Raw genomic sequence first — 139,306 nt, 5'->3', positions numbered from 1 at the left:
AGAATGGATGATGGCCGGATCCCAAAGGATCTCCTCTATGGAGAACTCGTGCAAGGAAAGCGCCCTACAGGTAGACCACAGCTGCGATACAAGGACATCTGCAAGAGGGATCTGAAGGCCTTAGGAGTGGACCTCAACAAGTGGGAAACCCTGGCCTCTGAGCGGCCCGCTTGGAGGCAGGCTGTGCAGCATGGCCTTTCCCAGTTTGAAGAGACACTTGGCCAACAGTCTGAGGCTAAGAGGCAAAGAAGGAAGGCCCATAGCCAGGGAGACAGGCCAGGGACAGACTGCACTTGCTCCCAGTGTGGAAGGGATTGTCACTCCCGAATCGGCCTTTTCAGCCACACTAGACGCTGTTTCAGAACCACCTTTCAGAGTGCGATACCATAGTCTTTCGAGACTGAAGGTTGACAACTAGTTCTTGAATGGGTATTGATACCTCAAGATGTGACATGGGCTTAGGGGTGCACCAAAGTCATAGAATGGGATTGCTGGTGATGGAGGATGACCGGCTCTGGCCTGAACACACCCAGCTACTTGGAGAAGAGCTGGAGAGAAACGCTTTAGGAATGTCGCCTGTGAAGGAGAGACAAGCTGAATCTTTGAAGCCGGCTGCCAAGAACAAGTGGGGCAGTGCCAAGGTCATGCTGGCTGTTCGTTTGATTTTGTTCCTGAACGATTTGAGAACCACTCTTTTCATTTCAGGGTGGATGTTTCAGAACCAGGGGTTCTTTTTTGCAGGCAGGTTTTTCTATGGGGGTTGGAGCACCATTAAAATCAGATCTCTCTTTTTCATTTTTTATTATATATTTATTATAATATAAATTTATATATTTATTTATTTATATAGCAAGCCTAATATATTAAAAATAAAATACACATTGAAATTTATTTATAAAATAAATAAATGAATAAAAATGAGATCTCTCACCTGTCGGCTGATCCCAATAGACCCATAGCAGCTGCTGGGGCTCAGCACAGGGTGAGGCAACAAATATCCTGAGAAGACCTCTAGCTGCTTCCTTGCCCATGCAGGATATACCCACAGCCATTTAGGTGCCACTGTGTTGAAGCTCCAATGCAAACTCAAACTTTTAGTGCCTTTAGGACTCAAACACAGGCTGCCTGTGTTCCTCTTTTGCACTTGGATTGGTTGTTTTCATTTGCTGCTATTTTCTTTGAATTTTTGTTTAAATAATTTATAATTTTTTTAAAAAAATCTTTGAATGTAAGCTTCTTTAAGCACCACTGGAGAAAGGAACAAACCTGGGGGAAAAATGCCCTCAACTGTTCATGCTTGGAATTCATTCTGATCATCTCTCAGAGAATGTTATAAATCAACATTTCTCAAACTTTTTAGCAATGGGACCCACTTTCAGAATGACAATCTGTTGGGACCCACCTGAAGTGATGTCATTAACCTTGAAGTGATGTAATGATCAGAAGTGACATCATCAAGCAGGAAAATTTTCAACACCCTCATATGACAAAATTAAATGAAATAAGTAAATAAATTAAAAGTTTACAATAAGTTTAAAAATTTATTTGAAATAAAGAAAAACCTTCCTAACTCTCCCAAGCAGTTGCTGATCTGTTTAAAAGAATTCCCCAAACATCCCAAAGGCTGCAATTCTATCCACACTTACCTGGGAGTAAGCCCCATTGACTATCATTGTCAAAAGCATTTACAGAGTAGCCTGTTCGAAGTACAGATCTATAACATTTCCCCAAATGCAATCACATACCATGGGAGAAGCAAGCCTAATATATTAAAAATAAAATACACATTGAAATGAATGGGGACCCACCTGAAAATTTACTCATGACCCACCTAGTGCGTCCTGACCCTCAGTTTGAGGAACAAAAGATTAATGATTAGCAACAGCACAAGCCTATGCATATCTACTTAGATGTAACGCCCATTGAATAGGACTTACTCCCAGGTATGTATTACTCCCAGGTAAGGATTGTACCCTAAGAAATGTCTCACTCATGTATAAAATGTATTTACTTAAAAGATTTATATCCTGCCTTTCTCTCAAATAAATTGAAGGGCGTTTTTTTGTTTGTTTAAATAATTATAGAAGTTCAGTTCTGGTAAATCAACCTACATTACATTAAGTTGTAGAGAGGCTGGTGAGCTCCTCCTTTCATCTGATGCCACAGTCTTCTAATGGCTGAAAAACAATGTTTATGAACCTTCCACATTGAAGAAGTAAATGCAGAGCATGCTTAGGTGAAACTGATCAGGGTAAGATCTGAAACAGTGGCTACAATTTAAAACTAATTGCAACTTTTGTTGCACTGGGCACATTGATTCATTGCGTCACAAATGAGATTATTTCTCTGCTAGCACAGCAATGCCAAAAGAAGCCAGCAACAACTATGAAAAGAATTACTCATAACAAGGTTAGAATAAGATTGGGTTCATGTGGCTTGACGATCTAATTATATTAGAGAACTGGGCGGTGTGGTTTCATCCTGTGTTTCGTCATCATGAAAGTCTTATAAAAACACAGTGCAATCATTGCACTTACTCTCCTTGATTGCAAAGGACTGAAGTTAATAGACCCAGATTTTCAGAACATGAAATGTACACGGTCTAATGCAGTGGCATAGCGAGAGGGGGTGCAAAGCACTTGCAGGCACCAGAATGCACTGTGCAAGCGGACCCTTCCCCTCCCCTTCAGAGCCATTCCAGGCATAAGAACATAAGAACAGCCCCACTGGATCAGGCCATTGGCCCATCTAGTCCAGCTTCCTGTATCTCACAGCGGCCCAACAAATGCCCCAGAAGCACAACAGATAACAAGAGACCTCATTCTGGTGCCCTCCCTTGCATCTGACATAGCCCATTTCTAAAATCAGGAGGTTGCACATACACATCATGGCTTGTAACCCGTAATGGATTTTTCCTCCAGAAACTTGTCCAATCCCCTTTTAAAGGCGTCCAGGCCAGACGCCATCACCACATCCTGTGGCAAGGAGTTCCACAGACCAACCAAATGCTGAGTAAAATAATATTTTCTTTTGTCTGTTCTAACTCTCCCAACACTCAATTTTAGTGGATGTCCCCTGGTTCTGGTGTTATGTGAGAGGGGAAAGAGCGTCTCTCTCTATCCACTCTGTCCATCCCCTGCATAATTTTGTATGTCTCAATCATGTCCCCCCTCTGGCATGTCCCCCTCAATCATGTCCCCCCCTCTTTTCTAGGCTGAAGAGGCCCAAACGCCGTAGTCTTTCTTCACAAGGAAGATGCCCCAGCCCAGTAATAATCTTAGTCGCTCTCTTTTGCACCTTTTCCATTTCCACTATGTCCTTTTTGAGATGTGGCGACCAGAATTGGACACAATACTCCAGGTGTGGCCTTACCATCGATTTGTACAATGGCATTATAATATTAGCCCTTTTGTTCTCAATACCTTTTCTAATGTTCCCAAGCATAGAATTGGCCTTCTTTACTGCCGCCGCACATTGGGTTGACACTTTCATCGACCTGTCTGCCACCACCCCAAGATCTCTCTCCTGATCTGTCACAGACAGCTCAGAACCCATCAGCCTATATCTAAAGTTTTGATTTTTTGCCCCAATGTCCATGACCTTACACTTACTGACATTGAAGCACATCTGCCATTTTGCTGCCCATTCTGCCAGTTTGGAGAGATCCTTCTGGAGCTCCTCACAATCACTTCTGGTCTTCACCACTCAGAAAAGTTTGGTGTTGTCTGCAAACTTAGCCACCTCACTGCTCAATCCTGTCTCCAGGTCATTTATGAAAAGGTTGAAGAGCACCAGTCCCAGGACAGATCCCTGGGGCACACCGCTTTTCACTTCTCTCCATTGTGAAAATTGCCCATTGACACCCACTCTCTGTTTCCTGGTCTTCAACCAGGTCTCAATCCAGGAAAGGACCTGCCCTCTAATTCCCTGACTGTGGAGTTTTTTTAGTAGCCTTTGGTGAGGGACCAGGTCAAACACCTTCTGAAAGTCCAGATATATAATGTCTACGGGTTCTCCCGCATCCACATGCCTGTTGACCTTTTCAAAGAATTCTAAAAGGTTCGTGAGGCAAGACTTACCCTTACAGAAGCCATGCTGATTCTCCCTCAACAAGGCCTGTTCGTCTATGTGTTTTGAGATTCTATCTTTGATGAGGCATTCCACCATCTTACCCGGTATAGATGTTAGGCTGACCAGCCTATAGTTTCCCGGGTCCCCCCTCTTTCCCTTTTTAAAGATAGGCGAGACATTTGCTATCCTCCAATCTTCTGGCACTGTGGCCGTTTTGAGGGACAAGCTGCATATTTTAGTCAAGAGATCAGCAACTTCATTCTTCAATTCCTTAATAACTTTTGGGTGGATGCCATCAGGGTCCGGTGACTTATTGATCTTTAATTTATCAATGAGGTCTGAAACATCTTCTCTTTTAACCTCTATCTGACTTAATTCCTCTGTCAGGAGGGGCCGTTCGGGCAGCAGTATCTGCCCGAGGTCTTCTGCTGTGAAGACAGGCAATGGGAGGAAAATGAAAGCATATGCCTCATTTTGCTCCCACTGCCCAGAATGGCTCCGAAGGAGGGGAGGGGCTGCTTGCACAGCATCTGCGAAACTTAGTGCTTTGCACCCCCTCTAGCTATGCCACTGGTCTAATGTATAGAAGTTCAAAGTAAGTAGATTTATTGGATGAAGACCTGTGGGCAGAAGGCAGACTTTTATAACTGTGTTTACATCTATCTCTTTCTGTTTGCACTGTGGCTGGCAGCTGACAACAGTGAGATATAGGAAGACATCAGCATTTTATTCCATGCATGACCCAAAGTGATCATCTGGAGAGTACAGATAATGAATTTCAACTTCCTCATCAGTTTGCTCTCAGTTAGCAGCCCTTGCATGATTGCAGGCATCCCGTGGAAGCAAGCCAGGGTAGTAGTCACTCCACCTGTCTCACCTTCCAAGGGATCTTTTCAATCTGCCCAGGGAGCCTGGGGGTCATATAATGGGGAGCTGGACTGTAAATGCATAGGGGCCCAGAGCACTGCCGTGCCCCACTGCAAATAGTGCCCCACTGCAAACTAAAACACTGAACTAAGTTCAGACTAGGACTAGGTTGAGACCCGTTAAGTCAAGAATCTTCCTGGGTGACCTTGAACATAGGGAGCTGCCTAACACCAAGACCTGATTGGTCCATTTGGTCCAGTATTGTCCACAGTGTACACTCTACTCAGACTCCCAGTTTTTTTTTAGGGTTTCATGCAGGGGGGTTTCCCAGCCCAACCTGGAGATACGAGGGATTGAAGCTGGCACCATCTACATGCCAGGGGTGTACTGTACAGCTGAGCTACAGCCCTTCCCCTGTACAACCTTGGGCTGCAATCCTATGCACTCTTTCCTGAAACTAAGTGCCTCTGAATACAATAGACATGCACTAGGATTGAGTAGACAAGACATGCAAAGGATTGCACTGTACATCTCTTAGCAGGGCCGGCCCAAGACCTGACTAAGGTGAGGGGAGAACCAAATATGTCACCCTGAGATGAAGGGTGGGTTAAACATTGTAACAACAACAACATTTAACCTGCTGAGTTTTTGTTTGCTCTCAGGCTTAAAAAGGCAGGGAGGAGGCCTTCCAGAAAAGGAAAAAAAAATAGTAGAGAGCGATATAAGCAGGGTTGGAGAGCAGAGAGAATATAAGGACATCTCAGGCAGTGAGTGGAAACAATTTTACAGCCCAGTGCTGTGCATGTTTACCCAGAAAGAAGTCCCACAGAGTCCAGTGATCCACAGGCAAACATCGGAGAACTGCAGCTTCAGAAAAAGAAGGAAGGCCATTGCCCCAGTGTTACTCACTGCTCCCGTCCCTTAGTAAAGATTTCATCAGTGAAGGAAAATATCCATTCTTTGTCTGAATTTCTTCCTCTGCACTACAGAAGTTGTGCTGCCTGCTAATGTCAGTAACAATGTACAGCTGTGGAAGTTACTTGCTGATGTAAGTAACACTTTACAAAGTCAAGGAAAGCTCCTGTAATGTTGCATCTAGATGCCCAAGAAGTAGACCTTAAGTCTCATAGCAAAATAAATGAATAAATTCAATTTTCTTGATTTACGCAATTCTCAAGTTTACTCAATCACCTCTTGATTTATTCATCTACAAGTTTTTCTGTCTATAAATATAAAAGAAAACCCTGCCTGCCGTGCCACACTCTCCATTGCCCTACTTAGGTACAGCTAGTTATGAGAGAGTGCACCCCACACACATACCAGCAGGTGCAGAGCTATCTTTGTACAACACACCACTCCTGTTAGATTACATTGAGCTCTTCCAGCAGGTTATTCATTTGAGAACTCTGATGTGTAGAAGTACTTGGCAGCAGAGATGCTGACTGCACCTGCTTCTCCGCCATTGGGCTCCAGTGCCCATGCTTTAAAGACAGTTTTATCAGGATTTTAATGCCACTGCTCAGTTGTGTTGAAAAGGGACGTGATTATGTTGATATTAAATATCTGGAGCTCTATTTACCTCCAGCAAGGTCAATTTGATAGTAATGAGTTGCGGTTTACAGTTGGAATTAGTCTGCAAAGTGTTACGTTTGCTGTACTATTTAGTTTATATTTCCAAGCACAGCCGTGGTTAAAAACATGGCTGTGGGTGAAATCATATGCTCCATATGATAGAGGGGCATTTGGATGTGGAAGAAGCCTCCTGCACTGATGTATCCTGAGATACAGTCCTGATACATCTCAGTCCTGATGACTATGTTGGTTTAACACTGCAGATACGCAAGCATCCTTTTACACTGGGATATCCAATATGCCAGCACAACTCCACTGGTGGAGGGGTCATCATGAGGTAGCAACAGGCAGAGACATAAATACAGTGCCTCAGTAACCGGGACAATGCTGTCACAATGTCACATGATGTCGTGACATCACTTTCGGGTTCCCCCTGGAGCAAGGAGCACTGGCTGCCACGGCTTTGAGCCCCCATTCCTTCTCCTGAGGAGGACGCCCTTTGAAGAAGAAGGAACGGGGGGGGGGCGAAGCTGCCCACACCTATGCTGAATCTAGGGTGGAGTCTGAGGGGCAGTAGCCACGTGCTTCCTCTTGACATACCACCAGGGGAAGGTGCCCCTCAGGATCTGCACTAGTTTCATCTCTGATGATGATGATGATGATCTCTGATGATGTAGGCAGAGCAGAGAGCCAGGGTGGTGTAGTGGTTTGGGAGGTGGACTTAGACCTGGATGATCCAGGTTCCCCCTCAGCCACGAAGCTTCCTGGGTGACCTTGGGCCAGTCACTTTCTCTCAGCCCCACCTACCTCACAGGGTTGTTGTGAGGACAAGAGAAAGGGGAGGAGCAGCTGTGTAAACCGCTCTGAGCTCTTTGGAGGAAGGGCGGTATAAAAATGTGAAAAACAAATAAATAAATTAAGCAAAATCTTATATGTCTCCAGCACCAACGACAGAGGAAATGGCATTAATTAAAAAACCCCCATTGAAATTCAGGAGACTGGAGAACCAAAATGTTCCCTAACCTTGTGGAGGCCTCGCACCACAGGATGCAGCAACACACCCCGTTGACACAGCTGCATCAGCGTTGGAAAGTTGGATAGGATTGTGCCCTAAGAATGCTTACTGATATCCTGCTTCAGGACGGACACACAAACGCTCAAGAGGTACTGGAGCTTTACTATTTATTTTAAAGCATTTATATCCCACTTTTCCCCCTTTTTAAATAAAAAGCATCCAAGATTATTTAAAGTATTCCAAGTGCCAGTTGAGGACCACACAGCCCAGACAGGCAATGCTAGTTGTGGGTCTCGCCTATTAAGGCTGCAGTCTGCAACATGATCAGGTTGCAGAAACTGAAAGGCGTACAAAGAAACAGGGCAAGTGGAAACTTCCGTTGCTTGCATCTATATCTGTAATTAATATGGCACCCAGGTCAGAAAAGATACATGCAATTTGATCCCCAAAGTGTACAGCAAGTTGGTCACAGTAGGCCACTGAGAGTTCTTCCAACTCCCACTGTGGGTCAAGATGTAATAGGCCTCTGACCTCTCAGACCAGCTGTGCTGCATAACACTACGCAGATGCAATGGTGGAGGACAAGCATGTTTTCTTCACCTCTTGTCAGGACTTGGCAAGGGTCATGCTCCAGACAGCTGGGATCTCAGGGGAGCTGGCCGTCAGTCCAAGGGGGCTCCAGGCAGATGTGCGGTCTCAAGCAGGCAGGGGGTGAGTATCAAGGCAGCAATAGAAGGTCAAGGCATCAGAAGCAGGCGGGGAGTCAAAACTAAGAGGGATCAGGATTCAAGGCACTTAACAGGAAATGGAGGTCATTTTTGCCCTATACATTCTCTCCCCCTCCCCAGCTGTTTTTCACCCAATTGGGAAAAGAATATTGGGAAAACTTTAAGCCCTTTACTGTTCTGCTTAAACTTGCAGCCTGTAAAGGCTACTTTTAGCTGGGTGGCCTTAAAAAAGTGGTAATAATACTCAGAGAAAAGATGTACTACAAATGGTTATGTGTAACTTGCAGCTTGATACGAAGAAAGCAGGCGATTAGAGACATCGGTTTATGATCTCAGTAGGATATTATATTTGTTTGGAAAAGATGTTAACTCTGCAGCTTTCTGTAATCAACAGAATTGCTTCAAGATGTAAGACTGTTTTTGCTGCCTTGAGCACAGCTATTTTCTCGAGGTCAATGCAAAGTAAAAATTGTAGAAGACTACACAGTATAATATGAGATGTTCAATGATATTATTCAAATAAATGGAAGCCACATTTATATTGGTCGCCACTGAATATTTATAAATATTCGTAGCCACTGGTTTTATTGGAATTTTTACTTGACTTTTCATTTTGGGAACAGATAGGGAATTATCATCACTAATCAAAAAGGAATATTAATGTTTGTTCAATAAGTTTTTCTTTAAAAAAAAAAGACAGTGAGTGGTATGCTAAAAACAAACACATAGTGCAGATTTCTTGGCATTGTCTGTACTTTTAAAAGTACTGAGGGATAACCTGTAAGATGGCAGTTTGCAAACAATTCAGATGTTATGTTTCAGAAGGGAACATCCCAATATCAAGCAGTGGCATAGCTAGAGGGGGTGCAAAGCACTCAGACCACAATCCTAACCCACTTCCCAGCACTGACATAAGGGCAAAGCAACTCCGAGGTAAGGGAACAAACATTGCCTTACCTTGAGGAGACCTCCATGACTGCTCCCCAACTGCAGGATGCAGCATATGCCCCACTGGCACAGCTATGCCAGTGCTGGAAAGTTGGTTATGACTGCACCCTTAATTTTGCAGGGAGCCTCACTGAACCGTGCAAGGGACCTCTTCCCTTCAGAGCCGTTCTGGCCACAAGAACAAAATGGAGGCGTTCACCTGGAATGGCTCCAAAGGGGAGGGAGAGGGGCCACTTGCACGGTGCGCTGAGATTTCCTGCAAAATGTAGTGCTTTGCACCCCCTCTAGCTATGCCACTGGTACCAAAGCTAAACGTTGCATTGAAAAGTACCCTGAGAATCTCTGTTTTCAGTCTTTCTATTCACTTCCTGTTTTCTGTGGCTTCGCTAAGTTCACTCAGGCACTCCACTTGTGATCTGATGAACAAGGAGGAACGGCTTGAGCTGTTGCACAGAACGTTTCTGCCAGAGGGCAACTAGCAGAAGTGCTGCTTAAGGTCTGAGACTGACGCCATGAATAAACAGTGAGAGGTACTACTGGGACAAGAGCGAGCATTGAAGACGTTGGATATCTACACTAACACAGTATTATAGCTTAATGAATAATCTAGTTAAGTAATGCACTGTGAGTCAAGGGGAGCAAATGTGATTTTGAGTGGCTCCTGTTTGCAGAATTCCAAAAGGTCCTTGCCTACTGTAGTCAGGTTCAGTTCTCAGGCCCAACCCCTGGGGTGGTACTGGGGAGAGCAAGAGAAAGGGAAGAGGGATAGGATATGGCTGCACAGCAGTACTGCTAATCCTACCCCTGTTCTTCTTCACTCCCACCCTCTTCCCTCCCCTGAAACAAATTGTTCTTCCTGCTCCTTCCACCACCCACCCTCACCTCCTACTCATCTGGCACGAGTGGACGCTGGTCTCACTGTGTGGCTGCCATCAATTGCGCTGGTGGCCTCGTTGCGCTTGCTGACCGTGTCGCTGAGCATGATAGCATTGCACAACACATGCTACATCCAGATGCTTCTGTCTGGATCCTGGTACTTCTGCAGTGGAACACGCTTTTTGCCAGTGGGGCAGTTCACAAAGGATTGGGCTGTTAGACTTCAATTTTATACATACTTACTTGGGAGCAGGCCCCAAACTCAGTGGGATGTACTTCTGAATAGACATGCATAGATTTGAAGGTGGGTTTTCAGAAAGGATGCGAAGGTTGTGAGTGTGGGGAGTCACAACACAATGATTGTCCACTGCTTGTGGTTATTATAAGGGGACTAGAGAAGGGGACCAGGAATGGAAATACAGTATAGTGCTTTCCTCACTGAAAAAGGCACAACACTCTGTTCCCCTATTGCTCCAACATAACGAGAGTTTTGCTCTCCAAAGTTCACGGTTAAGTTTGATGCCAACGCACGTATCAGCTTTCCTGATAATGTCAATGGATGGGATTTTTTTTCAAGTCTTGGCGTCGCAAAACCCAGACTTTCTCTTCCTGATTTTATCCAGTGAGCGCCTGATAGCAATCTGATCGGAATCATCAGGAGTCAATTAGAAAATAAGAGCTCTGAAGAATTCCTCCTTCCTTCAAGACTTCTACTTTTTCATAAAGCGGCTGACAAAGCAGTGGAGAACTTTCCATTTGGGCAGGTTGGGGTGTGGGGCAATCAAGTGTTGTCAACCATGTGGTGATTGTTTCAAGGCTCAGGGATGAATAATCTTACTTATGTTTCTAGATGCTTAAAGGTTCCTTTTAGCCAGTCAACCAGCAATTTCAGTCAGTATTTTTCCTACGTCACAGGAGTTCTTTCTTAGGTGGTCTCCTGCATGTGGTTTGTCTTAATAGCAGCCTGTGTTGCCCTCCTGAATTGGGACTAATGTGGACTCTTTTATCAATATTAGCACTTTGTCTGAGATTCGGTTTGTAGTCAGAAACTTGCCATTTTGGGAAGACAAAAAGGTTTGTTGGGGAAGAAGTCTCTCCCACATCTTCCATGCTTCTATGCATTTTTCACACCTTTTAACAGCCATTGTTTCCCTGATCTGCTGCAGCTTCAGCACTTCCTTCTTCTGCTGGTATTTCTTCTACTTGAAAGGGATTCATGCAATCGTAGCCAACCAAAGGACAATGTCAAGAATTTGATAGAATCATGGAAGTCACCCACAATGCCATCCAGTCCAACCTGTAGCAGGAAATCCTCCTAGAGTAGCGTTTCTCAACCAGTGATACAGGTACCATAAGTGGTACTTGAGGTGATGTCTGGTGGTACTTTCCCCTGGACACCTGCTGCCTGGCAGCAAGACCAGGAACGCGACACAACAAACAGCAGTAGGAGGCTCAGTGAGCAGAGCTCCAAAGCATACTTTTCGGTACTCAAAAAACCCCTCCCATCCACCCTGAGCCTCTTACTGGTGTTTGTCATGTCGTACTGGCCTCCCAACCCAGAAATAACTGGTGATGATGGCATCACCAGTTACTTCCGGTGGTACTTCGAATAGGTGAGCCATGTGAAGTGGTACAGCAGAGGGCAAACATTGAGAAACACTGTCCTGGAGCGTCTCCAGCAAGTGTCTGTCCAGCCTCTGCTTGAAGATCTTGAATAAGGGAGAATTCACCACCACCATCAGCAATCTGTTCCACTGCCAAACTACCCTTACTATCAGGAATTTCTTACTGATGTTCAACTGGACATCATGACGATGTCATGGCATGATGTGGTCAATCACGCTGGTACTAGGGAGAAGACAGAATGACTGTTTGGTATAGGAGAAACATCTTTATGAATCTAGGGGTGTACAAAGTTTTTGGCAGGAGGGCCACATCCTCTCTGACACTGGGTCGGGGGCCGGGGGGGGGGAAAGGATTAATTTACATTTAAAATTTGAATAAATTTACATAAGTTTACACAAATGAATATATTAAAGATGAACTTATATGAATGAAGGAAGGTCTTGCAATAGCTCAAGGCCTATAAAAGGCCCTGCACAAAGCAAGGCTGGCCTTTCCTTTGCTGCTGCTACTGCATTACAGATGTGAAACAACAAGCAGTGGAGGGAGCCCTCATCCCACAGCTCACATGAGAGGTCAAACAGTCACCCTCCACACTGAGGGCAGTTGCGTCTGGCCAGTGTGGGCTCCAACAAATCTCCGGAGGGCCAGAGGCTCATTGGAGACTGGGGGTTCCCTGAGGGCCGCATTGGGAGTCCTTGAGGGCTGCAAGTGGCCCCAGGGCCGGGGTTTGGGCACCCCTGATCTAATCTGAAAAGCCAGTGTTCATAAGTAACGTGAACAATATCTGAGTCAACCTTTTCCAGGTAACTTAGGGCACAATCCTAACCCACTTTGCAGCACCAAGTTAAGGGCAATGCAGCTCCAAGGTAAGGGAACAAACATTCCCTTACTTTGACGAGGCCTCTGTGAGTGCCCCCCAACTGCAGGATGCAGCACAAGTCCCATTGGCACATCTATGCCAGTGCTGGAAAGTGGGTTAGGATTTGGGCCTTGAGCACTCTACTCAGTGCCCCAGTATGCGTCATTGCCATACTTCCAAAAATCCACTGTTGACGCACTATTTTGCTGCTATCCTAATTTTGTCCTACCAAAAGGGAAATCCTTAATTGCAGAGAAGACCCAGAGAAGAGACAAATGCCTCTTTTTTGCTCCCATCACCTGGAATGGCTCCGAAGGGGAGGGGGAGAGGCTGCTTGCAAGGAGCATTCAGGTGTTTGTAAAACCTAGTGCTTTGCACCCCCTCTAGTTACACCACTGGCTGCCCGTCTCTGATCAGTTTGGGGGTACCATGAAAAGGCCACAGATTGTCAATTATTTCACGCGTTCTTATATATTTACACAATGTGGAATTCTTGGGCTGCTTTTGGGATGCTGTTCTCTTCAGCACGCTGTGCATTAAGGAACAGCAGGAAAGCCCAGGCCAGATTTCAGTCAGCAAATATAGCAATTTATATTGTTGGCATCCTTCAGTCTTGGAAGACTCTGGTATCGCGCTCTGAATAGTGGTCTGGAATGGAGTGTCCTCTCCAGTGTGCGAAGCCTGCGTAAAGTAGATATGGAGAATAGACTGTTTCCCATGCAGCAAATCCCCCCTCTCCACATTGCTGAAATGGTCCAATGGAAAGGCAGAGGCCAATACGGTTGGTTCCAGCGGCGTCGCAGGAGTTGCCAGAACGCGACTGTGTTCAGCCATGAACCGCCTCAGGGACTCCGGCTCCGGATTTTGCCTCGAGGTTGACTCCTGAAGCCTCTTCCATAACTGGATGTAGCCACAAGGCAGTGGAGGTTTGGGATCAGAGTTTCCCTTCTCTCAGATGAGCTGCCTTCCCAGGCTATCGAGTCCCATCTACCGTTTAGTCGCCGTTTAGAGAGGCCGTTTTGTCTCCTCTTAGTTAGTTAAGAGGCAGTTTAGTCGCCTCTTAGGACAAGTACAAACTGAGGGCCTATTCTTAACCCCAGCCCCCAGGGGATCTATAGCAATCTATCCATCAGCATATTCCCTTCCCTATAGAAGGAAGTATCTTTGTATCCTTGCCCTCTGCATTTTGCATGTTTCAGCCAGGTGGAAGAATTAATCTCTTCCTTATGGCTGGATGGAGATAAGAAACACCCTCCCATGAAGAAATATTTCTCTGCCAGTCTCTTTTGCTGACAGCCCATTTGGTGGGGACCCCCCTCGGTAGTTACTTCCAAAAACAGCATATTGCTCAGTACAGAAGTTGCAGGACTACTGATTAGAATTTTGCAAATGAGGGGGAGGGGCTGCTTTACAGTAGCAGTCAGGCACCTGAAACACTTAGGGCGCAATCCTAAAGCCTTATGTCAGTGCTTTCCGGCACTGGCATAGCCAATGGGACATGTGCTGCGTTCTGCAGTTGGGTGTCACTCACGGAGGCCTCCTCAAAATAAGGGAATGTTTGTTCCCTTACCTCGGAGCTGCATTGGCCTTATGTCAGTGCTGGAAAGCACTGACATAAGGGGTTAGGATTGCGCCCTCAGTCCCCCCCCCCCCCCGAACATCAGTGGCTGAACAAATATTCAACTAGGTCTGGAATCCTATACACACTTTCCTGGGATTAAGCCCCATTGAACACAATGAGACTTACCTCTGAATAGATGTGCATAGGATTGTGCTTTATGTCTCAGTTGCTCATTCTTGCCCATCAGAAGAAATAAAAAAACCATTTGTAAGCAAAGAACCAAAAAGAACAATATCAGAACAAACTCTTTCATGGAATACTCTCTATACTGTTTCTATTCCAATTCTTCATCATTTCCCCAAAATATTGCTTATATGCTAGCCTGGGAGGATGTACTTAGGCTGCAATCCTAAACACTCTTACTATAGATACACTAAAATCAGTAGAACTTACTTCTGAGTAAACCTGCTTAGGATCACACAGTGTTAGCATGACAAACTGCAGAAAATAACAAATAAGGTCTTATTCAGTATGATTGGTGTGCTTTCTTAGACCAGTGGTTCTGAAACTGGTGGGTCGCGTCCCACCAGTTCGTGTAACGCTTCCCCTGTCCCTTTAAGGGGCAAGGAAAGGGGAGGGGGGCAGCAACACGATCCCCAGGATAGTGTCACCAAGGGGGGCAAGGAAGGGTGCTTTGCACTTACTTCAAGAGGGCAGGGCTGCAGCAGGCTGCAGGAGGTGTGGGGAGCCCTGCACAGTGCTCCCCAAGGCTTGGAATATTCACTAAAAGTGGGCACAAAGCACTTCTGTTTTGCAGGACGTTTTGCAGGGTGCTTTGCACCCGCTTTGAGCGAATGTTCCAAGTCTCAGGGAGCGCTGTGCAGGGCTGCGCAGGGCTCCCCGCACCTCCTGCAGCCAGCTGCAGCCCTGCCTACATAATGTGAGTGCAAAGCACCCCCCGTTGCCCCTTCCCCGCAAGAACTTACTGAGGGAGTAAAGCTCCCATGAAGTTTGAGAACCTCTGCCTTAGACAGTTTCAGACAGCACAAACATTCTTGTTCGGTAATTTTTAACTGAGCTGGCATACGTATTTTTTATACTAGTTTTTGTTCCTATTATGGTTGGCAACCTTCAGTCTCGAAAGACTATGGTATAAGCCTACAGCACCCGGTATTCCCAGGCGGTCTCCCATCCAAGTACTAACCAGGCCTGATCCTGCTTAGCTTCCGAGATCAGACGAGATCGGGCATGTGCAAGGTAACAGTTGCTGTCATGGTCTCCAAACATTTTGGCCAGAGGGCTGCATCAAACAGCTGGTGAGCTGTTGAGGGCCAGAAAAATAATTTAAATACAAAATTTAAATAAAAAAATTAGAGATGGAACTTAGATGAGTGAATAAATGAATGAGTGGGCTCATTTATTCAACCTCTCTGACCCTCAGAACACCCTCCAGACACAATCAGAGCACGGTTCTGGTCATGTTCAGTTGAGTGGGCCAGAGGCTTTCAAAGGACAAGCCGTGGGCTGGATAGAGGTTTACCATGGGCCACATCTGGCCCCCAGACTGGGGTTTGGTTTGGAGACTCCTGCTGTATAGCATTAAAAATCCTCTCTCTGTCATTTTAGCAGCATGGCCTTTCCCAGTTTGAAGAGACACTTTGCCAGCAGTCTGAGGCTAAGAGGCAAAGAAGGAAGGCCCACAGCCAGGGAGACAGACCAGGGACAGACTGCACTTGCTCCCAGTGTGGAAGGGATTGTCAATCCCGGATTGGCCTTTTCAGCCACACTAGACGCTGTGCCAGAACCACCTTTCAGAGCGCGATACCATAGTCTTTCGAGACTGAAGGTTGCCAATACAAATTTGGTACATACTATAAACACATAAAGTTTAATAGATTTAGAAGGTTCCTCTTCTCTAAAGGATTCAGGTACCTTAAAGGATGCTCCAACATGAATGTTAAGAGGCTACAGTCACTTCAGAGCAGAATCTTTGAGATAAAATATTTCTGTGCTCAGCTGTCCAGCAGGTGGCGAGCCACTCTAACGCTCAGCTGACACCATAAAGAATCTCTCCTGGGGAGCAATAATTTAAGGAAAAGGAGCATGAGTCTTGTGGAATCTTGGAATCTAACAAATTTATTGTAGCATAAACTTCCATGCACCTGATGAAGTGGACTGTCATCCACAAAAACTTACACCACAATAAATTTGTTAGGCTTTAAGATGCCAAAAGCTGCTACAGCCTATCCCTGCTGGAAGTAATATACGGGTTTTTCATTTTTACTTACACAATTTAGAACCTTCTGTTATCTCTCCAAACATTCAGGAACAGACACTGGGGAGTCCTGATGCATGTGTGCTATATTTTTAGGAATGGGACCAACTCTTTCACGCTTTATAGATTTACTGAGAAGTGTTGGTCTAGCAAACACAATTACCATGACAAGTGTGAAGTGGGTCTCACGCTGCTCCAATAGCTGTGATGGATCACAACCAGGTTCCTTTGCAAATGACAGAATGATTTACTCTAATGGGTGTACAGGAGGACATGGTTGAAAACTTGCTATTAAAGTACACATTTAAATGGCCAAGAATAAACGCCAGCCTTGTTGGTGAGAGGTGAAAAGCGGTGTGCCCCAAGGATCTGACCTGGGACTGGTGCTTTTCAACCTCTTCATAAATGACCTGGAGACAGGGGTGAGCAGTGAGGTGGCAAAGTTTGCAGACAACACCAAACTTTGCCGAGTGGTGAAGACCAGAAGTGATTGTGAGGAGCTCCAAAAGGATCGCTCCAGACTGGCAGAATGGGCAGCAAAATGGCAGATGCGTTTCAAAGTCAGTAAGTGTAAAGTCATGCATATTGGGGCAAAAAAATCAAAACTTCACATTTAGGCTGATGGGTTCTGAGCTGTCTGTGACAGATCAGGAGAGAGATCTTGGGGTGGTGGTGGACAGGTCGATGAAAGTGTCAACCCAATGTGCGGCGGCAGTGAAGAAGGCCAATTCTATGCTTGGGATCATTAGAAAAGGTATTGAGAACAAAACAGCTACTATTATAATGCTGTTGTACAAATCGATGGTAAGGCCACACCTGGAGTATTGTGTCCAGTTCTGGTCGCCGCATCTCAAAAAAGACATAGTGGAAATGGAAAAGGTGCAAAAGAGAGCGACTAAGATGATTACTGGGCTGGGGCACCTTCCTTATGAGGAAAGGCTATGGCGTTTGGGTCTCTTCAGCCTAGAAAAGAGACGCCTGAGGGGGGACATGATTGAGACATACAAAATTATGCAGGGGATGGACAGAGTGGATAGGGAGATGCTCTTTACACTCTCACATAACACCAGAACCAGGGGACATCCACTAAAATTGAATGTTGGGAGAGTTAGGACAAAAGAAAATACTTCTTTACTCAGCGAGTGGTTGGTCTGTGCAACTCCTTGCCACAGGATGTGGTGATGGCGTCTGGCCTGGATGCCTTTAAAAGGGGATTGGACAAGTTTCTGGAGGAAAAATCCATTACGGGTTACAAGCCATGATGTGCATGTGCAACCTCCTGATTTTAGAAATGGGCTATGCCAGAATGCCAGATGCAAGGGAGGGCACCAGAATGAGGTCTCTTGTTATCTGGTGTGCTCCCTGGGGCATTTGTTGGGCTGCTGTGAGATACAGGAAGCTGGACTAGATGGGCCTATGGCCTGATCCAGTGGGGCTGTTCTTATGTTTTTATGCCTTGAACAGGTTGATTTTCTCGTATTCGAATTGCTTGGGACGGGAAGGTTTCTGGATTTTGGATTTGTCTGGATTTCAGAAGAACTGCATAAATATAATGAGAAATGCTTCCTCTGGCCCTTTTCGCTGTTACCCATAAGGGTGCCTGCTTGTCCCTTTGACATTTTGCAAAAATGTCTATACCACAGAGCAGAGAATAGGACTTACAGCCTGTACCTGCACTGTACTAGGGAGTTAGCACAAGACCTTCTAGTGTTCACATTACAGAAGACAAGACTTGGGCAAAAATGTCTGAATTTCAGAATAGTCTGGATTTTGGATTTCCAGATAAAGGGTAACCTACCTGTATACGATCAGGAGATTCTTCTATTTGTAAGGAAGGTAACACCTTCAGTGATATTTATCTGAAAGAATTGCCACCTTTCAACCAGTCATGAGGTCTTGTAATATATATGTCTACCCTAAGCAGAGAATGCCCTGAAAGATGTCTGAGCAGGTACAAATCTGGATCATAGTATCTGCTGGCAATTGCATACCATTGCTGAATGTCTAATGCTTTGAGCAAATTGCAGGCAAGTTTGAGCAAGTTGTAAGTAGCCAGACACATTGCTTGAAGATTTCAACAAAACTGGTCACTTGCTTGCTGACAATGTGCTAACTGGCCTTCTGGAACGTCATCTAATAAACAAAGCAGAAACCAAGCCTTGTTTAAAACGTTTTCTCACACCCTAGAGAAGGTGTGTTCCGGAGGCAGGGAGAGGGTATTTCTGGGCGGGGGAAGGTGGAACAGGGGCGGATCAGGCCCAGGAGAGGGGTGGGGATGGCGGAGCAGACCTCTATCATATCCTAACCCCATGGCTGCAAGTGTGACATAGGTCTACTTGGTTCTGCATCAGCTAAATAGCTACTCCCTTACCCCAAGGAGACCTCCCACCTGCTCAAATCCAAAGCTGGATACAGTGTGCCCCTGCTGCATCAGTGCTGGAGTATCTTCTCGTTCTGGCACAGCAATGGAAGTTAGGGTACAAGCCTAGGCATGTCTACTCATGTCTATGGGGCTTACTCCCAGGAAAGTGTGTATAGGACTGCAGCCTTGGGGCATAATCCTAACCAGATCTACTCAGAAGTCAGTCCTATTTTGTTCAATGGGGAAAGTGTGGTTAGGATTGCAGCCTCAGTAATGTTTCCTATTCCTGCTCAAAAGACATAACCACAGTATAGAATTTCACTGTGAATCATCTCTGTGATCCAGTGGAATGGAACTGGGCCCCAGGAAATATCCTCTGTTCGATTGATTTTTGTATTTATATCATGCCGTTTGACTTCCCAGAAGGCCCTGCAGGCACCTTACATTAAACACAAGACTATTTAAAAAAATTACATGAAATCACTATAATGGCATAATAATAAAACCACATTCAAACAGCTAAAATAGCAGCAGCAGACAGATAATCAAACATAGGTTGTTGTGACAATGTCAGAGAAAGAGAAATACAGATGTAGTTTATGCAAACTGCACAGAGAGGAAAATAAATCCTTAGTTTCTGATACTCATTTTTATAACATAAGCATGACCAAAAATGATGCCCACATTTTTTGCTGTCCAGGCTACCTATGCCCACCTTTTTGATGTCTGCTTCTTATACTTGGACCACTCAACATGCACAGTCTACAGTGGAAGGAAGCTACCTCAACCACCGGCATCACAGGATCTTCTTTGAACGAGTCCTCTAGTTTAGCATCTTTCCAGAGTAAGCACAACAGCACAAGGAATATGTTTGAAATTTGTTTTCAGAATGGTTGATGCTTCCTTGAGTGCACACAAGACAAGTTTCTTCCAATTATGAAGAAAGGGATATGACTGTTTCACTCTTGTCATATTGCTGTACGTTTATTTTCGATCATAAAGTATAGATGACAGCACTATTGTGCATTAGTAATAATCAGTCTTCCATAGTAGTCTTCCATACGTAGTATGTCTTCCATATGTAGTCGATACCATAGTCTTCCAAGACTGAAGGATGCCAACACCTAAGCCCCCGCTGAAAGGACTCGCCGAAAGTACAGGACATGATGCATTTAAAGTAACTGTAATTTTTAACTATTAAATTAAGATTTTGGTTTTTTTACTTCATAAGAGTAAGCCCAGTTCTCAAGGGAAAGTATTACTGAACTGTGGTTATTGATATGCAAAAGGCAACAAACTCTACTGAACTGCCTGCTTTGTATTTGAGTCTGATCAGCGTAGTTGAGAAAAGATTTTCATTTTAAAATATCTGGAATGTCATTCTGAATGTTCCAGGCTTAAGAGATTCTTCACAGAATTACCACTACCTCAAAAACAGGGTGATGTTTCATGCAGGAGGGTAGCAACATTTGCAATTTTTAGGGAGTTCAGAAATACTTTCTGCCTTTTTGTTCCTGCAAAACTTTGTGTGCGGAAGGCAGTGACCAAAATGATTACCTACCTCCTTTATGAGAAAAAGCTACAATGTTTGGGACTCTTTAGTCTAGAAAAAAAGGTGCCTGAAGGAGGACATGATTGAGATGTACAAAATTATGCAGGGGGTGGATAGAGGGATGTTCTGTTCCCTCTCACACAACACCAGAACCAGGGGACATCCACTGAAATTGAGTGTCGAGGGAGTTAGAACAAAAGAAAAGGTTTATTTACCCATTGTAAATAAATTAGTCTGTGGAACTCCTTGCCACAGGATGTGGTGATGGCATCTGGCCTAGATGCCTTTAAAAGAGGACTGGACACATTTCAAGAAGAAAAGTCCATCAAAGGTTATAAGCCATGATGGGTTTGTGCAACCTCCTGGTTTTAGATGTAGGCTACCGCAAAGTGCCAGGTGCAAGGGACTGGCGACAGGATGCAGGTCTTTTCTTGTCTTGCATGCTCCCTGAGGCATCTGGTGAGATAGAGGAAGCTGGATACAGCAGGGCTCTTCTTATGTTCTTCTCTGTGTCTGTGTGTCTATTTCCCACTCACCCCCTTTCTTGCATTGCCTCTTATTAGAACCTACACTTCATTGTTTTCAGTGCTAAACCATTATCAAATGTTTTCCGTATAAATCACATGCTGTTGGCATTAGCCATTAGGTATCGGGGACTCTTCACTCACAACAGGAGAGGAAACTGAACGCTTTCCACATGCACTGCCTCCGATGCATTTTCGGCATCACCTGGCAGGACAAAGTTCCTAACAACACAGTCCTGGAACGTGCTGGAATCCCTAGCATGTATTCACTGCTGAAACAGAGACGCCTGCGTTGGCTCGGTCATGTCGTGAGAATGGATGATGGCCGGATCCCAAAGGATCTCCTCTATGGAGAACTCGTGCAAGGAAAGCGCCCTACAGGTAGACCACAGCTGCGATACAAGGAAATCTGCAAGAGGGATCTGAAGGCCTTAGGAATGGACCTCAACAAGTGGGAAACCCTGGCCTCTGAGCGGCCCGCTTGGAGGCAGGCTGTGCAGCATGGCCTTTCCCAGTTTGAAGAGACACTTGGCCAACAGCCTGAGGCTAAGAGGCAAAGAAGGAAGGCCCATAGCCAGGGAGACAGACCAGGGACAGACTGCATTTGCTCCTGTTGTGGAAGGGATTGTCACTCCCGAATTGGCCTTTTCAGCCACACTAGACGCTGTTCCAAAACCACCTTTCAGAGCGTGATACCATAGTCTCTCGGGACTGAAGGTTGCCAACAACAAGGAATAAAAATGGAAGCTTATAGCCCAATCCTACCTAAATCCCCACCTGGCAATGCAGTGGTGCTCTGAGGTTTCTGCTGCATCTGCAGAGGATACTTGGCTGCTGGAAGTCTCCTAAGGGTAAGGGGACATTTGTACTGACTTGTGCAGGACTGCCTTTGGCATGCAATGGAAAGGTGGGATATAAATGTCTGCAATTAAAAACAATGAAAGGCTAGGTCAGAGGGTCAGCAGGGGTCCCTGTTGTTTCACACTATGTTTTGTTCACAAGGTATGAGCTCAGTCACAGTTTTCTGCCAAACTGGGACAGCAATGGGCGATGCAAATGCAACCTTGGAAATCTAAGGTGCTTTGACCAGTGATGCTAAAAATGGCATCTCAATTTCCTGCTTTTCTAAATTGCCACATTGATATGAATCTAGATCCTACCTAGAGCAGCTGGCAGGAAGAGGAGGAGGAGGAGGAAGATCACATGACAAATTCAGAGGCATCCACAAATCCAGTTGTCAGCTCATAGCAAGTTTCTCCACAGCAGAAGCCTATGCATGCCTACTCAGAAGTAAGCCCCATAAGAAGAATATTGTTTTTAATGGGGTTTATTCCCATGTATAGGGTTGCATCTTCAGTCCTCTGGAGCACCATCTACAATATAAAAGACCCCACCAGGAAACACACACATCATATGTCCAAGGGCACAGCAGAGGGCGGCCTTGCTTTGTCATGTCCACAGCACTTAGTGCACATGTGGGAACTCTGGTAGTGGGAACTGTGGTTGAAGAGCACTTTGCACAAAAAGAAAGCACTTTCAATAAGAAACAGTCAAGACCAATAAGGATGCAATCCTAACCCCTTATGTCAGTGCTTTCCAGCACTGGCATAGCGGGGCCAATGGGACATGTGCTGCATCCTGCAGTTGGGTGTCACTCACGGAGGCCTCGTCAAAGTAAGGGAATGTTTGTTCCCTTACCTCAGAGCAGCATTGCCTTTATGTCAGCTGGACATGCTGGAAAGCACTGACATAAGGGGTTAGGATTGTGCCCTATGAAATACAGGAAGGAAAGAATACTTGTGCTTCATTATTCAGATCCCACCTTACAGATTCTACCCACCAGGGATCCCAATTCCACATACGAACATAAGAAGAGCCCCGCTGGATCAGGCCAAAGGCCCATCTAGTCCAGCTTCCTGTATCTCATAGTGGCCCACCAAATGCCCCATGGAGCACACAAGACAACAGGCACAACCTGCGTCCTGGTGCCCTCCCCTGCATCTGGCAATCAGAGGCAGCTTGCCTCTAAAACCAAGAACCTGTGCAAACCCAGGCTGCAAAGAGGAGGCAGCCTGCACAGGTAATCAAAGGAAGGTGCTTACCGAGGAAGGGAAGGCCATAAAAGATCCTGCACATTTTCCATCCATCCCCCAAGAAAAAAACAATGGCTATTCACAGCATTCAGACACCCATGGCTCCACTTTTCCCCCATTGCTAGTGGCGTCACTAGGAGATGGGGTGTACGGACTGGACTGGGTGACACCCTCAGGGTGGTGGCGCCACTACTGGCCAAATTGTGAAAATATAGGTATGTATCATTTGATTGAGTGGCTCACCTCATTGGCTCTCAGAACAATCAGTCTCATTGGTCAGTTTTGAGTTTTTAAAATCCCCCTTTTGTTACATAAGGCAGTTGTGTTTTCCTTTTGGTCTGGTCTAGAGGGTAGAGCCTCCGTTTGCCTGAAGATAACATCCGAAGGTCACCAGTTCGAGGCCACTGGCACCGTGAACAGCGAGATCTTGAAGCAGCTGACAAGCCTAGCCGAGTTATGCTGAGTTATTCCACCTGCTCTTTGACCGCTGTCAGCCTGTGTGGGAGGAAAATGGAGGCCAGAATGTGATACCAGATCATAAAAGATCCACCTGAAATGTTGTAGTTCTTGAAAGACAGAACCTTCTTCAATTGTAAAAATCCTGATTGGGATTTAGTATAGCCTGCCTATGTAAACCACCTTGAATTAAAGTCTGAGAAGAAATCTGACGACCAAGAAAGGCAGTATATAAATACCTGTATTATTATTATTATTATTATTATTATTATTATTATTATTATTATTATTATTATTATTATTTTCTGGTTAGAATACATTTGATAGAATACAGACATTTCAATGCTGGTTTCATTCCGCTTTAAATTACTCATTGAATGATATATAACGTGATGTATTATTCAAAAATATCAAGATTTCACAATTTTGGCCACTAGTGATGTCACACACACCCCCTCCGAGTATGTCACTGGGTGTGGTCTGCACCCCTGACACCCCCTAGTGATACCACTGGCCCTCACATATACAGTAATTCATTGAGAAATGTAGTTGTTGGCACCTGCTGTCCATCTTCCACCATGCTCATTTATACATTTATTGAATGTAAACATGTTCATTAGTCAAACACTTATTTACAGCTTTAACATTCTGCAGCGCTATTTGTCAGTACTTTGCAGTTAGATCCAATATGAGATAAGTACTAAATAACAAAGAGTTGGATCATGTGGGTTATTTTAAGCTTATGAGCATTATGATATAATACAAATTACATAAAAGTCCTCTTTCACATATACAGAGGAAAATAAAATAGAAAGAGTAAAAAAACACCCAATCCAATGTAATTAGAAAAAATTATTTTTTAAGTGAAAAGCCATGATAATGTCATTTTTTCATGTGTTTTAGAGTTACAGATACATTGGTAGAATGTAAACAAGTTCATACTGGAAACTTCAAGAACATTCTTAATTTTGTTAACATTACAACCCAACTCTTGGCCAGCCTGCATGGTGCAAGGATGCTGATGCAGTCGCAGGCCAGCTGGGGACCAGGCATGCCGAGAAAGCTGACCTCCTTCACTACTCCCTGCTCTCCTATGGGCCTACTCAGATCTACACCAGCAATTTTGCTGGTGTAACATCTGTTAGGTCAAAGGGGATGTGGCAGGCCCCAAAATCAGATCTTGCTGCCGCTGAGATCCACTGCATCCTGTTCCCATCCCAGTCTGTACTCCAATCAGTCCCCCACCCCCCACCATCGACTTATCTGGCTTTGCTATGGGTTATCCTCTGTGGTGCTGGGAATAAGAATAGGCCCTCAGTTTGGCTGTACTTGTCGTAAGAGGCGACTAAACAGTCACCGGGTAGATGGGGCTCGTCAGCCTGGGAAGGCAGCTCATCTGAGAGAAGGAAAACTGATCCCAAACCTCCACTGCCTTGTGGCTACATCCAGTTATGGAAAAGGCTTCAGGAGTCAACCTCGAGGCAAAATCCGGAGCCGGAGTCCCTGAGGCAGTTCGTGGCTGAACACAGTCACGTTCTGGCAACTCCTGCGACGCCGCTGGAACCAACCGTATTGGCCTCTGCCTTTCCATTGGACCATTTCAGCGACGTGGAGAGGGGGGATTTGCTGCATGGGTAACAGCCTATCCTCCATACCTACTTTACCCAGGCTTCGCGCTCTGGAGAGGACACTCTGTTCCAGAACCACCATTCAGAGCGTGACACCATAGTCTTTCGAGACTGAAGGATGCCAACAACAGATCCTCTGTGAATCTGTGGACTCCAAATAAGACAAGGCAGCACCCAAGCTTCTCCCTCTTCCATTATATCCTCACAACCACCCCGTGAGGTTGGTTAGACTGAGAAATAGTGACTAGCCCAATATTACTGGCCGCTATTACTTTTTCACTACTGAGAAATAATGGCTGGTGTCAATCTGGGGGCTCTACTTGGATCCTGCTTGATGACTCCCACCATAAGCATCAGAAGTGAATACTCATTTCTTCCCACTGGTGGGCTGCCCTGTGAAAGGCAGGTTACCTATAGTGATAGTAGTGTGCAAAGGAAGAATCAAAGGGTTGTATTGACAAAAGAATTGTGGAAAACATTCTGTAAGAGAAAGAAAGCAAAAATGGGCATCTTGTCATTCTGCAGGAATTGCAGGCTCCTGAAGTGACTTTGATTCAGATTTCAGACTGTGTGGACAAAAAAAAAAAAACCTACATGAGATTTGAAGCAGCAAACGTTATCTCAAAGCAAAAGATGAACTAGAACTAGAGAGACAGAAACAAAGATTTGAGGTATCCTGTTTTGCAAGTGGAACCTTATTCAGGCTGCAATCCTAACCACACTTCCCTGAGAGTAAGCCCCATTGAACAAAATAGGACTTACTTCTGAGTAGATGCGGTTAGGATTGTGCCCTCAGCGTATTGGCAATGGGAGAAAGAAAAATGATGTGAGATTTGATAAATGAACTCAAAGTGTATTGTGCTCTGAGTAGAAAGGTTGCCCATCACCAGAACTCCAAGTGATGGAGAAGCAAAGACCAGGGGTATCAAATGTGGGTTGGATACGCGTCTCAGAAACTCTTTATCATTCAGCCTAGGTGATAATAGGGCTCTCCCAACACTGCTCTTTCAGCAGCGTGGCCAAGGAACGTTATGGGTGAAGGGGCAGATTAAGAGCCCAATCCTATCCAATTTTCCAGTGCCGGTGCTGCTGTGTGCCAATGGGGTATTCTCAGCCTGCGTGGAAGAACTGTAAACCGCCTTGAATAAAGTGAGAGGAGTAATCCGATGACCAGAAAGGCGGTATAGAAATACCTAGTTAGTAGTAGTAGTAGTAGTATGCACTGCTTTCTGTGCTGGGGGTGCAGTCAAGAGGCCTCCTCAAAGTATGGGAACATTTGTCACCTTCCCCTGGGGCTGCATTGCGGTTGCACTAGTGCTGGAAAGTTGGATAGGATTGGGCCGTCAGTGGGGTGAGAGGAGACACTGCTAAGGTGCTGGAAGAGCCCAGTTATCTCATGGGCCACCCTTTCAGCAGTGCTGCTTCTGCCGAGGTGTCACTTCTCAGAGCACCTCTGGGCTGGCCGCTGAGCTGATGCCTCCGCAGAAGGCACTGCTGTCACTGCTGTGCAGGGCAACTGGCCCATTCCCATATCCTGAGAACACAGTCCAGGTTTGCCTGTTTTAGGTTATCTGCAGCGAATGGGCTCCTGCGGGAGAACAAAGTGCTTCTTGCAGCAGCCCCTCCTCTCACAACCTCTTCAGCCCCTTTCAGTGAAACTGGTAGGGCGGCACTGCCAGGCGTCCCAAGCTGCGTCTGAGGGCCCAATCCTGTCCCACTTCCCAGCACCCCTGCAATCGAAGGCGGGTGGGTGCAGCTGCAATGCAGCCTGGAGCTCAGGGAACAAGCCTTGGGGAGGCCTCTGGGATTGCCTCCCGCCACAGGATGCAGCGCATGCCCCATTGGCATGGAGCCACTGGGTGACGTCGATGGAGGCCTTTGTAGGCAGGCAAGAGTTGTGTGCACAGAGACACGAGTGTGCTGCTGTGTCTGTGTGTACATCCAGGCACGTATGTGCTGCTGCAGTTGTGTGTGTGAACACCCAGACACGTGCATGCCACTGGGATTGTGTGCACACACACACACACACACGTGTGCCACTGGGGTTGTGTGCAGACCAAGGCATGCGTGTGCCACTGAGGGGTCGTGTGGACACGCGTCTGCAACTGGAGTCGTGTGAACACACAGACACGTGTGTGCCGCCGGGGCCATGTGGACACGCGGACACGCGTGTGGGAGACCCCCGAGCCAGCCACGTCCCTCCCCCTGGCGCGCGCCTGCCGAGGCGGCCCTGAGCAGGCGTGTGGCTCCAGCGGGGGGGGGGGGGAACGAGGCGAGCGCTACCCGGCATGCAGCGCGGCGCGCTCGCACCAAGATGGCGGCGCCTCTGGAGGAGTGCGAGAAGGAGGCGGGCTGCGTCCCCGTCCTGCGCCCGGAGGTGAGCGGGCGGCGCCGGGCCGGGCCTCGCAGCTGCCCCGGCGGGCCGGAGCTGGGCGGGCGGGCGGAGGAGCGGGAGCCCTGGCCGCCGCCGGCACTCCTCGGCACTCCCCGGGGCGGGGGCGGGGGCTGGCCCGGGCCGGGCGGGGAGGCTGCGGGGCCTTCTCCGGCGGGGGCGGCAGGTAGCGGGCCTCCTTCCCGTTACTCGGCGCCTCGCGGGGGCGGGGCAGGCGGGGCGGGGCTCTCACCCCAGCGCTCTGGGCCTGCCTGGCGCAGGGGGTGTCCCCGGGGCTGCCCCACACGGCTCCCCGGGGAGGTGCAGAGCTGGAAGTGGCACCACACACGCACCCACACTCTCTCTGCCTGTGACACCACACAGGCACACACACACTCTGCCTGGAAGTGGCACAACACACACACTCACTCTGCCTGGTCTGGAAGTGACAACACACACACATTCTCTGCCTGGAAGTGACACAACACACACTCTCTCTCCGCCTGTGACACCACACAGGCACACACACTCTCTGCCTGGCCTGGAAGTGGTACAACACACACACACTGTCTGCCTGGAAGTGGCACAACACACACACACTCTCTGCCTGGCCTGGAAGTGACACAACACACACACACTCTCTGCCTGGCCTGGAAGTGACACAACACACACACTCTCTCTGCCTGACCTGGAAGTGGCACAACACACACACACTCTCTGCCTGGAAGTGGCACAACACACACACTCCCTCTGCCTGGGAGTGGCACAACACACACTCACTCTCTCTCTGCATCTGACACCACACAGGAACACACTCTGCCTTCTCTGGAAATAACAGAACACACAGTCACTCACTGACTGAAAGTGGCACAACATACACTGCCTGCTACTTTGGGGGACTGCTGCTTGTGCTGCAGGGACTGAGTCCCTGTATGAGGGTTAGCAGGGGAACAGTGCCTCTACCTTTGGCAAGTGCAGCTTTTTAAACCTTTCCATGTTGTGAAGCAACACACTGCTTGGCAAAACTCAGGCCTGGAATTGACACAACACACACACACACACTACTGGTGCTTGGGAGAGACTGTGCTGCAGGGACTGGGGCCTGGTATGAGGGGGGCAGAGTGCCTCTATCTTTAACCACTGTGTAGAAGAGGGAATGTTGGCAGGTGCTGCTCAACATGGAAGGGTTTTAAAAGCTGCACCTGCCAAATGTTCCTCTTCTGTACTATGGTTAAAGGTAGAGGCACTCTGTCCACCATTGTATCTGCTTACCCTATGTATGTCCACCTTCTTCCTCTGCATGTCTACTCAGATGTCAGTCCTGCTGTGGTCAATGGGCTTATCCCCCCAGGAAAGTGTGGATAGTATTGCATTCTTAGCTGGGTGGAAGCAGGCACTGTGCAATCATAGGAATAGAGAACAGTGTTACCTTAGGTGCGCTGACTTGAGAAGTCCTATTCAGGAAGTCACACCTCCTATTGAGAAGTCACACCTCCTATTCAGAGGGTGACCAGATGTCACAGAGGACAGAATGCCTGTACCTTTAACCATTGTATAGAAAAGGGATTTTGGTGCAGCTTTTTAAGCCCTTCCGTATTGAATTGCATATTGAACTGGCATAACTCTCTTCTATACAATGGGTAAAGGTAGAGGTGCTCTGTCCCCCTTTGTATCTGGTCACCCTATAAAGACACGTTGTGGGTTCAGCCATTATGGAATATGTGCTTACCAAATACAAAAGTTCCCAGCCCTGAGTAATGTTTGGCTGCCTGTTGAGGAAGTCGTATCCCAATAGCCAGGCAGCATCAGAGGTCCACTAATTTATGGCTAGCAGTACTTCATTTTAAGGGTGCATTGATTTCCATCCTTAATCCAGTCTGCTGGGTACATTACACTTTTCCAGAGTTGCCAAGTTGCTTGAGAAGCAGTGATGTCTTTTCTTTCTTTCTACCTGCAACAAGCATGACTTTGATGAACATGTTTCTCTCGGGAAGAAGACTGCAGTGGTGTTATGGGTACATTTTTATCATGAAAAGTTATCGAGTTAGGAGTAAACAGTAATAATAGCCAAGTTTATGGATAATGCCACCAAGTTATATAGATCAGGGGTGTTAAACATAAGGCCCATGGGCCAGAAGTGGCCCTGGAAGCAATTTATCTGGTCCCCATTATAATTGGGCTCTCTCATATCTTGAAATTATGAATAAGATTTGCACATTTTCTTTTCTGTTGTTTGTAGTTAATCTTTGTAAGAACAAAGTGCTAATTTCTGACCATCTGCTTAATGTTGTCACTTCTGGTCCTCAGCAGGCATCATGAATGCTGTTCGGCCCACTACATGAAGTGAGTTTGACACCCCTGATTTAGAGTGATAAAAATGAAAACAATTGTGAAATGCTTCAGTGGCCTTGTCCAAACTGGGTGAGTGGGCATCCATTGGCCACTGCAGTTCAACATTAATAATTACCAAGTGATGCACATTTGGGCTAAAAAAATATATATTACAGCTTCACATATACACTCTTAGGTTCTGAGCTGTTGGTGATTAACCAGAAAAGATATATTGGGCCGTTCAATGTGGTCAGTGAAAATACCAACCCATTGTGCAACAGCTGTGGAGAAGGCTTATTCCATCCTGAGTTTATTAGGAGAGGGTTCAAGAATAAGAACATAAGCTAAAGTTATAATGTTGCTATACAAGTGTGTGTTGCAGCACATTTGGAATCCTGTGTCCTACTCTAGTTGCCACATCTCTAGAAGAGTTTTTTCGAACTGGGAAAGATACAAGAGAGGGGAGCCAAAACACTGAGGATGCTGAAGCACTATCTTTATCAGAAAAGCTGCTATGCTTGGGTTTTCTTTTTCCTGGGGGGCAGGGATTAATAGGAGCACGACTGAGCCCTATAAAATAATGCATGGTGTGAAGTTCTTTCTCTTGCCAGGGATCATTCTGCCAGGGATCATTCAGTGAAACTGGTTGGCAGATTAACTATGGACCAAAGGAGGTGGTATTTTATATAGCATGTAATCGTGGAATTCATTGCCATAAGGTGTGATGATGAGGTTGGATGGCTTTAAAAGGCGATTGGACAAAACCAAGGAGGTCTGGTCTATCTTTGGTTACTAACCACGATGGAAATGTGCTGCCTCCAGGTTCAGCAGCAGTATTATTATTATTATTATTATTTTATTAATTTATACCCCGCCTTTTTGCCCAACAGGCACACAAGGTGGCTTACAAACAATTTAAAATACAACATTAAAAACAATCATTAAAACAATTTACAATAATTAAAAATCTAAAAACAAACAGCAGCAACTGTTACCCTGCACATGCCTGATCTTGTCTGATCTCAGAAGCTAAGCAGGGTCAGGCCTGGTTAGTACTTGGATGGGAGACCGCCTGGGAATACCGGGTGCTGTAGGCTTATACCATAGTCTTTCGAGACTGAAGGTTGCCAGCCATATCAAAAACAAACAAACCCGGTGGATTCTCGTATAAAAAGCAAGAAGCTAGAACACCAGCCAGCCTGTCAATAATTAAAAGCTTTTTGAAATAAAAAGGTCTTCAGTCCATGCCAAAATGTTAGCAACGAGGGAGCAGTTCTCAATTCTAAGGGGAGGGTATTCCACAGTTTGGGGGCCACCACCGAGAAGGCCCTCTTCCTGGCCGCTGCCCCTCTCACATCTCTTAGTGGCGGCACAGTCAAAAGGGGCCCCCCAGATGATCTAAGAGCACGGGCAGGATTGTAGGGAAGGAGGCGGTCCCTCAAATACCCCGGACCCGAGCCATAAAGGGCTTTAAAAGTCAAAACTAGCACCTTGAATTGGGCCCGGAACAGAACCGGCAGCCAGTGTAGCCGCTGGAGCAGTGGCTTGACAGAGTCAAACCGACGTGCCCCAGCAACCACACGAGCAGCCGCGTTCTGTACTAGTTGTAATTTCCGGACCGTCTTCAAAGGCAGCCCCACGTAGAGCGCATTGTAATAATCTAATCTAGATGTCAATAGGACATGGGTTACTGTGGCCAGGTCCGCGCAGCTCAGGTACGGTCGCAGCTGGCAAATCAGCCGAAGCTGAGCGAAGGCTCCCCTGGCCACCGCCGCCACCTGGGACTCCAGGAGCAGCTGTGGGTCCAGGAGAACCCCCAAGCTGCGGACCTGCTCCTTCAGAGGGAGTGCAACCCCATTCAGAGCCGGACGATAGTCCAGTACCCGAGCTGTGGATTTCTGAACCAAGAGCACCTCTGTCTTATCCGGATTTGATTTCAGCTTGTTCGCCCACATCCAGACCCTAACCGCCTCCAGACAGCAATCCAGGACCCCAACCGCCTCCTCAGAATCAGGGGGAAAGGAGAGATAAAGCTGGGTGTCATCAACATACTGATGGCAACCCACTCCAAACCCCCGGATGACCTCTCCCAGCGGCTTCATGTAGATGTTAAAAAGCATGGGGGATAAGATGGAACCCTGCGGCACTCCAAACCTAAGAGGTCGGGGTGCTGAACAGGCGTCCCCCAGCACCATCTTCTGGGATCTGTCAGCCAGGAAGGAGCGGAACCACTTCAAAACAGTACCTCCAAGCCCCAACCCTGCCAGCCGACCCAAAAGGGACACCATGGTCGATGGTGTCAAAAGCCGCCGAGAGGTCCAGCAGGACTAACAGGGTTGCACTCCCCTTGTCCATCCCCCGGCGAAGATCATCCACCAAGGTGACCAAGGCAGTCTCTGTCCTGAACCCCGCCCTGAAGCCAGATTGGAATGGGTCCTGATTATCCGTTTCCTCCAGTACCCTCTGAAGCTGGGATGCTACCACCCGCTCAATCACCTTGCCCAGGAATGGGATATTCGAGACCGGCCGAAAGTGATTTAAATTAATGGGATCCAGGGAGGGCTTCTTCAGGAGGGGGCGAACCATCGCCTGCTTCAAGGCAGGCGGGAGCACCCCGTCCCTCAGAGATGAGTTCACCACCCTCCCCGTCCACTCGGCCAGCCCTTCCCAGGCAGCCCTAATTAGCCATGCTGGGCACAGGTTGAGCGGGCAAGCAGGAGGTCTCACACTCCAGAGAATCCTGTCCACAGCCTCAGGCTCTACAAGCTGAAAAGAATCCCAAATAGCAGGATAGACAGGTGCCCCGGGGACATCACTAGACATGCCCATAGCGGCGTCCAAGTCATGCCGAATCTGATCAGCCTTCTCTGCAAAATGTTTTGCGAACTCGTCACAGCGAGCCTTTGTGTGCTCCTCCCCACCAGTAGGGGGGGCCAGATGTAAAAGGCTACGGACCACATGAAAGAGCTCAGCTGGACGGTTCTCTGCAGATACAATGGTGGCAGAGAGGTGCGCCCTTTTAGCTGCCTCCACCGCCTTAGAATATGCTCTCAACTGGGCCCTAGCCCGTGTACGGTCAGATTCGGTACGAGTCTCTATATACCATTTGCAGGATCCAGCTGGTGTGCCACTTTGGGAAAAGGGTAATGAACTAGATGGGCATTTGGCCTTAACTAGCAGGGTTGTGTTTTGGATACCTTACTTGTTTCCCAACTGCATGCTGATTTTCTTTTGTAAAACCCTTTTTTCTCTATTGGAGTGTTATTCAGAGGATCATATGTTTCTTGCTGTTTTTTTTAAATCTTTACTTTCCTGTCTGAGAGCAGCTAGCCCCATCCATTTCTGTGTAGTGGGGGCAGCAACTATCTATCACAGTGGTTCTCAAACATTTAGTGCCAGGACCCACTTTTTAGAAAGACAGTCTGTTAAGACCCATCAGAAGTGTTGTCATGACTGGAAGTGACAACATCAAGCAGGAAATTTTTAACAATTCTAGGCTGAAATCCTACCCACACTTACCCAGGAGTAAGTCCCATTTACTATCATTGTTAAAAGAATATACAAAGTAGCTTGTTAAAAGTACAGGTCTGTAACATTTTCCGAAATGCAGTCATATCCCATGGTAGCATTAAGTCTAATGTATTAAAAATAAAACATTGAAATGAATGGGGACTCACCTGAAATTGGTTCACGACCCACCTAGTGGGTCCTGACTCACAGTTTGAGAAACACTGATCTATCAGATTGAATTGTGCTAATATAGCACTAGCTGAGGGAGCACATGAGTGTCTTTTAAAGACCCTTGACTTGCATACAACACAATCCTACGCATGTGTGCTCAGAAGCGAGCCTCATTAAATCCAGTGGGACTTATCTTATCCCCTAAAGGGAGTGTAGAAGATTGCAGCCTTAGAAGCTTTCTTTATTTTAGTCATCATAGTATATTACATAGGGCTCTTATAGTTATTTGTAAAATGAAAAAGAGGTCGGCAGTAACTGAAAACTTATTTAAAGTTTATTTATGAAAGTTTCTGTTAATAAAACGTGTCCCAAGTATTTGGGCTTTTTTGAGCAGCTAGAATATTTCTCATAGATAATATTTTAAATATTAGTTTCAGACCGTATCTTACATTTGGTCATATTTATCTTCTTTTTTAAGTTTCCTCTGTGAAAATTGTGCAGGTGAAGTTTTACAGTAACAAAGTTATTGTGGAAACAAAATAGTGCCGGAATTCTTTAGCATTCTGCAAATCTATATATTTGGTCTTTTAAAAATATAATACTGATACAGGTGTCCCGATCCCCCCCCCCCGTATCTGCGGATCCAGTATCACAGTTTCATTTATCCGCAGATCTGTGGGAATCCTCCTGCTCCCCCCACACCCATTACCTATGTTTTTCTTTAGCATTGATGGAAGCATGGGTGTTACTTGTAAGAAAAGAACATTCTTGCTTAACTGGAGATGCAGGCAGCCAGCTAGAAGGAGACCAGGCAACCAGCATCCAGCAATCAGCTAGAGGGAGACTAGCAGGAAGCAGGACAATTCCTGCTATTCAACTTTCCAGTGTCAATGCAGCTCTGCCAAGCAATTGTTGAACAGTAGGGGAAGGGATGGAGGTGCTGTACTCAGTTTTCTAACTTTAAAGAAAGTTTATTGCAGGTCTGAAGGGAAAAGCTGTTGCACCACAGAGTGACTCCTTGCTTGTTCTGTCCCCCTCCCCCCCCATTCCCACACACATTTGGGGCATAAGGCACAATACCCTCAAGCACTTCTACCTTTATTCCAGCTGCATTCCAGCTGTATTAAAGGGAAGGACTAGTCAGGGTGATTGTGTGTTAGGGTGGTGCTGTGTTTGTTTATTTAAACTGCCAACAAAAGAACAATTTGAATATAGAATGAACTGTAGAACTATTTGTGGATGCAGTTGGTTGGGCTTGTGTTCTCATACTGACATAGTGCCATTTCGTGGTGAAGAGAAATACAAATTTAGCAACTACTGTTTGTCACTGAAAGATGTAGCCTCTTTCCTTTTATGATTTTCACACTGTTAAAATTAGTCTTCTGTGTAAAAAAAGTTACACAAGATGCATTTAAAAGTTCTCTGGTCTGAGTTTGACACTGAACATTAATTAATCGTTGTATTAAGCTTATTTGATTTTTAACAATTATATGAAAATGGAAATTAGGGAAAATTAAGATACTGAGGAATCGGGAGAGAAGGAGGAAATGCAATTGAAAGTGTGAGAAATTCATTTAAAGAAGCAGCAGGCATTACACAGCTGTTTTGTACTGAAAATTCCCTGTTGTAATTTTTTAGATCAAAATGAAGCTTTAAAAAAATATGGTAGAACAGCAGTTCCCAAAGTGATGGGCCGTGACCCACCACAGGAACCGGAAACAAGTCATTTTCCCTTAAGGGGAGCAGCCCTGCTTTAATGTCAGCAATGGCACTGCAGCAAGCAGCTTCATCACTACCAAGGAGCTTGTTCGTTACCTGAGGGGAAGAGCTGGCCTCTTTCAGGCTTCTGGAGGCTTGCATCTCCTGATGTCTTTGCTGATCTGAGGTAAGGGCTGTTTACTCAGCCACTGAAGACATCGGAGGGAGCTGCCAGCCTCCAGGAGCCTGCAAGAGACCAGCTCTATCCTCAGGTAACAAACAAGCCCCTTGATTGCGACAGGGTTGTGAAAACTGCAGCACCATTGCGGCCCCCCTCTGTGCCCACATAAATACTTTCCTGATTCCCAATTCCCTTGTAGGGCAGGAAAACCGTTGATTAGTTTGAATAAGCTTTTTATAGTTTGTAATTCTGGGTCTAGGCTGAGACTTCAGACACTATTAAGTGTGGTTCATTCCCTTTATATCTGTATGTCTTAATGAGATTTTATTGTAAGTTTGTGCGAAGTGCAGCTTCTATCATTGGAAGCATGAATGCCAAAGACTTTCCACATGGGTAGAATGAGCCTTCAACAACAGCTTTGTGCTGGGTGCAAACTTTGAATACAGTGTGCTGTTTTCTAGTTTGTTCCTCTGTCTTGATCTTTTTTGAAATATGATATGAATATATGATGTGAAATCAACATTTCCTTTAGGTAAGAGGCAGGCTGTGAGAGTTAGCAGATGCAGACAATCTGTATCTTTTTCTGTCTTATATTTGCAGAGTAGTGGCAGAGCCTTAGAGCCCAATCCTATCCAACTTTCCAGCACAGATGCAGCCACAGTGGGACTCGAAGGTAAGGGAACAAACATTCCCTTATCTTGAGGAGGCCTCTGTGACTGCCTCCCCACCACAGGATGCAGCGCATGCCCCATTGGCGCGGCTACACTGGCACTGGAAGACTGAATAGGATTGGGCCCTTAGTGGGCAATGAAAATAGAGTGAGATTGCAAAGGGTGGAAGAGACCATCATGGCAGGAATACAGGAGAATAAAGAATGTTGTCTCTGCAGTCCTCAGGGTGATAGTTCTCACCTACAGTACTTCCACTGAGAGCATGGCACTTGACTGCAGTGTGCCCTTGTGGCATAAGTAATTGACACTTTAGTCTTTCTCATAAATTTTTGTGCTTTTCTGAAGTGCAGAATTAAGGCATGAGGCTAGAGAGTTTTATAGGCAGTGCAAACTTGAGTGGCTGTTATTTTCTTACCAGTATGAATGCCTTAAATTTGTTTATGAGCCTGGATTATTTTGAGAAGTATTCCAAATAGCAGTGAATGAGGTTAACTAATTTATGGAAGTTAAACCCCTATCTTTCTGTATCTACAGTATGTCTGGCATCTTTTAACCAATGAAAGGAAGGAAAGGGGGAATGTCAAGCTCTGAATGATGCATTGATGCAGATGCTAATAAGTTTTCATGTTGGACTTGCCATTCAATCATACAAAAATAATCAAATTCCACTATCAGCTAAAGTATGGCAGTGAAGCCTTACTTAAAGTTTAATCACTGAGGGTGGGAAAAGCACCTTTGGAACAGTGAAGACGAGGCACATGACAGCGACTTCAAAGCCATGGAATGGACTTCTTGTGCAAATAGTATGTACTTTATTGCTAACATCTTGGAATAAATATGAAATCTTTTTATTCGATTGGGCACTTAAGGAAGATTCGTGATGTTATTTAGACATATTGCTGTTTTTTTAAAAATTAAGCATGTTATAATGAAATAGTTATTAGAATTTCCATTATTGAATTGGAAATTCAATAATGAGCGGGTGGTGGAAATTGGATTGGATGGTGGTGAATTATTGAATTGGAAATTTAAGAATTGAGCGGGTGGCGGCGGCCCAACTCCAGAGGGTCTTGGATGAAGCAGATTATCTGGATCCTTTTCAATCTGGTTTCAGGCTGGGCTTTGGGACGGAAACTGCCTTGGTCGCCTTGATGGATGACCTACGCCGGGAACTGGACAGGGGGAGTGTGTCCCTGTTGGTCCTGCTGGACCTCTCGGCGGCTTTCGATACCATCGACCATGGTATCCTTCTGGGCCGATTGGCCGAGTTGGGAGTTGCAGGCACTGTTTTGCGGTGGTTCTGCTCCTACTTGGAGGGTCGGTTCCAGATGGTGGTGCTGGGGGATGCCTGTTCGACACCCTGGCCTCTGAAGTGCGGGGAAGTGTGAAGACATTGAGGTTAGATTGTAACGCGCTTTATGTAGGGCTGCCCCTGAAGATGGTTCGGAAACTGCAATTAGTGCAGAATGCGGTGGCCCACGTGGTCACTGGAGCTAGGCGGTTTGACTCGGTCGGTCCGCTTCTCCGGGGACTACACTGGCTGCCCATTCGTTTCCGGGCCCAATTCAAGGTGCTGGTTTTGACCTTTAAAGCCCTATACTGCTATGGGCCGGGCTATCTTAGAGATCGCCTACTCCCGTACAATCCGGCTTGTCCTCTCAGGTCATCAGAGAAGGCCGTTTTACAAGTGCCGCCGCCCAAGGAGGTTCGTGGGGCGGCGGCAAGAAATAGGGCCGTCTCAGTAGTGGCACCAACGTTGTGGAACTCCCTTCCCCTTGACGAGAATGGCTCCCTCTCGAGTTTTTTCGGTGAGGCCTGAAGACCCTGTTCTTTAAACAAGCATTCTGATTCTATGGCCTTCTTAACTTTTTTATACATCTTTTAGTTTCTGTTTATGGGCTGGATTCCTCTATGACTTGCTGTTTTATGCTGTTTTTATTCTGACTTTATTCTGACTACTGTTTTTATGGCCTCTGTTAATGTGTTTTTAATATGTTTTTATCTTGTTAAATCATGCTTTTAAAACTGTTTTTATATGTTGTGAGCCGCCCTGGGTCCCTTTTAGGGAGAAGGGCGGGATACAAATAAAGTTGTTTATTATCATCATCATCATCATGTTCTGCATTGGAAACTGGTGAGTTTGGCTTGTCAGACAATCATTAGCCTCCCTGCACAAAATGCCATTCATTGCCATATAATCTGAATAGCTTCATCGTAATCCATCCTTTCTAGTCATTGTTTTAACATTATGCGTTAGACTGCATTCCACTAAATGTGGTAGATTTCACAATGGTGAGTTCTTGCAGCAAAAATAACAGCAGGTTAGATCCAGAGGTGCACTTACGCATGTGAAAGGTATCTTCTGCTTACAGAAGCATAGACTTACACTTCAAGCTAGAGCAGGGGTGCCCAAACCCCGGCCCTGGGGCCACTTGCAGCCCTCGAAGCCTCTCAATGCGGCCCTCAGGGAGCCCCCAGTCTCCAATGAGCCTCTGGCCCTCTGGAGATTTGTCGGCGCCCACACTGGCCCGACACAACTGCTCTCAGTGCGAGGGCAACTGTTTGACGTCTCACGTGAGCTGTGGATGAGGGTTCCTCCACTGCTTCTTGTTTCACATCTGTGATGCAGTAGCAGCAGCAAAGGAAAGGCCAGCCTTGCTTTGTGCAAGGTCTTTTATAGGCCTTGAGCTACTACAAGACCTTCATTCATTTATATAAATTCCATCCTTAATATATTCATTTATGTAAACTTATGTAAATTTATTCTAATTTTAAATGTAAATTAGTTCTTTTTTTCTCCCTGGCCCCCGACACAGTGTCAGAGAGACCATGTGGCCCTCCTGCCAAAAACTTTGGACACCCCTGTGCTAGAGCATTGCATGTTAAAAAGTTGAAACTAAACTCAAAGATGTTCTGTGTGTAGGTTGTTTCCTAGGTGGAAGCATGAAACTACTTTAGAATTTACCAATGCGACTGCACAATTTCTTGGGCATGTGGTAGCTGTATTGATAGATGTTGTCATTTTGGACACAGTTCAGAATGTCCTGTGGCACCTTAAGCCATTTCTGCCCAATGTTGCATATATGCAACAGGGATCAAATGTGTACACCTGTGGGCTGGGAAGAAATGAGTTAAAGACGAACGTATTTATTGTGCCATGCACTTTCATGAGGTCTAGCCCTCTTTGTCAAATACATTGTTTTTATTTTTTATAAAGAGCATGACACTTTACAAAGAATTAGAAGGTAGTTTCCTGTCCCAAGGTGCAGTCTTCAGACTTGCAGTCTAAAATTGATCTTACAGTTGAATTGTGTATGGATACAGACATGGAAAAAATGGGAAATCAATTTCATTCTTAAGATCGCGCAGCACATCATCAACCTTCATCTACCAGCTTTGGAGGACATCTATACACAATTAGATATATACAATATAGATATTGGCAAAGTGTTATTGACATAGTGTTATTGGCATAGTGTTATAGATATTGACACTTTGCCAACAGTCTGAGGCTAAGAGGCAAAGAAGGAAGGCCCATAGCCAGGGAGACAGACCAGGGACAGACTGCACTTGCTCCCGGTGTGGAAGGGATTGTCACTCCCGGATTGGCCTTTTCAGCCACACTAGACGCTGTGCCAGAACCACCTTTCAGAGCGCGATACCATAGTCTTTCGAGACTGAAGGTTGCCAATACATACATAATATAGATATTAGACAATATATACTTCTGCTGTCTGCAGAAGTCACATAGTATTCTGAGAGACCCCTTCCATCCGGCTCATAAGTTCTTTGAACTGTTGCCTTCGGGTAGACGATACCGAACTATTAGAGCATGCACCACATGATTCCTGAACAGTTTTTATCCCACAGTCATAATTAAGTTGAATAAGGCGATATAGTTGTTACCATGCTCCTGGGCATTATGGTCTGTTAAACTGTTTTTATATTATGATACATGTTGTATAGAATGTGTGGGTGAGTGTGTAGAGTGTGATTGTTGGAATTGTATATATTTATGCTTGTATCTCAAAGGTGCATAAATTTCGTTGTGCTATAGCACGACAATAAAGTTACTACTACTACTACTACTACTACTACTACTACTACTACTACTACTGTTGCTCCTAGTCCCCTTCCCTACTTGCTCTATGGCTGCTTCATTGTATTCTCTTGTCCTTTCTTCATTGACATCTCAGAAGCCTGATGTGGGGCATGGAATAGGGAACCAAACTGGGCCAACACCAGCTCTGAGGACCTGCATCTAGACAGGTGGAGGGGAGAACATACTGCTTTTCCACCCACAACTGACTTGGATTGCTTTATGATCAGGGATAACATTCTCGGTCCCTGTTGGAAGCAGTGTTAAATGAAAGTTGATAAATGAATTGAATACAATAGTTTTTCTAATCTCTCCAAGCACATTGTTTATATCTCCATACCACAGCTTAAGAGGCTGTGATGACATTTCTGTATTGTCATCTGGTGATGGATGGCTAAAATAAAGAGATAGTGGCTTGCCAAAGGTCTGTGACTGTGTTCATGGCTCAGTTGAGTTTTGAACCAGGGATTTCTAGCTCATAGGGCTTCAGCAGATGGATTAGGACCTAGAACTGGGTTACTTACCCACTCTTCTCAACTGATCCCATGTTACAGATTGAAGTTTGAATTTGATAGTTCTTGACAAGTTGAAGGCTACTGTTCTAGCTCATGCTCTTCAACCATTATGCTACTCCATGAACTTGTCATAGCGCACGCAGTGGTGCATTTATTGTTGTCTTTCTATGACAAGATTTAGGAGATTTGGTCACATTTTGATAAATATGAAAATGTTTGACTTCTTACTCTTCATCATTTTTCAAACCTGTTCTAGAATGTAAACATTTTGCCTAAAAGCTTTTTAGAATGAGCCTTAGTTTGGCTCACCATTCAGAATGCAAATGATATAGCAAATTGTTAACCACATCTAAAGATTATTGATATCATAGACACAAGCATGCTTAATTGTGTGTTGTGGTATGCTCATAGGGTAGTATTTGGTATAGTCACTATTGTTGCATGAATTCTATTTATGAATTTTATCAAATCTGTATACTATTGAAGAAATGCTACTTTAGTAAGCATAACTGATTGAAGATGTTTTATGTTCATAGATTATAACTGAAATATTGTAGTTTTTATATATATTTATGGCAAAGATACTTTGATCCTTTAAATTTACTGTTTAGGCAGAATATGTTAACAGTTCAGGATGACACTGACAGTAGAATCTGCAGCAGAGTGAAGTCAATGGAAAATCTGGCATTGATTTTAATGGATGAATATTTCAGCCTGAATGAATAAGTCTGTTAATCAGAGTGGTCCAATTCTGAACATTTTTAAAATAAGCGACAACTTATTCCATGCCAGCTGTTGATCATGTGAGCTTTATGTCCTCCAAATACAGTGTTTGGATTAAAGACTGGTCATGCATCTGTCCATTTTTTTGTTATGTAAAACCTTCAGAAGCATATTGGAGCCATTCCGGAAACTGGCTCAGTGACACATTTGGCCAAAATGACTTACCAGAAGCCTCCAAAGGCCTCTTCCAGGTCCTACTGGGTCCATAATCTACTCCAGTGGTCTCTGCAGCCCGCAGAGGCCAATAGAGTGGTTTTTGGGCCCGGCACCACCTGGAAGAGGCTTTTGGAGGCTCCTGGTAAGTCATTCTGGCCTGTAGTGTTGAGACCCACCACAGAGGACGAGGTGGATTGTGGCTCTGGAAAGTTTAGGAACTGTTGCCCTAGAAGACTCCTAAAAATACTAAGACTGCCTCTTAATCAGTAGTTAAATGGCTAACTTTTACTAAATAGTTGCTCCTCATTTTCTTTCAGTTTGAAACTCAATGTTTAATGTTAGAAACACAATGTCATTGTATTTGGTTTACCAATTTTTTGGTTTCCAGTGTTGTGTTTACTCAACTTCTGCAATGAGTGCTTTACTGTACAAATTCAGCCTATTTATACACGGATTTTTTTATACATGGATTTGACTCAACACGAATGGCCATTGCAAATGAGAAGAAATGTGCTGATCCCTACAGGAGGGGAAAAATGCATCCCTTTAAAATCAGTTTAAAAAACTGATCAGTCCTTTGACAATACCCTCGTTAATGAGAGAGAGAGGGGGGGCAGCTGGCTGACAGTCCATCAATCTTCTCTCCAGGCGACCCCTCCCTTCCCCCTGAGCACATGAAAGAAAAGTGATCACTTTGCATTGGTGAAGGGAGGGGCTAAGTACCTTTCTAAGCCCTTGGAGGACTGATTGATGGATTGTCTTCTTAATGACTCTTATTTTCAATCACAAAGGTCGGCAAGGCTGTTTTTAAATCACAGGAGCAAAGAGACTTTGTTTTTTAAGTTGATTTGCTATAGTTGTTTTTTTTGCCATCCATGTGAGTGCTTGGAGTGGAACCCAGCGAATAATGAGGCTCAACCTGTTTCTTCTTTCTTCCGCAATTGAGCAGTATCTATGTAGTAGAATTTGTTTCTTTGTTCCACATGTTCTTATGTTTGTTCTTTTTTAAAATTACTGTTTGTTTAGGTTTCACATGCATTTGCAACTTTAATATAGTTAGTTATGTGTTTTGCCCACCAAAATAAATTTGCAAGCTCAGTAAGACTGCTTTGACATTCATCCATTTTTTACTTTGGTCCATGCTCTCTCTGGTCCCTGACCAAATAAAAGTGCAAGATATTGCTATATCAATTTTCCATGTCATGTGTAGTTGGGCTATCAATGGTGCAGTGCATATTAGCTTCTGATACTTCTCGCATCCTCCTTGCTCAAAGAGATGCTTCAAAAGCAGTGTCTACTTTGCATGCAGCTACTTTGCTAAGCAGGTCTGTGTGGATGGGTGACTTCCAGGGAACCCTGCATATGTCTCTTGAGTTCCAGGATTAAGGAAGCATGAAATGTAAATGTTAACAAATAAGTATGTCTCCAAAAAGAGTTTTGATCTGTAGTCTAGTATCTGGATGTACGGTTTGCTGGAAAAGACACGCTCAGAAAATGAGTAGGTTGAAGTTATAGTGAATAAACACCTGACCATGGTTGCTTACACAGTTTATCCTTAAGCAAGTTGTGTGAGTACAAGCCTCCTTCCTACTGAAGCTCCCACCTTTCTGTTATGGGGACCTCAGCAGTGGCATGGGATGTGACACCGGGGGCTGCAGAGGGAGGGGGATAAAAGGAAGTCCCAAGGAGAATTGCCAGCAGACAGGCTCCACCTGGGGTGATCTCTAAACTGGTTATTCCTCCCTCCTTATTTTTTCCTTATTTTACTTTTGCCTGCTCCTTCTAGTTTGTGATAGCTGACGCTTTAGTCTCAGTAGAAATCTTGTTGGGAAGAGTCACTACTGGAACAAATGAAGTCCTCTCAGTACTATGGAACAATAGTGGATTGTATCGTCCTTGGTCCTTTAGAGTCCCCTGAAAACTGGTATGGATGGGTTTTGAAGGAAAGATTCATTGCAGTGTTTGCCGTATCCTTAGGATACAGATTTGGAACTATTCATTTAGCACATGCACTGTGTGCACTGTTTTTTACTTCGTCAGCTAAATTGGAGCACTTGTTACTTTGCTTTAGATGGCTTTCCCAGGAGTTGGTTATTATCTATAGTGGAGATTTAAACTGAGAGCAGTTTGCCAAATATTTTATCTGTTGTGCACCTTCTCTAAATTAACAAACAGTAGCACAAACTGGATTATCCCAGAGCCGTGCATAAGGGAAGCAGTGGTTATTACTCTTATATGAATTGTTCCAATTTTATTGTCTAAGCTTTCCCTAAATTAGTTTTGCTATATCTGCCTTGTGAAATGACAACACTTATATCCATACTGAGAAATGTTGGTTGTGGTTCCCAGTTTTCCTTTATGTAGTCAGCTTACCTTCCAATAAACCTTACAACCTTGTCACAATGCAAGGATTCTGTTTCTGCCACTTGACTGTGTTTTCTTTTCCTTATTATTAGAAGCACTTTAAAATAGTGACCCTAATTTCACATTCAGTTTGTTTCTTAGGGGATTGTAACTGCTAAATCAAAACTATTTTCTGTCAGTTATCAATACTTGCAGATTGTTTCTATACTCTCTCTCTCCCCATGCCTAGTCATTGCTATAACTTTTAAAAACTTAATGCTTGAAGTTGAAAAACTGTACTGAAGTCAACATGAAATGGCTGAAATCATAGAGTAAAATGTGATTTTTTTTTTGAAGAAGTTTTAAAAGAAAACTGGATGCAATAGCCTAACAGAGCTTCTCTTTTGTAGGAAATCAAGCCCCAAGCTCATTATAACCATGGATACAACGAGTCTCTTGGGCGCAAAAGCCACATTGATGATTATAACACATGGGATATCGTCAAAGCTACACAGTAAGTGGATTTCCATATCGTTGTCATATGGAAAACAGTTACACGGAAAGCAGTGATTTTTATGACTTAGAGATTTTGAGGGATGCAACAATTCAGACTGATGATTTCTTGAAACATTTGGAAGAAAGTTCACTCTTTCAGAAACTCGTTTCAGTCTTGAGGTTGGTGATTTCAAATTAAAGTGTGATATATTAACATTATTAAAATAATAAAAACTCTACAAAATTAGGAAGAGGGTTACTTCCAATGGGTAGTATAAGATTTTGAAGAACAATGTTGCACTGTTTTCCTCTTCTGTGCCTGTTTAGTCTGCTTGTACAGCATAAATTAACCCATGTGCAATCTTATGCATATCTACTCAGAAGTAAGCCCCATTGAGTTCAGTGGGATTTGTTTCTAGGTAAGGGTGCATAGGATTCCAGCCTTAGGCAGTAATAGCATAATAGCCCCATAACACTGCTTCTGGAAACGCGGCACCTGGAAACACGGCACCTGGAACCGGCACGGCACCACGGCACCACGGCACCTGGAAACACGGCACCTGGAAAAGACAGCATCCCTGCTGAAGTCCTAAAATGCTGCAAAGAGATCATCGTCACTGAGCTGCATGAAATCCTCTGTCTCTGCTGGAGAGAAGGTGGAGTACCTCAAGACATGAGGGATGCAAACATCATCACGCTGTACAAGAACAAAGGTGACAGGGGTGACTGCAACAACTACCGCGGCATCTCTCTCCTTAGCGTTGTAGGAAAGCTGTTTGCCCGAGTTGTACTAAAGAGGCTCCAGGTACTTGCAGAGAGCGTCTATCCAGAATCGCAGTGTGGATTCCGAGCCAACAGGTCCACCACTGATATGGTATTCTCCCTTAGACAACTGCAGGAGAAATGCAGGGAACAACGACAGCCACTCTTTATAGCCTTCTTAGATCTCACAAAGGCTTTCGACCTGGTCAGCAGAGACGGCCTCTTCAAGATTCTCCCCAAGATTGGATGTCCACCCAGGCTCCTCAGCATCATCAGATCCTTCCACAAGGACATGAAGGGCACTGTTGTCTTCGATGGCTCCACATCAGACCCTTTTGACATCCGAAGCGGAGTGAAGCAGGGCTGTGTTCTTGCACCAACCTTGTTTGGGATTTTCTTCGCTGTCCTGCTGAAGCAGGCCTTTGGAACTGCAACAGAAGGCATCTATCTCCGGACCAGATCAGACGGAAAGCTCTTCAACCTCTCCAGACTGAGAGCAAAATCCAAAGTCCAGCTGAAATGTCTGCGTGACTTCCTCTTTGCCGACGATGCAGCTGTCACTACCCACTCTGCCAAAGATCTCCAGCAGCTCATGGATCGTTTTAGCAAGGCCTGCCAAGATTTTGGACTGACAATCAGCCTTAAGAAAACACAGGTCATGGTTCAGGATGTGGACTCACCTCCCTGCATTACAATCTCTGAGCATGAACTGGAGGTTGTCCATGACTTTGTGTACCTTGGCTCAACGATCTCCGACACTCATTCTCTCGATGCCGAGCTAAACAGGCGCATCGGTAAAGCAGCTACCACGTTTTCCAGACTCACAAAGAGAGTCTGGGCCAACAAGAAGCTGACGGAACATACCAAGATCCAGGTCTACAGAGCTTGCGTCCTGAGTACACTTCTGTACTGCAGCGAGTCATGGACTCTTTGCTCACAACAGGAGAGGAAACTGAGCGCTTTCCACATGCGCTGCCTCCGACGCATCCTCGGCATCACCTGGCAGGACAAAGTTCCAAACAACACAGTCCTGGAACGTGCTGGAATCCCTAGCATGTATTCACTGCTGAAACAGAGACGCCTGCGTTGGCTTGGTCATGTCGTGAGAATGGATGATGGCCGGATCCCAAAGGATCTCCTCTATGGAGAACTCGTGCAAGGAAAGCGCCCTACAGGTAGACCACAGCTGCGATACAAGGACATCTGCAAGAGGGATCTGAAGGCCTTAGGGATGGACCTCAACAAGTGGGAAACCCTGGCCTCTGAGCGGCCCGCTTGGAGGCAGGCTGTGCAGCATGGCCTTTCCCAGTTTGAAGAGACACTTTGCCAACAGTCTGAGGCTAAGAGGCAAAGAAGGAAGGCCCATAGCCAGGGAGACAGACCAGGGACAGACTGCACTTGCTCCCGGTGTGGAAGGGATTGTCACTCCCGGATTGGCCTTTTCAGCCACACTAGACGCTGTGCCAGAACCACCTTTCAGAGCGCGATACCATAGTCTTTCGAGACTGAAGGTTGCCAATACAACACTGCTTCTTTCAGTGCTGTTTCCTTACTGCAAGTTTTGGTGTGAACGACAGCAGTAGTAGAGTGAAATCAGTGCTTTCAGGGTAACATTCAGTTTCCTGCCTCGTTGTCAATTATCTATTTATTTAATTTAAGGTAGCTTCACTTTTCCATCCCAAAAGACAGCTCAAAGCAGTGTCTCCTATAGTGCTATTTCACACACTTCTTGACTTTCAGGAGCATTACTTCTGTGGTATTACTATAATGATTACTTCAAACTAATTACATTGTGTAACAAAATTTTAAGTGTTTTGTTTTTCCCTGAATATTTCAATGTTTTTTTATTTATTTTGGTCTGAGAATTAAAAAAATGCTGCTATTTTTGGCATAGCATCAATAGCCACAATTTATGCTGTGCAGTTGTATGATGCAACATATATTACAGTGCATGAGAATAGCAGTGTTTGGGACTGCAGTAAGTCTTTGCGGGGTGGAAAGATGGCAGCATCGTGATCCCCAGGATCGTGCCACTGGCAGGGTCATAAAGGTTTTTTTGCGTGTGGAAGTGAGCACCAGAAATGCGTGGAAAGTGGTTTCTGATGGCAATTTTTAGCTTTTTTACAGGCTTGGGGAGTCCTGTGGACCCCCCCCCCCCGGAGGCCGGTGCTCACTTCTGTAGTTAAAAAAAAAAAAAAAGAATCTGCCCCTGGCAGCAGCACAGGGATCACATGACTGCCATCCCCTTCTGTTAAGGAACCAGGGACAAGTGCTTCCCTGGCTGGTGGGTCACAACCCACTAGTTTGGGAACCACTGTGTTAAGCAACAGGATAAATAAGAATGCAAAATTTAAGATAACTAAGTGTTGATTATTTTAAAAAACCCAAGATTACCATTAGAATTAGTGCCTCTGTATTGCATAAGAAACATTAAAAATTCAACATAACCTATTTTTTGTTAGTATTATGCACTGTGTGAAAAAAACACCTCCTTTTCTCTGTCCTAAATCTGCTGCCAGTCAGTTTCAATGAATGACCCTTGGTTCTACCATTGAGAGAGAAAATCTCTCTCTCTCTCTCTCTCTCTCTCTCTCTCTCTCTCTCACCATGCATAATTTTGTGAGTTGACATGTTCCCCCCAATAACTTTTTTCCAAGCTTAAAAGCTCCAATTGTCTTATTTATGTGTTTACCCCAAATCATTTTGGTTTCCCTCATTTCATACTTCATGTATATTTTGTACATTGGGTACATTAGAACACATTTCGGAGGCAATAAGAGCGCAGCTCCTGTCGCCTCTGGAGGGTCCATATCAGGCTGACCTGTGGGTTCAGGACCTGCAGGTAATCCAATCTGCAGGTCCTATATCTGTGGGTAATGACTACTGTATAGTCATTTGGATCACCTCTTCTACTTGCCTGGTGACAGTCTCAGAGAACTCTAAAACCTTTGTGAGATAGGATTTACTTTTGCTGATTCTCTTTCAGCGAGGCTTGTTCTTCTAAATGTTTCACAATTTTATCTTTAATTATACTTTCTTCCAGTTTACCCAGAACATATGTTAATTTCCTAGATTCTCCCTGGATCTCTTTTTAAATATTCCTCTGTACCAAGAAGACTGGAGGGTAATATACTATTTTGCATTGGAAAATAAGGGAAAGGCTGTTTGGTACTCAACAGAAACCTGTAAATGAGCACCACCTAATGTTTCATAGGAAAATAGCAACATCTTTTATTCCAAAGTAGTAGTGTGCTCACTCTCTCTCTCTCTCTCTCTCTCTCTCTCTCTCTCTCTCTCTCTCTCTCTCTCTCTTGACTACCTAGATAATCTTGTAATTCAATTCTTATCATTAAACATCAGTGGTTTATTATAAATGTGTTACTTTTCATTCCTCAAATTATGTAAGGTGTAAATCTGCTAATTTTATCAGTTTTTTAAGTTAGAAGCTTTTCTTTTAAGCTTTTTGTCTAAGCCGCTGCAGTGTAGAATTTGTAAAAAAAAAGACCTTATGGTAAACTGCTTTAGCAGTACTTTATGCTAAAATTTATGCTCTACATTTATGATATGTAGAGTATTGACTGAAAAATCTCCTAAATCATTCATTCTTTGAAGTACTGGTACTTTTGTTACTATGAACAATTGCATTTGATATTTCTTTAGCTGAAGGACAGAATTGCAGTTCTGAATAATTTTTATAATCTTTTGGAAACAGTCAACTATAAGAGATTTTTATCCCAAATGTAGTTAGTATTGGCAAGGAAGTCACTGATAACAGACCTGTTGAAGTGGATGGACTTAGGACCCAATCCTATCCAACTTTCCAGTGCCAATGCAGCCCCAAGGTAAGGGAAGAGACATTTCCTTATCTTGAGGAGGCCTCTGTGACTGGCTCCCCACCAAAGGATGCAGCACTCACCCTGTCAGCACGGCTGCATCAGCTCTGGAAAGTTGGATAGGATTGACCCCTTAGTCATGACTAGCTTCCTTAGTCACATCTAAGTAAGCTCAGTATGTAATGCAAGGTTTTTGCTGGTTTCATGAGATACATGTGTATCATGATTACTTTGACCTAATCTGATCAATAAATGTACTTAGTTTGATTTAAAAAAACATGTAGTTCAGTGCAGTAACTAATTGGGCTTCTCCGGCCCTCCCAATTTTCTTCAAGGTATGGAATATATGAACGGTGTCGAGAGTTGGTGGAAGCAGGTTATGACGTACGACAACCAGATAAAGAAAATGTTACACTTCTTCATTGGGCAGCAATCAACAACAGATTAGATTTAGTAAAGTAAGTGCCTATTACATTACCGAAATTAAAATTGTTGCAAATATACACTGGTGATAGAGTCCAAGTAGGATAACGTAGCAGGCACTACATAGGGTGTGTCTTACAGTAATATTTAAGTAGTTGTGGCTTTTTACACTACCTACTTCATAGATTCGTGCTACTCACTGTTATTGATTGTAAATGATAATGAAAATGAAACCTGTATTACTCATAAAGTTTAAAAGACTTTTTAAAAATAGTGTTTACTTTTTTCAAAATTCTTTGGTTTAACCTTCCCTGCAGTCAAATTTAGATCCACTTCAGATCAGTTACTGGAACAGCTGTACAGTTTTAAGTTTTCATAGTGCACCAACGATAGGTCATAATTCCTATGTCCATTCTTGGTTTTAAGTCATTTGTTAAAATTAAGTCAATTTGCATACATTCAATTATTTTTTGAGTATTATTATAGGTATTCAGTTAGCAATATTTCAGTGGTTGTGGGGAAGCTTATATAAATTTAGACTAATTACTTCACTTTGCATAAAAAAGCAAATCTGAATGTTGTTTTTGCTAAAGCACACGTCCGACATTCCAGAATATTAGAAATTGCACAACTGTCTTTCAGTGTTAAATGTACCCATTGCAAGAACTGTCTTCTATAAACAATATGAACTACTGTTAGTTTTTTTTTAAAATTTTGATTCTATTTATGGTTCCTTATGAATTTATTGTAGAGCCTTTGTGGTAGAATTTAAATAAATTCTGAAAAGTGTGGAGTTCAGAGATTTGATTTAAATACAGTCAATTCTCGTTATTTGCTTGGGTTAGGTTCCTGAAAACCCTAGTGGATAGCGAATTCACAGATAATGAACTATTGATCCTATGGGATCAGTGAGGTGAGGTAAAAGGGGCATCCTGGATGGGGAAGGGGTAACATCACGAGAATCCAGCAGAGATGCAGGATGTGCCAAAATATCTCTGAATGCTGCGGAGTCCTTCCAGAGGCTGCATGGACCTTCAAAGTGGTGCCTGCAACAAGGACAGACCTCTTTAAAATGACTGTTGGAAGCTTCCACTGGCCATTTTAACGGGGTCTGCGCTGTCACAGGTACCGTTCTGAACGTTCTTGCAGTTCTCTGCATGGCAGATAACGAGATCAGAGGTGCAGATAACAAGAGAAGGTAGCAGTTCAGCCCCTCGTGGATAAGCAGATTCACATATAAAGAGAACTGACTGTACGCATAAATCCTCTTAGATCTTGATCTATAATTTATTTGTTTGGTACTAGTTCTCATTGAACATTGCAGAACTTGTACCAGATGCTTGCGCAATGGTTTTTGGATTGTGTCCTGCCTTCTGCTCCTGATCCAACATGTGATGCAACAAATGCTTGGCTTGCATTAGTGGTGTTGATTATTGTGTTTTAAACTCCTCTTCCTCTAAAGAGCACATAGTGACATCCATAATGTCAGTTCAACCCTGCACGCCTGTTGGTTCGTTCAGTAATTCTGCAATTGGCTTAAAGTTGGCTGACTCAGCACTGCTTGCAAGTCTTTGGGTGCGTCTTTAGTTGTGGTGGTATAATCCCCACAGTGAATTCATACTCGGTTAGGTGTGGTGTTTTAATTTTTCCTTCAGACTACAGTTAATGCTAATGGCATGAGTTGTCTCCCCTGTGAAACATTTTTCACTAGGTAATTGCTATATAATAAATATTTAAGTTGTTTTAAAAGCAGTGGACCTGATTTAAAAATATCCTGCACCACTTAAAAATAAAAATCTAGTTTGTTTTATGTTTTGTTTAGCCATTATTTCAAAAGAACAAAATCATTAATGGATCTTCAGGAAGTAAAATTCATGTACTGTTATATTGATTTCCACAGAGGCTCTCAGTGTTTTACAATGCTCAATGCCAGTGTGTTCAATTGCTGCTTTACATTATTCATTCCTGTTCTCTGCCTGCAGGTACTACATATCAAAAGGTGCTATTGTTGACCAGTTGGGAGGGGACCTAAACTCCACACCACTTCATTGGGCGACAAGGTGCGGGAACACTTGGATATTTTCTTGAATTATTTTCAACTTTATATCAGTTGAAACATCTTGCTTATTAGTAATGTTTACATTCAGCAGTGTAATTAAGAGAGGTATCTTGTGTACTTTAAACACATGTAATGTGCTCATAGGAGGAAACTAATTTATGTGCTTGGATCCTTTGTATTGGCCATTGGTACAGTTCAGTGGGGAATGAAGAAAGAGATGAGGCTGAAAGGTATAACAAAACAAACTTTATTATTGGTATGATTAACAATAATAGGGAAGGGGACTAGATAAAGCACTTCAGTGTTTCTTAACCAGTCACTTTGTGGCTATGTCTTAAACATATAAGCAGTTGCTATAAAGTGAAGAAAACAGAGAATAAAAGAGATTAGGAGACAGGAAAATCTTTAGAAGGAAAGGGGGGCCTGTAGAGGTGCAAGCACAGAAGAAATATAAGAAGGGAGAAAGAGATGAATGGAAATTGTGGCTTTCCCAGAGAGATCCTGAGAAATGAGAGTTTCCTTGCTCTCAACAGCTTCTCTGGCCCTCAGAATGCCTTTTAAAGGCATATAAATGTCACTTTTGGTTTCCTGAGAAACCAGAAGTCACATTGTTTTACCCAGTACGGGCATTCTGAGGTCCGCAGAGGCCATAGGCGGTTGCACGTGGCCTCTGTGGACCACAGAATAACCGCCAGACATGACTGGAGCAGCACTGTAGTTGCGTTTGGAGGTTTTAAGGGGCCCAAATCCACAGATTTCAACATCCACGTATTTCAGGAACCATGGTAATTCTGGGAACAGAACCCTGCAGATATCGAGATCCAACCTGAAATCAATGTTCTGTAACAAAACATGAAAGTAGAGCCCAGTTCAGTCATTGTGGAGTTGATCTGCCCTGCGCTATGGAGGCTTCTTTTGCAGCACACGAGAGATTGATTTTTTCTCATTCTCCAGTTCATTTGTGTTCTGCCCGTGGGACTTCATTTGAGTTAATTTGGAGGACAAAGGGCTTTGCCAGGTGGCAGGAAATCATCTGAGAGGTTTAATTAGATGACATTTTGGTTCCTTCCAGCTGGGTGCATTTGATGATTTGTTTAAAAAAGTTAGTCAAATCCATTTTGCAAAGTTTCTGTATCTTGTGTTATTATTTTAGACAGGGTCATTTATCGATGGTTGTACAGCTAATGAAATATGGTGCAGATCCTTCATTAATTGATGGAGAAGGATGCAGTTGTATTCACTTAGCAGCCCAGTTTGGACATACCTCTATTGTTGCGTATCTAATAGCCAGGGGACAGGTATGTATGTTGTTAATTTTTGTTTTAATGCTAGGATTTGTAGAACTAGTTTTGGTAGGTTGTTCATTTAAAATAAAAATTTGTGTATTGCCAGTCATTCGTCCTACTGAGTACAAATTTGCCCTTCTCATCTATTTGGCACCTGCAGATTTGATCCAACACAGGTGCTGACCCTTTGTTGGAATTCAGGACCTCCTGGACATGACCAGAAGGGTCTTCAAGTTGTATCCAGGAGGTTTTCTGAGGTGCAGACTCCTTGAGCCTCAGAAAATCACAGAATGCCTCCTGGAGGCCTACAAAAGGCACGTCTGGTTTTCACTTAAAATTGAAAGTGCTTTTGGAGACCTACTGAGGTATGGGGAGGTTGTGCATGGCTTCCCCAGGCCTCGGAAGGCCTCCTCGACATGACCAGAAGGTCCTTCAGATCGTGTCCAGAAGGTCTTTTGAGGGCTTTCTGCATCTGCAGAAATCTGTTTCCAGAGGGGATCTGGGAATGGATCCTCTGCAGATACCAAGGACCCACTGTAATTTTAAAAAAATACTCTTTATTTGTTAGGAGAAAGGCTTTATCTCTTGAAGACGAACTCCAGTAGTTACTCTGTAACTTTCCTAAAAGCTCCCTGTTGTTCAAGGACCAAATTCTGTCAAGACATTTAATTAGCATAGAATAATTTTCTCACCTCCTATTTCAAAGATTTTACATTGTAAAACAAAGTTTATTCTCCATGTATGAAAAATATGATTTGTATTTAAAAATAAGTAAAATTGTTGTGTCATGCAAAAAGACAATAGGACTTAAAATGTTTTGAATTTTGAGGTATATTTATTCTCTTGTCTCTTGTTTTTCATATTTAAAGACTGGGTATGGTCTTTACTAAAACAAGTGAATTCTCATTGTTTTGTCTTATGCTTGTGAATCTACAGTGGTTCTGTTGTAAATCTTAAATGTCACATTCAGAATATAATCCCCCCCCCAAAAGTGTTCAAGTGAAAGTATTCTGTTAATTAATCAAAGCTTGTTTTTCCAAGATTTATTCTAAATCAGGGGTCTCCAAACCCCGGCCCCGGGGCCAGATGCAGCCCGCAGTGAGCCTCTATCCAACCCGCAGCCAGCCTCTTGTCCCCTGAAAGCCTCTGGCCCACTCAACTGAACATGTCCAGAGCTGTGGTTTGATTGCATCTGGAGGATGTTCTGAGGGCCAGAGGTGCTGAGTGAATGAGCCCACTCATTCATTTATTCATTCATCTAAGTTCCATCTCTAATTTATTTATTTAAATTTTATATTTAATTTTTTTTGGGCCCTCAGCACTGCGCCACATATTTCATGTGGCCCTCTGGTCAAAAAGTTTGGAAACCCCTGTTCTAGATGGTTGTTTACTAAATGATGTCCAACATGTATAAAATGTTCAGAGATAGTAGTTCTGACTTGCTCAACCATGGTTTAGCGGTTGAGACCAGGCCACAGGATGGCGCATTTTATTCCTCCTCCAAGGCTGACCAGAATCACTTAAGCAGAGTTCACAGTACACTTTTGATCCTGGTTTCCAATGGTTTTGGAAAAGCCCTGTTTAACCTTTCCAGTGGTCCCTGGTGGAGCCACGACAAAGCTATGGCTAAGGCAGGTAGAAGGGAATTTGCATTCCATACAGATTTTTTTTTGGGGGGGGGGGGATGAGAAATGAGCACATGATCTCACATCAACTTGTAATTTCATGATAGTTAAGTAATAGAGAGCTTTTCCTGTGTGCTGACCCACAATGGATTTTGTTCCATTTAATGGTAGCATACTTTGTAACAGAGCAGGGAAGCTGCTGTTTGCTAACTAATGCAGAGCTTAGGTTTACTTAGCATGAATTCATTGAGTGCTTAAATTAGCCAAATTTTTGCAGTAAATTCAGTTTCCATTAAAAGCTTATGTAATATTTATGTATCTTGAATGGGTTCAAGAAATCTGTATGCTGAGCAGATTCTTTCCTTTTCTTTCTAAAAGCTCCTATGATGGGGTGGTATTTATTTATTTGTTGGCTTTTGCTAAAACTGATTTTTAGTGGTAGGAAAATACACAGTCTAACTTAAACAAAGTTGTATTCCCCCCTCCCCCAGCTCTAACTCAGTATATCCCAGCCCCATAGATATAATCCCTTCCTGCATTTCACTCTTCCACCAGTTCCAATTTCTTATTTTTAAAAAATTATCAGACTTGCAATTAGCATGCACCCTGACTTTGGACTTTCATTGCCTAATGTCTGGTCAGCTTTATTTAGTGACAGCCATAATTTATTATAAATTGGGTTGACTGAGTTTTAACAGCAGGTGGTGCTGTATTACAATCTACAATTTTTCATACTCCGGCAGAGTGGAGTAGCAAGCATTCTATGGTGTGTAAGACCTTACTTAATAGATTTTAAAATTTGTTACTGCATTTGATTGCTGTACCAGCTTGGTTGTTTCAAGATTATCTTCAATATTTATTCAGCTTTAATCAGTTTTATGTCTTTAATCAATAATATGTCAGATTACTGATATTCTTTCCATCAGGATGTAGATATGATGGATCAAAATGGAATGACTCCTTTAATGTGGGCAGCTTACAGAACACACAGGTAATTCAGAAAAGACTTATCTGAAATTCTTTGAAGGAATTAAACATAAGCTATATCAAAGATATAAATACGAATTTACCCTACATTTAATATTTTGGCTATTTCAGAGTAAAAGAAGTTTTATTTCAAAGAATTCTTAACAGAGACTTAGTTTTTCAGTATTACATGGATATCACATTGGGGCCAAGATGTTCATAGCATCTTTTATTGACATATCCTCATATCATTAAAATATGCTGTGATCAGGAATTTATCAGGGACAGATTGTTCATGTTACTTCCAGTTCTCTTCCCCATCATAGGCACAAAGTATCTTGCAAATCTGGCCTGTCTTCCCCTTTTTTGATCTTAGAAAAATTAAGATTGAAAAGAGTGGTGAAAATCTTACTTGAGATATTGGCTTTTCTGAATAGTTAAATATTTGTTAGGCTGAATGGTCACCAATATTTTGTCTTATTTTAAGAAGTAAAACTTAAAGTAGGACTTTGGACTGATACTACGTTTTAAAGAAGGTATGTGATGTCCAGATGGCAGGTATAATTGCATGTCTTCTGTCATCTAGGTGTTCTTTTTTCTCTTTTTTAATGTCGTAGAAGGCTAAGCCGTCATCCTTGTAATTTCATTTTGAAATTGTCTCTTGAGCCCTTGAGAAGGGATGAGAGAATTAATTCATGCAATAGAGATAAAATACCTTTGTATTAAAAGCACTAGTGACCTTTTTTAATATTCCTGCAAACTCATACCCTCTTCTGTCTCACAGACTGAAAAACCGATGATTAGTAGTTATTTCCTAAGAATATTTTATGGATTGAGCTAGTTCAATGGGAGAAAATAGTTGCTAATTAATGTCTCTACTATTAGACTTATTTGTATCACATGAATAAGTATTCTCTCTAAGGAGTTTGTTCTCTATTAATGTGAACATCATGGTGGGTCCTTGTTTATACATAATTGACTTTGTTTTTATGTTTTAGTGTGGATCCAACTCGGTTACTTCTGACTTTTAACGTGTCAGTGAATCTGGGAGACAAATATCATAAGAACACAGCACTACACTGGGCTGTACTGGCAGGAAATACTACAGTAATTACCCTTCTTCTAGAAGCTGGAGCTAATGTTGATGCCCAAAATATCAAGGTAAATTTATGTATGTTTTCTGAAAACCTGCACATTGATTAAAAATATTGTGAAACTTAGTAGCTCAGTTCGTAGGCTCTGGATTTCCCTCAGTACCTTGTCTATTCTTGACTTCTCTTTCTCCTAAATCCATGTCATTTGCCCCTCTTCTCCCATCCCACAATCATGATTTATCATTGTGCTGTCACTATGTGTCCCTTCTTTCATTTGTGCTGCTTCCACGGACTACAGTATTTTTAGCTCTTCTATCTCCTAGCACGGGGGTGCCAGACATAAGGCCCAAGAACAGGATGCAGCCCCTGGAAGCTCTTTATCCAGTCCATGGGCTCTTCCAGCACCACCGTCAGCTGATCTCTGCTGTTGAGATGAAGTGTCACTGCTGAAAGGGCTGCCTGCATGATAATTGGGCTCTCCAATATTTAAGATTTGCAAATTTTCCTTTCTGTCATTTGCAGCTAATGAGTTCATAAGTGAGAAAAAAGTGCTTATTTCAGATCATTACCTGCTTTATGACATCACTTCCAGCCTTCATCAGCCATCCTGTGGGCTGAAGAGCATTTTGTATGAAATGGGTTTGACGCCCCTGTCCTAGGGCCTCTTTCCACATATCTTCCTGATCCCCAGCCATTCCTAGCTCCTGACATTATTTGCTTAGTTGAATTGTAACTCAATTTTTAAATTACATAAATTTGTGTTGTTAAAGTGACATACCTATAATGTTTTCTAATGTCAGAGCCCTTCTTTTCATCTTTCAGTTCATGAATTAGGTATTCATAGGTTTATCTAAACATATTTCCTCTAGTCTGGAACATCTATGTGTTATCCTCAGCTATTGACAAGCAGCAGTTGGCCATGGTACCTTCCTGCAGACCTGCTTTTACTTAGAAACAACAGAATAGCAAGGTAGTGGAAGAAAATGCATTACGTGCAAATGTGAAGCCAAACAAAATATTTCAACTACAATGTTAACGTACATTTTTGGAAGAGTAGGGGTGACTTTAAAAGATTTATGGTCTCTAGACAGGTGAGAACCAAAGGGAGAAAAAAACTTGTCAGATTTTTAAAAGAGATGTGCTTATCTAAAGTTGGCTGTGAAGAAAATGAATATAAACAGGGGTGGCCAGAGAACTGAACTGGAAGCTCTTCTTCTGTATTATTAAGAGAACAATGCAAGTTGATGCTTCTCAGAATTTGATGTATTGCTTGGAATGTGCTGGGCAGTGGCTGTTTGGATTGCTACAGGAACCTGGATATGCATTGTCCCTGATTAGCCAGTGTAAGAATAAGTCACATACCTTCTGCTGACTTATTTGGGAATCAGCTAGGAAGCCACCTCCTTTCTCTATGTTTTGGGTACTGTATGGTGTCTGGAAGACCAATCCAGTTTTGTGTGCTACCTGTGGTTTTTTAGAACAACAGATCCACAACATAGTGAGTATTGACAGATGAACTGTATGTCTGCTTTGGAATCTGTGGAAGGCAAGTGATACCTGTTGGTTCTGCTATGTTATGTGTTGGTGACTATCCCAACAGGCTGATTTGAAATGTATAAATTTATTTAGAAATAAAATAAGAAGCAAAACACCAGATGCAAGGCAGGGCACTAGGATGCAGGTCTCTTGTTGTCTTGTGTGCTCCCTGAGGCATCTGGTGGACCACTGTGAGATACAGGAAGCTGGATGAGATGGTCCTTTGGCCTGATCCTGTGGGGCTCTTCTTATGTTCTTAAGTAATATGATAAACATAGTATTTCAGTATTTTAAGTGCATTTGTGGTAATTAAAATGCCTATAGCAGTGGTTCTCAAACTGTGGGTCTGGGACCCATGAGTGGGTCATGACCCAATTTTTGGTGTTTCGTGAAACTGACAGGGCAGATTAGGCTATGTGCATCAAGGGTTAAAAACAAACTGCTACTGGGAGGGAGCACTGCTCCTAAATCTCTGCTATAGCATCAACCTTGGCTTTTATCAATCAGGCAGCAGCCTCTAGTGCTTCTAAAAAGTTTAGTAACCACTAGGCTATAGGATAGCAATGGGCAGATAGTGGCAGATGGTCAAATCTAGGCCACTGGGGTGCATTTCTTAAAATGTGTATGTACTTCTGTGCTTTCACCTGCATTTATAGGGTTGTTTACATAGACGTAAAAATATAAGAGAAAGCATACTGTACTTAGAAAAATTAAAACAGTTAAAATGTAAAGCCTTAAGAAGCCTGAGAGAATAAAAGTCTTCGGTAGCTTCATTTGCTGCAATCATCAGCAGAGTAGACATGATAATGTGCTTTTACCTGTGTTTAATCATATTCACATTTGAGTTCTACATGACTCAATTGTTCCAGTCTGCTTCATTGCCTCTAGTTCTCTGGCAACCCAAGAAGCCTAATGGGCTCTGCAGCGTGGGAGAGTGTGCTTAGGCATGGTCGTGCAACATGAGCAATCCTAATTATCTCCATTTCCCACAAAGTGACTAGGCTTGTCAATCTTTTATGTATGCATGCAAGTACCGCTTTTCTGATGCCAGAGACAGCTGCTGTGTGCAAAGTTGACAGCTTGTGCACTGTTGTCCCTGCAGCAAGGGAAGGCTTCTTCAGTTGGGACTTTTTCGTGATCTTTCCTTTACTCTGCTCTCCTTGCTTAACCTGCTTCTTTTGAAGGGTTTGTTTCTTGCCTAGCCAGACTTGCTACAGGTTCACCACTTCCCTAGCCATTTCTGTTTCTAGTGGAGTTGGGCCAGTGCAGTATGATCACCATGGCTGTGGGACCAAGTACAGTCTGCCACACTGCGAAGTAATACCACTGGTACTTGTATTACTGATTGAGAAGCATTGGGCTAGGGTAGTGGTTTACAGACTGGGACGGCTAGTTCTCCCTTAAGGGGAGGGGCGGGGGAAGGCAGAGACGCGATGCTCAGCATCGCGCCTCTGATCTGGGCGCAGGGGCACGCTGCCACTCGCTCCTGCCTGCAGCAGCCTCGGGGGGGGGGTTGGGGGAGCCCAGCGCCAGCCTCAGCAGGTCTCCCAACGCAGCGCAGAGCCCTCCAGGAGACGATTGCGACCACTTCCTGTTTCATGATCGCAAAACCGGAAGTGGTCATGATCGTCTTCTGGAGGGCTCTGCACTGCGTGGAGAGCCCTGCTGAGGCTGGCGCCGGGCTCCCCCAACCCCCCCCCAGAGGCTGCTGCAGGCAGGGGTGAGTGGCAGCGCGCCCCTGCGCCCAGATCAGAGGCATTATGCTGGGCATTGTCTCTGCCTTTCCCTTCCCTCCTGCCTTTGGAGGCAAAGACTTAGTGGCTCTCAAACTGTCCCTGAGGGTTTGAGAACCACTGGGCTAGGGCTAAGGTGATTTGCCTTGCCATACCTAGTGGTGGCTCTGAGAGCCCCTTTGGATTCCATTAGCCTTTGGGGTCAGGCCAGCCTTCTAGGGCCGCAGCTCCTGTGGAGAGAAAAAACCACTATTGCCAGTTTAAGTCTCACCAGAAAATGGTTTGACCTTGGCTATAGGGATAAAAACAACTGTCCCATACCCAAACAATTGGTTTCCTGCCCAGTTGAAAATCAGTTGAATGTAATTTGTGCCTTGGCCCACTTACTTGTTGGCAGCAAAGCTCCATAGTGGCTGCAAAGTCCTGAGAAACTATAGACAAGTGGGCTCAACACGAATGGAAATCCCTCAAGCCATCAACCTGAGGGTCCTCAACAAATCTGAGAACACCTCTCTCAGCTCAGGCAAGGAGACTGTTAGATAGCAAAGTGGTCAGTACACTAACATAATCCCCATTCTGTGCTTTGTGTCCGCTATAAGTGGGCAAACATTCTAAACCCCTGCCCAGCTGCAAGAGATCCTGGAGACAGAGATGGAATTAGTTTTTATCGCCATGGTCCATTAATAGAGACCTCGGCAGCAGCTCCTCCCCAACTCCTTGGGCTGTGGTGGTTCTACAGTGAAACAATCTAAGCAGTCAGGGCTGAGAGAGCCCTTCCCCTCCCAGCTTGATCACCCATGTCTAGGTAATGCAAACCAGGTCAGTCTCTTTATCCATGACTCAATCGTGAATTATGTTTTATTGTGGACTGACCTGACATTTAGCTACAGCACCACCAGGCTCAAGTGCACCTTGGCTGTACAATTCAAGCCACTGAGACTGGGCGGAAGATTGGGATATACCTTAAATGTTTTACCTTCTTTCACCTTCCTTGACTAGTCTGGTCTCTGATGCTGCATTTCCTTGCACGCACCACCTGTGGTCACTGCTGCCCCTATTGATATTTCCATTGCTCAATTTTCTGATCTATAGATTCTGGGCTACCTGAATGGCTTGGAAATGATGGGAGTGTTTTGAAAGAAAAAGATGGACCTTGTGTTTTCTTTTGGATTCCATCCGTAGAGTGATTTGTGGTTGATTGCACAGGGGCTCCTTCCATGCTCCCTGAGCTTGGAAATTACTCACGAGCTTGAAAGAGTTGAGGGCCACATCTTCTGCTTCAATAAAAATTTGGATTTTGTTGCCACATAATTGGATTTTTCAAGGATTTTTTTTAGAATTGCTAATAACTGTTCATAAAATATGAAGTGATCTTGCCTCTTCAGTGTTTGAAGCAACTGAAGCATTCTTTCTCTTGAAGTACTAGCTGCTGCAAACTCTACTAACTGTGAGCTCCTCTTCAATATACTTTGAGGGAAGTTGATTCAGAAAGTGGAAATTTCGGCAAAGTAACATGTTCTGTGACTTTTATCTGTTCATAACCAAGTAAGAAGTCTAGTGTTTTATCCATTGCTGGAATCCTTCATGAAGGCTTTCATGCAAAGAAAAGTATATCAAAAAGGTTACCAGCCTGTTTCTTTGCCTTTTGAGGGCAATTTGCCTGTCTGTAACAGGCAACTACTTGCTCAGAGTGATTCTGTATCACAGTGACCAAAGCACCCAAAATAACAAGATAATCTGTTATGGGCCAGTCTTTCATAAAGGAAACTTCTGAAGTGCATACTTGAATTTTTCTGTGTAGCAGAATGTTCAATGTTATGTTTGCAATGTACTCACTTGCAGTGTGTCTACTGCTATATTCTTTGAGTTTTCTTCGTAAGTAGAGTGGCAAAGGTAAAATGAAAATTTTTTATGCCAAGTAATGTTAGATCTCATTAAACCAGCACTTATATTAGTTGTTTTGTTAAGTGGAGTGCTTATTTTCATTCTCAGTACATCAGTTTGTAATAAAACCACACTACAGACTGCTCAAGATCAAAGTTTAGTCCCTGAAATGATGCAACACTCAACTTGCCAGCTCAGTCCAAGAAAAAGTCTTTTCATTTGTTAGAATTAATGGTAACATTTTGACCAAATCTACCAAAAAAAATTCCACTAAAAACAAATGTTTCTAAGTTGAGGACATAATTTATCACAAAATTTTAGTCCTTTAAGAACCATGAAAAAACATTGCCTAAAAAGGCAAAAGAATGGCAGTAATAGAATGCATATTGTTCTGATGTTCAGTTGCTTCATGGTGCAGAGCCAAAAATATGCATCTTTTAAAGTAATACTTTTCAAGTTTGCAAAGAATATATTACTTCTCTCAGAAGGTACACCACAATCCATCATTGAGTCCAGTCTGCTATCCTGTCTCAGCCTTCTAGAAGGGTCCTCTTGTCACAAATGAGCATACATCATGCTTTGTATTTCTGTTTTTTGGGGAAGAAGCAGCAGAGCGATTAATTATTCATCTGGAGCCCTTGGAAAGGGCTGAAAAATATACTGACAAGGAAATGAAAGTGACCTATATAGCAGAATCAGGCAGAAGAACCCTTCCAGTCTCCAATTTGTCATTTCTGGGCAAGGTGCTAGAGCATGCTGTAGCAACCCAACTACAAGGAAACCAATTGATTTGAAGGCAACCAATCATCTATATTCATTTCTGTCTGGCTTCGGGCTGGGTTTTGGGACAAAAATGGCCTTGGTTGCATTGGTGGATGACCTACGTCATGAACTAGACGGGACAGAATGTGGTTTTCGACACCATTGTCTATGGTAACTATCTGGACTGCTTAGTTTGGGTTAGGGTTAGGGTTACCGTCATCCTTCCTAGAAGGTAGGGTCCAGAAGGTGGTGCTGAGGAAGTTCTGTTTGGCTGTTAGTCTGTGGTGTCCCTCAGGGTTCCATCTTGTACCTTGTGCATGAAACCACTGGGGAAGGTTATCCTTGGTTTTCTTGAATCTGACCTTGAACCCATTCAGTTGATGATTGTGGCCTAGAGTGTCTCTAGGCTGTTGTAACTGCCTAATTTCTTGTATCATGTCTGAAGAGTCTTCAAGAGCAGTTGCGTGTATAGTGCATTGTTGTGGGCATCCTTCAGTCTCGGAAGACTATGGTGTCACGCTCTGAATGGTGGTTCTGGAACAGAGTGTCCTCTACAGTGCGCGAAGCCTGGGTAAAGTAGGTATGAAGGATAGGCTGTTACCCATGCAGCAAATCCCCCTGAGGCGTGGACAAGTGAAGTCCGATTTAACTAGACCAATGGTTCCCAAAGTCCTCTGTGGGAACCACTTAAGTCTTTGTGGGAGCGGGGCTGCAGCAGCCACACAATCCCCAGGATTGCGCAGCTGCTGGGATTGGGGGGTGGGGAGTTTACTTACTAGCAGGTTGTGCCAGCCTCCATGGGGATGCAGGGAGCTCTGTAGAGCCCTCCACAAGGCTCCCCAAGCTTCCAGTCCACTGAAAGTAGCGATTGGAAACTACTTCCAGTTTTCTTATCACGAAATCGAAAGTTGTTTCCGATAGCTATTTTTAGTGAATCAGAGGCTTGGGGAGCCCTATGGAGGGCTCTGTGGGGCTCCCTGCGCCCCCTGGAGGATGGTGTAACCTGCTGGTAAGTAAAAAAAAACCCTTATGTCCTAGCAGTGGTGCGATCCTAGGGATCGTGTTGCTGCCTTTCCCCCTTCCCTGCCCGTTAAAGGGGCATAGTCCAGTGCCTCTCAGGCTGATGCGTCATGACCTACCAGTTTGGGGACTGCTGGACTAGACAAAAATGGATGTAGCTGGTGCACCAACTGAAGCTGGGCAAAAGCACTCTGGGCAATGGTTGTTACGTGGGCACCCAGGATCAAGAATAAACATTCAAAGTAATTTAACCAGATGCAAAAAGTGGGAAGGGTAGGAAATGTGCAAGCAGGCTGATGGAAAATGCCTAATGTCTGGCTAGGTGGGCAGAAAGAAAAAGTTTAACTAAGGGCGCAATCCTAACCCCTTATGTTAGTACTTTCCAGCACTGGCATAGCGGTGCCAACGGGATGTGTGCTGCACCCTGCAGTTGGGTGTCGCTCACAGAGGCCTCCTCAAAGTAAGGGAATGTTTGTTCCCTTATCTCAGAGCTGCATTTCCCTTAAGTCAGTGCTGGAAAGCACTGACATAAGGGGTTAGGATTGCACTCTGAGTTGCTCTTAGTAAGTAATGCCCGGCAATTGCTGCTGGAGTGCCACTCAAGAGCAAGCTACATCAAACCCCCAACATGTTGCATTGCTAAACAGTGAAATTTTGCAGTCAGTTCTGGAGTAAAAAGAGAAAGCAAAGCAAAATAAATGTAATTCCCTGACTCATCTAGCTAGGATTACAGTCCCTGTCACTAGCTACTTACATTGTCTCAGGAATCCTGGTCTCTGAAGAGTAAGGGACCTCTGAGCATGCCTTCCACGGACCAGCACTAGATATCATGGCAGAGCTATCAGAAACAACCCTGAAGTAGGTTGTAACCTAGTTACAAGTAGTGCTTCAAGTAGTGCTTGAAGTTAAGTAACCTAGTTTGGATTATGTCATACAGTTACCTGATTGGACAAGTGGAGCCCGTCTGACTTCTCCTCCCCCCTCGACAGATAGGTTTTGGCTGCCCAACTGGTAGAAACTTAGTTCCTCCAGACCAGGAAAAAGGAATTCCACAAAAGCACATGGCCGACTGATAATGACATTTTAAAACAAAGGACAAAGGCTGCTGGAGGATCATATCCCAATAGCTTTTTAGGCTGCTGAATGTCCAAGGGAGCTTCTGGGACGTTGGAAGCATCCAAACAATAGGGAAAAGAAAGCTCTCATCACAGTGTCATTGACTTTCTCCTGGACATCATAATTAATGCTATGCATTTGAGGCCACATTTGTAGCAAAGCATTTGATATATTGAATTGTTTTCTGTTGGAAAAAAAGGTGATTTCTGCACAGAATTGGATTGAAATCCTTGGTTTTGGTGGAATTCTGTTATATGGTTTCGATATATTTATTTCCCATGGCTTAATATTTGTTTAAACCATATCTGCCCAGCCCACAGGTATACACATTTGATCCCTGTTGCATATATGCAACGCTGGACAGAAATGACTTTAAAAGCGTCAAACTGATGACTTGGTGCTGTGCATAGTTTCTGGATTTAGTTATTGAAAGCTAAATTAGTCCTGTGACCTGAATAGGCCTTGAGTGTTGCACAACTCTACAGTAGAAGCCACGCCTGCCTGGAGTAACAGGTAATTTTTATGGTTAATTGTAAAAGGACAAGAAAATCACGTTGTGTCCTGTTTATGAAGCTGTAGACATCCCAGAAAACTATTAGAATGAGGGCAAGTCTTCTTTACTTTTACATTTGTTCCTGTTTGATGGAACAAGTCCTGTTTGATATACTGTATTTGTTTCCTTAGTGGTAAGACATGGTGAGAGTTTGATTTCTCAAGGATAAAGTGAACTCTCTTGAGCTTAAGCTTTTTTTCTCCTTAAACTAAGCCTTCTCTGTGAATAAGAAAGGAAACTTCCCTTACAGGTCAGAAAATACTGTTGCCTGGTTTTAGTCCCTATTAGTGATTTCCTAGTTAAGATTCCAAAGTTAATATGTTTGGTTTTGATATGCAAATCCTATTAGCAGATGTCTCACTCTAGTTAGGTATCTAGTCTCGGATGCTGGGATTCAAATGTGCAGTCCTTGGCATTTGTGCTGTTTCAAAGGCTGCCTGCCTTTCCTGAATCAGTTTTTTTTCAGTTTCTGGTACCTGTTTCATTGTTTTTTTAGGCGGGGGCCGAACGATGGAGGACTCAGCCATTTTTCAAGCCTCCGTAAATGCTTTGTTTAGGAGGGGAGTTACCTTCAGTAGAAGAGAGAAGGAGTGCAAAACTGGAGCTGGAGGTACCTTCAGTTGGTTGTCTTTTGCCTCCTCTGTACAGCATTGCCTCTTTTCTTTCTTGAGGTGTAAAAGGTGTAAAACCGATCTTTTTGTCAGTTGAAAACTTTGGTTTGTATCGAGAGCAGCTCTAGCAGACTGAAGCTAATGCAGGAGAATTACCTGTTCAGAGCAGCTGCTTTAAAGGTTTCTCATGGGGGTTCATGGACTTGCTAGAAGGGAGGGGTATGTGAGGTACATGGAGCTGCAGGGGAAAGACAAATTACTGAAAATCAGGCAGAGCAGTGGTTCCCCAGCTGTGACGTGCGGTTCCCCAGGAAAGTGTGGAAACTGGTCAGGCAGCCACAGAATCCTCACAAAAAACACGCCACCTACAGTGTATAGGATTGTAGCCCTAATGGGGAACTGCAGCCAATGGCCCAGTAGGTCAAGGGAGCCACCAGTCAAAAAAGGTTTTGGGAACCAGTGAGGTAGAGAAACTCACTGTGAGATGTGCTCTATTCACCTAAGGTACCTCTTCCCAATTGTCAACAATTCATCCCTTTTTCCTTCAACCCATCTTTTCTCATCTAGAGACTCCTCCAACCCTCATGAAAAGCTTTGTGTGTGTGTGGGAGACTGCTGAAAGCAAGAAGGTAAAGAAGTTATTGTTTCACAAGCTTCCTTTCCTTCTGCACCTCTGGATATACACCCCACTTGGACTTAGATTTGGGGTCCAATTTGCTCATTCTCTTCTATGCAGTATGTGGGACTATGGAAGGATTTTCAGCATTTTATCCCAAGTAATCCAAGGATTACCTTGCTGAAATCCTTTGCAGTTAGAGCCATAACACCATTTTGTGTGTGTGTGTGTGTGTGTGTGTGTGTGTGTGTGTGTGTGTGTGTGTGTGTGTGTACACAAGAGATCATAATTTTATTAATAGCGGGTGGAACCAGTTGAGGGAAGTTGTTACATCATGGTATGCAGTGTACCCCACTGGCAGGAAAGAGTGGAGAATAGTTTAATCCTCTTGGGTGCAAATGATGTCTATCACAGGACTCCTTTTTTCTTGATCTTCTTGAACTGAGAGAGGAGAATATTAAAAAGCTACCTTGAATAAAACACTAGACAGTACAAACTCACAGTCAAGTACTAAACAATCAATATGCTTTCTGTTCAGCTTCATTTTTTTAGGTTGTTAGTAACTGAGGTTTAATGCTATTAATTTTGAAAAAAAAACTTACATAAACTTACATAGGTTCTTATATAAATAGTTCATACTAGTATTCTTAATAGTAATACTAAATAATATAGTATCATCCACAGATAATGTGTCTTTAAAGTACAGAAGCCTTGTGCAGACCTTTAGTTTATGTACACAATAGGATTGGGAAACTGATCATGTTGATTAACCTTTAGTGCCTCTGCCTAACATTTAGGCCCCATACAGTTGTTCAGCCCAAAGAACAAACACCAGAAGTGAGTAGAGCATGCCAGCCTGATCCTAATTCTTCACCACATTGAAGGACATACATTCTACCATATGTTCTGGTTGAACATCCATGCAAGGTGATTTATAACTGCACAGTTAGCATGTCTGTTGGAGAAATTCCATGAATGAGTATTAACAGCCTTCTTTTTTCATTGCCGCTGCTGCTTGTTAATATTGGAGAGGGAGCCTCTTGTTCCAGACTAATGAGCTAAATGCGTGGATCTTTTTAACTCCCATTAACTAGTCCATATATTCCCCAAAGGAAGCTAGTGAATTTGCAGTGAGGCACATAGTTTTGTTTCTGAAGGGTATAGAAATAGTCAACTGCTTGTCGTTCATTTAGTGAAACTGATTAAAATGAGAAAAGACTGCAAGAAAGTAATTCCAAGGCATAAAGCAAATTGCTGCCTAAAATAATGTTGTATATTTAATTTGCTTAAACGTTTGAGTAATTCTGGTTTTGAAAGTGAAATTTCTTTATATTGATTTTACTTGTTTAAAGAAAATAAAACTGTTCTTAAATCTTTCATACTCTTGATAGGGTGAATCCCCCCTTGATTTAGCAAAACAAAGAAAAAATGTTTGGATGATAAACCACCTCCAAGAGGCAAGGCAGGCAAAGGGTTATGACAATCCATCATTTCTCAGAAAGCTGAGGGCTGATAAAGTGAGTATATTCGTTAAAGGATAAGTCATGTAATGTTTTTCTTGTGATAAAACTATGACATGATTTTGATGATGGGTTTTCCTTTTTGGGCTGCAGTAGGAGAGGTTGGGGCTGTCTTGGGCCTGCACATGCCTTTCCCTTCTCCCATGCCTTTTACTCTTACAGGGAGAAGTGAACCACCAAACCTACAGCACAATCCTGTGCTGTAGTTGCAACTCAGAATTAAGAAGCCTTGTTGCACTCCTTAGCACAGCAATTTTCAGCCACTTTGCTGCACCACATTGGCATGCTACAAATGATCCACAGGTGTGCTGCAGGAGTTTGGGGGGGGGGCGCGTTCATTTTGTTAGTAGGGCCATTGGGAGATTTTGGCGATGCTGTCTGCCTTGTCAATTACAAAAAAAACTGATGGTGTGTCTTGACAATTTTAGTGCCTTGTCAGTGTGCCATGAGATGAAGAAGGAGGTTGAAAATTACCGCCTTTGCAAAGTGCATATAGAACTGCAGCACTAGAGATGTTGCTCACCTAAACATAGGATTCTTCCTGACCCCACAAGACCAAATCCTTTTTAAAGCACAAAGCAAATTAAACTTTCTGTGAAATATCTAAATTTTAAAATTGTGTAGTATGTTACTTTTTGGATAGTTCATTAACATATCTAAAAACCTTAATGTTTGTTTTTTATTTAGGAATTTCGTCAGAAAGTGATGTTAGGAACACCATTCCTAGTTATTTGGCTGGTTGGGTTCATAGCAGACCTTGATATTGATTCCTGGCTGATTAAAGGACTAATGTACGGTGGTGTATGGGCCATGGTTCAGTTTCTTTCCAAGTAAGTATTGCATTCAGCAGCTCCTCTGTCAAAGAAAGATGATTTGACTGTTACATAAATTATATTGTAAGATGTATAGAAGCAAAGTTCATTAAAGACATTTGTTTTATCCCATTTTAGACTTTCATTAAATTGTTGTTCAGGGCAGGCAGAGAAATCACAAGCATAGGTGTACTAGGGAAATAGATTTTGATACTGTCACATTTGGCCCTCTAGATCAGTGTTTCTCAAACTGTGAGTCGGGACCCACTAGGTGGGTCGCGAGCCAATTTCAAGTGGGTCCCCATTCATTTGAGTATCTTATTTTTAATATATTAGACAATGCTGACAATGGTATGTGACTGCATTTTGGGGAAATGTTACAGACCTGTACTTTTAACAATGATTGTAAATGGGACTCACCCCTGGGTAAGTTTGGGTAGAATTTCAGCCTAGGATTGTTAAAAATTTTCCTGTTTGATGATGTCGCTTCCTGACAGATTCTCATTCTAAAAAGTGAGTTCTGATGCTAAATGTGTAAGAACCACTGCTCTAGATAATTGATAGGATTCATACTGTACTAGATGGTAGCAGCATTATGAATTACTGCATTTATGAGAACGCAATTGTATAGACTTAACAGAAGTGTTTTCCTCTTAATTCTGCTATGACATTCCAGTTGGAGAACCAAATACTGAAAGTTGTTTATTAAATGTTTATTAAACATCCCTAATGTAATTGTAATAAACAAATGCACTTCTTTTAAGAGGGATTTTCTTGGAAAGCAGGATTTCCATCTAATCTGACTAGACAAACAATATTTATAGGCCAAGAAGAATTATCTAATTTTAATAGCAAAAAGGGGGGGGGGGAGAGAAAAAAAACATTCATATTGAGTTTTTATTGTTCCAGAAAGACTGGAAGTCTTAAATTCATTTTTTGTCAATTTAAGAAATACAGCATATGTCAGATAAGCCTCTTAAGCATTGTAGACATTGGAATCTCTAGTGTAAATGTAAGAGATTATATTGCTGCAGCTTAAGGTCTGGGTTAGACTTTTGCTTCAAATTCAGCTAAAATAATTGTGTTTTGCTGAGTGTGCATTTTAGCCTTGTCACTGCTCTCAAAATGTAAACATTAGTCTGTGATTACAGAATGAACTGATTATAGAATTCTGTAATATCATTGGCTTATGGAAATGTACTATAACTGAATCCGTCTGGAAGCACTAGAGCAGTGTTTCTCAAACTGTGGGTCGGGACCCACTAGGTGGGTCGCAAGCCAATTTCAGGTGGGTCCCCATTCATTTCAATATTTTATTTTTTAGCCTTGATGCTCCCATGCTATGTGATTGCATTTGGGGAAATGTGAAAAACCTGTACTTTTAGCAAGCTACTATGTATATTCTTTTAACAATGATAGTCAATGGGACTTACTCCTGGGTAAGTGTGGGCAGGATTACAGCCTAGGATTGTTAAAAATTTTCTGCTTGATAATGTCACTTCTGGTCATGACATCACTTCTGGTTGGTCCTGACAGATTCTCATTCTAAAAAGTGTGTCCTGGTGCTAAATATGTGAGAACCACTGCACTAGTGGATTGGGAAATTTGCATGACTGCACTAAGACAATGTAGCCCAAATTTTTTCTTTGTTTGTTACTAAACTGGCAGCAGTTTGTTTTCCTCTTGGGACATCTGCAATATTGTCTCCTGGTTTCAGAAGGCTGATTATTAGTACCATTAAAAATAGATTGAAGTTAACAGGAAGCATGATGTTAACTAAGAACATAAGAGCAGCCCCACTGAATCAGGCAATAGGCCCTAGGGCTGCATGGCACTCAGTCCCATTGAATCAGTGGGGCACACTTGTGAGCAGGCTTGCGCTACTCGTGAGATGGGGATATGCTGTGGGTGGGGAGGCAGAACCTCCCCACTGGAGTCCTTCGAAAAGCGCCGCCGCCCTGTGAGGTGCGCAAGTGCTCCCAACCCATAGGAAGAACATAAGAACAGCCCCACTGCATCAGGCCATAGGCCCACCTAGTCCAGGTTCCTGTATCTCACAGCGGCCCACCAAATGCCCCAGGGAGCACACCTGATAACAAGAGACCTGCATCCTGGTGCCCTCCCTTGCATCTGGCATTCTGACATAGCCCATTTCTAAAATCAGGAGGCTGCACATACACATCATGGATTGTAATCCATGATGGATTTTTCCTCCAGAAATTTGTCCAATCCCCTTTTAAATGCATCTAGTCCTGATGCCATCATCACATCCTATGGCACACGCTGAGTAAAGAAATATTTTCTTTTGTCTTTCCTAACTCTCCCATCACTCAACTTTAGTGGATGTCCCCTGGTTCTGGTGTTGTGTGAGAGGGCAAAAAGCATCTCTCTATCCACTCTATCCTTCCCATACATAATTTTGTATGTCTCAATCATGTCCCCCCTCAGGTGCCTCTTTTCTAGGCTGAAGAGACCCAAACGCTGTAGTCTTTCCTCATAAGGAAGGTACCCCAGCCCAGTAATCATTTTGGTTTCTCTCTTTTGCACCTTTTCCATTTCCACTATGTCCTTTTTGAGATGTGGTGACCAGAACTGGATACAATACTCCAGGTGTGGCCTTATCATCGATTTGTACAACGGCAACTGCTTCCTGTTAACCTTTATCAAGTCTTTTCCAGCATTCCGGCTGCTGGCAGCTTGCCTTTACGTTGTTATAAGTTTAAATGCTTATAGCGACCTGTATAAAGAAGATAATTTTCACCCTGCTAAGGTTCTAAACTTTAATGGGTATGCCAGGTGTGTGTGGGGGCCGTGGAGGAGACAGGGCTCCCCTGTATCTGCAGTTTCCATATCTGCATTGGGCCTGCTTGTGCACCCAGAAATGCAGAGAAGCATTAGATCTGAATTATTTCAGCAACTGCATAAAATGTTTGCAAGCAGCAGCAAAAAGAACCCGCAAAGATGCTCAGTAGACAAAAGTCAATTTGCTCAGGAGGTCTGGTCAAATAACAATTGCTGAGAGTTTCATTCAGAGTATGTCAAAGATGTTTTGTGCTTGTGCCTACAAAAGCTTCCTGAATGCTGTCACTGCATGTGCTGAATTCTGCTTTATGTTCCAAGCTAGAAAAGACCTTCTGGTGAAAATATTGCATTCATACTTCCTGTGAGCATGACTTGAATTGGACTATGAATTACTTCTATTTTGTAATTATTAACGTCATCATCATTCTGCTTGCAGGCTATCTAAATACTTGCTTTATAGCAATGTATGATATATTTAAAAAAACTCTTTTAGTAGCAAGATGGCAGTTCCAGCCTACCTGTGAGGCCAGGTAAAGCTAGTTGGGGGAAGGCAGTAAACTGGCAGAGGGAGGTCCTTGTACCTGTCTACCACCTCAGCTAGTCATCATTTCATTTTGCTCTTGTCCCCGTTTTCTACCAACTTCTCCAGCACCGCTTCTGTGATGAAATTGGTAGGAAGTTGCTGCAATTCTGTTTTGATTGCCGTCTTGGAGGAAAAGGGGATGGTGGAAAATGTGGGCCGTGTTTCACATTCTGGTCCAGATAGGCTGGCCTGAGTATCGTGATTTCAAAAGCCTATGTAGCTTTTGGAGCAGATGCAGTATGTTCCTTTTTTTACCATGAGTGTCTGAAACTGTATACATGACATACAACATTTTAGAGCAGGGATCTCCAAACCCTGGCCCGGGGGCCGGATGAGGCCCGTGAAGAGCCTCTGTCTGACCCGCAGCCAGCTGCTGATCCCCTGAGAGCCTCTGGCCCAGTTAACCAAACACAACCAGAGTTGTGCTTGTGGAATGCAGGAATAGGGGGTGTATGCTTTATTTCTTGGGCTGTGTTGGTGCTTGCAGAAATCCTGGACATTTGAGCCCGTTCATTCATTCATTTCAGTCATTTATCTAAATTCCAGCTCTAATGTATTTATTTAAATTTTATATTTAATTTTTTTTTCCAGCCCTCAACACCATACCAGATATTTGATGCGGCCCTTCAGCCGAAAAGTTTAAAGACCCCTGTTTTAGTGAATGATTCAGGGTATGTGTTTGAGCAATATGTGACAACCTCTTTTGTGTTATTTTTTCTTCATTGATTTCACAGATCATTCTTTGATCACTCGATGCATAGTGCCCTGCCTCTTGGAATCTACCTAGCAACAAAATTCTGGATGTATGTGACATGGTTTTTCTGGTTTTGGAATGATATCCTTTATGTTTGCCATTTTGAAATATTTCTTTTTAGTGAATTGCATAACTCAATTTGCTGTCAAGTCAACTTTCTTTCATCCTCAATAAAAATGTGTAAAAAAAGTAAAGAAAAATGCCCCAAATAGCTTCCCCTACTGTTGCAAGGGCAAGATATAATTTTTAGACATAAATGAAATGCAGCCCCAGGACTCCTGGCACCTTCTTTCATTGTTGAAGTGTGAAGCCCATGTTGTAGGCTTTCATCAGGAGCTGAGAGACACAGGGCACAATCCTAACCAACTTTTCAGCACCAAGGTAAGGGCAATGCAACTCTGAGGTAAGGGGACAAACACAGCCTTACTTTGAGGAGACTTCTGTGACTGCCCCCCAACTGCAGGATACAGTACATGCCCCACTGGTACAGCTACGCCAGTGCTGGAAAGTTGGTTAGGATTGTGCCCATAGTCAAATTTGGAGAAATATAAGAGTTGATTGGATGTGGCAGATACTTAGGAGAACTCCCTTAGACTTTATGTTTTAGCACCTTAATATATTACCTTTTCTGTCTGCACTGTTCTCTGTTCAGTGTCTGCAGTGGTTGAATTTGAAAACAGAAAGGAGAACCTGGAATGAGAGTGTGTTTTTCTCCAAATATTTCCAGACAGGTTGCCCTGAAGAAATTGGCATTGTTTAGCTTCAAAATGGAGAAGGGAGAATTTTATCAATTCTAGTTCTCCTTTTCATTTCCCTGCTACCCTTTTTCTTTCAGTTTAAACATCTGTCTTTCTTCCTCTTTACAGAAGACTGGATATTTTCTGTCATAATAATTCATGATGTCAGACAGGCACCTGTTTTGCAGGATGTTTTTGAGTGTATTGCTCACATTATTTGTGTAGAAGTTAAGGGCAGCAAGTGGCAATATACAAGAAACTCACACCCTCTCTAATCTTTTGGTTTGGCTTGGGCCTTTCTGCAGATTCTTAACCACAGGAACAGATTGTCCAAGTTCTCAAAACCATAGATTTTGGGGAAAAAAATCTAATGCCAGTTTGATAACTAAGGTATTTCAACCTTTTCTTAGGGCAAATTCATTTATCTTTGCCATCTTCTTTTAGCAGTCTAGACATGAGGTTTAGTACTTCTGAATAAATCATGGCACTCTGTAAAAGCATGTACCATATTATTCAAGCCAAAGCATCTCTATTTTGGAACCTTTTGTAAACTAAAAATGAGTGACTCATTCTGAATCCCTCTTGAAATTGCACACTTAGTGTTGATGGAATTTCATTGAAGACTGTGGTTTGGGCTGATTTGTTTTAAGTAAGCAAATATTTCATAACGTGTCAGTCATGGCCTCTATCAGTGATTCCGTCAGTCATGAATATTTTGTGGATGTTCTAACAATTGTGGGTTCAAGCCGCAATGCGAAACCATGTTTGTTTCACTTTGTCTGAACCCAAGCCTGCTCATAAACAGGTTTGTTTGGAGCTAAGAAACTGGAATATAAAACAATCATCTGAAGTTGGTTTGCAAAGCAGTGTGTACGAACTATGGTGTGATGTCTGAATTCACAGACTATTGGTAATCTGTTTAACAACTGCACCAACTCAAGAGGCCTACTACACATCAGAATCTAGGAACTTCTGATGTGGAGTTCTGAGTGGGTAGGCAACAAACTGCTTTAAAATATAGTTTGCTTATTATATGTGTAGAAGCTGAAGCCATGTGTGGGTTCTTAACTGTGGTTAGTACAAACCATAGCCTAGTATTAGGTGTGAATCAAATCACAGTGTTTTTCAAACATTTTTGCTCCAGTGAACCCTTTGTACAATGACCTGAATGCTAAGGAACTCTTTTAATATTGTTATGCAGGATTGAAAGAGACCACTGACACCCAGCTAAGTTTTAAGGCTTTTTATTGGGAGGAATGGAACCTGAACCAAACAAATCAAAATGACCTCGTTCCAAATTCCCTGAGGCAGGCAGGCAGGCAGGCTCCAGGCAGCAGGACTTGAGGCAAAGGCTGGATGGTTGTTCCCTGGTTCTCAGAGGCTCTCCCAGGGGCTCCTTCCTGCAGCTCTCTCCTCAGCTCCTTTCTGTAGCTTGGTCTCTCCCAGCTCACTCCCCACAGCGCCTCTTCCCTGGTGGTCTCTCTTCCTCTGTAGAGCTCGCTCTCCAAGGCTCCTCACAGCAGCTCTTTCCTGGTGGTCTCTCAGCTCTCTGTGCTGGTGCAGCCCTTTTTATAGCCTCAGTGGCTCTGCACAGCAGCCCCTACCTTTCCTATAGTGGTACTGCAGCCTTCTCTCCTGCAGCGGTTTTCCATTTGGTCCTCCAACTCTCAGGTTTGTTACAGTTAAAGTTGGAAACCTTCATTCTCGAAAGACTGTGGTATCGCGCTCTGAATGGTGGTTCTGGCACAGCGTCTAGTGTGACTGAAAAGGCCGGTTCGGGAGTGACAATCCCTTCCATACTGGGAGCAAGTGCAGTCTGTCCCTGGTCTGTCTCCCTGGCTATGGGTCTTCCTTTGCCTCAGTCTGTTGGCAAAGTGCCTCTTCAAACTGGGAAAGGCCATGCTGCACAGCCTGCCTCCAAGCAGAACGCTCAGAGGCCAAGGTTTCCCATCTGTTGAGGTTCATTCCTAAGGCTTTCAGATCCCTCTTGCAGATACCCTTGTAGCGCAGCTGTAGTCTACCCGTAGGGTGCTTTCCCTGCGCAAGTTCTCCATAGAGGAGATACTTTGGGATCTGACCATCGCCCATTCTCACAACATGACCAAGCCAACACAGGCGTCTCTGTTTCAGCAGTGTATACACGCTGGGGATTCCAGCTTGTTCCAGGACTGTGTTTGGAACTTTGTCCTGCCAGGTGATACCGAGGATGCGTCAGAGGCAGCGCATGTGGAAAACGTTCAGTTTCTTCTCCTGTTGTGAGCAAAGAGTCCATGACTCGCTGCAGTACAGAAGTGTACTCAAGACACAAGCTCTGTAGACCTGGATCTTGGTATGTTCCATCAGCTTCTTGTTGGACCAGTCTCTGTGAGTCTGGAAAACGTGGTAGCTGCTTTACTGATGCGTTTGTTACAAGGTACTCAGCAAGTGAGCCTATTGGCTCAGACAAAATTTCATAACTATTGGCTCAGACAAACTCAGACTGACTGTCTATTGGCACATGAAAGGCACAGGCTACGATCCTCTCAGTCCAACTTACAGCAGTCAACTGAGCCCAAGTTCTGCACATTGCCAATATCTACCAGAGAATTGCTGTTAACATATTAGTATTATTAGTATTGTTGGAGCCCCACTGAAATTAGTAGTTTGAGGCTACACAGATTAATGTGAAAGCACATTCACTGTGTTTGCATTTTTTACTGAATCAGCAAGTGAAACTGTTAGTAGAATTGTGGTAGGAAGCATTTGAATCCATCAAAGTATAACAAGTTTTTACTTTTTGTTAATTTGAAGAAAACACAGAAATAAGATGTCATTAACACAGCAAAGTCAACTCCAAAATCTGAACAAGGAGGAATTTAGATCATGTGAAAGAAAATGCTAAGTGTATCCAGAAGGAGTATTTTATTCTTTCAAATAATCGTGAACTTTCTTCTTTCAGTTCTCTGTTTACAGTAGAAGAACTTTCAATTGAATATGAACTTCAGTACTTTTTTTTTAAAGGCATGATTATGGTAATAGTCAATGCCATATGCAATCCCTTATATGGTTAAAAGTGTTCTCTTGTGATTTAAATGACTGGAAATTTCAGTTAAAATGCTTTTTTAAAAAAATGTGAATAGGCAGTTGTTATACGTTCTTTTAGAAAATATTTTAAGGACCTAATAAATTTAGAGCTTCTGGAATAAATTAAGAGGTGATTATTCTGTTGAACAGTATATAATAAAAAGCTTTTGGATACATTCAAAATATATACTGAATTTTTTCTACAAAATATTATGACAGGTGGACTACAAAACCCTTTTATGCTAATTTTTAGAACATTGTTCCTTAGAAAAGAAATATTAATGTGAACATGTTTTATGTACATTCCTTAATGTTAAATACATCTAAATTTTATGTTCATCCACCTTCCATTCCTTGCCAATAGTGTTGCACTTTTCTACAATTTTGGAAAATCCTGGAAATCAGATCCAGGAATTATTAAAGCCACAGAAGAACAAAAGAAAAAGGTAATAAAATCCCATGCATCTTAAATATTACTTGAAAGATAAGATGATGATGATTAACAGTATTTATATACTGCTTTTCAACTAAAAGTTCACAAAGCGGTTTACAGTGCAAAATCAAGTAACTAATGGCTTCCTGTCCCAATAGGGCTCACAATCTAAAAAGATGCAAAAGAATACCAGCAGACAGCCACTAGAAAAGACACTGTTGGAATGAGGAGGGCCAGGGTTAACTTATTATTGTGTTATATTGTTATATATAACAATATGTATATTATATATTAAATTAATATATAAATATAAATATATTTATATATTTAATATATAAATATTAAATATTATATTACTAATATAATAATTAATAATAATATTGATTATTATATATTATATTAATATATTATATTGTGTTAGAAAAGCATTTTATAAATTTGCCTGCTCAAAGTATTGTGCAATGTAAATAATCCCAGGAGAGGCCCACCTCAAACCAAGGTTTTACAAATCAACAGAGAAAAAATAAAGATGTAGCTAGGCAGGCCTCTTTAAGTAGAGCTTTTCAGTGGTAACTGTCATTATTAAGAAAACCGTTCAGAGTTGGCGTCAATTTGGCTTCTGAGGAGGAAGGAATCTCAAGCTACTCCAGCTGACCTCAGTGGATGAGAAAGATTGTGTGAGGTGAAAACGCTCTTTCAGAAGTGAAGGGCTCCAGGTAAATTGGGCCAGAAGCTCACTGGTAGCTGGAGTAGATGGGCAATATGCTGCCTGAGGCCCAATCTAGCAAAAAGGCTCAATTATTAGCCCTTCTCCCTGGTTCACAGTTTTCTACGTGCTGGGAGAATGTAATATGAGAGAGTGGTCTCTTACCTACAGTCTATGAAGTGGTACAATCTAGGGACAGTTTTACTGTATGGTGAGCAGCTTGACTAGATAACGCTTAAGATTGAGACTCTCACTGTGGGGCGGCAGAACATAGGTTTGTGTTAAGGGCTTCACTGTGAGCATAAGGAAGCAGAAATCAGACTGCCTTCTTTACCCCACAACAATAGTTCATCCTGCTGCTGTGCTAATATTGGGGAAACTTTATAGGGCCCTGGCCTGCTGCGATAGGTGCTTTTTGAGCAAGTAGAAAGGGATCTTGGGCCATTGGAGCAACTCCACAAACCTGATGTTGGGGCCGTCTCAGCACTAGGCAGCATTGTTGCATTGTGAGGTGGTGGTGGAGATCCCTTGCATTTAAAAGCTAGTGGTGCAGAACCACATAGGAGTGTGTGGGCCCAATCCTATCCAATTTTCCTGCACCGGTGCAGTCACAATGCAGCACCAAGGTAAAGGGACAAATGTTCCCATACCTTAAGGAGGCCTCTGTGACTGCTGCCCCACCACAAGATGCAGTGCATGCCCCACTGGCACAGCTGCAGCAGCACTGGAAAATTGGGTAGGATTGGGCCCTGTGTCTGCAGTTTTTCAGCCGTTAAATTGATTTAACAAAAAATGGCATGACCTGATCTACTTGCCAGGGCCTAAGATGATCTGTGTTAAGTGCTGTGAAAATGCCTTGTGTACAGTTGCTTGTTAAAATATTAAATACTATTGTTTTTGTTCCTCTGTAGACAATAGTGGAACTTGCGGAGACAGGAAGTCTGGACCTCAGTATATTCTGCAGTACCTGTTTGGTAGTATGCTTTTTTAAACTTGCGTGTAATTAGGATATACATTTTAATGCCATGTTTGTCTTCAACAACATTTTCAACAAACAACATTGTAATTCTTTAGGTTTTTCAGTTCCTAAATATTTTGGTAGCAGTCCTTAAAAATATTGGAGGTCCTGATAGTGGGAAAGCTGAACATGGATGGCAGCGTGAAGTGGGTTCAGTTTATGTACAGATTCAGTGGTTGTGTCTGTGCCTGAACCTCTTTCCAGGAAATATTTTTGTACCAATATAGACACTGTTGTTGCTAATACATCTGTTGCTGTAGTTGTTGCTATAGCATGCAAGGATTGTGCATGTTACTGCCGTAAGACTCTTGCCTCATCAACCCACGATTTGGACTCCTGGTTTTTGTAAGCCAGAGTTTGCAAACTTTAGATAAAAGAGCAACGTTTTGATGGGACAGGTAAGAGTTGTTGGGTTGCTGGGGCTGTTGTAAGAAATATTGGAGGACATCTTGAAGCCTCTCTCTAGTTCACTGGTGTTCCTGCTGCCACCTTAAGAGTCTGTAATGGGCCCAAGGTAAAGTGGCCCCTTGAAAGCATTCCCCAGGCAGCCCCAGATGCAACTGCCACCCTGGGCTTAAAGGCCTTTCCTCCCACAAGCCAAAATGACGTGTGGCTCCTGGCTCATCTTTGGCATTACTTGGAGGACATGAGATTAAGGCTTCTCTTCAACTCTTGCTGTCTGTGGCCTTAGGGGTTCTGGCAAGCCAGTAATGTTAAACATCCCTTCTACAGCCACTGGCTTGTTTCTTCTAATCCTAATTGTTTTTTTCTACTTCAGAGGAGGGGCACAAACCATGAAAATATTTCCACCAACAAATTTCATTTGTAATTGGCAGGTATATTGTAGCCATGCATGCCCAATCTGGGTATTTTGTTGCTAAGTCAGTTCTCAACATGAAGGGTGGAGAAAGTGAGCATCAAGGTTGGTTATTGTCACCTCTGCCAGTCAAAAGTTTTTGCCATGTATAAGACTTCTTCATGCCTTAAGTGGAGTATGATTTTAATAATTAAAAAGTAGTTCTCAGGCTGGGCAGGAATTATGCCGTTGTGTTGAAAATATCAATATTTACATTCATTATCCAAATTCACTTCATTATCTGAAATTTTTGTAAAAGTTTAAAAGTTTTGTATATCCCATCAAAATAAAAAATTATTTTGGCCCAAATCCTAACCAACTTTCCTGCACAGCTTTACTGTAGCTGTGCCAGTGGAGCATGTACTTCATACTGCAGTTAGGTGGCAGTCATGGAGGCCTTCTCAAGGTATGTTTGTTCCCTTAGCTCAGAGTTTCATGACCCTTATCTCAGTGCTGGAAAGTTGGTTAGGATTGTGCCCTATCATTCATTCAAAAGAAATGTTTATAGTATGTAGCTGTATTTTCATTTCTGCATGAAGATAACTGAGCATAGAGTGTAAGTGTTCTGTTTGTTTTGGGGTGTACTGAAAAGACAGTCTTTTAAAGGCTATCTTAAAAAGGCTATCTTTATAGAGTTGTCAGTTTATGGGGTTGACAGTTTAATTTTGTACTTCTGACACATGTTTTTCTTTGATATATTTGCTGCTTTGAAACAGTGAAAAGTAAAATATTGCAGGTGTCATTCCTACAACAAAAAAGCTTTTGTGCTCTTCATTTGTTTTGATGAAATATTTTCTACATAGATACAGCAGTATCTTGTTCAGTCTGTTCCACTGAGTGTACAAATTATTTATGCAGACGCTCATTGTGCATAATCATTTGATCTTTCGATAACTACAAGCACTAGAAATGCCTTCAAGGCCTCTTTGTTGGGAAGTTATGGGTTTTTTCCCCTCATTAATAAAATCTTTGCTGTTTCGATCTCTAGATCAAAGGTGCTTTCTTAATGTTGGCAATAAAATTAAGTAATGGTGGGGAAATTCAGACTTAGGATGGAAAAGCGAATTTTCCTGTGTTTGGCTTTAATTTTTGCCATTGAGACCCTGTGACCCATTTGTCCAAATGCTCACATCAAGTGCAGTGCTTCCTTTGTAAGCCATTTGGACTCTTTTAAAACTCATGGAAGGCATGTACACTATAACAAATACATAATTTAAGTTTATTACAGAAAAATAACGTGAGAGAGGTCTGTATTTGCAAGTGAAGTCAGGGTTAGAATGTGATGGTACTGCTCTTCTCCTTAGAAGCTGCCTGATGGCACTGTACATACGAGTGAGAGCAACAGCAAAAATGGTTTGTCTAAAATGTCATACATTTGTATTTCATCTGTAAAGCTTATTGCAATTGTATGTGTGTTAAACTCTGTCAAACAGATACGGAAACCAGTGAGGTCCAAACATTGTGGTGTGTGCAATCGATGTATAGCCAAGTTCGATCATCACTGCCCATGGGTTGGTAATTGTGTAGGTATGTACTGAACAGAGCATTCAGTGTACTAGTAGTTTACCATTAAACTTTTCCTTAGCATATTTGTGGTGCGTGTGTATTTCATTTTGAGTCATAGCATTGTTCCTTAGTTTCCACGTATTCACCATTGCTGTTGGGACGTTAGAAGATGCCCAGGAATTATTTTTACCACGATTTACAAAACATAAGTTCAGCCAAACTACTGCTTGTGTGCTAGTTGGCTAATATGGTCTGGGGTAGGGTATCTGGGAGATGTCATGCAGCAGGAAGAAGCAATGGGACTGTGGAAGGAGCTTGATGGCTCAGTTCCTGATAGCATTTAATAGCACTGAACTGGGTAGGCAATTAATGTGGCCTAGGGGAAGCAGATAAGTAGATCCAAGTGTATCGGCATTCTGTGGCATGGATTGAGGGCACTAGTTCAGAAATAAATTGTACTTTACAGAAAGTCCTTTCTTAACGTTGTTTAAAGTTGTTTCACTTTAACGTTGATGAATAATTTGATATTTGCCCATTGTACCACCCACTTCCAGCACTCCTGCTGGGCCAAAAGGAAGCATCGTCTCCATGCCACCCTCCCCTCCTGCATCAATACCGCACCACCATCCATTCCCTGGACCGGGCTGCCTGTATTTGTCAGGCTTGAAGCCTTGCTAGTAAGGCACAGCAAGCCACTGCTTCTCTCTGCCAGTTTGCAGGGATGTTGCCTTGGTGCGTCTTTAGCCAACCAGCTGCCCCACAAGCTCCTACGGAGCAACAGCTGAGCTTCTGCTCATCAGCTGGCATCCCTGAGTGGCCACAGTGGAAGGATCAGAGGTCATGTTGGGACTGGTGGACACACCATATGCTTTTTTCTCTTGGTGACAGAAGAGGCAAGGGGTTGCCTCAAATATTTCAATTTTCCCTTAAAACTAATTATCACCCAGTTTGGGGATTTCTGCCTGGGTAAAACACTGAAGGGAAGCAAACAGAACTTGATAACTAGCACAGTTTTTCAGGGGGTTGTTTCTACGTATGATCATCTACATATGATGCAGCTGAACCTATTAGAACTTTTGCTTAGAGTTGTAAGGGAAGAAATTCAATGTGTGACTATTTGGCAGGATGACCTTGAAGCACAAATCATAGCAACTAAAAAAGATTCCATGTAAAAACAGAATTCTTAAAATATTTATTGTATTGGCACCTCAGATAACATGAAAGTTACATCTATTTTGGAGAAGAAATTACCATTGGGTGTTGAATCTAGTTTATATTGTATTTGTTGTCAGTCATAACTTGCTTTATCCCTTGAATCCTTCCTCAGAAAAGGCTTGTGCTTTCTTTGCAAATTATGTGACAAATTTTACTGTCCAACTGCAACAAGTTTGAGTCTTATGGCAGGGACGCTCTGCTTACAGTATTACAGAAGTTTTTGTTTAAATCACCACCTCTAGTATCTTATCATTTTCTCTGTTGTACTTAGGAGCTGGCAACCATCGTTATTTCATGGGATATCTATTCTTTTTACTCTTCATGATATGCTGGATGATTTATGGATGTATCTCTTGTGAGTATATTTCCTGAATCGCTTTCTAACTGCCTGATTTAATTCTTAGTGTGTCTGCATACTCTTATGTTGTATGCAATTGTGTTGTTTTTTTTATTGCCTGTAGGCATTGAACTACACATTTGTTATTGTTTAACACAGTGGTTCCCAAACTTTTTAGCACCTGTACCCATTTTTTAAATGACACTCTATTAGGACCCACTTAAGCTTACCAAAAAGGAGATATAGAAAGAAATCATGATTTATTTATAAGTAATAATAACCAGAAAAAGACACTCAAGCAATTACCTCCCTATATTTACACATGCTTGCAAACTGCAGGAGCTGAGCTTTTTGCAGCTGCAGTATCTGATTTTTGAATAGCCTCAGGGCTTGAGGCAATTCAAAAATCTGATCTTTCCATCACTGTTTGGGAACCCACCAAAAATCAGGTCGTGACCCACCAGTGGGTCTCAACCCATAGTTCGAGCATCACTGGTCTAGCGGGTTTTATCATAAAAACACTTTCATCTTGAATTATTCCCCATAGAATTTGCTCTGTTGCTGCACTGCCCTTTTAATAGTTAGAAACTTGCAAAGCTTTGTATCTTCAATACCAAAAGGCAAGGATGTGGCAATGGAGTTCAGAGAACATCTTCTTACTCCATCTATGTTTTTTTTTTTTTATTCCAGATTGGGGAATCCACTGTCACACTAGTTATACAGCAGATGGTTTTTGGACATATATTACACAAATTGCCACCTGTTCGCCTTGGATGTTCTGGATGTTTTTGAACAGTGTGTTTCACTTCATGTGGGTGGCTGTGCTGCTAATGTGTCAGATGTATCAGGTAGGAAAGAATTTGGCCTGACCAGCAGAATTAATAATAAAGATACAAGCAGCTTGCTTTCTCTTATACTTTTAAATAGCTTTAACTGGTTGGGATTGAAATAAATAAAATCGTGTTCTGATCGTGGTTGGGCATCTTTGATCTTCATGTGCAGCTTGGAGTGAAGATGTTTCCCTTTATTTATGAAGTTAATGGAAATATTCTTTGTAGACCCAGAGGTTCTTCCATGTGTGTATGGAGTGTTTCCTATCATAGAATGTACATATGTGGAGCTCTGTATGTTGCGGCTGTGGGCTGTTATTCTCCCTGATGTGAAAAGCATTAGAAAATTGAAATATACTTCATTTCCTAAGTCAGATGGTATTGGATTTGAAGCAAGTACTGTGGAAGGATGAAAAAATGACATTCTCTTTCCAATCTGTTACGTGTGTATTTTATTGGACATGATGATTGAGGTAGGAACACAAAGGAGGGTAAAGGTGAAATGAAGTACATTCTAAATGCAGCTGTTTTACTGGCAAAGAAACTTGCATTGCTGAAATGCACTCTAAGAAGGTCAGTAATCTTTTAAGCTGTAGGAGCTTAGCTCTTTTCAGGGCAGTTAGCAGCTATCTGAAGAAAGTGCTGGAATCCCTAGCATGTATGCACTGCTGAAACAGAGACGCCTGCGTTGGCTCGGTCATGTTGTGAGAATGGATGATGGCCGGATCCCAAAGGATCTCCTCTATGGAGAACTCGTGCAAGGAAAGCACCCTACAGGTAGACCACAGCTGCGATACAAGGACATCTGCAAGAGGGATCTGAAGGCCTTAGGAGTGGACCGCAACAGGTGGGAAACCCTGGCCTCTGAGCGGCCCACTTGGAGGCAGGCTGTGCAGCATGACCTTTCCCAGTTTGAAGAGACACTTGGCCAACAGACTGAGGCAAAGAGGCAAAGAAGGAAGGCCCATAGCCAGGGAGACAGACCAGGGTCAGACTGCACCTGTTCCCAGTGTGGAAGGGATTGTCACTCCCGAATTGGCCTTTTCAGCCACACTAGACACTGTTCTAGAACCACCATTCAGAGCGTGATACCATAGTCTTTCGAGACTGAAGGTTGCCAACACAGTTACAGATATTTGAATAGTCTCCAGGCTTGAGGCAGTTAGTTACCTGATCTTTCCGGCACCCTTGTTTTCATTAGAGGCTCTGTGGGACCCACCAGAAATCAGGTCACAATCCACCAAGTGGGTCCTGGTCCACAGATGGAGAAATGCTGCTATAACGAGAATCAGAAATTATGTTGTCCGTATCTGGGAAAGTGTATCCGTTTTTCTTTTAACTAATTTAAAAACTTTATCTTTCTGGGGTGTTGTTTTTTTTTTTTTTTGGTCTTAATATAACACAATAACAGCCATGAAATTAACTAACTGGGTTTTCGTCTACAGGTTTGTTTAATGGGAATGCATGAAAAGAACATGATAGAATGTTTTGTGGAGCAGGAAAATGTTAACCAAATCCACTGATGATTTCAGGGATTGATGTGATGCTAAAGAAACTGTTCATGGACAGACACATTGTTATCACTTGAGTGTTTTAGAAGTGAAAACCGAGTCCAGTGTTGATGCCAAAGTCTCATGTTTTCCTTATGGTTCATGCAGCCACAAAATTGCATACTTTGTTGTATGTGCACAACCAATTCCACAGTATCTGCAGATGTAGACAAAAATATCCAATTTTTACTGTCTTTTCCTCTTTTTATGATCTCTGTCTTGACTTGAAGCAGCAACATTTCTTCACTTCAGTGGTTTGTATACATGTAACTTCAAAAATTCTAAATACTTCCTTGTTCTTCTCCATTTCCCCCAGATCTCCTGTTTAGGTATTACTACAAATGAAAGAATGAATGCGAGACGATATAAGCACTTTAAAGTGACAACAACGTCTATTGAAAGTCCATTTAAGTAAGTATGTGAATGAACAAACGTGTGGAAGTGCATATTTTTGCCACTGTCTTTACATTTGAAAGTCAAATTAGATAAGATATGGGAAACACATGAACAATGAACAGGCTCACAATTTTTGTGGCCAGAAATCACAGTTGCCAAGATCCCTGCCGTTCTTCTTGTCCCTAACTTTTCAGTACACCTCAGTGCAAGGTCAGGGGTGTCCCTGTTCCTCTTGCCAGCTTCAGCTTTGGACATAGAAAGGGTGTATCAGGGAGTCCAGTGGCTGGCCCTACACTGAAAGGGTTACTCCAGGGGTCTTAGCAGTGCAGCAGATGAATAACTTTCATTCTGTTTTCTAAACTTCAGTCTGGGGAGGGGGCTGGTGCTCCCTTCAGAATTATGGATACTAGGCTTGCTCACCTCTGCAGCTCTAAGGATGGAAGGAAGTCTTGGGATTCTCAAATCATGCTCACAAGAGGGCAGTCACCTACCTGTCTTGATGAGTGAGAATGTAGAACCCTACATAATAAATGATTTCTCCTGTGTTTTACTAAAGCACGTGTTTTACTTAAAATGAAGCCAGTAGAGAAAATGGTGGTGCAGTTTTTATCCATAAGCAATTTGTGTGGAAGAGGTTATACAGCCCCTTCTTTTCCACCGCTGTGCAAGTCAGACATCTACAGTGGCAGTTCAGTTTTAACAACAACAATTTTTAAAAATGGATCATGAGTCTCCTGTGTCTCATCTGTTGTGAGCCTGACTGAAATAAAGTGCTGCTAAACAACACAATCTCCTTCAAGTAATAGAAATCTATTAGTTAAGTATTTGTTAAAATGTATTATCTGAGAATTTTATATATAAACAAACTACAAATACCTTGAAAGACATAATAATAGCCTATAGCTGCAGTTCTGTACCCTCTTACCTGTAAGTAAGTCTCAACTCAATGGGACTTACTTCTGAGTAGCCGTGCATAAGATTGCCTATCTCTCTCTCACGCACACACATACTCACTATTTAGCGGTGTATGCAATAAAAACTTAATAGCTTCCCAAATGCACATTACTACAAATGAAAACAGCTTCCTGCAAACAGAATTGAGAAATGTAGTTCTTGTAAAGTAACATCTGTACTCTTTATATGACATGGGCCAGTTTTAGTCTGATCCATTAGTATGTGTCAAAGATACCTGCATAGATTCTTTTCTCATATCAGCGTAATTAATCCCTTACACATTGTCTAGCACCCATTTCATCCTGCTGTTTTTCTTGTACATTCCTTTGGTGAAGCCAACAGTATGATCCAACAGTGAAACCTTGTGACATCGAAAACAAAGTGTCACAATTTTAATCCTATTTTCTATGCTTTATGTTAACTATCATCCATATTCTAACACTTATCCACATTCTGTCTAGATATGGTCTGTGTTCAACCTCCTCTTTCCTACATTATCTCTCAAATACTGCCCAGTGCATTTTGGCTGTATTCTCTTAACCAATTATTTTCCCAGCATTCCTTTCCTCTGGTGCCTCCTCTCCTAGTTGCTATAACCCAGCTCCATACTTCCTTTCCAGCTCTGCGTTGTTGCATTTTGTAATACAGGTTCCATCGAAATCAATGACTTATATGGCATCAAAGTATTTGTAATCCTTCACGTACATTATGCCATCAGTTCTTTCAGCAGCCCTAAGGAGATGATTTTTCTTGTCTCTGTCACAAAAGCACTTTGCACAATCAGTGCTGTAAATGTTAATTAAGTAACCTTGAAAGGTGAGGAGACAGAGAGAGTGTGCCTAAGACTGCATAGTGAGTTCTTGACTGATGAGCCAGTAGAACCAATGACTTTTTTATTTGAAAGATCACAGTGTGTCTGACCACTGTGTCACACTGGTTTTCAGTCACAGTGATACTATGGGTATCAGTACCAGCAATCACATCAGTACCATGTGCCATTAGCACCAACAAGCACAGTAGGTACTAGGCTGTAGTATTTTGTATAGTACATATTGCCCTTTTCAGCTTGTAACGCATTTATGTAACTCTGCATCTTTGTTTTTTGTTTTTAGCCATGGATGTATAAGAAATATTATAGACTTCTTTGAATTCAGATGCTGTGGTCTTTTTCGCCCTGTTATCGTGGACTGGACAAGGCAGTATACAATAGAATATGAGCAAACATCTGGAAGTGGCTACCAGCTCGTGTAACGCCCACCTCCAGCCTGTGACCATATCATATCTGCGTGGTGCCTCAACATTTGTTTCTCTCCAATCCACGTCCCTTGAACAGTAGCATGCTATGAATAGAGCTAACAGTGAATCTAATGGTACCTTCTCCGCATCAGTTTTCTTAACAGATGTCAACAAAGGACAGAATAAACTGCCAATCCTGATAATGAGGAGGAATATGAAAAAGGGGATCTTAACTGTTCCTTGCCATGGGAATTATTCACTACAACATATTCACAGCATTTTCTTTCCTTTTATCTGCTTTTACAATGGAGCATGAGATTGTTAAATTACAGACATGCTAAGGTCATGCTGTGCTGGACATTATTTATTTCATAATTTGAACAATTTCATTGGAATTTAGAGTCACAGAGCATCCAGAACTTTGAGATCACTGTATTATATTTCCTGTAATGGAATTTTTGTATAGATTTGCTATAGTATTATGTGCATTGAAAAATGTGCATTCAATACTCCGAAGAATCACATGGTTTTATTGGGGATCCACTGTAAAGTCTGCAGTTGCTGAAGCAGGACACAGCAAGATATTGATCACAGAACGGTAACCTAAAAGTAATGGCTGTTGGCTGTTGGGGCTGTCTTGTTTCTGATACAGTGTGTTATTCATAATAAACTTTGTGTGAAGTTGTTTGTTCTGGGGGGAAAGTTGCACAAAGGAAGTATGGCTTTTTTTGTCCAATATAAAGCTCCACTTGTGTGCATGATGAAACATTTTTAAATTAGACCACAAAATAAAATATAGTATATAATATCCTGCAGAAAGTAAAGAAAGAAAATTATAATATATGCAAGCAGTGAATTGTGCACAATACTTTCTCCAGTCATTGGAGAGTTGGGAAGTTTGACAACACAGGTGGAACCAAAGAAGGAAAAGGCAAACTCTCAATAATAGGAAGAAAACATACGACTAATTAAATTGCTTGCACTTGCTGAAGGAGTAAATGCTGATAAAACTTAACTATTTTTACAGGCATGGAGATGGTGGAATTCAAACAGAAAGCAAGATGTCTTTGTAGCACATGTTTGTGAAAAATGTAACATAGCAGGGCTTGAAGAATATGGCATTTCAACAAATGGGGGGAAACACCCTTATTTTTTGTCTCAAGTGATCAAACCCAGATATATTCAGAAGGGAAGGATTGTTATGAAGTTGCATTCCAGATGAGGTTTTTTTTTTTTTTGTTAGATGTGATGCACTGATTTTCTGTTAATGGCATTTTTATATATTTCTTGTGAATTATTCACTGCTTCCTTAACTATTGTTTACAGAGAGACTTGAAAAAAAAAATCTGTTTAGTTATCTTTAAGTGCTGTAGCAGCATAGTGGTTCGAGAAACCTGTGAGGGGAGGGCGAAGTCTTAACATAGACGATAGAGACCAGTGTAAAGAATGTGTGCATCTGTATATAAATAATTTATCAAATAGTTTTCTCTTTGTGAGTGTGTGCGTATGAGTATGTGTGTTAGTATATTTAAAAGCTGCTCATTTCATTTTATTCAACCAAAAATGTAGGAAGATACCTAATGGGCTTTTTAGTGATGATCAATGTTGCTGTTGATAAAGCACTGTACCCTGCGACTTCACTGCATGTTGGATGCTTGGCAAAGCTAACATTTCCTGTAATGCACAGATTACAGGCATTAAAGCAATCTAGTGGTATTCCCGCCCCTTGCCTTAGTAAGAGGAGCAGTGAAACTGTAAATAGTTGATGTTCAGTATTTGCAAGTAGACATTTTTTCCCCTCTAGCTGTTTCTTTGATTGCTAGGTGTGCATAGTTCGCAAGTACCAGATATCAAGATTTACAGAAGTGCAACACTAGTTTACTTGAATGTTTAACACAGGCGCGCCCCTGTATCCACAGGGTTTCTGTTCCAGAACCCCCCATGGATACCCGAATCTGCAGATACGAGAGGGCATCTCTGGAGGGTTCTCTGAGCCCAGCAGAGGCTGAGGATGTCCATCCACCCACAGCCTCTGCCAAGCTCAGACTGAGTTTTACAATGAAAAAAGTCACTTCCAGTTTTACGAAAAAAACCAGCAGTGACCTTTTTCATTGTAAAGCTCAGGCTGAGCCCAGCTGAGGCCTCAGAGAGACACCTGTGGCCTCTGCTGGGGGCAGGGGGCCTGCAAACCTGATCTGTGGATAAGTGAATATGTGGATACAGGGCCCCCCCCGTATACTGGGGGAAAAATAATTAACTATCTCTTCAACATACTATTTTCAAAGGAAAGAAAGTGAAGCTGGGGTGCAGGGGTGATAAAAGGCCTGTGCTATTTTGTCAGATGAAGTATAACAAGAATATATTATTCTTACACCATTTCTTGTAATGTTAGTTTTAAAACTGAACGATTTTGTGCAAGACCTTTTTTCCTCTTACGTTAAAGGTGTGGAGCCCCCATTTGGGAAAATTGGGAGTTCCACAGACTCATTTGTGGTGTTAAAGCTGTCTGCGTGTATGCTAAATACATTTCATAGCCCTAGAAAAAACCTGTGCAACATATTTTTTTGCCAGTTCCACTCATGTGTATCATGGATTCCTTGTAAAAACAACTGTAAAAAGATTGTGTTTCTGACAACAGTTAATTCTAGTTCAGTTGAACCAAAACAAAGGGTGTAAGTGTTGCCTGACTGCGCACTGCAAAATTGGCTAACAAAATAGATGCAACCAGGAGGAAGTTCTGTATTTTCAGTTGTTTACAATAATTCTAGTGCAGTTCTAGTTTGTCTTCAGAAATACTGAAGTATATGTATGCTGAAACCATCTGAATGGGAAGAAAACACATCTATGCAGCATTTTTTTCTGCCAAGAAATATGTTAAATATACTGCAGTATAATATACACTCTAGGGGCTACATGAAACAAATTTCAAATAAAGAATTTAAATGTCCATTGATCCGATACAGAACGAGCAAAGAAATGTTGTGTCTGCTCTAGACAAGCTGATTTTTGCAGGTTTTAAGTTTTCCAGTGCCCTCCTGAGTTTGTTTTTAACAATTAATATGCATAAAGAGCATTGCTGTTTTAAACTGTGTATTGATTTTTTTAATTTACCTTATTTATAACTGTGCCAAGTATTATTTTACTACTGTCAAGATGTTGTATTACATTGTGAACAGAATCTGTAAAATGTTTAATAAAATAGCTCTCCTTACATAAATTAAACCTGTCAATTTTTGTAAGTTATTAATCAAATAAATATTTGTCTCCTAGATGCTAGTGCGTGTCATGACTTCTGCAGTCACTTTGCATAGTCAGTAGCTTTGCCAACCTTTCTCACTCTTGAATGTTTTTAATGAGATTCAGTAAGTATTCTCAACAGTACAACACATTTCTAAATGCTTGCTTATTACATTTCTATTGGCCCCTTCTACCAAGGAGTTTGGGGTAGCATACAGGGTTGTCCCTCCTTTTTATTCTCAGAACGCTATCAAGTAGGATAAGCTGAGATGGTTGATGCCTGAATGTATAGGAACAGAATTGTAGTGTGGCTTTTTAAGTACGTTAGTAGTGTAAGACTCTCTTGTTTGTACTTTCCCAAATGGATTTAAAGCACTAAGAGCATAATCCTAAGGTGCCCTTGTGCCAGCCTCCAGGTGTTGCAAAAGTGCTGTAAGGACTTCTGGGCCCCCCCCCCGGGGGAGTCCAAAGACTTGTACACAGAGTTGTGTCACCAGTGTGGGGGTCTGGGGAGGGTAGGCTGGTAGGAGGGTAGGACCAGGCTCTGGCACATAGGGTGGATGCTAACTCCAGTGCCAAGCAGACAGGCCTTACACCGGGCTGCTCAGCTCTGCACCACCAATTTAGGTGGCACAGAACTGAGCAGCTCCGTAGAGATGGCTGTTGTGTGACACAGGGAATGAATTCCCCTTTCTCAAGAGTTGCACTGCAACCTCACTCTGGATGTGGCAACCCCACTCTGGCTTGCCTGCTTCATAGCAGATTAGCATTGGGTTGCCTCTGGATTACATACATGTGGTCAACAGAGCCAGTGATAGGGTTCAAAGCCTTCTCTATTGCTCCTAGTGTGTGTGGGCCATCTGCAACTTAGCCAGGCTTGTGGAGAACTAGTATGTTCACACGTGAGGTAGATGCAGCTCCTGCAGAGTGGCAGAATATGCAGAAGAGCCCTCTGAGATTACTTCAAGGTGGACATTTTCACAGGGAGGGGGAGGTGGTCCTTCAGGCACTCTAGCCTCAAGCCCCTTAGGACTTTAGGTTGAAAATAACACTTAGAAACATACTGACAACCAATAGAAGTCACAGAAAGGCGTGAAGTGGTCATTCTTGCTGGCAATCATGCAGCAGGATCCTGTGTGTGTAATAGGATAATGTGTCTAATAGCCCAGTCCTAGGCTGCCAAACTACTGGCACATGCTGTGAGGTATGTTTGTTCCACCTGGAGAAGCAGTGCCTGGGGAGGCCTGTGCCACCTCATTGATGCTGTAGATCAACCCCTGGTTACCACTGCTGAACAAGTGCCAAGTGGGGGGTAGGACTGGCTGAAGCCTCCTCCACTTGAAAGCCCAACACAAGGCTTCTTGAGTCTGTGCCAGTAATTTAACTGCTGCAGACTTGAAAAGCCCCCATAAGCAGGCTGGGACCTTAGTTGGGTAAGTAAGGGTACAAATTTCCCCTTCCCCTATGCAGACCTCAACCATGCTCAGATCCAGCCCAAGAGTTGGTGGTAGCTATTTGGAGCTGCCACTCCTGTGCTAGATAGGATTGAGCCCTAAGTGGTGTTCAAGACTAGTCTCATTTAGAATTACCATAATCCAGACATAATGAAACCAGTGTAGCCCTGTAGAGGCAAACACTCTGGTCTGAAGCCGGCACACACAGGGTGGAAGTACCTCAGGCCATAGTTGACACTTGAACATCCAGGTGCAAAATCTGGGTCCAGAGCAACGCCTTCAAGGAAAATGCCATTTCATCCATGACAGGCTGATAAACTAGACCTGGGATCGGCAACCTGTGTTTTTAGAGCAGCATGCGGCTCTTTCAGCCATCTGCTCTGGCTCCTGCAGGCTGGGATTTAAAGGGGCAGGACAGGCTGCTGCTGCTCTGGCTCCTGCAGGCTGGGATTTAAAGGGGCAGGATGGGCTGCTGCTGCTCTGGCTCTTACAGGCTGGGATTTAAAGGGGCAGGATGGGCTGCTGCTGCTTTCCCCTTGGGCGGAGGGGGAGATTGTTTTGTGCTGCGGGAGAGGGAAAGGGGGGCTTGGCCGCTCCTGCCTGGGAAGATGGTGTGCTGGGGCTTCCCCTGCTCCCGTAATGTGCTGTGGGTCATGTATATGGTGAGTGTATTATATTATAAATATATAATCTATATATTGATCAATATATAATCAATATAGATGAGTGTTTTTAGCTTTTATTTTGTGGTCCTACATTTTTCTTCAATATCCTACATTTTGGGGTGACTTGTCCTCTTTTATTGTTATGACATCTGGTCACCCTGTGTGAGCCTCAGAGTGCCGTCTCAGGGCCCAATCCTATCCAGTTTTCCAGTGTCGGTGCAGCCATTCTAATGGGGCATGCACTGCATCTTGTAGTGGGGAGTCAGTCACAGAGGCCTCCTCAAGGTATGGGAACATTTGTTTCCTTAAGTCTGGGCTGCATCAGTGCTGGAAAGTTAGGTAGGATTGGGCCCTCAGTCAAGATATATCTTGACAATAAGTATATTGTCTGGTTAGCACAGGAAGGGGAGCTTGCAGCAGATCATAAAGGTAAAAAAAAACTATATATGCAGTGTTATCTTCATTTTATATGTCAAAAGGATTTTGTGGCTCCCGAGGTTTTCTTTTCTCCGGAAAACGGGTCCAAACGGCTCTTTGGATATTTAAGGTTGCCAACCCCTGAACTAGACCATCGTTTGTCTGTATTTTCATCTTCAGTAGTTAGCTCAGCTGTCTCCAACCTGGAGACCACTGCATGCCACAAACAGCCTCACCCCTGTGATCAGAGCTTAACACTTTGCCAAGGAAGCTGCCACTGTCAATCACGCCCCCCCCCCCCCCATGTTCACTCTGCCCCACCATATCTGGCAGAAAATCCTGAAGCAGAGCCTGCTGGGGTAGAGCAATCAGAGGCTGATGGGTAGCAACAACGACAGCCTCCCCAATGGACAAGTAAGCTACATTCACACGGCAGGGATTAATGAGGATGTCCGATCCAGCCCTCAGGCTAGAAAGCCCTGATCTAGCTTATCACCATTTTCCCAGAGCAGTCAAGGACCTCCAAGACCTTATCTAATGCTATGTTGGATTGAGTTTATAGCATTGGCCCTCAGCCCCATAAGAGAATTCCAGCCCATTGCAGTTTGAATTCTGTTCCAAAACCACTCTGAATATGAAAATTACACTTAAAGTAATCAAACGCTCAATTCCTCCTTCTGTGGTTGTATTTGAGCCTATTTAAGTTACATTCACCTAGACCATGGGTGCCCAAACCCCGGCCCTGGGGCCACTTGCGGCCCTCGAGGACTCTCAATGCGGCCCTCAGGGACACCCCAGTCCCCAATGAGCCTTGGGCCCTCCGGAAATTTGCTGGAGCCCGCACTGGCCAGATGCGACTGCTCTCAGAGTGAGGGCGACTCTTTGACCTCTTGTGTTAGCTGTGGGATGAGGGCTCCTTCCACTGCTTGCTGTTTCACATCTGTGATGCAGTAGCAGCAGCAAAGAAAAGGCCAGCCTTGCTTTGTGCAAGGCCTTTTATAGGCCTTGAGCTACGGCAAGACCTTCATTCATTCGTGTAAGTTCCACCTCTAGTATATTAATTTATGTAAATTAATTCTTTTTTTCCCCAGCCCCCGACGCAGTGTGAGAGAGATGATGTGGCCCTCCTGCTGACAACTTTGGACACCCCTGACCTCATGTATTGGCAACCTTCAGTCTCGAAAGACTATGGTATCGCGCTCTGAAAGGTGGTTCTGGCACAGCGTCTAGTGTGGCTGAAAAGGCCAATCCGGGAGTGACAATCCCTTCCACACTGGGAGCAAGTGCAGTCTGTCCCTGGTGTGTCTCCCTGGCTATGGGCCTTCCTTCTTTGCCTCTTAGCCTCAGACTGTTGGCCAACTGTCTCTTCAAACTGGGAAAGGCCATGCTGCACAGCCTGCCTCCAAGCGGGCCACTCAGAGGCCAGGGTTTCCCACTTGTTGAGGTCCATCCCTAAGGCCTTCAGATCCCTCTTGCAGATGTCCTTGTATCGCAACCCCTGACCTAGATTATTTTTATTACAGGGGTACATGCAACTTCATTGCCTGAACAGTTACGCTCTTCATTACTTATTTTAAAAGAAGGGATGAAGTAATTTTATTGGCAACCTACTTGTTAAAACAAGCATATTTTCCATTATATTCCCTTGGCACAAGATCAGTCCAGAATGACTGACACAGCATATGCAGACTAGCAATTTTGATAGAGCAAAATGATGTGTTTGAACGAGATGCACACTATCCCTCTTAGAGAAAAGTTGAGCCCATAGTTCCGTTGACACTAGCGAGAGGAACACTACCCATACCAATATGAAAACTAAACTAAAACACTGCCATCCACTGTTGTATCCCAGCATTTCTCAAACAACTCGAGGGAACTTTGGAGTACAAGGGGCCCAGAAATACCAGATAAAGCTGTTTCTGACCTATCAGACTACAGTGTGTCAGCTTTGAATGGTCACTGTGGAAAGTTAGCATGCCAGAGGTATGAGTTTTAATCTAGCCTTTTACGCTGTGCAGGGAATACCCACTCAGACGAGATACTTCAGGCTGCAGGCAGACGGCAAGCTACTGAACAGGGTTCCTGTACAGGGTTCCAAGATTCTCTAGGCTGGCTCTGAAAGCCACATATGAAGCAGTTGATCAAGTATTACCATTCAAACGCCAATCTTCTAATGAAGGACCACAAGACGTAACTAAAATCCCCAGCGCCTGGGGCAGTAACATCATGATGTCACATGACATTGTGATGTCACTTCTGCGTTCTCCCTGGAGGTGGTGGTGCTGGCAGCTTTGTACACCCCCCCCAATTGAGGAGGGAACGAAGCCACCAGCATCCCTTCCTCCAGGAAAAACATAGAAGTGACTGCTTTAGACTTTAGCATCTGGATTTTTTCCCCCCAGTAAGCCATGAGTCCTTAAGCCCTTTAGACTTTGGCATACCATCATTGCCACATTGATGCAACTTTTATCCAAATTTTCCCACCACTCTGTCAAAACTTTTTGCCTTAGGCAGGTGGCATCCGTCTCTGGATGCTGCCGACACTTATGAAAACACCAGTTTAAGAGGCAGGTCCATAGGCCAGCAAAACCAAGACAGTTTCTTCAGACCTTTTAAACACTGTTCTAAATTCAAAGCTTTATTGAGATCAATTGTTAGCAAATACAGCCTTATCATGTGCGGCTTTTTTTTTTAAAAAAAAAAAGAACAGTGAAAATATACAATATTAAAAACCAAGAAAGAGCACAAACTAGTATCAGTTTCACAGTTAGTAGAATTTAAGCTGCATCTCGTAACTGCAGAGCCATTTCAGTGAAATGGTATTTACTGCGCATGAACAAGAGCGCCAGCTCCCTGGCCATAGCCAAATCCTTTAGGACCAAAGTTCTTTGCGTAACAGCCTGCGAGAAAAAGAAATTCCAGTTAGTTCAATTCCATGACGTTTCTATGTTGGACTTAGTTAAGCCAGATACTGAAGCCAGCATATTACAGACATCCTACTCAAGTACTTCCATCTTCACATCAAAGATTGAGATGCTCTCACAGGAGTCCCATGAGCTCTTCAAGTTACCCATAACTTCTGTTGCACGTGCAGGAGGCATTTGAGAAACTTAATGGGTAGTTAAAAGCCATTTCTGCCCAATGTTGCATATTCGCAACATGATCCAATAGGTACACTGTGGGCTGGGCAGTAATGAGTTAAGGAAATACTTTCAAGTTACTCAGTAAAAGATGAAACTAGCCAATCAAGTCTGTAGGCCATCCCACTGCCTTCTCAGAATCATCTACTCCAGCCATTTTCAACTGGTGTGCCGTGAGTGGTCCACAGGTGTGCCACAGGAATTTGGGGGAAGATCATTTATTAATAGGGTCAATGGGAGATGTGAGCTGCCACTGGCAGCATGGTGTGCCTTGTCAATCATCAAAAACCTGGTGTGTGCCTTGACCATTTGTGTGCCTTGTCAGTGTGCCATGAGATGAAAAAGATTGAAAATCACTGATCTATTCAGTCTGCCCTGGGAATCTCTCCTTCCTTCCCTCCACCCCACTCCTTACCTTTGCAATAGATTTCCCCTTCCTTTTCTGTGAGAGTTGTTGATTCAAGGCTTTTTCCACACTTAGCGCATCGAAAACAGTTTTTGTGCCAAGGCTAAAGAGAAAATAGTTATGTTTAAGCCTCCTGTCTTGTACTGTTCAATAGGATATACACACACGCTAACTGGGAATTCAATCTCCTTAAAAGCATCTTCTTAATATTAGGTCAGTCTAGTAAAAGTTGAAGTTGGAGAAATCTGGGTCAAATCTGCTCATCATCTCCAAACTGCATCCCTCCCCCTTTTGAATCAGAGCTATAGCATACCGCTAGTAAAAGAGCAACCTATATTAGATCTAGTCAACTCTCTTGGAAAAGAAACTGGACAAAAATAGTTACAATACAAATAAAGTCAGTTTTGGCAAGACATTGTCAATAAAAAGCCACTATACCTTTCCAGCTCCTATTACTTTCTCCGCAGCATACACAGAATCCCCACATCGGGAACATTTCTCTGCTCCTCCAAATTTCTGGGCAAATTTTGAAGTGTTTGGATTTGTTGTCGGTCGATGAGAAGGTGCACTAAAACAGAGAAGGTGGTGTCCTTGTACAACACACTCCAGTACACTGCATATAGTTTTACACATCTCATGAAGAGGTAGGCATTAAACTGGGGAAGAAGAGAGTTTCATCACAGATGTTTCACCCCTTTAAGCAACTGAAATGAACTGGAGATTACTATTCCCCGTGCACTCTTACACCAGTGCAAAGCTTCAAGTCAATTGACTTGCTATTTGTAGCAGTCACTCAAGCACTAGCAACACACACACACACACACACACACACACACACACACACACAATTGCTGGATGAGCGACAGCATGTGAGCTAGACCTGTACAAAGGTGGGTGTGGACCAGCAGTAATCTCCATTAGAAGGGGAGCTCCTACCCAGTCCATCCCTAGTTCAGAAGGCTTGTGGATTGCTCTCTCCTACTTTGACTAGATTTCTCATCGGTTTCTTTTCCCATCTTGCTTTGTCACCCTTCCTAAGTGGCCATGATCAGGTGCTTCTCTCATTCTGCGGTATGTATAACATACTTTGTGTCACTCAGCTCTACTGTGGGTAAGTTTGCCTTTTCCACACCTCTGCTAATACATTAAGGGCACAATCCTTTCCTCTCCCCCTCCACTGCCACACTGAATCCAGCAGGCAGTGTGTGTGTGTGTGGTGGGAGACTATGGAGGAAACAGGGAGTCATATCCCCTTACCCCTCTGTAAGCCTCCCATTCAGCAATGGGTCTGCTCAGACCTGTGCCAGCTCTGTAGCTGGCACAAGTCTGAAGGGCAGGGAGACTGTGAAATGAGGGGATAGGATCCAGAGCACACCATCACTGCCAGATCCACGCCATCCCACATCTTCCTTGTGGAGTTTTGCTCCATCTCACCCACTCCTGCCTTACCTGCTCTGGTAGATACAGCAGGAATTGGCAACAACTGGGGAATGAGTCAATTTACTGCAGTTTTCTCATTCCAATAAGCTTATTGCAGGCTTCTTCCCAACACAGCTGGCTTAAGAGGCAGCTTTTACCTTTCATGCTTGGAACTGGGAGAACTGCCTCTATTCATTCCAGGTGGCATCTTTACAACTAGTTCTCGCTGATTTCCTTGTCTTTCCCCCCCTGGACTGTTAGCCCTTTGGGGAGAAGGAATTCTCTTTGCTTTTCTGTTATGTCAACCTCTATGATGAAAAGTAGTACAGTATACAAAAACACTGTAAATGATGCAAGTGACTGAGCTATGGCTGACCTCTAGGGCTGACACCAGATTGCTGGGAGCCCCAAGGGCAAAATCTGTACAGTTCCCCATAGCTCCCTCCGCCCCAACCCCACCCACACCAAGCCCTACTGCTGCCACCAGTATGGAAAATTCAGGGGCAGTCCAGCAGGTCCCCAGACACGGGCTCAACATCCTACCTGCCAAGCTAGCCTCCCCGCCCCCCACTCGGGGGCAACACAATTGGGGGGCTGCTGCTAGGAAAGGGTTCACTAGCAACAGACTTGTACTAGATTTTAGTTCTTTACCAATTGCTGTGCTGATGCAGTGGGTAAAGCAACTTGTTCAAGTTGCTGACTGCCAGTATGCCTTAGCCCAAGGCCATGCTGGCCTCTTCAACCTGCCAAATGCTTCATGTACAATTTTCTTTTTAACCCAACACTTGTAGTCTCAAGAGGATTAGGAAGCAGTTAAATCCTCAAGCCAGCTATTCATTTTCATACATAGGCCAGACTACAGATCCACTCTGCTAGAGTCTTGTTTACATTGTTGGGTCTTTTGTTTCTAGAGTTCAGTGAATCTGAAGGGCCACATGCTGGAAACAGTCATCAAGGCTACAGCACTTCCCACTGCCTTAAAAATGTGGCCTTCTTCTGCCTTGTATTATCACACTCTTCAGGATAAATGTGCCATAATCGTGTCTTAGTTGCTAATACCTCCTAACATCAGCAAAGGCAGCATGAAATCCTGCAACATTCAAGTTCACATAAGAAGCCTAGTATTTTTCAGTGTCCAACACTAAGGTTAACACAGACAATTCCTTCCAATTTCATAACAGTTTCAAAACACAATTATGCAGCACAGAAAATTTCCAATATGAAGAGTTTTTGAACTGCACCCAAGAAACAAAAGCAGGTCACTGAAGTCTGTTAACAAAATAAATGACTGAGGGTGTCCAGCACTGACATAAGGGCAATGCAGCTCCGAGGTAAGGGAACAAACATTCCCTTACTTTGAGGAGGCCTCCGTGAGTGACGCCCAACTGCAGGATGCAGCACATGTCCCACTGGCATCGCTATGCCAGTGCTGGAAAGCACTGACATAAGGGGTTAGGATTGCACCCCGACATACACACAGCACACTAAAGTGATTTGTAATAAATGCCAAACCATGGTTTAGTACAGGAGTGTCAAACGTGTTTCGTATAGCGGACTGAACAGCATTTACAGCACCACCTGAGGGCTGGAAGTGACATCATTAAGCAGGAAGTGATGTCATTAGCCAGCTGATGGCCAGAAATAAGCACTTTGATCTCACATGGAAACTCATTAGCTGCAAATGACAAGAGAAAAATGTGCCAATCTTGATCATATTTTCAAGGTATGGGAGAGCCCGGTTGTCACATGGGCTGCCCTTTCAGCTGCGCTACTTTGCAGTATCACTTTGCAGCTGAGAGGGGGTCAGTGAAGTGACACCTCAGCAGAAGCAGAGCTGCTGAAAGGGCGGCCCACATGATAACTCGGTTCTTGGCAGCATCTCCCTCCCACCATCTGTCCTCCCCCCCCCAGTGTCCCTTGCCTTCATTGGTCTCCTTCCATAACTCCCAGAGTCTCAGCAGAACCAGTGCTGCTGAAAGGACAGTGCTAGGACAGCCCAAATATCACAGGGGCCAGATAAAGAGCTTTCAGGGGCCGCATCTGGCCCAAGGGGTTTGACACTCCTGGTTCACTACTGTGGAAACAAGTCCTGCACTTCCCCATCTATATTCTAATGCACTTTATTACTAACCATTTTAGTTGTTGCCAGGACCAAAGTGTGTTGAGTCCTGAACTCATGCCTACACTGCTTCTTGCACGCTGTCCACTTCACCCCTCCCTATTTAACAGGCTCTCGGGGTGGCAGCAGGCAGTTCTTATACACAAGTGGTACATAGTTAAGAAAAACCTAAAGTCAACACACAAATATCTTGGGGAAATTCTCCCCAAGTCAATGTCTAGGCTGCTCCAAATCCTATATCAGATGATGATAGATGGGCCAGGGTGTTTTGGATTCTTAATACGAGCCTCTGGCACCATCCTTTGCTCTTATATCCAAAACAAGGAACTATGAGTTCACAACATAGAGGAAGCAATTAGTTATTTGACCACTTTAGTGCCCTTGTCGGTGTGCCATGAGATGGAAAAGGTTGAAAATCACCGAATTAAGGGATCATGAACAAGGAAAAGCATGCACAAAGTATGCAGCCATTCTCTTAGCATCAAACCATGGTTTGGCAATGTGTCTAAAATCAAATCATTTGGTGCCCAGTTCCTCTATTAAAGTCATTCATGAAGTTGCTTCAACAGCTTAAGTTGTAGGCCCTCACTCAATACCCAAGTTTACTGGCACTGCTTTCATTGTAGAAACTTAGTCACTAGTTTCTGCACCTTTTCCAGTCAATGTGATCACTATTTTATGCAAAAGCAAAAATGGAAAACGCATTTCTTAGAGATGCTGGTTCCCTGAACAGCCTTAAGTCAAAGCACATGTATAACGTTGGTTCATTTTGCTTAGGGATGTTGCCACCAGTGTGGTTTTCACTCACTACTTAAATATGCAATCAGCTAGAGCAACTAAAAGCTGCACCTACTTGTCATGCTTGATACCCAGCCTCTCTCCTCTGTCCATATTGAGAGTGCCTGCTCCTTGGCCATAGCCATAACCCTTTGGACCATACTTCTTTCCGTAGCAAGACTTGCAGTATACCTCTTCATTATGGATGGCTACTGTTGTGCTGTCTAAGTTTTTCCGGCAGACCACTGGAAAAAAAGGTGATTTGCTTTTTAGAAATGGCTCTTACGGCAGCCTGTTTAGCAAACCCAAGTGCCAGATGTTCATTTTCTGGCCTGTGGTAGTAAACTACAGAAAGTTTACAGGGAGGTTGTTTGAATTGTTGAATTATATTTTGCTCTGCGAGGAACTTCCACTCGCCTTCCTTTTCCCAACGATGACATTTACAGAATGGAAGTTCAATGCAGTTTAATTAGTGAAGCTGCACGGAAGCCAGGAACTGAGGTCAGCAATTTTTCCTCCCGCTTTTTAAAAAGAAAAAGCCACACAGAATAAGCATCTATATTAGTGCCAACATATTTAATTATGCAACAGTTTCCAAATCCTCTTTTGCCCAGGAACAAAGGAAAAAAGTGTCCACAGCTAAATGCTCTGGTGGACTGAATCTCATGCTTGTGTTCAGCAGAGTCGTGAGTTTTTTTGAGTGCAACTAAAACATCAAATCTATTTAAAAAGCTGTGACCTGGAATACCATCAGCAACTTGCTACCTTGTTCTGCTTTTTACAGTCTTAGGTTGCTTGTTTTGATTCCTTGAAATGAGGTCCACATTACTCCCCACCCCTCCCCAGTTCAGAAGCCATTGTCTTCATAGGCATGTTCACTCCACAGTGAATGCACTTTAAAAAATGCCTAATTCAGGGCAACATGTTTAAACTGACTTGTCACTAGAGTGTCCATGGCAACTTCAAGCACATCCTCACGAGCATTCATCAAAAGACAAACCGCCTTACCCAGTAAAATCGAGTGCCCTCAAACTGTGGATGGATCTAGGACTTCAACAGCTTTTTGTACTTAAGTATCTGCAGCACTCTTCTAAATTCAGTGCAATTAACCCACTTCTGCTGAGCCCACAGGTGTACACAGTTGATCCCTGTTCCTTATATGCACCACTGGGCCACATTATAAAAGTTGACCCCTTTACAGCCCCCTTGCAGTTCCTCAGAAGCAAGGAACTCCCAACTTATGCATGCATAGAACTGCAGTCTTTGTGTACTACACAAACAGGTCAATAGCATGTTATATGCTTCTCCTACCAGGCACCTCTAAATTTCCACGAAAACTGCCAGAAGTCATGTTTGACTGGGGGATCTGGCCTTTCAGCTCAGAGTTGCAGAGGCAGGTTGCGATTACTCACTGGTGAAGGAATATGCACTGTCCATCCTCAAGACACTTAGTATTTCTCAGGACCAGAAGCATAGCTAGAGCAGTGCAAAAACAGTAATTCGTGAAGGCTCCTGAAGGGGAGTGTAAGCAGACCTTACACCATGCTACCTGAATGCCTCCAAGGGCAAGTGGGAGTGGCAAGCGTAAGCAAAGTTCAGGAGCCTGAACTACTTACCATCTTGCACCACTATAGCTACACTACTGCCCAGGATGGACACCCAGCAGAATGAAGCAATCTCGGAAACTAAGTAATCTGAACTTGTTTTTCCTTCTCCCCAGCCCCTGCTGTTTAGTTCAAGAATGTTTCTTACTACCAAGACAAGGTCTTGCATTCCATCCCCCCAATATTTTAGTTTCTCACACAGACCCCTAAAACCTTCCTGTCTGTCCACCTATCTCATGGTATCAGCTCGAGACAAGCTACACACTTCATTTTGTATGAGAATAATAGCACTGTTCTTCAGCTAGGCAGTCATATCTATTTGATATGATCCATTATGATGAAGCAGCTGTTAGTATGAATACAATGCTTTCATAAGCTGCAGGCCAAAAAAATAATCACTTGGACCCTGCTTTTTTGAGATAATCTACAGCCTCCTGAGCCAAAGCCCAACAGAATTTTGGCTCTGCTATGGTGCAATAGAAAAGTCAACCAAATAACTTAACTTGTTTGGTATGAGGAACAAAGCCAAGTCCTGAACAATTTTTCTAATAAGATTGGTCCAAGTGTGAACTGCTAAATAACGGGGAGTGTGAAAACTGGCAATTTGATGGATTAGTTTTCATATTTTCTTAATATGCTTTTTTATTTGCCAAAATTGATTCAGCTAAGCCAGCCAAAGCACATGTTTTAGTTTTTAAAAACAATCCACGTTGAACAAAGTAAAAACCTGACATGTCATTTTCAGAGATGTTTAGACTAGTGACCAATTGATATCCAGGGAGAATTAGTTCCAGAGTCAGAGCAGCAGAGAATAAGGACTTCCAAGTTTGCAGAAGCTAGCTCCACATCAAACAGCATTCTGACCTCACAGCAATCCTAAAGTGTATGTGTCTGATGCAGCCACATTCTCTTCCCACTTTCAGCCTTGTATGCTGAAAGCAAAGTTGTCCATTTAAAAGGCAGCTCGGCTGGTGCTCAATAGACAGCTACACCATCACTTACTACACAGAAAGCAGCATTTGTGGAAGCTCCTCCCATCACACTGAACTTCTTCTGCATGGTACACCGTCCTTCCACAGGCACCACATTTGTTTCCGCCTCCCCAGTTTGGCATTTTGAGTCTGTAGAAGAGATACTGGTTGTTATTAACAAGGTTAATGGTTGTATATTCAACATCATCTTCCACATTAGGAGTTTCTACGGAGATTTAGGGCACAATCTTAACCAGGTCTACTCAGAAGTAAGTCCTATTTTGTTCAATGGGGCTTACTCTCAGGAAGGTTAGGATTGCAGCCTTAGGCAGATAATCAATACAGTCTTATTTTTCCATCCTATTTCAGAGGCAGTCTCACCAAGGACAGCGGTAAGCTTGAACATACAGTGCAAACTGCAAAGTAATGTTTAAAGGAACAGATCTTTAATCATTATGCAGTCACCTCTCCACAAGCCATAACAGCACTAGAAACATGTTACCACCTTCCACAGAATATCATGTCTAAGTGATAAACATAGGGATGGGAAAATCTATTGGAATGCAGTGAAGCTACTGAAAAACCTACTACCTTTATAGTAGTGAAAAACCTACTACCTTTATTCTCTCCCTTGACATAATATTCAGTCCAGCATTGCCTTTCATCTAGCACCAATGGGAGTACCAGCTTGCCTTTCATGCCTCCAAAAAGGAAAAGCTGCAATATAGGGTTAGAGCGGACTCTGAAGACTACACTGCAGGGCAGCATGTGCATCTCCATTGTTAAACTCCCCCAAATTATCCACGTATTAAAAGCATCAAGTCAGAGAGCAGAAGCTCATGGATAGATTTCAAAGATCCCCCCCCCCTTCAACTGCAATATCTATTGGAAGGTTTGGGCAAATTCCATTCTGATCCCACTTTCCAGCAATTCCAAGGCACAGAAACAAAGAATACTGTATAAGAAGAAAATTTAAAGACTCCAAGATGTACTGCTCCAGCAGCAGCAGATATAGGACACAATCATGTTGGTGTCCTGCAAGGTTCTCCAGGGAAGGTAATCTATATGTAGAGCACTAAAATTTGAGAAAGTCCTCTTACCACCCACCCAGCCAGCCTCAGATCAGTGTGTGTCTGAGACAGCAGAAAAAAGCAAAAAGTGCTTTACAGTTTCATGGAGGAAGCTTTGTGGGCACAGATGGCTTCAGAAGGTAGCTCACATCCAAATTCTAACCCAATTTTTGTTCTCCAGACGAGGTCAGCCAACTGTGACCACAGCAGGACACTGGATAGAAAAACTGAGACCATTCCTTGAGTTTGTCACAGGGCAAGGCCACTAAACTTTCACTTCTCCCATTTGTGTCATGCTTCAGTTTTGAGATTGTTCACAAAACTTGTAAACACCAACACCTTTGGAGACACAAATTTCATTTCTCTCCTTAAACATGCTGAAATCAGTAGCAGTCTTGATAAGCTTTTCAAGTATAACCAGTGAACTCTTCTGTTGGGCTGTTAAATACCACCCAGTTCCAGTCACAACCTGTATTAAGGGAGTGCTTACAACCACTCTGTCACATAGCAAGAGCTTCTTCTCTAAATGAAAAAAGCAATTTCACACACCAGAATCATTAATGCCATGTAGCGAATTTGGCCATCATTTTTTCACCTCTTCTATGAAACAAAGGGATTGTTTCATGTGTCGAGAAGGGCAAGATATTTAAAACTACAAAAGTGAACTCACGAGGAGTTGGTCGTGCAAATGCACATTAGGAGGTGGCCAGGTTATATTGTGAACCTAATCCCCAAATGAACAGGAATATGCACAAAAAACTGCCACTCCCCAAACATACCGAGTTCCTTTAAGACTTTTGGAAGACTTTTACAACAAAAAGCACTTTTACCAGCTTCTCAAGACAGCTTGTGCCCAAGTTCAGTTTCACCATGAGGGAGAGATTGGCTAAGTAAAGCTTACAAAGGACTGCTAAACAGAAAAGTGACCACTGATCCCAGGCAGACTTTCCTGAGTGTGGGAAAATAAGATTTAATAATTAATCTCTATCAGGATGCTCTGGTGCATTCCAACTCAGCAGCATGCGACACATGCATGACTAGTAGCTCAGTTTAGAGCAGTAGCAAAAAATTTAGCTACTTAACACATGCCTAAGATGCCATAGAATTTAACACTGCTTTTCCACGCTTTGGCAGCATCTAGTATTTAAGATGAGATTGGGGGGGAAAGCCTGCCATACACTACTATTACTTTGTCATTCTTGGCACCAGTGAAGCTTTAAAATTCAGATCCTATTACATCTGTCCAAGGATGTGGCAGTCCTGTTATGCAGCAGCTGACATCAATCACAGCAAACAGGACCTTAAGAGGAATACAAGCTGCCTTCCTTTTCCAAAAATTTTATATTGCAGGATAGCCCCACTTTATAGTATCCTCTCAAGAGTAGGTCAAAGTAGGACCTCTGCAGTTAACTGGAGCTTCTTGTTCCTGCCTTGGCTTTGAGAGTGCCCTAAGTAACTGACCTTATATGGAAGGAAAGAGAACCTAAAGTTTCTCTATAAAATAAGTTTTCCTCCTCCTTTATAGGCCCTACAAACCCATTGCTCTTGCTCAACAGATATATTCCCCCAAACCCTGTGGTTTATTAGCAGAGCTGTAGGAAACAAACTCATTCTCAGCAGAGCCGCGTTCAAGCTTTTTCACAGCCAGCAAAATGAAAGCAAGAACTGGTCATGGCTCTTTAGGCAGGAAGACAAGGCAACGCCACAGGGAGGGACACCAGTAACAAGTCAGGTTGAAGTAGTAGCAAACAATCCACAAGTTTTCAGTAGGAACTGAAGATGTAATTGGTCACTTTACTGGTGGGGATTATCACACACACACCCACTGCTGTTGTACAGGTCTAGCTAGCATGCTGTTGCTCTTTCAACAATTAAAAAGACATAACCAGATCAAGCCCTATCTTCATTTTATAGCTCTAGAAGGATGGAATAAACCATGCAAGGTGGCGACATCAATTTAAGATATCCATACAGGAGGAAGAGACAGGATCTGGGATGGCGCTATCTAGCTAGTTTTTCCCAAGAATGCCCAAGGGCTGGGATGGGGAAGAGAGGACAACTCCTACCATGCATTTACCTTGAAGTCTCCTCTTCCACTCTACCCATCAAGAAAATACATATTCCAATGTATTCAACTGCTTAATCTGTTGCACACCGCTAGCTCAAGCAGACCTGCACTCGTTAGTAAAGGACAGACCTGGAAAAACATGCCCCAACCAGCTCTTTGCATTTATAGGAACACAGTGCTTGAAAGAGCACTTAAGCAAGAAGGTGCATCCCTTTAATCTCAGCATCAGTCTCCTGCTCCAGTGAGTTCTGCTAGTAGAGACATGCCATACCTCAGAGCAGCACAGGGTACTACTAGAGACACTTCAGTCAACTGTGCTGTTAGCACAACTCTAATTAAGCTAGAACTTTTGGCCAGCAGTTTCCCAATCCTTCAACTTGCAATTAAATAGAAACTTGCATAGCATAACATACATAGCAGGTAGGTGGCCAATCTTCTGACAACACAACTGTCCACTAGTTCCACAGGTAAACTGTAACTAAGCTCAGGCCTTACATCCTGTTTAGTGGGTTTTTTTAATCCATTAACCAGTCAAGTTTATATCATCAAGTATGCTACACCCCCACACAAGATAGCTGTATCCCAATCCGCTGGGTCAATTTTGCAAGACACACTCAAGAGGAAAGCTTGATGAACCATGTCTGAGACTTGTGGTTAAGCTTTGCTTTCTTCTCCCCCCTCTTATGCAATTCCCTCTCTGGGAGCAAAGGTCTGTTGGAAACTACTCATGAAAATCTTCCATTTTCATTGACTGAAAACATTTAATTGCCAGAAGCTACTAATTAGTAAGAAGTTTGATATAACAATGTACCATTTGGATAAAACTGCTAGGGAGAGGCCACCCAAGGATTCGGAGTTGACCTATAAATTCTTAATGATCAGGAGAACACACTACCACCACAGCTCAGCTTAACCCAGTGGTTCCCAAACCTTTGTCTAGCAGCTGCCTTGACCTACTGGGCCATTGGCTTCAGCACTCATTAGGGCTACAATCCTATACACTGTAGAAGGTGGTGGGTTTTTCTTGAGGATTCTGTGGCTGCACTGCCTGGTTTCCACAGCTCCCCAGGGAACCATTTTTCAGTTTGGGAACCACTGACTGAATCAAAATGCCTGGCCTGGAGCTGGGTGCCTCCAATATGCAGCCAACACACACTCTACCTCTGTTTTCCATCTTCAGCTGTAGAAGCAGTGGATGGTTTGAATCAGTAACGGGCTGAAGAACTGAAATTAAATCTGGACAAATCAGAATTACTGTTCGTTTGATGTTGATCCAATGTTCCTTCCAACAGTACAAGGAGCCATCTTTGAAGCTACATCTGTAAATTGCAATATAATATGGTATTTTTTGATCACATGAGCAGCCAACACTTTCTAGGATCCATTGGAGATCTCCTTGTTAAAGACTGGGGAGGGAGAAGAACACAAACCACTGGGGTATTTATGCAGTGCCTGTTGGCTTCCATTAGAAAGCAGGTAACTTATATCCTTTATTTCAGAATTTTTAAAAATCAATATTGTGTTCAAAGAACTTGGTAGCATGTTGGCAATGGGAATGTTCATTAGGCTGGTAACCGATTTAATTACAATAAGACTATTCAAACCTTATTCCTAAAGTGATTTAGTAATCAAAGGTTCTGAAAACTCAACAGATAAGCAGGACTTTAGTGTGACAGACCCTATATGAAAGGGTACATAAAGATACAGCAATCCAAGCCACAAGTATCTAAAGAAATCCTCCCTCTATTACTAGTAGGTACTCAACCATATGACTTTGCTCTCAGTCTGTATGACCACCCAAAAGTAGAGCTTTATGCATACTGAGAAGGGGGAAGCAGTATGCTACCTAGCTATGCACAAGTTCATAAAAACAAAGAACAGCCCCCAAACAATTTAGCTTCCAGGCCCTGTGCAACCTGCAAAAACTTCTATGTTGTGAGCTAAGAAAAACAAAAAAAGCTTCCAAAAAGCTTTGGAAAAATTCCAAAAAGCTAAGAAAAACTCATCTTGTTGGGGGAAGGCAAGAAATTCCCATCTTGCCTACAAAACTTCATTGAGGGATATGTTCAAATTCTGGATTTCTCCATTGTTCTCCCTGAACATCTCTCACCCCCAACCCACAAGATCAAAAGCGTCTAAAGAAACAAGTCAGGCAAGCTGCTATTTAAGTCTACAGTGGAGGGCAGCCAAAGAAAATTTCTGCTCTGTTTTTCCAACTCACACCTGGACTCATATAAAAATGGGCAATTCAAGGGATAACACCTCCGGGGCTTCCCTTCACAGCTAGAATTCTCAGTATTTTGTTGTGGGGCTGACTTGCTTCTGCCTAGTCTGGATTTGGTTTGATGCAATACAAGTTACTTTCACTCACGTGAAACTCTGAAATCAGCTTATCCATTGAAGACCAAGTCATGATTTTGCTACAGCTAATTAGTCCATATTTGTCTGCAAAAAGCACCCAAGGTGGCATACATCTACATCCTATGTTAGAAGTTGCAAATAAATATTCACATCTGCTAATGCAGTTGCATTTTATGCTCTTCTGTTGCACCTGGGTTTGTGTACATGATGGGAGACAGGTTAAAATCCCAAACTGGGTACAGAGGTCAGCAGAAGACTGCACAATTCAAAGGTCAATTTGAGAAAGATAAAGTACTTTGTCTATTCTGACTAGAGAGAAAACTACTCTTTCTATAGCTTTCCACAAAATGTTAATCTAGAACAGCATTTTATTTCCCCATCACTATCCTAAGGAATTGGATTTAACCCTTTGTGGTCCAGATACCAGAATTTCTAGCAAGTTACATATTAACAATTCTTTCAACTAAGTACTGGTAAATAGTTCATCTATTGAGTTTCAACTTCTTTGGACTACAGAAGTGCCAACCCAACAGCTGTCAGAGGGGCCCCCATGGAATAGGAGATATCTACAACTCAGTAGCCAGGCTGTAGAACCAGTTTTATGAAGCAAACCTAGGAATTATGCAACTCCTAACTTCAGGTGCATCTGATGTTCCATCCCCCTTGCTTTCACAAGTTCTTCATGACTGAACCTGTTGTCTAATAAAGTACAAGAATTCCCTGGAAAAAAGAGGGCAGAATTTTCCTGCTATAGTATGCAAGGTATTCCAGAAATACAACTCTAGAACCCCTTACTCTTGCATTATGCAATAAGGAAGACAGGCATATTACTTCATACAAGAGAACTGGCTGGCAGTAGAATGAATTGGCCAGATTACAGCTCTCCCTGCATATAATCAATACCCTCAGAATGCTCAGACACTGGAATAGCAAGTCTTCAGAGCCACCTTCTTTAGATAAAGATTTTGCAACACCCATTCCACCCATTGAGCAAGGGAAAAATTCAGCCTTGTAGGCTAGTACACATTTTCCTTGTTTTAAAAGGCTAGGCACATTTTTAACCACTGAGCCTCAGCACATTGATGTGCTGTGAATGGTCTGCAGGTGTGCCATGGGAGTTTGGGGGAAGATCATATATTAGTAGGGCTTTTGGGGCATGTGAGCCCCAGCCACCATTGCAATGTGACTGTCAACAGTCAGAAAAACCAACAATGTGTCCTGACAATTGTAGCACCTTTTCAGTGTGCCATGAGGTTAAGAAGGCTGAAAGTCACTGGGTTGGTATATGTCATTGTCACATCTTCAACAGTAATCAAACTAAGTGTAAACACCTAGCAAGATAGCAAGTAGTCACCTATAAGGTATAAAGTGACTGAGCCCCATTGCCTACTTTTCTACTAAGAGGTTTATGGCAGGTAGCTCATTAAGCCCATCTATTTAAAGAGTCATTTCACAGATCAGGAAAAATGAAATCCTCCAGGACATTAGTAAACAAAAGCAGTATTTTAATAGCTACTGCACACATACCAAGGAAGACTGTAGGGCTGCAATCCTAACCTCACTTTCCTGGGAGTAAGTCCCACTGAGCACAATAGGACTTACTTCTGAGTAGACCTGGTTAGGATTGTGCCCCTGGACTGTCTTCCATTCTAAATTAGCACTAAAGATACAGCCCATAGAAACTTTGGTTGCTTTGGGTAGTTAAGTGCCAGAATTAACAGAATACTGACCATTCACACTTCAGAAGAGCCCTGCTGGATCAGGCCAAAGGGCCATCTAGTTCAGCTTCCTGTATCTCACAGTGGCCCACCAAATGACTCAGGGAGCACACAAGACAACAAGAGACCTGCACCCTGGGGCCACTTGCTTGTATCTGGCATGCACAATAAAGGCAACTGTATACCTCAACAGCTATACAATCTGCACCCAGAATACACCCTAAAGAGCCCCTCCCCCCAACACTCACACTTTGGAGCTAACAATACACAGGTTTTCAGAAACTAAGCAACAGGTGTGACTTCCTAGTCTCTTAACAACTTACTACACAGAGCCATTACCAGGCTGGGCTGGAAGGCAAGGAAAAGCTCATTGGCAGGAGATGCTTTTCAACCAGATCCCACCCAAAGAGAATAAACAGGACTCTCCAGAACTGGGACTGGAAGGAAAACAGCCACAACAAGCCCTTTAGCCGGAGCAGAGTGCGACATCCTTGGGAACGCAGGACTAAGTTGCCAGCCAGAGACTACCATTTAGGAAGGCCTTAGAAAAGCAGAGCCTACAATAGTCACAGTCTTTCCCAGTGTGTGTTTGTGTGTCTATACACACGTGTATGTGTATAGACACACTCACACATATAATACCCAATTACACACACACACACACACACATAGACACCTACATATATGTGTGATCTACAGAAACACACACAGCAGCAGGCACAGGGAATCAATGAGCCTCCTAGTAATGGAAATAAAGGGGGGGGAGAGAAGAGGTCACCTTTCCTTCCTGCTGGTGAGGTGGGACAGGCTGGGGGGGGGGGGGAGACGGAGAGTCTGTGGCCAACGCCCAAAGCCAGGGAGCAGAGTGCCTCTGAGCGCGTGCAGAGAGCCCCAGCGGGAGGAGGGCTGCCGGGTCAAGGGAGGCTGCAGCCAAAGGAGCCTGGCAGCGCCCAGAGGCTGCGGGGAGCGGGGGCGCCTCTGGCCGGCAGGACCCAGCGCAGCCCCCCCGCTGCTGCAGCCGGAGCGGAGCCCCCTTCCCTCCCCGGGCGCAGGCACTTACCCAGAGCGGGCCAGCGGCAGGTCCCTGGAGAGCCCGAGAGCGCGCACCGCACACGGAGGACTGGAGGCAGGCAGCCCTCGCAGCGCTTTATAGCAGCCCGCTGGAGGGGGCGGCGCGGCGCGGCGCGGAGACCCTCCCCTGCCTGCCTGCCTGCCTGCGCCTCCCTCCGGGTCCTTCCCAGCCTGCCCCTTGCACGGCTGCCTCGCCTCCTCGGGCTCAGCCCCCCTGTCGCACGCACGTCAGAAGGGGGACTCGCGTGTCTCGGGGCTCGGCAGTGGGGAGGAGGCTGGACGTGTCCGCCTGGGGGCCTGGACGCGGCGCCTCTCCACACCAAACCGGATGCCCGCCCAGGGGTGGCCACGCCACAGCCCTAGGGCTGCATGGCAGTATAGCTGAATCAGTGGGGCACACTTGCGAGCAGGCTTGCGCTACTCGTGAGATGGGGATGTGCTGTGGGTGGGGAGGCAGAGCCTCCCCACTGGAGTCCTTCGAAAAGCGCCGCCGCCCTGTGAGGTGCGCAAGCGCTCCCAACCCATAGGAAGAACATAAGAACAGCCCCACTGGATCAGGCCATAGGCCCACCTAGTCCAGTTTCCTGTATCTCACAGCAGCCCACCAAATGCCTCAGGGAGCACACCAGATAACAAGAGACCTCATCCTGGTGCCCTCCCTTGCATCTGGCATTCTGACATAACCCATTTCTAAAATCAGGAGGTTGCGCATACACATCATGGCTTGTAACCAGTAATGGATTTTTCCTCTAGAAACATGTCCAATCCCCTTTTAAAGGCATCCATGCCAGATCCTGTGGCATCAAGTCACCACATCCTGTGGCAAGGAGTTCCACAGACCAACCACATGCTGAGTAAAGAAATATTTTCTTTTGTCTGTCCTAACCCTCTCAACACTCAATTTGAGTGGATGTCCCCTGGTTCTGGTGTTATGTGAGAGTGTAAAGAGCATCTCTCTATCCACTTTATCCTTCCCCTGCATAATTTTGTATGTCTCAATCATGTCCCCCCTCAGGCGTCTCTTTTCTAGGCTGAAGAGGCCCAAACGCTGTAGCCTTTCCTCATAAGGAAGGTGCCCCAGCCCAGTAATCTTAGTCGCTCTACTTTGCACCTTTTCCATTTCCACTATGTCCTTTTTGAGATGTGGCGATCAGAACTGGACACAATACTCCAGGTGTGGCCTTACCATCAATTTGTACAACAGCATTACAATATTAGCCATTTTGTTCTCAATACCTTTTCTAATGATCCCAAGCATAGAATTGGCCTTCTTCACTGCCACCGCACATTGGGTCGATACTTTCATCGACCTGTCCACCACCACCCCAAGATCTCTCTCCTGATCTGTCACAGACAGCTCAGAACCCATTAGCCTATATTTGAAGTTTTGATTTTTTTACCCCAATGTGCATGACCTTTACACTTGCTTATATTGAAACACATCTGCCATTTTTCTGCCCATTCTGCCAGTTTGGAGAGATCCTTCTTGAGCTCCTCACAATCACTTCTGGTCTTCACCACTCAGAAAGGTTTGGTGTCATCTGCAAACTTAGCCACCTCACTGCTCAACCCTGACTCCAGGTCATTTATGAAGAGGTTGAAAAGCACCAGTCCCAGGACAGATCCTTGGGGCACACCGCTTTTCACCTCTCTCCATTGTGAAAATTGCCCATTGACACCCACTCTCTGTTTCCTGGTCTTCAACCAGGCCTCAATCCAGGGGAGGACCTGCCCTCTAATTCCCTTGCTGTGGAGTTTTCTCAGCAGCTTGTGGTGAGGAACCGTGTCGAACGCCTTCTGAAAGTCCAGCTATATAATATCCACGGGTTCTCCCGCAACCACATGCCTGCTGACCTTTTCAAAGAATTCTGGAAGGTTTGTGGGGCAAGACTTACCCTTACAGAAGCCATGCTGATTCTCCCTCAGCAAGGCCTGTTCGTCTACGTGTTTTGAGATTCTATCTTTGATGAGGCATTCCACCATCTTACCCAGTATAGATGTTAGGCTGACCGGCCTATAGTTTCCTGGGTCCCCCCTCTTTCCCTTTTTAAAGATCAGTGTGACATTTGCTATCCTCCAATCCTCTGGTACCGTGGCCATTTTGAGGGACAAGTTGCATATTTTAGTCAAGAGATCAGCAACTTCATTCTTCAATTCCTTAATAACTCTTGGGTGGATGCCATCAGGGCCTGGTGACATTGATCTTTAATTTATCAATGAGGTCTGAAACATCTCTTTCAACCTCTATTTAACTTAATTCCTTGGTCAGGAGGGGCTGTTTGGGCAGAGGTATCTGCCCGAGGTCTTCTGCCATGAAGACAGATGCAAAGAACTCATTTAATTTCTCTGCCATCTCTAAGTCTCCTTTTATCTCCCCTTTCCTTCCCTCACCATCCAGAGGGCCAACCGCTTCTCTGGCGGGTTTCCTGCTTCTAACATATTTGTTAATGTTGCTGGCCATGCGTTCCTCATAGTCTTGCTTGGCCTCCCATATCATCTTCTCACATTTCTTTGGCCACAGTTTATGTTCCTTTTTATTCTCCTCATTAGGGCAAGACTTCCATTTATGGAAGGAAGCTTCCTTGCCCTTTATAGCCACTCTAACTTGGCTGGTTAGCCGTGCGGGCTCCCTCCTGGACTTAGTGGAGCCCTTCTTCCTTTGCAGTCTACACTTCCGCTGGGCCTCTATTACTGTTGATTTGAGCATCCTCCATGCTCTCTGTAGAGACTGGACTCTTTTTACCTTCTCTTTCAACCTTCTTCTAACCAGCCTCCTCTTTTGAGGGAAGCCCGCCTGTCAGAAGTCAAGGGTTTTTGTGAGAGATTTGCCAGGTATTCTTCCCCCGACGTGCATGTCAAAACGGATCGCAGCATGATCACTGTTCCCCAACGGCTCAGTAACATTTATATCTCTAACCAGGTCCTGAGTACCGCACAATATTAAATCCAGAGTCACCTGTCCTCTGGTGGGCTTGTCTTGCAATCCTGCCGACTACGCCAATGTGTCCTGTCCAAATATTCCAACCCCCTTCTAATGCCCAGTTTTTGGCTAATTAACACCCTCCTTTTCTAAGAACAACAGCTGTGGTGCACAAAGAAATGAACAGAATTCCTTATCAGTTGAGCAATTAACAAGAATTTATTGCTACCAACACAGACACTCCCTGCAAGTCCTCTTGTCCAGAGGCTTTCCCTCCCCCAAATTCCACTTAACTCAGTGGGTAAAGGTCTGAAGCCTCCAGTCCAAGTCCAATCCAGTCTCCAAAGCACAGTCCAGTCTGCTGCAGCAGAATCCCTCCTCTCCAGCAGTGTCCTCTCCAGCAGAGTGTCTCCTCCAGCAGGGTCCTGGCAGTCCTCTCTTCTGTTTCCTCCAGCAGAGTCCTGGCAGTCCCATAGGTCTGGGTCCAGGGTACCTCTGGTCTGGTAGCTTCTGGGTCAGGTAGCATCTCCCTCTGAAGCTGCCTTTTATCCTTGGATGTCTCATAATCCAAAATGCGGCTCACCTGTGAGCTACCTTGTTAACCCCTTGTTAAATCCAAATTAAGCTCAGGTGAGCCATCTCTTCAGTTCATGTCCATTCAAAGTCCCATCAAGGTCAAATGAAGCTCAGGTGTCCATCAGAGTCTCCATTGCTCTTGATTGATTACAGCTGTAGAGCCAGCCCTGCCCTTCCCAGAGCTGTCAAACAGCTGTCAAAACATGGAATCACTGTCCACACCACATCATCCACCTGATGATCTTCTGATCTTCCATTACAGGGTTCCATGACTAGCTGCTCTAAGGCACAGTCACCTAACATGTCAAGAAATCTGGTCTCCTTTTTGTGACCAGAACACAAAATGACCGAGTCAATATGAGGATAATTGAAGTCCCCCATGATTACAATCCTGTTCCTCCTTGACACCTCCCTGATCTGTTTCCTCATTTCAAGGTCCGGTTTCTGGTCTGGAGGACGACAGTATGCCTCCAGTATTACATCACTCCTCAGGCCTGGTAATTTAACCCACAGAGATTCTACGGTGGAGTCGAACCCGCCTTCAATCTCTACTTTGCTGGATTCTATCCCTTCCTTAACGTAAACGGCCACCCCACCTCCAACACGCCCCTGCCTGTCCCTCGTGTAGAGTTTATAGCCTGGGATTGCGGTATCCCACTGATTCTCCGCTTTCCACCAGGTTTCCTTTCTGCCCACTATGTCAGTGTTTTCCCTTGTCACCAGACATTCCAGTTCTCCCACCTTTGCTCGCAGACTTCAGGCATTCGCATAAAAGCATTTGTACATGGAATGCCCCCGGATGGGCTGCTTATTAGCTCCTTTGTCCCCGCATCCTTTCACTGTGCCAAACCGCCTATCACATCCCATCATGCTACCATTCCCAATTTCTTCTCCTACTCTGCCTTTACCTTGTTGTTCTCTAACCTCCCCATTCTCGTCCCATAGGGATGAGGAGTTCTGAACCAGATGCCCCTCGGCTCTTGTTGGCCTTTCCCCAGGGGTCAGTTTAAAAGCTGCTCTGCCACCTTTTTAATGTTATGCCTGCGCTTTGCACCCATGCGCTTTGCAACGCATGCGCTTTGCACATGTACATACACATGTATATGCGCTTTGCACATGGGTTGCAAATGCTTGCGCACCTCACAGGGCGGCAGCACTGTTTGAAGGACTCCAGTGAGCTCCTGATGTGAGGACATGTGATGTCCCTCCGCACCACATGTCCCTGATGTGGAGGCAAACCTCCCCTCCTGCACTGTTCCACTTCCTGCTAACCAGGCTGTTATTAAAGACATGGAATAGGGGCCAGCAGTGGCATTATTAGGATTACTAGGATTTGCATTCCCCGGTGTGGGAGGCCAGCATGATGGACCTCCTGCCATGCAGTGGGTGGGCAATACCCCTGGTGGCAGGCATGGTGATGCACCTTTTCCCCACCACACTGGTTTTTCGGCTATAACTTTTGATGGAATATATTCCAACACGGTTTATTTCATTGCATTTTGCATGAAATGGCACATCGAATGATATATTTAAGATGATGGTATTATTCAAAAATACCAAAATTTTGGCTAGCAGTGGTGCCATCCTGCACACACACACACCCCCCGTGTGCCTCACCCAGTGAGGCCCACACCCCCTTAGCGATGCCACTGAGGGTCAATAAGTGCTGTCAGCATGACTTGGCCTGCAAGCCTATGTAGTACACACTTACCTGGGAGTACATCTTGTTGAACTCAGTGGGGTCACATCAGTAGTCCTGCATAGCATTGCACTATTTGTGTAACACTAGCTAAAACACAGTAGAACTTTAGGATTATCAGATAAGACCTCAGTTGGTGTTATCATTAGGCCAGCTGGGCAGCTGCCTACGACACAGACCTTTGAGGGGCACCGTTTTAGACAGATTATTTTGAATATCTTTGGATGCCAAGCCTGTGCCCAATTGCATCCGGGAGGTGTCCAAGGAGGCAGGGAGGCCAACATGGTCCCCAGGTAAATAATTGCGGTGCAGCGTGTCATCTGTTCATCCCCCGATGGATTTCATTGTCCACTGAATTTGGTATCCGTGGGGGTCCTGGAATGGACCCCCCACAGTTGCCAAGGGCCCACTGTATTTCAGTTAGCCTCACCTAGGGCACAGAATAGCCTGGCATTGGCACTGGAGTAACCACGAAATTGTTGTAATATCTTGGGCAGTGCACTTATGCACATTTACTAGGAAATTAGTCCCACTTAAATCCATTACTGTGCTTTGGATCTGGCTGTTTATGAGTTCAATACTGTATGAAGGAAAATTGCTCTGGGTGTGGCATCTTGTAGCTCAGTAGTAAAGCAGACAATTTCATGGTGGTCCCAAGTTCAATCTGAGAAGCACACCTAGCAGGACAGGGAATGGGGTTCTACTTGGCAAGCTGGGGAGCTGCTGCCAATTAGGGTAGACAATGGTGGAGTAGATAGGCCAATGGTTTAACTGGGTATAGGGCAGCTCCATAAGCATAAATAGTGCTTACTTCTGCGTAAGGATTGTGGATTCATAGGATTGCGGTCATGGTTTATTTGCTTGGTGGCATAATCCTAATCATCGCCGGCGCAGCTACCACTGTGCCAGCCTAGGGCTGTCTCAAACGTCCCATAAAGCATGATGTGACTGTGTGGGAGTTAGTGGCACTAACAGCGGTGTGAAGAGTACGTAAGAGCAGCACAAGGGCAGGGGCAAGCGGGAAGGGGGAAATAACAAGGTGGGGAGGGGCAGGGAAGGGGCAGATCAGGTCCTGGGAGATGGCAGGACTGGCAGCAGCCACATGCACCATATCCTGTCCCCCTCCCCGACATGGCTCCGCTCAGACTTTTGCCAGTGATTTAGCAGACACAGGTCTGAGCAGACACGTTGTGTCTAGTGTCCCCTTACTTCCTGGATACCTCCAACCTGCTCACTACCAGCATAGGATACACTGGCCCCGCTACATCGGCACTGGTTAGTACTAGGCTGTGTGTTTTCTTTGTGATATTATTTTACGGTTGTTGTCACCGTCTCACCATCCTACAAGCTCCTGTAGAAAGGTGAGACAGAAGAAATCAATTAATAAAAAAATCACAACAACAAGAATTAAATTATTCTCATCTCCCCCAACAGACACAGTAAGATCACCTGCCTTTCAGAAATACTAACCCTTTGATTTGTGTAAAAGCCCTAATTCACTCCGAAGGGAATTGTGCCAGTAGAACATTTGAGGCTCAGCTGACTGTTTCTAAATACAAGGCCCTGTTTTATTTTGTCACCCATGCATAGCTCCTGAATAACACCACAATAGAAAACCATTGCCTTCTCTTTAACCCATTGGTTAACTATATTTTCTTACAATTCATTTAATTCCCCTAAAGTGAATATTTTTCATTGTGGGGGGGGGGGGGGTTGGATTGCAGAGATCCACATAATCTCACTTGTGTACCCCTCAGTGCACCCAGCAGCCATACATTTCAAAATTAAATGAGATTTTCTTTGTGTCCAGGGGCTTTGTGGACAGGTTTTGCACACTCCAAAATTGTTTGACATAAATTTTGTTTCCCATTTATGAGACTGTCTCTTTTTTTCCTACAAAGTTTATTAGCAAAGATGAAAGTCTGCCTCTTTTTGGCTATAGTTGACCAGTCAGGGTAGAATCCATATCCCTGCACTGGTGCAGGAAGATGAAAGTGTCCAGAAATCTAGTGATTCTTAGGGCCCAATCCTATCCAGCTTTCCAGAACTGATGCAGCTGCAGTGCGGTACTGAGGTAAAGGAACAATTGTTCCCTACCTTGAGGAGAACTCCATGACTGCACCCGCACTGCAGGATGCAATGTGCACCTTTTTGGCACAGCTACGCTGATGCTGGAAAGTTGGGTAGGATTGGGCCCTTACAGCCCAATCCTATTCACACTTTCCTGGGAGTAAGCCCCATTGACTCAAATAGAACTTACTTCTGAGTAGACATGCATAGGCCTGGGCTGTAAATCTCTTCTGCCTGTCAGATTCCAGTTGCCTGCTATCATACCCAATCCAAAGGGGAATGTATGAAAGGCTGCAATCCTAACCACTTTCCTGAGAGGAAACCCCATTGAACAAAATAGGACTTACTTCTGAGTAGACCTGGTTAGGATTATGCCCTGAGATGCCTCAGAAATTCTGCCATCCTCTTATTACTACTGCTGCCAGCCTTCTCCACTTCAGTTTAAAGTAGTAATTTTCAACCAGTGTGCAATAGCACATTGGTCTGCAGCAAAAGGTCTGCAGATGTGCTATGGGACTTTGGAGCTCAACAGTTGAGAATTGCTGGAAAAACTTCCAAGTTCTGCGGCTCTGTTTCGAGGGCAGCTCTCGGTAGTAACGAATTGTCTGCCCCCTTCCTCTGCCGGTGGAGGAAAAGGGACAGATAATTTTTTACTACAGACAGTTGCCCTAGAAACAGAGCTGCAGAACCCAGAAGAGTCTCCTAGAAGCTGGGAATGACATCACAAGAGACAAAAGACCATAGAGATCAATGTGCTATGAGAATAGTTGAAAATCACTGGGATAGAAAATACTGATCTACGTGGAACAGTAGTCTGACTCAGTATAAGGAAGCATCCTATGTTTACTGAAATGAGTGGACAGGTGGGGCTGTTAACACCTGAGTTATTTATCAACACATCCTACTTGGAAAGTTGTTTTCACATGCACTGCACTGGTGCAATGAAGATAACAGCCGATGATTCAATAGGTATTGAGTCCCTTCAGGGAGAAAGGCGGGGTAAAAATAAAGTACAATAATAATATAGAAATTGGTTCTATATCTTTGAGATATAATTATGGCTTTACCTTCATCCTTTGTTGTGTTTCTGGCTACATTTTTGGATCAAGGACATTTTTCTTTTTTGTTTGTCTCAGTCAGTGCAAAGCAGTTTAATCTGTTACAGCAATGCTGAGGTTACTGTTCACATTTGACTTGCGATCTTGCTGTGAAAGTGTTATTTCAAATGAGATGCAACAGCTTTAAGAACACAGTCTGTTCTTAATAAGCTGAAGCAACACAATACCATTTTCTTTAAGGTTAAAACTTTTTAATAGTTTAAAAATGACCTGAACTTGGTTTATAAGTACATAGTAAATGGAAACCTCAGCCAAGAAGAATAGTTAATTGTTGCATAATTACATATGGCAGAATCCTGAGCATTTTTAGGCAGAATTATCCTGGTGAGTTCGGTGGGACTTACCCCTTGTGAGCATGTTAAAGATTTCAGCCTGAAGAAGCCAAGGCTTAACAGACTACATTCCAAGGGGCTTACTGAAGATGACACCAGCAAACGTGCTAATACATTTTGAGTAACTGTAAAACCATGTCGGCTTGAGAGTTCCCTAGATTACATTGCAGAGAAACCTTGCTAGACTCAGGGCCCTATCCTATCCAACTTTCCAGTGCTGATGCAGCTGTACCAATAGGGAGTGTACTGCCTCCTGTGTTGGGGGAGTTATCACAGAGGCCTCCTCAAGGTAAGGGAACATTTGTTTCAGCATGGGCTGCATTGGCACAGGAAAGTTGAATAGGATTGGGTCCTTAATATGGCACTGTGTGTGTGTGAACAGGTATGTGATTAAAAACCTTAAAAAGCCTGTGTTAATTTACAGTAGAAATGAGCTATAAAACTGTATTCAGTCAGCAAACCCTCCAGTCTCATGAAGAAAACATCTTTAAATGCATATACATGGAGCAAGATTCTTTCACGAGGCAACATAAAAAGAATGCTGAGAGTGATGAGGTCTTAGATTTTATTCTTTGGCCTGTAATTTAAATTCCACTTGAAATGTTAGTAGGTGTTTCTTAAACCCACTAAGATGATGAAGGAAGTATACAATTTGTACATAATCCTAAATGCAATTAGTGAGATCATCTGCAGTGCAGACCACAGGTGCTGATACTATCATGGTACTTGGGCTCGCTAAGCCTAGTAAGGGGGTAATTAAATCCAAGTTCTGAAGTTTCTGGAAAGAGCTCTCTGAAAGCAGACCAATTTTTTTTTTTCTTTTCAGAAACATATTCCAGGGCATTTTATCATATTCAGGTTGAGCCTATTTATTTGTGGATTTTGGAATTTGGAAGGGTCTTTCAAGCATCTTCATCTTCCCCTTGACCTGTAAACATAATTTGAACCAGTGCATTAGACCATGAAGTTGATCTGGTGTTCAAAAGCAGGAGATAGACAGCCCAATCCTTTCTTCACTTTCCTGGGAGTAAGCCTCATTGACTCTTATGAGACTTACTTCTGAGTAGACAAGCATAGGATTGGGCTCTAAGGCTGGAATCCCAAATGCACATAGGTGATAATATATTCCATTGAACTTAATAGAGCTTACTTCTGAATAGACATGCAAAGATCTGTGCTAGAGTCTCAGGTGACCCCCCCCATGACCAATCCCCAGGTAAAACAGCGTGACGGGACCATTACATCCTGGACAACTGTATCCTGGTCAATGCATTTTGCATGTTTCCTTTGTGTGTCCTGATATATGTAAATTTTTATTTGATATATTTTATTATTATTTTTTAAATGCAAAGGTAGGGTTATGGTTTCAGTTAGAACTAGGATAAGAGGCTAAGCATATAAAACATGGGGTTTATTACCCAGTTATAGTTTGTTTTGTTGCCCAGTAATAGTAGGATGCAAATAACCTCGATGCACACACACAAACACCCAGACGTGACTGTCCAGGGATACAAATGACCAGAATGCATTTCACTAGGACACAATCAACTTGGACTTATGTATGTGACATAAAACAGGATTAATGCCCATTGGCTATCTAAAAAGGAGCATAAACATCCTTATTATGTGTTGGAATAAAGAAACAGCTGCTGCGTATTGTACTGCACTGTGGGGGTAGAGATCAGAATCCTGTATTAGTATGAGTAATTAGGGCAGGGGTTGTATTCCATTAACCATGTCAGGGATTTGTTCTGCTTTCAGCGTGTCTGAACCTCCTTGCTAATACCCCCGCCTTCTGCTTCCAGGAAGTAATCAGTGATGCCCTTTCACCCTTTCTCTATCTGTTATTTTGATTCCTCAGCCCTTTAAGTCTTGTATTTTCAATATTTTTCTTGCCTATTATTATTATTATTATTATTATTATTATTATTCTCTAGTTGGCAACCTTCAGTCTCGAAAGACTATGGTATCGCACTCTGAAAGGTGGTTCTGGAACAGCGTCTAGTGTGGCTGAAAATGCTGATTCGGGAGTGACAATCCTTTCCACACTGGGAGCAAGTGCAGTCTGTCCCTGGTCTGTCTCCCTGGCTATGGGCTATGGGCTATGGGCCTGGCTTTGCCTCTTTGCCTCAGTCTGTTGGCCAAGTTACTCTTCAAACTGGGAAAGGCCATGCTGCACAGCCTGCCTCCAAGCGGGCCACTCAGAGGCCAGGGTTTCCCACTTGTTGAGGTCCACTCCTAAGGCCTTCAGATCCCTCTTGCAGATGTCCTTGTATCACAGCTGTGGTCTACCTGTAGGGCGCTTTCCTTGCACGAGTTCTCCATAGAGGAGATCCTTTGGGATCCGGCCATCATCCATTATTATTAACAGCCTTAGGAGTGGAACTCAACAGGTGGGAAACCCTGGCCTCTGAGTGGCCTGCTTGGAGGCAGGCTGTGCAGCATGGCCTTTCCCAGTTTGAAGAGACACTTGGCCAACAGTCTGAGGCAAAGAAGGAAGGCCCATAGCCAGGGAGACAGACCAGGGACAGACTGCACTTGCTCCCGGTGTGGAAGGGATTGTCACTCCCGAATTGGCCTTTTCAGCCACACTAGACGCTGTTCCAGAACCACCTTTCAGAGCGCGATACCAGAGTCTTTTGAGACTGAAGGTTGCCAACACTGAGTTTATATACCGCTTTTCAACAAAAGTTCACAAGGCAGTTTACAGAGAAAAATCAATTCAAAACAATTCTTGCCTATTCTAAGTTCACTCAGGATGGGGCAGGCTTCCCTCCTTGGGTTTACCACACTTCAGACGGTTACATTAGGCTACAGGCTAGTTTTAAAGGAGGACCCCTTCCCGGGTTTTGGGGATCTCTGCTAATTGGGGAGGAAGGAGAAAATGACCTCCTTCTGGCTTGGGTCAACCTTGGGTAGGGGTTGCAAAGGTGATCATTTTCTCCTGTTGACTTATAGCCCAGGCAGAGAACAGTACAGGCTGGGAGAGGGTCTCCAAAATCACCAGATTCTGGCCCAGACAAGCAGAATTTTGTTAGTGTGGTACAATGAAGATCTAGGCATGGCTTGGCTTGATGACACAGCAGATGTCTTGGAGTTTGTAGTGACAGAGAAATCATGTCATGAGTCTTCACTGCCTTAGGATACAAAGAGATGAAGTGCCACTTTTCCGAGTGGTGAAGACCAGAAGTGATTGTGAGGAGCTCCAGAAGGATCTCTCCAGACTGGCAGAATGGGCAGCAAAATGGCAGATGCTCTTCAATGTCAGTAAGTGTAAAGTCATGCACATTGGGGCAAAAAATCAAAACTTCACATATAGGCTGATGGGTTCTGAGCTGTCTGTGACAGATCAGGAGAGAGATCTTGGGGTGGTGGTGGACAGGTCGATGAAAGTGTCGACCCAATGTGCAGTGGCAGCGAAGAAGGCCAATTCTATGCTTGGGATCATTAGGAAGGGTATTGAGAACAAAACGGCTAGTATTATAATGCCGTTGTACAAATCTATGGTAAGGTCACACCTGGAGTATTGTGTCCAGTTCTGGTCGCCGCATCTAAAAAAAGACATAGTGGAAATGGAAAAGGTGCAAAATAGAGCGACTAAGATGATCACGGGGCTGGGGCACCTTCCTTATGAGAAAAGGCTACGGCGTTTGGGCCTCTTCAGCCTAGAAAAGAGACGCCTGAGGGGGGACATGATTGAGACATACAAAATTATGCAGGGGATGGACAGAGTGGATAGGGAGATGCTCTTTACACTCTCACATAATACCAGAACCAGGGGACATTCACTAAATTTGAGTGTTGGGCGGGTTAGAACAGACAAAAGAAAATATTTCTTTACTCAGCGTATAGTCGGTCTGTGGAACTCCTTGCCACAGGATGTGGTGCTGGCGTCTAACCTAGACGCCTTTAAAAGGGGATTGGACAAGTTTCTGGAGGAAAAATCCATTATGGGGTACAAGCCATGATGTGTATGCACAACCTCCTGATTTTAGAAATGGGTTATGTCAGAATGCCAGATGCAAGGGAGGGCACCAGGATGAGGTCTCTTGTTATCTGGTGTGCTCCCTGGGCATTTGGTGGGCCGCTGTGAGATACAGGAAGCTGGACTAGATGGGCCTATGCCCTGATCCAGTGGGGCTGTTCTTATGTTCTTATGATGTTAAGACCTAGTTCTGAAACACCTTGGAAAGCAACTTTGTGAGCATCTTCTCTGGAGTGTTTATTCCATGTTCCCGCTCCTTATGCCTAATTATAAGGTTCCCAAACTGTGAGCTGTGGCTCCCCAGGGAACTGCGGACAGCCAGGGCAGCCACTGAATCCTCATGTAAAACCTACTGTCCTATACAATGTATAGGATTGTAGTCCTAATGGGGAGCCGTGGCCAATTGCCCAGTAGGTCAAGGAAGCCACCAGTGAAAAAAGTTTGGGATCCAGTAATATAAGGCATACTGGAGGTTGAGAACTCATATCATTCTGGGATTCATTCACATGATCATTCAAGACAGGAAAAAAACAAGAACACAGATTTCAGCACAGGCCACCCAAGTGCCTGCCCTTCCTACCCTGGGTGGTGTTCCTGATAGGGCCTCTCACCTGGATTTTGTTGCTGAAAAGTGAAGATGTTCTAACTTCCCTCACATTACCTCCTGCAAGCTTTAGTCTTAACACGGCAGGCAAAGGTGCTCACTAATATGCAGATCTACTCAGGTGGGCACCCCACCTTGAGATTTCCAAATGGTAAACTAAATGCTATCCAGTAAATCTGAATGAGAGAAAATGTGTTAATGACTCCAGCCTGAGTAGTCAGTGCCAGAACCTTTCTGATCTACTTAACTTGACTCCTAAGGGTAATCTGCTTCTTTCTCTGCTTCTCCCTTAGGGATGAATCTTCCTGCTTACTATGGGTGCTTAAGAAGACTTCTAGCCCTCCTCCTCACTCCTGCACTTTCCAGATGGCTACCTGTTCCAAATCTGTCACACACATTCATCCTTTTGCAGCTACATTTTAAGAGTCCAGAGTCACCTGCAAGGATGTAACAGAATTGTAACAAGTGAAGCAGCCTATAGATGGATTCTTTGATTCTGCTGAATAATAATTTAACTTGGGGGTCTGTTTCTTTGGGGGGGAAAGCATAAAATGTACCTGTGTGCTATTGCCTGCTTCTCCTGCACAATATTTTGTTCTTCTTAGACTGACACTTCTCATGGGTACAGGTTATTTATTTATTACTGTATTTCTTTACTGTCTTTGTCATAGACTCAAGGTAGTTTACATAGGTAGGCTGAACATAAACCCTATTTTTTAATGACGCTTTTACCAGAATTATTCCATGAGAAAATCTCATAGAATGCTCTCTCTCTCTCTCTCCAGATGTTTTCCTTCAGAGTGCAGCCATTATTTACTTATTTAAGAGATTTTATATCCCATCTTTCCACCTCGCTTAAGGACCCTCAAGGTGGCTTAAGGATCTCGGCTCAAGGATCCTGGATCCTGATCCTTGCACATTCCAAGCTCTCGCAGGCAGCTGCAAACCAAGCTTCTGACCAGTTCTCAAGATGTTGTCCATTTTTTGCCGGCTGACTCCTCCACAAAGATATGCTAGCGGCTTCTCACAGTCTTTCAGGATGCAATTCTGTACACACTTTCCTGAAAGAAAACCTCACTGAACACAATGGGACATCCTGCTGACTAGACATACAAAGGATTGTGCTTTTGGTCTCTCTTCCAAGCAGCCAATTCTGCTTAGCTTTTTCAGGCAATGTGACATGTCACCCTCCAGACCACACCTCCTGCTCACTTGGGATGTCAGGATTATAGCAGAGGTATAGCTCTCTGGTACTGTCTGATACCAGGAAGCTCAATTTCCAAATTCTTTTGTACCTGCTAATTTCATTATTGTTTTGAAGAAGAAGGTGGCATCACTGTTGACACCAGGTAACTGGGCACAGTCTACATTGCTCCCCAAAATGTTTGTCCACCAGGCCCACTAGTGATGACCAATGTATATCAATGGTTCCTCCCATTTTCCCCATTGGAAAATGGTTGGCAACCTTCAGTCTCGAAAGACTATGGTATAAGCCTACAGCACCCGCTATTCCCAGGCGGTCTCCCGTCCAAGTACTAACCAGGCCTGACCCTGCTTAGCTTCCAAGATCAGACGAGATTGGGCAAGTTGGCATGTGCAGGTAGACTGGAAAATGGGGGGGGGGAATCTAGGGTGGTAGCAATTTTCCTCCATGCCATTTTCACAAAGTAGCAGTTTCCCCCTTAATGTGAAACAGCTTGGAATAGTTAGTGCTGAGGAAACTCCCAGTGTGATGATGTTGTATCATGAGTTCTTTAAGTAAACTTTACCAGGAAAATTTGGAGGGAACATTGCGACAACAACGACCATTCTTTCTTGGTACTGTGCAGTTTGTGTCTAACAGCCCAATCCTATCCACAGTTTCCTGGAAGTAAACCTCTTTGACGCTAATGGGACTTACTTTTGAGTAGACCTGCCTAGGATTGGGCTGTAAGTCCACTGTGAATGAATAGGTGGTGTTGCTTTCTACCAAGAACCCCGAGTCTTCCTCCTTTGAGCTATATAATGCTCCATGCCTTGCCTCAGATATATTGCCGAAAAACAGCGTTGCAGCAAGAAGGTACTAGTTCAAATATAGCTGTGGCAACAATCTCCCCTTTCTGTGAGGAGAACAGGAGTAGTGGAAGAGCTGCAAGGGCTTCTTTTGTCTGCTGATGACAATCTGTTTTCAACACACTGCCCAATAATTGTCCTGGGCAGTGCAGCCCACTTACAAAGAACACAGTTATGTAACGCTTACCATTCTCTTGTAACAATGCACAAAGGCAGCCTTCTGGGGTTGCTCAGAGCATACTTAGCGCATTTCTTTCAAGCTGCAAAACCTGTGCAGAGAATAGTGGAAAGAAAATAGTCTCCAATGCAAGAATTTAATATTTACACAATTTGGAGTAAATTAAGATGAGGAATAAAACCAGTAATCCCTTCCCTGTCTCATGAAGCCACTTTTCATTAGTAACATCACTATAACAAATAGGAATCGAGTGTCCATTTTGTTAATTCTCTTGTTTTTCATTTGCTAGAGAATCCCCCCTCAGCCTAAGGGGGATCAGAAATATACAAGCCCAAGGCATAGACTGGCATAATGTTGATCACAGTGTATAAATGACACTGCCCTTGAGTTCAGCCACACTGCTATTTTCTTGTCTTGGAAGGAAAGAAACTGTTTCTGGTGTTAGGTAACAGAAACTGTCACAGATCAGTGTCTTCACTCTCTCAGGACATGGAGTACCAAAATCATAAAAGTACTATTAAATCCAGTCCCCGATTGCCCTGAGCAGCTACTGATTTACTCTGTGTGTGCTTGCTGCAGTTTTGCAATTAGTTTTCAATCTTTCAAGTTTACCCAGGAGGTTGCAGAGTTATATCATTCTGAAATTCCTGCATTTGTTCACTCTCAAATATAGGCTGATTTATATACACTGTTACAGTCTTTTAAGTGCATTTTGTTAGCCACCCTGCCAGCCATTGAGAAAGAGAGACAGGATGTAATTGTAAGTAAATGTTCAGTAGGTTTGTAGCAGGTTCACATCCTTCTTTGATATTAACTGTTGGAGCCCTGCACAGACTAGGACTATTAACCCTGGAAATCACCTTTTTCCATTAAAGATCTTCATTCTGCTTTGGATGCTTTCACTGAGTGAAATTGGACATTGGAAAGGTGAAGGACCTTTACAGTGATAGCCCGAAGGCAAAGGAATGAAAATAAGGGGCTATTTGAGTACATCCCACCCGATTGCAAAAAAAAAAAGTATTTATTTTGGTTGTCTTTTGGTCTGTATACTAGTATCGTCTTGGTAAGTGTCCAATGTACTCTCTCTCTTTCTTTCTTCTTCCAAAATTCTCTTTTTTTCACTGCCCCAAAGTGCTTTGCCTTCATTGCCAGCCAAAAGGTTTAATAAATAACTCTCTGATCCATAAACTTCCTAATACCTTCAGCTGTAAGAAGTGTAGTCCTTGAAAGAAAAAGAAATTGGTGCAAATCTAAAGTTTATAGAAGCTGATGTTGCAGGAAGAACATGAAATCGCCTTTGATATATATATAATAAAAATCTCATTTGCTGAAAATCCCTAGGTGTACACAGTATTGCAGGCTCTGTGGTGAAGCTCTCTGCTGAAATAAATGCTGACAGTTTAAATAAGAGCCCTTTTCCTCACCAAGCCTTTGAAAATATGTCTTGCATTACTAGAAATACATACGTCTAGCTATAGTTCCCTGATTACTTTAAATTTGTTTCTAGGCTAAAATTCAAAACAATTGTCCACAATATTTCCTCGACTTTTTAAAAACTCAGGCTGCATTTCCTTTCCCCTTCCGTGAAGCTGTCTTAGGCCCAAATCCTCACCCGTTTTCCAGCACTGGCACAGCAGTGCCAATGGGCCATGTGCTGCATCCTGCAGTTGGGGGGCACTCACGGAGGCCTCCTCAAGGTAAGGGAATGTTTGTTTCCTTAGCTAGGAGCTGCACTGCCCTTATGTCAGTGTTGGATAGTGGGTTAGGATTGCGCCCTTAAGCAATTCTGAATAACAGTCATTAGGAAGGCATAGAGTTTCTCTGCAAGCCTGTTCTACAGAGGCGCCTTTGAGAATTCTGGAGGAATTTCAGGTACAGTTTTTTCTCTACCCAGGGATGTCATGATTGAAACAGGGACCAGTGGCATCACTAGAAGAGTGCAGGTGGTGCGGACCACAGTGGGTGGCGCCCTCGGGGGGGGAACCACTAATGGCCAATATTTATGAATAATACCAGCATGTTATATGTCATTGGAAAGGTAATTTCATGCAGAATGTCATATAAAACCATGTTGAATTATCTGTTTTCTATAAAATGTTATAACCAATTAACCAGAAAAAGAAAACACAACCGCCTTCTGTAACAAAAAGTGGATTTCCTTCACCCAAAACTGACCAATGCATCTGATTGTTCTGAAAGCCAATGAGGTGCTATTGTGACTCTGCAGGGAACCAATAAGGTGTTAGTGTGAGTCAGCTCTTATTTCTGTGTATCAGAGCCAGTACAAGATCTCTTATTCAGTTGTGTGTGTGTCATCAAGTTGGTCACTGGTTTTTTCGTTATTTATTTTTCACATTTTTATATCGCCCTTCTGCCAAAGAGCTCAGGGCAGTGTATACAGCTGCTCCCCTTCTTTTGTTCTCACAACAACCCTGTGAGGTAGGTGAGGCTGAGAGAAAGTGACTGGCCCAAGGTCACCCAGGAAGCTTCATGGCTGAGGGGGATTCAAACCTGGATCTTCCAGGTCTAAGTCCACCTCCCAAACCACTGCAACACTCTGGCTCTCTTGGTGGTTACTGATTAGTTGGGTGACCTGTACTGTTATAGATTAAAATAAATAAAGTGAATGGTAATGCCACTGCATTTAGGCTGTGCATATGCTATTGTAGTTTATCCTGTATGGTCTGTAATTTATGGTCTGTAATGTCAAGGATGCAATGAGCTCTCACACAGGTGTAATGGGTGTACACAGGATGTAATGAGCTCTCACACAGGTATACCAGCAGTCTGAGATATATATCTGACAGTGGCAAACCCTAGTGATGATTTTGTCCCTGCTTCCTCCTGCCCTGCACATGCCCAATCTCGTCTGAACTTGGAAGCTAAGCAGGGTCAGGCCTGGTTAGTACTTGGATGGGAGACCGCCTGGGAATACCGCGTGCTGTAGGCTTATACCATAGTCTCTCGAGACTGAAGGTTGCCAACCATGCGACTCAGAGGAACTGTTTCAATCAGCTTCACATGGGGGCAAGCTGGTGTTATGTGGAGTAAGATTAATCAGTTGGGTGGGATCTTGCAGGAATGAGAGAGCACAGTGCTTGGTAACCCTGGGCAGCCTGGTCCAATACTGCCCTACAGCGCTGTGGGTGAGTGTCAAAATGTGCTGTAAAGCAAGGTTGCATCACCCAACGAGTAAGCAGCACTGGTGGGGCTCACCAGTGAACATAAGAACATAAGAACAGCCCCACTGGATCAGGCCATAGGCCCATCTAGTCCAGCTTCCTGTATCTCACAGCGGCCCACCAAATGCCCCAGGGAGCACACCAGATAACAAGAGACCTGCAAGGCCTCCTGGGAATTGTAGTTAAGAATATAAGAACAGCCCCACTGGATCAGGCCATAGGCCCATCTAGTCCAGCTTCCTGTATCTCACAGCGGCCCACCAAATCCCCCAGGGAGCACACCAGATAACAAGAGACCTCATCCTGGTGCCCTCCCTTGCATCTGGCATTCTGACATAGCCCATTTCTAAAATCAGGACGTTGCGCATACACATCATGGCTTGTACCCCGTAATGGATTTTTCCTCCAGAAACTTGTCCAATCCCCTTTTAAAGGTCGTCCAGGCCAGGTGCTGTAGGCTTATACCATAGTCTTTCGAGACTGAAGGTTGCCAACCAGGCTAGACGCCATCACCACATCCTGTGGCAAGGAGTTCCACAGACCAACCACACGCTGAGTTAAGAAATATTTTCTCTTGTCTGTTCTAACTCTCCCAACACTCAATTTTACACTCCCAACACTCAATTGCCTGCACTCCCTCTTCCTCTGGTGCCACAAATGTGCATGTCTTAGAGCCGGCAACACTTAGAGCCAGTGGTACATGTGTACTGCCAACAAGAGAGCCCTCACCATTGGGCTCTAAAATTCTCTGTTTCCATTTGAGATATAAAAACAAAGAATCTTTGGACAAATAAATGTATAATGGAAAATGCAGATGGAAATATAATGGTGAGTTATATATAAATATGGCTATGTAGGTAATTGGAGATAGATACGTCTGCTAAATTTTGTCTCAAGGAGTCATATATAATAAGTCACTGTGAAGAGGTTACATTTGATTAGAGGTGTCTGTTATTGTTGGCAAAAAATGGAGACATTTGCCAGAGCTGTCGAGTAAGTAGAAAGATACAGAGTAGTGTTGAGAATAATAAAGTCTTCCATTTTAAATTTTTGGCACCAGTCGCAGCTATTTAAAACAATTTCCTTTGTTCTTCTCTTTTGCCTTTCTGTTGATGTTAGATTGGCTATGATATGTCAGGGTTTTGACTCTTGTGAACACAGCCCCTTGTACGGTATTATGTATACTTTTATAAGTCGGACTCTCAGGGGTTTACTTCCACGGCGTTTCAGCTCATGTGTAATAAAGTACCAGTTGCCTTGCAGTGCCAATATTCATTATTTCAGGCGTCGCAACTGTCAATCTTGCTACTGCTTTTCAGTATCGGATATACATTTAAGGCATTTCCAGACATCTCAGCTGCTATTGCTGTAGGCCAGAATGAAATCTCATCACCTTGTTTCCCATGTATAGAATTCACCTCCTATTCAATACAATCTACTCCCAGGTAAGTGTGTTTTTGTTATGATAAAGCACCACATCTCATTGTGTGAAGACCACTTGATTTCTAGTTCCTGAAAGTTCTTGAACTTTCTAGAAATAAAGATGCACTAATACAGTGGTTCTCACACTTTTAGCACTGGGACCCACTTTTTTAGAATGAGAACCTGTCAGGACCCACCAGGAGTGATGTCATAACTGGAAGTGACATCATCAAGCAGGAAAATTTTTAACAATCTTAGGCTGCAATCCTACCCACACTTACCCAGGAGTAAATCCTATTTACTGTTAAAAGCATATACAGAATAGCCTATTCAATGTACAGGTCTGTAACAGTTCCCCAAATGCAGTCACATGCCATAGTGGCATCGAGTCTAATATATTAAAAACAAAATATTGAAATGAATGGGGACCCACCTGAAATTGGCTCGCAACCCACCTAATGGGTCCCGACCCACAGTTTGAGAAACATTGCACTAAAAGGCTCAAATAACATCCTATTATGATCTGCCTACTAACTATGCTATACCTCGGTTTTTGGCCAACTTGCTTATTGTATTGCTCACGGTTTGTTTTAGTTGTCATTGCAGGTCCGTCAATTTATTTAATTTTTTTTCCCCAAAGCAGATTCCAATTAAGCTCATTGACTTGAACTTACTCCTGGTAATGAATGTTTATGTCACTCACTTTGTGCACCTCAGGTACTTGTCAAGCTTGGTGTTATCTTCCCGCTATTGAGAGAACTGTGTGTGACTTCCCATTTTGTGTCATCAGTATTTCTCCTGTCAAATTGAAAAGATATGCTAGATTTCCCTTGACCTAATTGTTTTTTTTCTGCCCCAAACACTCTGCCAAGAGGAGAGTTTTGAAAAGTAGCTGGGAAAGTATCTGTGCATTTCATAAATGTTTCTTAAATATCAATTTTGAACATTAATTTCATTAAACTTTTCCCCCCCCCAGAAAACATTTAATATAAATGAACACCAAAAAATACTATAAAGGAGCATGCCTTGGCACATCATGAAAAGTGGATGAACGTGGACGGAAATCGACCACTAGGTACCAAAACTATTGAAAGGTTGTGCGTTCCCATCCCAGACTGAAAAGTCCCAATCTAAACTCAGCACTTCTAGTTAAAGTGGACTCATTTGCATGCATTAAATGGAAGTTTACTGGGATTATGTACTCTATAGATGGAACTTTGCACTGGGCTTCCTTACTTTGAATACAAACAGAACTTAAACATTCTTTAGTTATAAACATATAGCTATCTGAGGTTCACTTTTCACATATGATTTTTGTTTCTCATAGGATCGGTTTTCTGGGTGAGAACTGCTCCTCTATGAACTGTTCATGATGTGCCCTTAGGCCTGAATTAGGAGGCATCATTTCTGAAATGTAGATTGTATAATATTGACATGGAACTCCTGCAGAGAATTACTATATCTTTCCATCTCTAGCAGGCAAATGAAGCTCTAACCTCAAAAAGTTTAGTCATTTTTATTAGCTCAACAATAGTGGCATCCCTTTTTCATACAAGTAATATAATCTGTGAACAATTGGACAATTGTTGGTTGGACATGAACAATTGTGAACAATTGCTGTAAAAAGAGGGGGAGCACAATTATTCTATCAGGTTGAATTAGAATCTTATTGAAATAGGTCTGTGATAAACAAACACTATTGGGAAATTGGGGATCTGGCATCAAGTACTGCAAGAAATGGACTGGCACATCACTGAGCATTTATCAGGCTATCTTGTCAGCCCCAGAAATTTAATTAATTGCCCATGAATCTAGCCCAGCTAACCATTGAGCAAGCCAGCTAATCTTCAGCAAGCTTCCCTCCTAGCACATATCTCCCTGACAGCTAGCCCGTACATGCCGACTTTTCACAGATGAAAACGGCAACACAACTTTGTGTGAATGGGCAGAGCCCAGTGGCATGGCCTGGCGTTCAGTGATGGAACCAATACAATCTAGACTCAAATGTGTCACAAGCAGAAAGCTTGTGTAAAAGTAAGTGCATGGGTAGCTTGGCAGGGTAGCATGGAGAGCACTCGCCTATAAAGTCGACAAGAGTAGGACATGACTGAATGGATAAAACAACAAGTGCCTGAGGCAAACCACAGCCTTCTGGTGCCTGAAGTAGTAGGACAGAGCAGCAACCCTTGGCAGTGCACAGATCTCACTGCTTGCTACTGTTCTCCAAAACTAGAGCTTATATGGACAAACGGATACTATATTTGGAATCAGCACCCCAAATATATCCAAGAATAGATCAAATATCTCAATCACAGAACAAACTTTTTTTTAATTTTTTGGTAGGGCAGTCTAATGCTAACCCTTCAAAATTAGTTTCCTGCTTGGTGCAGCAACGTAAATCCAGCACATATCCTTTTTCATGTCCAGCCTGGGACAGCTGCATAGCTGACATAGATGGCATGAGGTCCTGAACCCTGCCAAAGGTGCAGGAAGGGATTGATGTTCTTACCTCCCAGCTGATGTCAGTAGCAGCCACTCTGGAACTGCAAAAGCCTTGGCAGCTGCGTCCGGGTAAGGAAATCCCACTTAGAAGATCCTGTCTCTAGACAAACTGGGGTTGGTAGTAACTGGCCTGTTTCCACGTCATGGGGAGCTGAGTCCTCCTTGCCATTATTCAGAAATCATTCACCCAAAGAGATTTAAAGATTTCTGCTCTGTTGCTTCCTGTCTTTCCAGCCATTTTCTCCCTCAAAAATCTTCACTGTGTTTTAAATTTCACAGCTGGTCAGATCTTTTCTATTTACTCAGTTCAGTTTCTTTAACTTTTGCCTGCAATCCTATAAACTTACCTGAGTGTAAGCCCCATAGAACAAAGTGGGACTGATTTTTGAGTAGACACGTATAGGACCACACTGTTAGATTTGTTTTTGTACACTACTGGCAAGTGTCCCTTGAAACCTATTTTGATCCCAGATTCAGGCAGTCCTCACTACAGCTTCATCTGACATGTTTTAACAAGGCCTGCTTGCAGTGCTGCTTAAATAATTAGCTCATTTTCCCCCTCTGTTAGTCAGATTTTAAATCAGGTTATTCTGCTATTAAACAGGATCCAACTGCACAATGAACAGCTTTAAATATTTTTTGGAAGGTTGTTCTTATGTAAGATTGATGTTTTGAAGCATTTCATACTGATTCGTTTTTTCCTCCTCCAATTTATCTGGTACTTTGGGTCCAATCCTGTCCTCTCCCCCCCCCCCCCACTGACGCAGTCAGAGCCAAATCATATCCCATAGCCTTCTACTTCTATGTGGTTTCATGAAATCTATGTATGAAAAAGGCTTGCTGAACAAACCATCCCATCCCTTAGTTTCCATTCTCTTTTAAAAGTGCCTGTGCAGTTTGCAATTCTTGCTCTGAAGCGACACAGCGGCCAGATACTGGAACATGAAAAAGGTGATCATTTCCTAGTCATGAGACCTGACTGACCTGATAGACAAGCCTGGCTGATGGTCTTTGTCAGACGTTGGTCAGCATAATGCTGCTTTTCATGGCTGTTGGGTCGCTCGGTTCCAGGGGCACAACACGAAAGGTAAACAAGATCACAAGTTCCAGAAGCCATTAGTTCTGGTAATTGTGCTACTTCTCTGTGCAATTTACATCTGCAAAAGCAGGCTTGGGAAATGGTTATCTAGTGTACCACAGCCAGTCATTTCCTATATAATTTCATCCAGTTGCTAGAGGAACTCATTTTGGGTTAGCAGCAATTGTTGTTAAATCATTCGTAATCATTAACATTGAGGTCGGAGTGACAGCTAATCAAGACTTCTGGACTGCACTGTTGCCCTTCTAGATTCCACATTAATCTAATAAATGACAACAGCAACGTCCATCAGGAGTGTTGAAGGGAAAACATTGTTTCCTACATTCAGAAATGCTAATATTACTGCTGGATTATATTGCTAAAACATTCTTCTTTATCAGCACAAGGAAGGGTTACATTGTTTTGATTTTGAATGCAGACAGACTTAATCCAAAAGAGAGACACTAATCAGATTGCATTATTCTTCTGAAAGGCAACTACCAACGTACTTTTTCTCTTGGGATCCACTGAGGGCACATCTAATGTTGTCAAAATAGTCCCACCCCAATCCCATTAGTTTGACCTGCTTCTTTGTAAATGTGCCAAGAGAATTTTTCTTTCCAAGGCACTGCATGTATGCACTCACCATGATCTCAGCTAGGGGAAACCCTTGTAAATCCTATTAATTTCAATGGAACAATTCAGCACATGTTTAGATCTTCCATCTGAAAACAAGGGGACATGAAAGTATTTAATGTTGACTGGATCACACCCCTACAATTTTTTTTCAATTATATGACCCACCAGATTCTCTTCCTCAGAGAATGATGTAGGCATTTGTCCCATCTTCTTGACATCTGAAGTGATCACTTCTCAATCTTAACATTGGGCATTGTTTGCCATTTGCATTGGCCTCTGGTCTGCAAACAGGCCTCCTAGAGCTGATGCACATGCTTGAACTCGGAAGCTAAGCAGGGTCAGGCCTGGTTAATACTTGAATGGGTGACGGCCTGGGAATACCAGATGCTGTAGGCTTATACCATAGTCTTTCGAGACTGAAGGAGGCCAACCAAACTTTTTGGGCCTGTTTTTCTTTATTTTTGGACCCGTCTAACACCCTTGAAGCTCCTGTGCAGATTCAGCAACCTAACAAGATGTTGGCAAGCAGCCTTTGTCTGTTAGAACCTCCTGTGCAGCTAATCTGTCTGTTCAAGTAAAAGGGTGGGATGGAAAAACCAGGTTGGTGACATCATCAGACCTAGTTTTTCTGAGCTCAAACCCAGAGAGCTTGGGAGTGCTTTTCTGCCAGCTGGCCGCAGGCACCCACTTACAAATACAGCTAGGCGGGGGACCAACCAGGCAGGTGGTGGGTTGGGGCTGGCAGCAGGCAGTCATGGGGTTCAGAGGTCTGGTCTAGAGGGTAGAGCCTCCGTCTGCCTGAAGATAACATCCACAAGGTCGCCAGTTCGAGGCCACCGGCACCTGCGACCTTGAAGCAGCTGACAAGCTGAAGCCGAGCTATTCCATCTGCTCTGAGCGTGGGAGGATGGAGGCCAGAGTGTGAAGCCAGATCGGAATGAAACACCTGAATGTAGTGGTTCTTGAAAGAAAGAACCTTTTTTCAATTGTAAAAATCCCTATTTAATAAGGGATTTAGATAAGCCTGCCTATGTAAACCGCCGTGAATAAAGTCTTGAATAAAGACCAAGAAAGGCGGTATATAAATACCTGTTATTATTATTATGTATTTATTCAGAGCACCCCCTGCAGTTCGTTGCTTCCTGTTGGTCACCTTTTGAGGTCGTTGCTTCATCCTGTCTCGTGGGTGGGTCAGTTCTGACCCAAACCCCTCCCATGTGGTGGGAATGTGAGTTTTTATCGTTTCAGTTGAGTCTGCTATTTCCTCTATGGAAGTTTCCCATTAAGGAGGCACATCCACCCATCAAACCAATACATAATGTTTGAATAGAATATATATGCATAGGTAACATGCAGATTTTGCAAAAGGACAATTAAAAGGGCAAAGTGGCAATTCAACCGTTCAGAGATTGTAGGCAACATTTTTTCTTTCATCAGAGTTGTTTAAACTTGTTCTTCTTTCTGGTGCACACCAGAATCAGTGGAGGGCATATGCTTCCTGCCAGTTTGGAAGTGCTGCTTAACTGCTGTAGTTCTCGATGCTGGAACTCTGCCCTCCAGCCTTCTCAGTTTGTAACTGCACAATCCTTTTCAAGCCACTGCCCACATTGGATCCATGCTCCGATGTGCCAAGATGGTGTTGCCTGGGAATGCAAAATGCTTAGCACAGAATGTCAGGATTTACAGCTTAGCCACTGGGATTAATTCACTTAGAGCAGTAAACTGCTTGTAGATGTATCTCACAGGGTAACGGGGTGTTTTAATTGGTTCACATCTGCCAAGTTGCTTGATGACAACCCTATCGTTGTGCAGGGCCATTTTTCCTGAGTGTTGCAGCAAATGCTGGACTTTAATATTCATTATGAAAATGAATTTTGCATGGAATGGCATGTCACAGCCACATGCATAATGCCAAACTTTATTAATAGCAGCTTTATTATGATAAATTCCAAAGGAATGAACAATAATTTTCCACTTACTGCAAAGTGGCCTTGATAGAGGTTCTGAAGACATGGATTTCCAAAGGCACATGTTTTCCATAACCTAACTGGAGATTTGTAGTCAAAGTGAGAACAGTGTGACTATTAACAGTAATGTCAAATGCCATCTATAGTCAGTCACATCATTCATCCCTTCACATCATTCATCTTTGTGTTTCAATTTTTTCATAACTCTTTGGTGCTTGAATTCACTCAGTGGCATTTTTGTGGAAACCCATCACATAAACACCCTCGGGAGGTGGGATTAGCTTTCAGAGCAATGAGAGTGCCCTTCTGGACTTTCCTTGAGAAAGTACAAAGTCACCCTGTTGCATTAGGAATGTGCTTTCCATTGTGAATCAGATCACAGCTACACTAAAGGTCTTCCATGTAACAAAACTAAACAATGAAAATAGCATTTACTTTTAAAAAATCTGTTCAGTTATCAGAAGCACTAAATAATATTTTAGATTGATAAGGTTGTTTGTGTAGTCCTGTTGGTTACATGTTGTCTCGTACTATAGGTCTGTTTACATTTCCATTACACATGATTATGTCAGGAATGGGGTGTGAAGGTTTCACTTATTCAAGTCCTGGGTGGCCCAGAATGCAGGAGAGACTGGAAAGGGAATCCACCTGACAGGTGACTGGCTGTTAAGGATTGCTATCTCCTGAATTAGTTTTCTTGGCTGCTCCCTTCAACAATCGAGGCCTTATTGATTGCACCAAACTATCTGAAATCTGGCAAGGGAGGGGCATAGGATAGTGCCTTTTTGACTGTAGCATTAAGACTGTGGCATGCCTTCTTCATTCAGGCCTATGTGGCTGATTTTTCATCTTTCAGAAGCTGGGATTCGCAGTGTGTTGTGGAAATCACTCCATTAGGGCACGATTCCACAAAGTATATCACAGTCCTAATTGTGCAGTTATCTTTTACACTCCCTCCTTG

At 43.5% G+C, this 139,306-nt stretch overlaps 2 protein-coding genes and 3 pseudogenes across 4 annotated transcripts; 3 read left to right on the top strand and 2 right to left on the bottom strand.

Annotated features, from left to right (window-relative positions):
• Nucleotides 1-15,278: 15,278 nt before the first annotated feature.
• On the bottom strand, nucleotides 15,279-15,395 carry LOC136657933 (5S ribosomal RNA; annotated as a pseudogene).
• Nucleotides 15,396-27,316: 11,921 nt separating this feature from the next.
• Nucleotides 27,317-90,744, top strand: LOC136657161 (palmitoyltransferase ZDHHC17). 2 transcript variants are annotated; one of them, XM_066633826.1, is made up of 17 exons: nucleotides 27,317-27,390; nucleotides 44,253-44,356; nucleotides 49,268-49,390; nucleotides 51,338-51,415; nucleotides 52,568-52,712; nucleotides 55,252-55,316; nucleotides 56,290-56,452; nucleotides 67,608-67,733; nucleotides 68,424-68,566; nucleotides 72,668-72,736; nucleotides 76,852-76,933; nucleotides 78,538-78,600; nucleotides 80,934-81,027; nucleotides 82,493-82,576; nucleotides 83,249-83,406; nucleotides 85,255-85,349; nucleotides 87,401-90,744. In XM_066633826.1, exons 1-17 carry the CDS (start codon nucleotides 27,328-27,330, stop codon nucleotides 87,537-87,539), a joined length of 1,794 nt encoding a protein of 597 aa, XP_066489923.1. In that variant the 5' UTR covers nucleotides 27,317-27,327; the 3' UTR covers nucleotides 87,540-90,744. The 2 variants fall into 2 exon arrangements, with proteins under 2 accessions (XP_066489923.1, XP_066489925.1); XM_066633828.1 differs by having other exon boundaries at nucleotides 72,668-72,768; nucleotides 76,809-76,933.
• Nucleotides 30,693-30,812, top strand: LOC136657885 (5S ribosomal RNA; annotated as a pseudogene).
• Nucleotides 90,745-95,958: 5,214 nt separating the features above from the next.
• Nucleotides 95,959-112,032, bottom strand: LOC136657072 (cysteine and glycine-rich protein 2). 2 transcript variants are annotated; one of them, XM_066633673.1, is made up of 6 exons: nucleotides 112,011-112,032; nucleotides 103,765-103,883; nucleotides 101,235-101,403; nucleotides 97,282-97,411; nucleotides 96,853-96,946; nucleotides 95,959-96,197 (listed from the first exon to the last, which is right to left on the bottom strand). In XM_066633673.1, the coding sequence occupies exons 2-6, from the start codon at nucleotides 103,874-103,876 to the stop codon at nucleotides 96,121-96,123; spliced, it is 582 nt and encodes a 193-aa protein (XP_066489770.1). In that variant the 5' UTR covers nucleotides 103,877-103,883; nucleotides 112,011-112,032; the 3' UTR covers nucleotides 95,959-96,120. The 2 variants fall into 2 exon arrangements, with proteins under 2 accessions (XP_066489770.1, XP_066489771.1); XM_066633674.1 differs by lacking the exon at nucleotides 112,011-112,032 and adding an exon at nucleotides 111,290-111,345.
• An 18,355-nt stretch (nucleotides 112,033-130,387) lies between these two features.
• On the top strand, nucleotides 130,388-130,505 carry LOC136657986 (5S ribosomal RNA; annotated as a pseudogene).
• Nucleotides 130,506-139,306: the final 8,801 nt, after the last annotated feature.

Source organism: Tiliqua scincoides, chromosome 7 (genome assembly GCF_035046505.1).
Source record: "Tiliqua scincoides isolate rTilSci1 chromosome 7, rTilSci1.hap2, whole genome shotgun sequence".
NCBI classification, from domain to species: domain Eukaryota; kingdom Metazoa; phylum Chordata; class Lepidosauria; order Squamata; family Scincidae; genus Tiliqua; species Tiliqua scincoides.
Note: the sequence above shows the minus strand (reverse complement) of the source record. Positions and strands in the feature narration are given on the sequence as shown.

Bases quoted from the DNA above. Each gene is read 5' to 3' on its own strand.
- LOC136657072 (XM_066633673.1), bottom strand. From the start codon at position 103,876: ATGCCAAACTGGGGAGGCGGAAACAAATGTGGTGCCTGTGGAAGGACG. The intron at 101,404-103,764 runs GTAAGTGATGGT...CTTTTTTTCCAG, and splicing joins CAAATGCTGCTTTCTGTGTA to TGGTCTGCCGGAAAAACTTA. The intron at 97,412-101,234 runs GTAGGTGCAGCT...TCTCTGTTTTAG, and splicing joins CTGGGTATCAAGCATGACAA to TGCACCTTCTCATCGACCGA.
- LOC136657161 (XM_066633828.1), top strand. From the start codon at position 27,328: ATGGCGGCGCCTCTGGAGGAGTGCGAGAAGGAGGCGGGCTGCGTCCCC. The intron at 56,453-67,607 runs GTAAATTTATGT...TACTCTTGATAG, and splicing joins TTGATGCCCAAAATATCAAG to GGTGAATCCCCCCTTGATTT. The intron at 78,601-80,933 runs GTAGTATGCTTT...TCTGTCAAACAG, and splicing joins TATTCTGCAGTACCTGTTTG to ATACGGAAACCAGTGAGGTC.